This window comes from Haliotis rufescens, unplaced genomic scaffold, assembly GCF_023055435.1.
Source record: "Haliotis rufescens isolate VD_foot unplaced genomic scaffold, xgHalRufe1.0.p SCAF_2, whole genome shotgun sequence".
Taxonomy (NCBI): Eukaryota; Metazoa; Mollusca; class Gastropoda; order Lepetellida; family Haliotidae; genus Haliotis; species Haliotis rufescens.
Window position 1 is genome coordinate 60,943,915 of NW_025963890.1, and position 144,179 is coordinate 61,088,093.

Genomic DNA, 144,179 nt, shown 5'->3' on the forward strand with positions numbered 1-144,179 from the left:
AACGCATTGTGAAGCTTTATTTACTTGTTGAGAGAGATAAGACTTATTTATATTCTGGATGTATGTTTCATTGTTAAACTCCTAACTTGTTGCCATGCTACTCTTTTCTAGTTGAGGTTCATATTTACCTAATATGAAGTAGTGGATTAGCTGTTATTTTTCAAATCATGTAAAAGTTCCTAGATTAAACTATGATCTCACTTCCATCTTGTGTCTATTGTAATTTTGTCTAATTAGACTGCCTCTGTGGTCTAGTGGATGGAGAACCTGCCGGGAGAGTGGAAGGTCGGTGTCATACCAAAAGACGTTAATAGATGGTACCTGTTACCTGTCCGCTCAGCATTAAGGGCTAAAACATATTGTGTCTGAGTGAGGTATTCATGTTAAACTGTGGGCTAGCTCTATAAAGTCTGTATAAGTCTGGAGTAGTACAAACAGCCACACTCACACACAAGTGCTTGTACGTCGCTATATATAAGTGAAATACTGTAATCTTGAATGTGACGTTAAACCCCACCTTGTTTCAAACATGTAAATTAGTGAATGATAACTGATGCCTGGGTCAGCAACATATCCACACAGTGCTCATTTGAGTTGGCTGAGGAACAGGGTACTAAATCTGACCCGTAATCACACGTCCACAGCCAAACTGGATCTAATGTACACAGCAAAACAATGACTAGGTCATATGACGGGGATTACTATTGCCAAGAGCATATATTCTGAAGTCGAGATGCTCCGGACAATTTCAGCAACATTATGATTAAGAAGTATATGAGTGGTTTATTCTCCTTGCAGTGTTTTATTGTATGATAAACAATGACCATGAGTCATTTCTGAGATTTCAACATTATGTACAGCCTCTTTAAGGATGTTAATAAAATGTACAAGCTTTAAAAATATTTACCTGTATATAAAAGATGACTCCCTGAATAAAATCCAACCTTAGGAATGTCGGACAAGTACATTTTATAAACAGGGGGGTTAAGTTTGGTATTTTCCAGATATTCACACGTCGATTCACATGAGGATTGTAAGAATATGCAGGAAATATCCACCTGTGTGTAAAATGGACTTGTCCTATATAGCCGACAGTGGATTCTACTGAGGGAGTCATTATTTATAAATGGGTAAATATTTTTAAAGCTTGTACATTTTATTATCATCCTTAAAGAGGCTGTACATAATGTTGATATCCCATTTAAGAAATAACAAATGTTTTTTTCCTCTTTGCGATTTATCGTGTAGGTATCCTATATTCATGTATAGAGGAAACAACATCTAATTCAACTTTACATAAGGTGTAAAACACATTCCCTTATCAATGAAAACATGGCTTTTAAATAATAAAAATATTTTTTCGAAATAACCTTTCCTCTTATGGTGGAATCAAGCAAACGAGACTTGGTTTGTATGATCTAGACTTGCCTAGGCTTTCAGTAAAAAAAAATACCCCAAAAATATAAATTCCACAGTCATGGTGCAGGACTTACATTCATTGTGCCCCTTCATCTATTTGGCTGTTTATGATTTGGGTCCAGTGTAGTATACAATACACTTTATGCAACAGTGCGACTTGCCCTGAGTTTACACACTGTGCCATGGCCTTGAATGGTAACCGTTTGTTTAATGAACAGTATTCCAGCTATACGACAGTGGCCGCTAAATAATTGAGTAAGAAAAACAAAACTTGTATTTCCACTTGTTTATTGCACGCTGAAGCACACACAGATACATACTTCCATCCATTAACATCAAGGTACCTGTCCCACAAACAGCAGGAGCAGAACAAGCCTTCAATGTTGAACACAGATTTGTCCCATTCCACAGATTGTGCTGGTCCAACACCACTATACTATGTAGTGATAAACATTCTTGAGTATAAGGAGAGCACCAACCATGTGAGAGCCTAGATTTTCACAATGCTGAAGTATACTACTCAAGAAAAGTTAAAGAACACCGACTATTGGAAGGCTGGGTTTTGCGATATCAACCAGCCATGACACATTTATTAGTCATACGAAAAATTCGGGACTTTTTAAACTTCGTTTGAGTGGTATATATTAAGGGTCAAGATCAGAGGCGCGTTTGTTTTTGATGGCCCATAAATATATATTAAGTCGCTCACTTTGATGTTAACTATTCCCCAATCAGTCTTTGAAATGTGTGTGATCAAGGAGATGTTATGCTGCGCCCACATCTTTCCCAAGACTCCGTAGCAAGGGAGTAATCAGAGGAGAAACAACGACCTATGAGGAATTACAGATTATTTGTCCTGAGTGAAGAAATGGTGTAAGCCTCAATCAGTGGCGAGGGAATTGCAGCATTCATTCCAGAGAAACAGATACGCCTTAATTCTGAGGTTCGAGCAAGATATCCTGTGTATTACTCATTGACACTTCAAGAAAGAAAGGAAATAAAATAAAAGAAGTATCAGCCCAACAGAGAGATTTCACTAAAATCATCCAATTGTTCACAGGATGTAATGTCATCAATTGTGAGTGGGTGAGTGAGTGAGTGAGAGAGAGTGAATTCCTGGCATTCTTCATATTTTTCAACCCGATTAGCCACAAAAGTTTGCATTATTGGCAGAATCATCAGGAATTTCGAACGTTTCTGATTCAGGGTGATTTGGGATATTTGTTGTCGTAGTGAAAGGGGGGCATTACTGGGTGCAGTGGCAGGAAGGAATCCATGTATTCATCTGAAAGATGGTAACAACAATATATGTATTTTTCAAAAAGGTACAGGTCATATACTATCCAATTTCATAGAGAAGAGTTGCAGACATGTTGATTCTGAACATGAATCACACTGAATATCGTTCAGTTTCAGTCTCAAATTGCTTTGTATTTTCATCATGGTAACCACGGTAACCATGGTAACCCGACGGAGAAGTGTGAAAGGAAGGACTTGTGTGGCATATATGATATATGAAAGCATTCATACAGCAGCAAGCACAATACTGAACATCATGAGTACGAATCTGATGCACGAAAATTCAGTAGATCTCACAGGAGTGGCTCACTTCTACATAAATAACAAACGCTTTGATTCACATTGTTAGATTTCGTAACCTGAACCAACAATGGATAAGAGAATGTCTGCATGTTTATTTCACCTGCATCAGTTCCTGCAGATTCCATAAAAAAAATAAAAAATGAGCAAGGTTTTGGCAATGAAATATTCCAGCGACAGCCCCATGAATGAGCTTCACTCGTTATGCCTGTGTGTGGGACCGACCACCCTAGGACCATGTCGGGACAAACCACCACTTCCCCCACAGCCTACCAATAAAAGAATAAGAAAATAAAGAGATGTTCTGTTCGAGCACTTGTTTTTTACTGCTATGAACTCACAATATCATTTCTATACAGCCTTAGAAATTTGTCTGGTCCTCTGAGTTGGTGGCTGCTCCTGCTTGAACAAGACATACATGTTTACCATGCTTACATGTCTTGTCAATTCGTAGCAAAATTGAAGCATTGAGAACTGGTTCAGAATTATAGCCCTCAAATGCTGCTAGCCAATAAGGACTACCATCAATGGCTTTTTACATGGCCTCAGCACAATTTAGTTGTCACGAACTATGATGAATTTCACAGGCAGTAATAACATAGTATCTCCACAACAAAACATAAAAACTAGCAAAGAATATATAATTTCGAGGAAATGACAAGTATGGGTCCTTGACTTACAGAGCCAGTATCCTCAGCACTCATTATCATGCACATTAACAGGTATCATTCAGTGAGACATACATGTATCTCTTTAAAACTAACTAAAGGAAGCCATTGAGCAGCACCCAAAGGCTGGAAGACCTGAAGCAACACATGACCATGTCAAAAAGAGCCACAGCGCAATAATGTAGGCCTCATTTTGTGTATAACCAGACTTGGAAGGAGTGCTCGATGTCTACCTTGGACACATGTTGCAACTGAGGCCATATCACAATATTCTGTTGTTCTCTGTACATAGTAATTATGAGTTCCGGATCTTCAGGATGGGGGAGCTCTGTGCCACAGGCGTGGTGTCTGTGAAGGCGGAGGAGTCGTTAGTGGGTGTGGAGGCAGGAGAGTTCAGAGTTGTGGGAGTCAAGGTCGTATGTGAAGATCTCTTCTTAGGAGTTCCATCCCTTGAGAGGGAAGATCGTTTCTTTGGTGTGGTGTCTTTCACTAGAGATGATCTTCGTCTTGTCTTTTTGAGAATATGCTGACCGAACTGCAATATAAAGAAGCATTTTATCAGATTTTCATCTGTGTCCAGACCAGGAAGAGACTAAAGACAGAGAGCAGATTCAAAGCTTCAATTAAACAGCAGATCGTGAAGTATGCGGTCAGGTGACCCGATCCTTGGTGGGACTGCTTGCACAGTTTGGCTCTAGTTCTAACAGTTGTGGACAATACAATAACTAAAGGAACTAAAAGTTTCAGAAAATCAATTAATGTTAATACAACCTTTGATGAAATACTGTACTTAAAAACTGAACTTAAAAAGGCGCATAACTGAACTAAAATCTTAAAGATACTGGTTACATGTAAATCTATATTCCTCTGACAGCATTCTCATATATGCTCCTGATCTGAACTAACAACACTTTCTCCTTCTATAACCTACTGGCAGTCTAGGGCTCATCTCCGGAGAGCTGAAGTCGGGGTTGTTCTCCTTGTCGAGTTCCGGGCTGTACAACCTGCGATGAGCAAACTTCTTCTTCAGTGCTTGAGCTATGATAGAAGCAGGGTCCAGTGAGTCCGAGTTGGGCTTCCCTCGTAGCGGCGTACCCCCTGGAGATCTGGCCAACAAACATACAAATGTAGACATGATTCCTGTCTGTACTGTTCTTGGGAGACAAAAAAGTTCGAAATACCACTTAAGGATTGAAGTTGTATTTGTTGACGTTCTTCAACTGATGCAGACCGTGCCTCACGTGAGCAAATTTCATACTGTGCGAAGCGCTTCATGGTAAATTTGCTCATGTGAGGCACTATCTTCATCAGCTGATGAACATCAACAAATACAACGTCTATCCTTTTATTGACAGATACGTAAATCATAACAAAACTATCCACTAAACATCAAACATGAATTATTTAAAGCAAACTATATCATCTGTCCCAAACATTCTATTTGGAGTGACATCCTTTGGTTTTACAAACGGCAGAAAATGGCGGGTACAGCAATGTCATTCACTTGAAATGAGCACCCAGAAAACGTTAGCATTGGAAAGAAATCCAGATCCGGTTAAGGCTGAAAATGGATTGATATTAACGTTCTGTGAACTTTGGGTGTGTGTTTGAGTCATAATACGGCTGCTGATGACGGGGATTACCGCTTGAGGCGGCGCGGTTGGATTTCCGAAACAATACACAACAGTGTGGAGCTCAGTGATATCTTTTGATAAGTCAAGAACTCACTGTTATAGCTTCAAAAGGATGCTTCATTTCAATGACCCGACATATACATGATGTGTCTGGCCTCAAAGCCATCATTCGTAGCCTGAATTGATGTCGTCAGTGTTCCCTAATAATTTTATTTTTATAATATAACATGTTATTTTTAGACATTGAGGAATTCCTCCAACGTAGTTCCTGTATGTCTCTGCTTGATTGACAACGTAATCACATGAAACACTGACATTCATTGGGAAATGAACAACAGTCAGCTTGGTAGTGTTCACCTAGACGAGGTCACCCGCTACCATCAATATCTAAGCAGGGGGTTTAAGACTGAGTTCAAGATTAGTGAACTTCTACTGCAATGTGTATGCATGTGTCTGTCTGTGTCTGTTTGTACTAGTCCAGGCTTCTGCCAGTTTTATAGTGCCAGCCCACAATGATAACAGTCCTTGTTTTATCCCGGTTTATTAATACTGAGTTGTGAAAGGAGTAACAATGGCACTAATTCCCCTGAAAGATCTTCAAACTGACTTACCTTTTGATGGACCTCAGTTTGACTGTTCCCAGCCCCTTGAGGATCTGTGACATGTCGGGCACTCCGTCCGCCTGGGTACTGTTGTCAGGGCGATCGGAATCACCTGCCACCTGGAGACCGGACTTTTGCTGTAACGGAAAACATACATATAGATAACTAGAATGGTTTAGTTTTAATTTGATCTACATAGAATAATTACATGCACAATCTTAATCTTCCATCTGCCTCTCTTACTTTAAACTTGTTCGATGTCTACACTATGCTCAAAATGCTGCTGAGATTATTTGCTTCACAATATATACACAATCATTTGAAGATTGTTATTTGATTTATCAAACACAAATACTTCACCTGTTTGAGCATAGCTGCTAGTGACATCCCGCCTGCTTTAGACTTTGTACCAAGCACAGGGGTGGAGGGAGGCGGTGGAGGGGGTGGAGGAGGAGGGGGTGGAGGAGGAGGGGGTGGGGGACCAGAAGGGGGCAGGGGAGGGGCAGGAGGAGCACACACTGCTGGGAGGGTTATGCTGGCACCTTCAGGATCAGCTGTAAGAAATATATAGACATTCATCATACTGAAAATAGTCCACCACATCTCAAGGTAAAATACTGCTTTAAAAATGAATTAACTGGGCCTTGTTAACATGGATAGAGAGGTAAAATGAGGTTTAACATCTCATTCAAAATTATTGCACTTTTATAGCAACGCATTTACATACATGCAGGGATAATTCTAGGAGGGAGCCTTGTGCTTTAAGCTCCTAAATCTGAAAAAGTCCCACATTTTCAAATACAATGGGAGCATTTTAACATTGTGCTGCATGGGCATACCTCTGGAATATATGAAATTTTCACATGAAGGGACCATGTCAGAAAATTCCTGGAGTTAACCCTGTACATGTGTACAACATACGTGTCGGGTATGCGTGCATTCACGTATTGTTTTTTAGTCCAGACTAATGCCAGTTTTATGGTGCTAGCCAAAAAATATACCATGCCTCACATTTAACATGGATTGTTTGTTTGTTTTTTAATGCCGCACTCAGCAATTTTCCAGCTATATGATGGCGGTCTGTAAATCATTGAGCCTGGACCAGACAATCCAGGGATTGATATCATGAGCATCGATCCACGCCACTGGGATCGATGACATGCATCAACCAAGTCAGCGAGTCTGACCACCTGATCCCGTTAGTGGCTTCCTATGACAAGCATGGGTTGCTGAAGACCTATTCTACCCCGGATCTTCATGGGCATCAGTAACACTACAGCATACTGACTGAGCCAACCAGTCCTTGTATTAATACAATAATGCCAAAAGCCAGGCGGGGTAACAAGGGCCATCTTTTAACATCTTTTGGTATGACTCTGACTGGAATCAGACGGGAATTGACCCGCCGACCTTCTGCTGTCCGTGCAGCCGCTCTATCCACTAGCCCATGGAGGCTGTCACATGGTTAGAGGTTTGTGTGAATTCATAATGAAAATAGTAGCAAATGTACTAAAGATCGAATAATATATGATAAGATTCTTTACAGCTAAGTGCTCAATGAATAAGTACTTCTTAAATCCTGGTTTCCACAAGACATGCAAGAGATATATATCACTTGTGTGAGATCGAACATTTCTATTTCCCTCATTTTGAGAATTCATGCAATCTTTTGTTTTGAATTAATGATCACATGTAAACTAAAAGAAGAAAGTTGTCACAGATAGTAGGAGGACACTGTGGTGCCTTTACATAAAAATGTTAGGCCACCAAAGTTGCAAATAAATTAAGTGCATTTGGAGTTTGGTACAGTCAAGTCCCGTAAATCCGACATAGATGGTTGCATATGACTATGTCGGATTAACGAGTATGTCGGATAAACGAAATTAATTAGTATCAACATTCGTGATCAAAAATCGGACAACTTGAATTGTGTTGATTTATTTCAATCAGGAGAATTTCTATTTAGTACAACAATGTACAATGAATGATCAACGACAATTATTGATACAATAATACTTCATACACTTAATAATTAAAATAAGATGGAGCCACAAACTCTAGCTCATATGATTAAAGTTTTAATGATCAGAATCTCATATTTTGGCAAATGCTAGCTTGAACCATTGTGAACATGGACAGCAGTATCATGCTGAACACACTCTCACCTCGGATAGATTTATTTGTCTCCTGTGTGAGTACAAGCAGCGCTATCTGTTTGCGTAGTGCTGCCAACTCCTCCTCCATCGCTGTCAGCTTCAACACTGTGCTGGCATCCTGCGTCATGTTAGACAACATCGACAACGACTGATTCAGGGGAGTAGACGTCATCTCCTTCCGCTGTATCAAGAATGTGGCATCATCCGTAGCGTTTATGACATCACATTCCTCATCACTGTCCTTCTTCTCCACCCTGACACATCAACCAACAGTTAGCATGGTACGCTATATTATCACAGTGGTTAATTTATAATGGATTGTAATGGCGCACGCTTACTAACTTATTAAATATTTGATACGCAAAACCAATTTCTGTTTTGGATTATGCACGATCAGTATGCATACTGCCTAGTTGGGTCACGGGACATCAACCAAATAAATGGGGTCTTTTCTGACCAATTTCGGGGCGGTCGGGTTGCCTAGTGGTTAAAGCGTTCGCTCGTCTGGGTTCGATTCCCAACATGGGTACAATGTGTGAAGCCCATTTCTGGTGTCCCCAGCCAGGATATTGCTGGAATATTGCTAAAAGCGGCGAAAAACCATGCTCACTCACTCCCTCTGACCAATTTTGATTGGAGGTAGGTGTAATTCCACTTCAAAAACATTCCAGAAACATGTATACTTTACTGTAGTCGTTACACACCACAACTAGTCCTGTATTCGATCAAGCGATGAATTACCATGCTTAGATTTGCATAAGTAAACAGTCGACAGGGTGTGTGGATTACAAGATTTATCGATACCACAATAATATAGAGCCCACAATAATATAGAATCATACTATAATTTTACATTGTGTTGATATAGAATGTAACATAACTTTGTTCTGGGGTACACCAGAAATGGAACCACCCCCAACCCATCAGGATTCCAGATGACCTGGTGGTCAGGCTTTGTGAAACGACAATCCATAAAGGGATAAAAATTCTAATAGGTGACAGGGCACCGGGTGGACCTGTCTTCTCACAGGGCACCAGGTGGACCTGTCTTCTCAGAAACCTAGGATCAGTGGAGAGAAATCCCAGATTCGCTCTGGCCACATTTCATTGTTTGTAAGCCTGTGCTCGAGGACTTAACCCAAGCGGTAAACGTCTAATGGTTCATAACTTTATTCTTTCCTTCCACATGAAGTAGCCATGCTGTGATATAACTGCAATAGTGTTCAAAGCTGCACGAAAACCAAACTCACCCACTCACAGTGGGCTCAATGTTGGTTGAAGGGGCATGTGGGTAGCTTGTGTGGTTAAAAGTCCTATCACACCGGAGATTTGGGTCTAACTGTGCATGTGGGTACAAGTGTAAGTCCATCTATGGTGTTCCCTTATGCTATCGTGGGCAAATGGCTGGTTCTCCCTCTCCTGCTATGCTGTCCAGGTTTGTTTGTTTGTTGTTCATGGTTCATTCATACAGATATGAGGCACTAAAATTCAAGGCTTTTCAAGCTGTTTTGGTGATTTTCAAGGCTTTTCAAGGTTGACACTGAAAATCAAGGCTTTTCAAGGACCTTAAAATTCAAGGCCTCTTCAAGCCTGTCTGAACCATGTTATTAGTTCTGGTGTCTTTAGTTGCTGTATACGGTGTTATATTAGGTTAGCTCACGCCTCGCCCAATATTTTTCTGCTAATCTAATATCACACCGTATATGGCCACTAAAGACACCATGACAAATTTATTATGCCTAAAAGTTTACACTCTCTGGTATCCATATCGCACGTGTCATGTCAAAATGAAAACTTGACACTTACAACCATACGTTGACGTTAAGGGTCAAAGGGAGACCACTCTTCAAACCTTAGAGGCCAAACCTTGTTGAAAATTTTAACTATAACCTTTATCAATAAAGCCATGAACGTGATCAAAAAAACAGATTAATGTCCTTGCGCATCACAATTAATGATAGTAAAACACAAAAGAGTGTCAAATAACGAATTTCGGTACCAGAATTTCCATGTGAAATATGTGAGGTGTGTTGGAAAATCCAAGATGGCTGTTACTGATGACATACAGACTCATTAGGTCAGTATCAACCATCTTGGATTTTTACTGACTGTATACAGGCTCATTTGGGGTCAGTCTCACTTTGAGGCATAATAATGTTAAACATGGAAACTCAACAATATTCCAGCCATATGACCCAGTCTGTAAATCATTGAGTCTGGACCATTCAGAGCTCCAGATAAGCTGCGTATCTGCGTAAAATATGCATCAGAAATGCAGAAATAAAATCCAAGCATTCAAATACGCAACAAACATTACAGATACGCTACAAAAATAAAACTTGTGCGTATCATCAAAATATTGTGAAGTAACCCTGCGTGTTCAATTAGCAAATAAGCAACTTATTTTGAAATTATAACGGGAATTCCGTCAACCTTGCCAAACTCCACGATGACAGTTACATCATGATCATTTGCCATCACACTTTCCTGTGGAAGTATCGTGGTATCGTCCTATAAAGCTCTCGAACCCACACGACACCAGTTTGCAGGGACTAGATGAATAGTGTTTTTAAATATTTAACTTAAATACCCACATGTGTAAAAACTAGTGGGTAACAGAAATTTGTATGCTCAAATAGAATTACTGATACCCAATGATTTTAAAATGCATGGGTAAAATACCCACAACACCAAAAGCTTATCTGGAGCTCTGACCATTGATCAATATTGTAAGCATCGATCCATGCCATCGGGGTATGATGACATGTAATCAACTAAGTCACCGAGTCTGAACACCCAATCTATTGAGTTCCCTCTTATGACCTTTGTATCTATTCTAACCTGAGTACCCCCAGGGCCAGTCCAGGTAGGATCTGGGACGTACCTGTAGTGTATGCAGTTTTCTCCCCAGTCCTCCTCCACCCACTGGAGATCCTCAGAGGCAAATGAGGTAGATGAGAAACAAGTGTTAATACTCTCTGTGCTGCCATGACGATACACCAGCTGACTTGGGCCAAGCAGATGACTCTGGAAATAAAAATGAAGCCAAGCTCAGACAACCCAGGAGAGGAAAAGACGATCTAATGAACAGATCAAAACACAGAGGACGTGGTTGATTCAAATGCATTAAAAAATGTATAAACATCATAAAAGCTGATATCCTGAATAATTGCAACTCTTAAATCAACTCTTAACATTTATTCAAATTTTGCAAAATAACGTTTTAAGCTAGCACCATACAGGGTTATAACTAAACTCAAAAGCTTTTCTAGCCCTGGTAAAGATAAAATGCTCTTGTAATGTTAAAACAATGGGGAAATTTGTAAATTTATACTAGCCCACAAGAACTTGTACTAGTCCTGGGCTAGTGGCCTAGTGTTAAGTTCTAACCCTGCCATAGTGTTATTTATGTTTTTTTACACAGAAATTACAATGATTTACATCATGATTTGATAAAATCTGTCTGCCATACATGCAGTATTCCCAGATAGTTAATTGTTTGTTTGTTTGTTCTTTCCACCGCACTAAGCAATATTCCAGCTATATGACGGCAGTCTGTAAATACTGGAGTGTAAATCAGACAATTCAGTGATTGACATCATGAGCATCAATCTAAGCATTTGGGATACAATGACATTCATCAACCAAGTCAGCGAACCTGACCACTCGATCTTGTTAGTCGACTCTTACGACAAGCATAGTACATGTATACAGTTGTAGTTGTACCTGCAATCTTATTCTTCTGGCAGGTTTGCGGGGTAGGATGGATGCGATGTGCCGCACCAGGCTCCGTCTCCCAACCCCTCTCTCCCTATCGCGTCGCTGTCAGGGAGACAATACATTTCAATCTTCAATGGGTTGTTTTCTTATCGCCAACATTATCAAGAACAGTACTAACACATTACTACTCCAGCTAAAAAATTTGAATTCTGACGTCCAGTTGCTGCCATAACGGAGTTAAGTGATGATGTGCAAGAAGTGAACCACTGCACCATGCTGCAATCAACCATGACGTACAGTTGTATAACTTGCATCACCCAGTACAAATGTAACTTGTATGAGTGAGTATGGTTGAATTCCAGCAATATCACGGCGGGGGACACCAGAAATGGGTTTTACACTTTGTTTAACCGAAGTGGTAAACGTCTGATACCTGCATCACTTCGGGCTTTCCTCCCACATTAAGGATAGACACAGCCACTAGCCCGTCAGCCCAAGACTAGTAACAGTCCAGACAGACTAGTTGTATTCCAAAATCTGGTTATTTTACATAACCACAAGTCAGAAATTAGCTGTGGACTATTTGGATATGACCAATCGTGTCTACCCCTGACAATGTACACTGACGCTTTTGATTTATACAAGTTTTGGGGCAGTAGGGTAGCCTAGTGGTTAAGGCCTTCGCTTGTCATGCTGAAGACCAGGGTTCCAATACCCACATGAGTAAGTGGGTGAGTTGGGTTTAACGCCGCTTTTAACAGTATTCCAGTTATATCGCGGCGTGTCAGCTTAATTGTAAGCATGGTGTGACATCATGGAAACACAGGCCAGGTGTTTATTTCTAGGGTTGAAAACAAAAAACACATTACTCATCATACACATTAGACATATAAATTAAGTTTCAAGCCACTTTGTTCATGACCATACATTACATATCTAAATTCCTATCTCGTGGAAACCTTCCTGCCCAAAAACACTTTCTGGTGTCAATTGTAATACAACACTACTCATCATGATTATACTAATAGTAATCATGGTAATACATGATCAGATTGAAAAATATCCTTGATGTCAGCATTTCGTCACATTTTATGTTTTATTGCCTGAATGTTGTTTAATGATGCGCTCTGCAAGATGCCAGCTTTGTCACAACAGCCTCTAGATAAACAATTTCGACCAGGAAAACAAGTGAGTGATACCATAAGCAGCGACCCATGCCATCGGGGCATGATGACAAGCAATAAGCAATGATAAGTTAAATCACTGAGCCTGACCACTCAATGTCTTCAGTTTGGTATTACTTTGGCTGGGCATTTTGGAGATCTATTCATCTCTGGATTCCACATCTAGTAATATGCTCAAAGCATACCATTGCCATACCGCTTGGCCTCAGAGTTTGCAGCTTATCATGTTTACATTTTCTGTCAGTTTTATTCAGTTCTAATTTGAAGCAAAATTGAAACATTGATAACTGGTTCAGAATTTTAGCCATCAAATGCTAATAGGCAATGAGGACAACCATCATTGCATTTTCACTTTTAGAAGTTTTAGGCTCGTGGACTAGTATGAACAGTTACACTAGCATTGTCTGGTAATACAACTACCTAGTAACTAACCAATGGCAGTTTCCTCAACAGAAAGCTATCGTAGCAGGGCATGGTGTCATACCACAGATGACATCCTTACCATGACAGCTTGCTGACGGGGTTAGCCTCTTTGGTCATGTGGACAAGGCGTCCGACCTTGGATTAGAAGGTCTGTGGTTCGAATCACATCACGGGACTCAGAAATTTTATGGCCGCTACATTGGCACCCAAAGTGGGGCTGAGTGCGTTCATATTAAATTTGAGCAAAACAAGTATCAGTACCCTACTATGCGGCCCGGGACACGCCTTCTGTTGACGGGGAAGTATGTAGCAGGGCGTAGTGTCATCCCACAGATGACATCCTTATCTTGTCAGCTTCCTGACAGGGCTAACCTCTTTGGTCATATGGACAAGGCATCTGACCTCTGATCAGAAGGTCCATGGTTTGAATCCCGTCATGGGACTCAGAAATTTTATGGCCGCTACACTATGAAGATGACTCCATGATACAAAGCAACTATAGAGACTTGGAGTAACCATGCTACATGCACAAATCTGTTATCTGTGGACAGGCAGTCACGCATGTGAGTGACCCCCTCTCAGGTCGCCACTGTATGCGTAGCGGGGGATCAGTCTAGCATACATGTTATATCCTCTACTGGTTAAAATCAGGGCCTTTCCACAAAATTATGACTATTGCAAAGTAAAGTGTGGGAGTCCACCAGTTGAAGTGGTGGGATGTTTTCCACACTGTTATACTTACAATATTCCTCACCAGCTCATCAACATTTATTCCCAGATAGTCTAGTACAGCCAGTAGAATGTTTTGAAAGTCTTCTATGACATCCATCAGTCTTGCATCATATATCAACAATCAGCAATGTTTGTTAAGTTACTGAAATATATAAAAGGTTAATCATGTAAAGTGATGTGTGTGAAGTGAGTGAACTAGAATGGTTTTATACTGCTCTTAGCAATTCCAGCAATATCATAACAGGGAGATGTGTAGGGGAGTGAAAACAACTCTTGCATAGCAAAGTGAAACAATGTTCAGAGGATTTCACTCCCAATAAATCATTGTCAGTGTCACACCCACAGGAGCACATAATTTGCTAAAATTTCTTGATTACTTCAAGACTTTCAGAGGCATTTAAAAGTTGAAAGAACATGAATACATGACACTTTTGTATGGATAACAACTTCTTTATAACGATGTTTCTGGGTTTCTTCTTGTCCCTATAGCTTATAAGGTGAATGAATTCTTCGTTTAGGGCCTAATATATTCAACTATCCATTTGTGTATAACCGCATTATGTAACTGATCCGGCATAAATCACCCGTCAAATCTTTAAACATCATATGGGCCAGATCTGTCACCCATGCAATGCTGAAGTGTTTGCGCATGGTCATTTGTTGAGTCCATCGAAACAGCTGAAAGTTTCTTACTTAGCAAACTGTGCGACAAAGCCAAAAGACAACACTCTCGACAAACGAAGAATGACATCGGCATGTCCATATCAAAGAGACATTGTAATCAAATTTGTGTTTACTTGTGATATGTATCTTGTGTGATAAATTTTCTTCTTTCAAACGTACCACCATTCGTAGTGTTGATCCAATCGGGTCGTCGCTATTTTACATACTTTTCGAGACCACGGAAGCGTACCGCTTTTATCGAGTGGTATAGCTCCTCGTATCGCGCGTACAACTCAGTTTGACTGTTATTCTATGTGCGTTCGGCTGATACATGTGCGCTGTTATCGCTCTGTCGCCTGGCAAACAAGAAATGTTATAATACATGGATGCGGTGAATTCGTAGACACCGCCACCTCGAAGACAAACCGGGAGTGAAGTTAGATATTGGAATTGAATGATGATAAGTAATCTTAGCATTATTATTATTATCACTGATCGGCATACCGGTCTCGTTTATGTTTCTGAGTGTTTCGTTTGCATGTTGTTGTTTTTTTAATTTCAAAAGTGTTTAATAAAAGATATGGTAAGGCCTCTTTGTAAATAAATTAATAACCCGGTAAGTGGTGAATAGGGGATTACCGTACTTTTGTTTTGAAAGCATTAGCAGTATCCTTTGTAAATAGGTACATACATGTTTATCCAAGCAGAGAGGGACAAGATGATAGCAATAATATTATTGTCATTTAAAACTTACTATTTGAAATACATTTGCCACATAATATGTAATAAATCAATAGATGAGTATATTTCCCTACCATATGTCTTTTGTCTACGAGTTCCCTGAATTTTGTCTTCGATTTTGGAGTGTCTAGGAATTCTCCTTGTTCCCATTTTTTGTGGTGAGGAATATCTATGTGAGAATTTTAATGTGTATAGAGGCTAGAAGTATGTATATTGTTTCGCAATTTTATGTCAAGTTTCATATTTAGGACGTGTTTGTTATTTCATTCTTATTTAAGAAAGTACAATGTTTCCCAATAGCATTAACAACCACTAAAATAAAATAATTTTATTTTCATCGTACACATTTTCACCCTGCTTCATAGAAAAAAACATTCTAATAGGAGGGTCCGACTTTCTTTCCCAACGCAATATTTTCACCACATCCAACACGTCCTTTAATCATAATTTTGTGTGTAGAAGTTGAGGCAATTGTTTTTAAAGTATTTCCTGGTACAAATTGTAATCTTATAAGATTACCGTGGTTACACCTCTTATCTTACCCACAGTGGACGTCTCTACATTTTCATTTCCCAATATGCCATACATGTGTACCACCATTCACCACTTCGGTGAAACCCACATTTTCTTTTGTCAGGGTCTGTATGTGACACTATTTAAATAGTCAGGCTTTCAGAGGCCATTTTCATACCACTTCTAAAACCATCCAATAAGGCTGAATAAGGCCATGAAAGAATAAATTATGTTGTAGAGTAATATTACAATTGTGGAAATATGATGAAACAAATACCCGACAACGCGTTTCGTGATCGTGGTTGTCTTTAGCAATAACACACCGACCATACCCTCCAACAATCCTCCAGCTCCGAGGCTCACTTCTCCGTGCTTTAAATGTTGTTAACCATGCATTCAGACACTCTAGACTGCATTCTAGTTCCAAACATACTTTCAATCATGAATCTAACATAGCTGCCACCCCATGTGACCTAGGACTTAAAGACTCCAAAATATCATGCATTCCTTGGACTGTTTGGGAACAACACGTTCAATCAGTTTTAATTAATTAATTTATATATATATAGGTCTTAAATCTTCAGACCATTGAGTCTGTATATAACCCACAATGGCATCGAACATTGAGAGAAATCGGACAACTACCTCAAGAGTCACAGATGGCTGAAAAATGGTGTATTAGAGCTGAAAAAACATTTTTGATCCTGGAACAGATCACATCTTAAGAGGTCACAGGTTCATATACCTTTTAAGTAGTCCGACATATTAATAGTTTAACAATGAATTTAGACAAGACAGAAGGGTACTTTCAGCGACAAATGTGTAGATGGGCATCTAAGTAGTTCTAAAAAAGATAGAAAGTAACAATATACCACGGTTTAACACCTGTTTTCCAAAGCGCCCACGCTCTATATAAATATCACCAACCTACTTTTCGAGACCAAAATGGCCGCCATCAACAGACGTTTGGAGGCCATTTTTCAAAGCTTTTTAGCAATGAATTTAGGCTAGACAGAAGGGTACTTTCAGCGATAAAAGTGTAGATGGGCATCTTAATAGTTCTAAAAAAGATAGAAAGTAACAATATACCACGGTTAAACACCTGTTTTCTAAAGCGCCCACGCCCTATATAAATATCACCAACCTACTTTTCGAGACATACCTACTTTTGGAGACAAACATGGCCGCCCCCATGCAACGGACGTTTCGAGACATTTTTTTTACCCCTTTTTAACAATGAATTTAGACGAGACAGAAGGGTACTTTCAGAGACAAATGTGTAGATGGACATCTAAATAGTTCTAAAAAAGATAGAAAGTGACAATATACCACGGTTTAACACCTGTTTTCCAAAGCGCTCACGCCCTATGTAAACATCACCAACCTACTTTTCGAGACCAAAATGGCCGCCATCAACAGACGTTTGGAGACCATTTTTCAAAGCTTTTAAGCAATGAATTTAGGCGAGACAAAAGGGTACTTTCAGCGATAAAAGTGTTGAAGGGCATCTTAATAGTTCTAAGAAAGATAGAAAGTAACAATATACCACGGTATAACACGTGTTTTTCAAAGCGCCCACGCCCTATATAAACATCACCAACCTACTTTTCGAGACCAACCTACTTTTGGAGACAAACATGGCCGCCCCCATGCAACGGACGTTTCGAGACATTTTTTTTACCCCTTTTTAACAATGAATTTAGACGAGACAGAAGGGTACTTTCAGCGACAAATGTGTAGATGGGCATCTAAATAGTTCTAAAAAAGATAGAAAGTGACAATATACCACGGTTTAACACCTGTTTTCCAAAGCGCCCACGCTCTATATAAATATCACCAACCTACTTTTCGAGACATACCTACTTTTCGAGACCAAAATGGCCGCCATCAACAGACGTTTGGAGACCATTTTCCAAAGCTTTTAAGCAATGAATTTAGGCGAGACAGAAGGGTACTTTCAGCGATAAAAGTGTTGATGGGCATCTTAATAGTTCTAAAAAAGATAGAAAGTGACAACATACCACGGTTTAACACCTGTTTTCCAAAGCGCTCACGCCCTATATAAACATCACCAACCTACTTTTGGAGACAAACATGGCCGCCATCAACAGACGTTTGGAGACCATTTTTCAAAGCTTTTAAGCAATGAATTTAGGCGAGACAGAAGGGTACTTTCAGCGATAAAAGTGTTGAAGGGCATCTTAATAGTTCTAAGAAAGATAGAAAGTAACAATATACCACGGTATAACACGTGTTTTTCAAAGCGCCCACGCCCTATATAAACATCACCAACCTACTTTTCGAGACCAACCTACTTTTGGAGACAAACATGGCCGCCCCCATGCAACGGACGTTTCGAGACATTTTTTTTACCCCTTTTTAACAATGAATTTAGACGAGACAGAAGGGTACTTTCAGCGACAAATGTGTAGATGGGCATCTAAATAGTTCTAAGAAAGATAGAAAGTAACAATATACCACGGTATAACACTTGTTTTTCAAAGCGCCCACGCCCTATATAAACATCACCAACCTACTTTTCGAGACCAACCTACTTTTGGAGACAAACATGGCCGCCCCCATGCAACGGACGTTTCGAGACATTTTTTTCAACCCTTTTTAACAATGAATTTAGACGAGACAAAAGGGTACTTTCAGAGACAAATGTGTAGATGGGCATCTAAATAGTTCTAAAAAAGATAGAAAGTGACAATATACCACGGTTTAACACCTGTTTTCCAAAGCGCCCACGCTCTATATAAATATCACCAACCTACTTTTCGAGACCAAAATGGCCGCCATCAACAGACGTTTGGAGACCATTTTTCAAAGCTTTTAAGCAATGAATTTAGGCGAGACAAAAGGGTACTTTCAGCGATAAAAGTGTTGAAGGGCATCTTAATAGTTCTAAGAAAGATAGAAAGTAACAATATACCACGGTATAACACGTGTTTTTCAAAGCGCCCACGCCCTATATAAACATCACCAACCTACTTTTCGAGACATACCTACTTTTGGAGACAAACATGGCCGCCCCCATGCAACGGACGTTTCGAGACATTTTTTTTACCCCTTTTTAACAATGAATTTAGACGAGACAAAAGGGTACTTTCAGCGACAAATGTGTAGATGGGCATCTAAATAGTTCTAAAAAAGATAGAAAGTGACAATATACCACGGTTTAACACCTGTTTTCCAAAGCGCCCACGCCCTATATAAATATCACCAACCTACTTTTCGAGACATACCTACTTTTCGAGACCAAAATGGCCGCCATCAACAGACGTTTGGAGACCATTTTTCAAAGCTTTTAAGCAATGAATTTAGGCGAGACAGAAGGGTACTTTCAGCGATAAAAGTGTAGATGGGCATCTTAATAGTTCTAAAAAAGATAGAAAGTAACAATATACCACGGTATAACACGTGTTTTTCAAAGCGCCCACGCCCTATATAAACATCACCAACCTACTTTTCGAGACCAACCTACTTTTCGAGACAAACATGGCCGCCCCCATGCAACGGACGTTTGGAGACATTGTTTTTACCCCTTTATAACAATGAATTTAGAAGAGACAGAAGGGTACTTTCAGTGACAAATGTGTAGATGGGCATCTTAATAGTTCTAAAAAAGATAGAAAGTGACAATATACCACGGTTTAACACCTGTTTTCCAAAGCGCCATCGCTCTATATAAATATCACCAACCTACTTTTCGAGACATACCTACTTTTCGAGACCAAAATGGCCGCCATCAACAGACGTTTGGAGACCATTTCTTAACGCTTTTTAACAATGAATTTAGACGAGACAGAAGGGAATTTCAGCGACAAATGTGTAGATGGGCATCTAAATAGTTCTAAAAAAGATAGAAAGTGACAATATACCACGGTTTAACACCTGTTTTCAAAAGCGCCCACGCTCTATATAAATATCACCAACCTACTTTTCGAGACATACCTACTTTTCGAGACCAAAATGGCCGCCATCAACAGACGTTTGGAGACCATTTTTCAAAGCTTTTAAGCAATGAATTTAGGCGAGACAGAAGGGTACTTTCAGCGATAAAAGTGTTGATGGGTTTTAATAGTTCTAAAAAAGATAGAAAGTAACAATATACCACGGTATAACACGTGTTTTTCAAAGCGCCCACGCCCTATATAAACATCACCAACCTACTTTTCGAGACCAATCTACTTTTGGAGACAAACATGGCCGCCCCCATGCAACGGACGTTTGGAGACATTTTTTTTACCCCTTTTTAACAATGAATTTAGACGAGACAAAAGGGTACTTTCAGCGACAAATGTGTAGATGGGCATCTAAATAGTTCTAAAAAAGATAGAAAGTGACAATATACCACGGTTTAACACCTGTTTTCCAAAGCGCCCACGCTCTATATAAATATCACCAACCTACTTTTCGAGACATACCTACTTTTCAAGACCAAAATGGCCGCCATCAACAGACGTTTGGAGACCATTTTTCAAAGCTTTTAAGCAATGAACTTAGGCGAGACAGAAGGGTACTTTCAGCGATAAAAGTGTAGATGGGCATCTTAATAGTTCTAAAAAAGATAGAAAGTAACAATATACCACGGTATAACACGTGTTTTTCAAAGCGCCCACGCCCTATATAAACATCACCAACCTACTTTTCGAGACCAACCTACTTTTGGAGACGAACATGGCCGCCCCCATGCAACGGACGTTTCGAGACATTTTTTTTACCCCTTTTTAACAATGAATTTAGACGAGACAAAAGGGTACTTTCAGCGACAAATGTGTAGATGGGCATCTAAATAGTTCTAAAAAAGATAGAAAGTGACAATATACCACGGTTTAACACCTGTTTTCCAAAGCGCCCACGCTCTATATAAATATCACCAACCTACTTTTCGAGACATACCTACTTTTCGAGACCAAAATGGCCGCCATCAACAGACGTTTGGAGACCATTTTTCAAAGCTTTTAAGCAATGAATTTAGGCGAGACAGAAGGGTACTTTCAGCGATAAAAGTGTTGATGGGTTTTAATAGTTCTAAAAAAGATAGAAAGTAACAATATACCACGGTATAACACGTGTTTTTCAAAGCGCCCACGCCCTATATAAACATCACCAACCTACTTTTCGAGACCAACCTACTTTTGGAGACAAACATGGCCGCCCCCATGCAACGGACGTTTGGAGACATTGTTTTTACCCCTTTATAACAATGAATTTAGAAGAGACAGAAGGGTACTTTCAGCGACAAATGTGTAGATGGGCATCTTAATAGTTCTAAAAAAGATAGAAAGTGACAATATACCACGGTTTAACACCTGTTTTCCAAAGCGCCATCGCTCTATATAAATATCACCAACCTACTTTTCGAGACATACCTACTTTTCGAGACCAAAATGGCCGCCATCAACAGACGTTTGGAGACCATTTCTTAACGCTTTTTAACAATGAATTTAGACGAGACAGAAGGGAATTTCAGCGACAAATGTGTAGATGGGCATCTTAATAGTTCTAAAAAAGATAGAAAGTGACAATATACCACGGTTTAACACCTGTTTTCCAAAGCGCCCACGCTCTATATAAATATCACCAACCTACTTTTCGAGACATACCTACTTTTCGAGACCAAAATGGCCGCCATCAACAGACGTTTGGAGACCATTCCTTAACGCTTTTTAACAATGAATTTAGACGAGAAAGAAGGGTACTTTCAGCGACAAAAGTGTAGATGGACATCTTAAAAATCTAAACAAACATAGAAAGTGACAATATACCCCGGTGTAGCACCTTTCCGTTCCTGTTTACCAAACCCTCCACGCCCTATATAAATATCACCAACCTACTTTTCGAGACCATAATGGCCGCCTTCTATAAACATCACCAACAGACTTTTGGAGACCATTTTTCAACGATTTTTAAAAATTAAGTTAGACAGGCTAGAAAGATACTTTCTGCGACAAAAGTGTAGATTGACATCTTAATAACTCTATAAAAAATAGAAAGTGACAATATACCCCAGTTTAGCACCTTTCCGTTCCTGTTTTCCAAACCCTCCACGCCCTATATAAATATCACCAACCTACTTTTCGAGACCATAATGGCCGCCTTCTATAAATATCACCAACAGACTTTTGGAGACCATTTTTCAACGATTTTTTAAAAATAAGTTAGACAAGCTAGAAAGATACTTTCTGCGACAAAAGTGTAGATGGACATCTTAATAACTCTATAAAAAATAGAAAGTGACAATATACCCCGGTGCAGCACCTTTCCGTTCCTGTTTTCCAAACCCTCCACGCCCTATATAAATATCACCAACCTACTTTTCGAGACCATAATGGCCGCCTTCTATAAACATCACCAACAGACTTTTGGAGACCATTTTTCAACGATTTTTAAAAAATAATTTAGACAAGCTAGAAAGATACTTTCTGCGACAAAAGTGTAGATGGACATATAAATAACTCTATAAAAAATAGAAAGTGACAATATACCCCAGTTTAGCACCTTTCCGTTCCTGTTTTCCAAACCCTCCACGCCCTATATAAATATCACCAACCTACTTTTCGAGACCATAATGGCCGCCTTCTATAAACATCACCAACAGACTTTTGGACACCATTTTTCAACGATTTTTAAAAAATAATTTAGACAAGCTAGAAAGATACTTTCTGCGACAAAAGTGTAGATGGACATATAAATAATTTAAATAAAAATAGAAAGTGACAATATATCCCGGTTTAGCACCTTTCCGTTCCTGTTTTCCAAACCCTCCACGCCCTATATAAATATCACCAACCTACTTTTCGAGACCATAATGGCCGCCTTCTATAAATATCACCAACAGACTTTTGGAGACCATTTTTCAACGATTTTTTAAAAATAAGTTAGACAAGCTAGAAAGATACTTTCTGCGACAAAAGTGTAGATGGACATCTTAATAACTCTATAAAAAATAGAAAGTGACAATATACCCCGGTGCAGCACCTTTCCGTTCCTGTTTTCCAAACCCTCCACGCCCTATATAAATATCACCAACCTACTTTTCGAGACCATAATGGCCGCCTTCTATAAATATCACCAACAGACTTTTGGAGACCATTTTTCAACGATTTTTAAAAATTAATTAAGACAAGCTAGAAAGATGCTTTCTGCGACGAAAGTGTAGATGGACATCTTAATAACTCTATAAAAAATAGAAAGTGACAATATACCCCGGTGCAGCACCTTTCCGTTCCTGTTTTCCAAACCCTCCACGCCCTATATAAATATCACCAACCTACTTTTCGAGACCATAATGGCCGCCTTCTATAAATATCACCAACAGACTTTTGGAGACCATTTTTCAACGATTTTTAAAAATTAATTAAGACAAGCTAGAAAGATGCTTTCTGCGACAAAAGTGTAGATGGACATCTTAATAACTCTATAAAAAATAGAAAGTGACAATATACCCCAGTTTAGCACCTTTCCGTTCCTGTTTTCCAAACCCTCCACGCCCTATATAAATATCACCAACCTACTTTTCGAGACCATAATGGCCGCCTTCTATAAACATCACCAACAGACTTTTGGAGACCATTTTTCAACGATTTTTAAAAATTAACTAAGACAAGATTGAAAGATACTTTCTGCGACAAAAGTGTAGATGGACATCTAAATAATTAAAACAAAAATAGAAAGTGACAATATACCCCGGTGTAGCACCTTTCCGTTCCTGTTTTCCAAACCCTCCACGCCCTATATAAATATCACCAACCTACTTTTCGAGACCATAATGGCCGCCTTCTATAAATATCACCAACTGACTTTTGGAGACCATTTTTCAACGATTTTTTAAAAATAAGTTAGACAAGCTAGAAAGATACTTTCTGCGACAAAAGTGTAGATGGACATCTTAATAACTCTATAAAAAATAGAAAGTGACAATATACCCCAGTTTAGCACCTTTCCGTTCCTGTTTTCCAAACCCTCCACGCCCTATATAAATATCACCAACCTACTTTTCGAGACCATAATGGCCGCCTTCTATAAACATCACCAACAGACTTTTGGAGACCATTTTTCAACGATTTTTAAAAATTAATTTAGACAAGCTAGAAAGATACTTTCTGCTACAAAAGTGTAGATGGACATCTTAATAACTCTATAAAAAAAAGAAAGTGACAAGATACCACGGTTCAGCACCTTTCCGTTCCTGTTTACCAAACCCTCCACGCCCTATATAAATATCACCAACCTACTTTTCGAGACCATAATGGCCGCCTTCTATAAACATCACCAACAGACTTTTGGAGACCATTTTTCAACGATTTTTAAAAATTAAGTTAGACAGGCTAGAAAGATACTTTCTGCGACAAAAGTGTAGATTGACATCTTAATAACTCTATAAAAAATAGAAAGTGACAATATACCCCAGTTTAGCACCTTTCCGTTCCTGTTTTCCAAACCCTCCACGCCCTATATAAATATCACCAACCTACTTTTCGAGACCATAATGGCCGCCTTCTATAAATATCACCAACAGACTTTTGGAGACCATTTTTCAACGATTTTTAAAAAATAATTTAGAGAAGATAGAAAAATACTTTCTGCTACAAAAGTGTAGATGGACATCTTAATAACTCTATAAAAAATAGAAAATGACAATATACCCCGGTTTAGCACCTTTCCGTTCCTGTTTACCAAACCCTCCACGCCCTATATAAATATCACCAACCTACTTTTCGAGACCATAATGGCCGCCTTCTATAAACATCACCAACAGACTTTTGGAGACCATTTTTCAACGATTTTTTAAAAATAATTTAGACAAGCTAGAAAGATACTTTCTGCGACAAAAGTGTAGATGGACATATAAATAATTTAAATAAAAATAGAAAGTGACAATATATCCCGGTTTAGCACCTTTCCGTTCCTGTTTTCCAAACCCTCCACGCCCTATATAAATATCACCAACCTACTTTTCGAGACCATAATGGCCGCCTTCTATAAATATCACCAACAGACTTTTGGAGACCATTTTTCAACGATTTTTTAAAATTAATTTAGACAAGCTGGAAAGATACTTTCTGCGACAAAAGTGTAGATGGACATCTTAATAACTCTATAAAAAATAGAAAGTGACAATATACCCCGGTTTAGCACCTTTCCGTTCCTGTTTTCCAAACCCTCCACGCCCTATATAAATATCACCAACCTACTTTTCGAGACCATAATGGCCGCCTTCTATAAATATCACCAACAGACTTTTGGAGACCATTTTTCAACGATTTTTAAAAAATAATTTAGACAAGCTAGAAAGATACTTTCTGCGACAAAAGTGTAGATTGACATCTTAATAACTCTATAAAAAATAGAAAGTGACAAGATACCACGGTTTAGCACCTTTCCGTTCCTGTTTACCAAACCCTCCAAGCCCTATATAAATATTACCAACAGACTTTTGGAGACCATTTTTCAACGATTTTTAAAAAATAATTTAGACAAGATAGAAAGATACTTTCTGCGACAAAAGTGTAGATGGACATATAAATAATATAAATAAAAATAGAAAGTGACAATATATCCCGGTTTAGCACCTTTCCGTTCCTGTTTTCCAAACCCTCCACGCCCTATATAAATATCACCAACCTACTTTTCGAGACCATAATGGCCGCCTTCTATAAATATCACCAACAGACTTTTGGAGACCATTTTTCAACGATTTTTAAAAAATAATTTAGAGAAGATAGAAAAATACTTTCTGCTACAAAAGTGTAGATGGACATCTTAATAACTCTATAAAAAATAGAAAATGACAATATTCCCCGGTTTAGCACCTTTCCGTTCCTGTTTACCAAACCCTCCACGCCCTATATAAATATCACCAACCTACTTTTCGAGACCATAATGGCCGCCTTCTATAAACATCACCAACAGACTTTTGGAGACCATTTTTCAACGATTTTTTAAAAATAATTTAGACAAGCTAGAAAGATACTTTCTGCGACAAAAGTGTAGATGGACATATAAATAATTTAAATAAAAATAGAAAGTGACAATATATCCCGGTTTAGCACCTTTCCGTTCCTGTTTTTCAAACCCTCCACGCCCTATATAAATATCACCAACCTACTTTTCGAGACCATAATGGCCGCCTTCTATAAATATCACCAACAGACTTTTGGAGACCATTTTTCAACGATTTTTAAAAATTAATTTAGACAAGCTGGAAAGATACTTTCTGCGACAAAAGTGTAGATGGACATCTTAATAACTCTATAAAAAATAGAAAGTGACAATATACCCCGGTTTAGCACCTTTCCGTTCCTGTTTACCAAACCCTCCACGCCCTATATAAATATCACCAACCTACTTTTCGAGACCATAATGGCCGCCTTCTATAAACATCACCAACAGACTTTTGGACACCATTTTTCAACGATTTTTATAAAATAATTTAGACAAGCTAGAAAGATACTTTCTGCGACAAAAGTGTAGATGGACATATAAATAATTTAAATAAAAATAGAAAGTGACAATATATCCCGGTTTAGCACCTTTCCGTTCCTGTTTTCCAAACCCTCCACGCCCTATATAAATATCACCAACCTACTTTTCGAGACCATAATGGCCGCCTTCTATAAACATCACCAACAGACTTTTGGAGACCATTTTTCAACGATTTTTTAAAATTAATTAAGACAAGCTGGAAAGATACTTTCTGCGACAAAAGTGTAGATTGACATCTTAATAACTCTATAAAAAATAGAAAGTGACAATATACCCCAGTTTAGCACCATTCCGTTCCTGTTTCCCAAACCCTCCACGCCCTATATAAATATCACCAACCTACTTTTCGAGACCATAATGGCCGCCTTCTATAAACATCACCAACAGACTTTTGGAGACCATTTTTCAACGATTTTTAAAAATTAATTTAGACAAGCTAGAAAGATACTTTCTGCGACAAAAGTGTAGATGGACATCTTAATAACTCTATAAAAAAAAGAAAGTGACAAGATACCACGGTTCAGCACCTTTCCGTTCCTGTTTACCAAACCCTCCACGCCCTATATAAATATCACCAACCTACTTTTCGAGACCATAATGGCCGCCTTCTATAAACATCACCAACAGACTTTTGGAGACCATTTTTCAACGATTTTTAAAAATTAAGTTAGACAGGCTATAAAGATACTTTCTGCGACAAAAGTGTAGATGGACATCTTAATAACTCTATTAAAAATAGAAAGTGACAATATACCCCAGTTTAGCACCTTTCCGTTCCTGTTTTCCAAACCCTCCACGCCCTATATAAATATCACCAACCTACTTTTCGAGACCATAATGGCCGCCTTCTATAAATATCACCAACAGACTTTTGGAGACCATTTTTCAACGATTTTTTAAAATTAATTTAGACAAGCTGGAAAGATACTTTCTGCGACAAAAGTGTAGATGGACATCTTAATAACTCTATAAAAAATAGAAAGTGACAATATACCCCGGTGCAGCACCTTTCCGTTCCTGTTTTCCAAACCCTCCACGCCCTATATAAATATCACCAACCTACTTTTCGAGACCATAATGGCCGCCTTCTATAAATATAACCAACAGACTTTTGGAGACCATTTTTCAACGATTTTTAAAAAATAATTTAGACAAGCTAGAAAGATACTTTCTGCGACAAAAGTGTAGATTGACATCTTAATAACTCTATAAAAAATAGAAAGTGACAAGATACCACGGTTTAGCACCTTTCCGTTCCTGTTTACCAAACCCTCCAAGCCCTATATAAATATTACCAACAGACTTTTGGAGACCATTTTTCAACGATTTTTAAAAAATAATTTAGACAAGATAGAAAGATACTTTCTGCGACAAAAGTGTAGATGGACATATAAATAATATAAATAAAAATAGAAAGTGACAATATATCCCGGTTTAGCACCTTTCCGTTCCTGTTTTCCAAACCCTCCACGCCCTATATAAATATCACCAACCTACTTTTCGAGACCATAATGGCCGCCTTCTATAAATATCACCAACAGACTTTTGGAGACCATTTTTCAACGATTTTTAAAAAATAATTTAGAGAAGATAGAAAAATACTTTCTGCAACAAAAGTGTAGATGGACATCTTAATAACTCTATAAAAAATAGAAAATGACAATATTCCCCGGTTTAGCACCTTTCCGTTCCTGTTTACCAAACCCTCCACGCCCTATATAAATATCACCAACCTACTTTTCGAGACCATAATGGCCGCCTTCTATAAACATCACCAACAGACTTTTGGAGACCATTTTTCAACGATTTTTTAAAAATAATTTAGACAAGCTAGAAAGATACTTTCTGCGACAAAAGTGTAGATGGACATATAAATAATTTAAATAAAAATAGAAAGTGACAATATATCCCGGTTTAGCACCTTTCCGTTCCTGTTTTTCAAACCCTCCACGCCCTATATAAATATCACCAACCTACTTTTCGAGACCATAATGGCCGCCTTCTATAAATATCACCAACAGACTTTTGGAGACCATTTTTCAACGATTTTTTAAAATTAATTTAGACAAGCTGGAAAGATACTTTCTGCGACAAAAGTGTAGATGGACATCTTAATAACTCTATAAAAAATAGAAAGTGACAATATACCCCGGTTTAGCACCTTTCCGTTCCTGTTTACCAAACCCTCCACGCCCTATATAAATATCACCAACCTACTTTTCGAGACCATAATGGCCGCCTTCTATAAACATCACCAACAGACTTTTGGACACCATTTTTCAACGATTTTTATAAAATAATTTAGACAAGCTAGAAAGATACTTTCTGCGACAAAAGTGTAGATGGACATATAAATAATTTAAATAAAAATAGAAAGTGACAATATATCCCGGTTTAGCACCTTTCCGTTCCTGTTTTCCAAACCCTCCACGCCCTATATAAATATCACCAACCTACTTTTCGAGACCATAATGGCCGCCTTCTATAAACATCACCAACAGACTTTTGGAGACCATTTTTCAACGATTTTTTAAAATTAATTAAGACAAGCTGGAAAGATACTTTCTGCGACAAAAGTGTAGATTGACATCTTAATAACTCTATAAAAAATAGAAAGTGACAATATACCCCAGTTTAGCACCATTCCGTTCCTGTTTCCCAAACCCTCCACGCCCTATATAAATATCACCAACCTACTTTTCGAGACCATAATGGCCGCCTTCTATAAATATCACCAACTGACTTTTGGAGACCATTTTTCAACGATTTTTAAAAATTAATTAAGACAAGCTAGAAAGATACTTTCTGCGACGAAAGTGTAGATGGACATCTTAATAACTCTATAAAAAATAGAAAGTGACAATATACCCCAGTTTAGCACCTTTCCGTTCCTGTTTTCCAAACCCTCCACGCCCTATATAAATATCACCAACCTACTTTTCGAGACCATAATGGCCGCCTTCTATAAACATCACCAACAGACTTTTGGAGACCATTTTTCAACGATTTTTAAAAATTAACTAAGACAAGATTGAAAGATACTTTCTGCGACAAAAGTGTAGATGGACATCTAAATAATTAAAACAAAAATAGAAAGTGACAATATACCCCGGTGTAGCACCTTTCCGTTCCTGTTTTCCAAACCCTCCACGCCCTATATAAATATCACCAACCTACTTTTCGAGACCATAATGGCCGCCTTCTATAAATATCACCAACAGACTTTTGGAGACCATTTTTCAACGATTTTTTAAAAATAAGTTAGACAAGCTAGAAAGATACTTTCTGCGACAAAAGTGTAGATGGACATCTTAATAACTCTATAAAAAATAGAAAGTGACAATATACCCCAGTTTAGCACCTTTCCGTTCCTGTTTTCCAAACCCTCCACGCCCTATATAAATATCACCAACCTACTTTTCGAGACCATAATGGCCGCCTTCTATAAACATCACCAACAGACTTTTGGAGACCATTTTTCAACGATTTTTAAAAATTAATTTAGACAAGCTAGAAAGATACTTTCTGCGACAAAAGTGTAGATGGACATCTTAATAACTCTATAAAAAAAAGAAAGTGACAAGATACCACGGTTCAGCACCTTTCCGTTCCTGTTTACCAAACCCTCCACGCCCTATATAAATATCACCAACCTACTTTTCGAGACCATAATGGCCGCCTTCTATAAACATCACCAACAGACTTTTGGAGACCATTTTTCAACGATTTTTAAAAATTAAGTTAGACAGGCTATAAAGATACTTTCTGCGACAAAAGTGTAGATGGACATCTTAATAACTCTATAAAAAATAGAAAGTGACAATATACCCCAGTTTAGCACCTTTCCGTTCCTGTTTTCCAAACCCTCCACGCCCTATATAAATATCACCAACCTACTTTTCGAGACCATAATGGCCGCCTTCTATAAATATCACCAACAGACTTTTGGAGACCATTTTTGAACGATTTTTTAAAATTAATTTAGACAAGCTGGAAAGATACTTTCTGCGACAAAAGTGTAGATGGACATCTTAATAACTCTATAAAAAATAGAAAGTGACAATATACCCCGGTTTAGCACCTTTCCGTTCCTGTTTTCCAAACCCTCCACGCCCTATATAAATATCACCAACCTACTTTTCGAGACCATAATGGCCGCCTTCTATAAATATCACCAACAGACTTTTGGAGACCATTTTTCAACGATTTTTAAAAAATAATTTAGACAAGCTAGAAAGATACTTTCTGCGACAAAAGTGTAGATTGACATCTTAATAACTCTATAAAAAATAGAAAGTGACAAGATACCACGGTTTAGCACCTTTCCGTTCCTGTTTACCAAACCCTCCAAGCCCTATATAAATATTACCAACAGACTTTTGGAGACCATTTTTCAACGATTTTTAAAAAATAATTTAGACAAGCTAGAAAGATACTTTCTGCGACAAAAGTGTAGATGGACATCTAAATAATTAAAACAAAAATAGAAAGTGACAATATACCCCGGTGTAGCACCTTTCCGTTCCTGTTTTCCAAACCCTCCACGCCCTATATAAATATCACCAACCTACTTTTCGAGACCATAATGGCCGCCTTCTATAAATATCACCAACAGACTTTTGGAGACCATTTTTCAACGATTTTTTAAAAATAAGTTAGACAAGCTAGAAAGATACTTTCTGCGACAAAAGTGTAGATGGACATCTTAATAACTCTATAAAAAATAGAAAGTGACAATATACCCCAGTTTAGCACCTTTCCGTTCCTGTTTTCCAAACCCTCCACGCCCTATATAAATATCACCAACCTACTTTTCGAGACCATAATGGCCGCCTTCTATAAACATCACCAACAGACTTTTGGAGACCATTTTTCAACGATTTTTAAAAATTAATTTAGACAAGCTAGAAAGATACTTTCTGCGACAAAAGTGTAGATGGACATCTTAATAACTCTATAAAAAAAAGAAAGTGACAAGATACCACGGTTCAGCACCTTTCCGTTCCTGTTTACCAAACCCTCCACGCCCTATATAAATATCACCAACCTACTTTTCGAGACCATAATGGCCGCCTTCTATAAACATCACCAACAGACTTTTGGAGACCATTTTTCAACGATTTTTAAAAATTAAGTTAGACAGGCTATAAAGATACTTTCTGCGACAAAAGTGTAGATGGACATCTTAATAACTCTATAAAAAATAGAAAGTGACAATATACCCCAGTTTAGCACCTTTCCGTTCCTGTTTTCCAAACCCTCCACGCCCTATATAAATATCACCAACCTACTTTTCGAGACCATAATGGCCGCCTTCTATAAATATCACCAACAGACTTTTGGAGACCATTTTTGAACGATTTTTTAAAATTAATTTAGACAAGCTGGAAAGATACTTTCTGCGACAAAAGTGTAGATGGACATCTTAATAACTCTATAAAAAATAGAAAGTGACAATATACCCCGGTTTAGCACCTTTCCGTTCCTGTTTTCCAAACCCTCCACGCCCTATATAAATATCACCAACCTACTTTTCGAGACCATAATGGCCGCCTTCTATAAATATCACCAACAGACTTTTGGAGACCATTTTTCAACGATTTTTAAAAAATAAGTTAGACAAGCTAGAAAGATACTTTCTGCGACAAAAGTGTAGATTGACATCTTAATAACTCTATAAAAAATAGAAAGTGACAAGATACCACGGTTTAGCACCTTTCCGTTCCTGTTTACCAAACCCTCCAAGCCCTATATAAATATTACCAACAGACTTTTGGAGACCATTTTTCAACGATTTTTAAAAAATAATTTAGACAAGATAGAAAGATACTTTCTGCGACAAAAGTGTAGATGGACATATAAATAATATAAATAAAAATAGAAAGTGACAATATATCCCGGTTTAGCACCTTTCCGTTCCTGTTTTCCAAACCCTCCACGCCCTATATAAATATCACCAACCTACTTTTCGAGACCATAATGGCCGCCTTCTATAAATATCACCAACAGACTTTTGGAGACCATTTTTCAACGATTTTTAAAAAATAATTTAGAGAAGATAGAAAAATACTTTCTGCTACAAAAGTGTAGATGGACATCTTAATAACTCTATAAAAAATAGAAAATGACAATATTCCCCGGTTTAGCACCTTTCCGTTCCTGTTTACCAAACCCTCCACGCCCTATATAAATATCACCAACCTACTTTTCGAGACCATAATGGCCGCCTTCTATAAACATCACCAACAGACTTTTGGAGACCATTTTTCAACGATTTTTAAAAAATAATTTAGACAAGCTAGAAAGATACTTTCTGCGACAAAAGTGTAGATTGACATCTTAATAACTCTATAAAAAATAGAAAGTGACAAGATACCACGGTTTAGCACCTTTCCGTTCCTGTTTACCAAACCCTCCAAGCCCTATATAAATATTACCAACAGACTTTTGGAGACCATTTTTCAACGATTTTTAAAAAATAATTTAGACAAGATAGAAAGATACTTTCTGCGACAAAAGTGTAGATGGACATATAAATAATATAAATAAAAATAGAAAGTGACAATATATCCCGGTTTAGCACCTTTCCGTTCCTGTTTTCCAAACCCTCCACGCCCTATATAAATATCACCAACCTACTTTTCGAGACCATAATGGCCGCCTTCTATAAATATCACCAACAGACTTTTGGAGACCATTTTTCAACGATTTTTAAAAAATAATTTAGAGAAGATAGAAAAATACTTTCTGCTACAAAAGTGTAGATGGACATCTTAATAACTCTATAAAAAATAGAAAATGACAATATTCCCCGGTTTAGCACCTTTCCGTTCCTGTTTACCAAACCCTCCACGCCCTATATAAATATCACCAACCTACTTTTCGAGACCATAATGGCCGCCTTCTATAAACATCACCAACAGACTTTTGGAGACCATTTTTCAACGATTTTTTAAAAATAATTTAGACAAGCTAGAAAGATACTTTCTGCGACAAAAGTGTAGATGGACATATAAATAATTTAAATAAAAATAGAAAGTGACAATATATCCCGGTTTAGCACCTTTCCGTTCCTGTTTTTCAAACCCTCCACGCCCTATATAAATATCACCAACCTACTTTTCGAGACCATAATGGCCGCCTTCTATAAATATCACCAACAGACTTTTGGAGACCATTTTTCAACGATTTTTAAAAATTAATTTAGACAAGCTGGAAAGATACTTTCTGCGACAAAAGTGTAGATGGACATCTTAATAACTCTATAAAAAATAGAAAGTGACAATATACCCCGGTTTAGCACCTTTCCGTTCCTGTTTACCAAACCCTCCACGCCCTATATAAATATCACCAACCTACTTTTCGAGACCATAATGGCCGCCTTCTATAAACATCACCAACAGACTTTTGGACACCATTTTTCAACGATTTTTATAAAATAATTTAGACAAGCTAGAAAGATACTTTCTGCGACAAAAGTGTAGATGGACATATAAATAATTTAAATAAAAATAGAAAGTGACAATATATCCCGGTTTAGCACCTTTCCGTTCCTGTTTTCCAAACCCTCCACGCCCTATATAAATATCACCAACCTACTTTTCGAGACCATAATGGCCGCCTTCTATAAACATCACCAACAGACTTTTGGAGACCATTTTTCAACGATTTTTTAAAATTAATTAAGACAAGCTGGAAAGATACTTTCTGCGACAAAAGTGTAGATTGACATCTTAATAACTCTATAAAAAATAGAAAGTGACAATATACCCCAGTTTAGCACCATTCCGTTCCTGTTTCCCAAACCCTCCACGCCCTATATAAATATCACCAACCTACTTTTCGAGACCATAATGGCCGCCTTCTATAAACATCACCAACAGACTTTTGGAGACCATTTTTCAACGATTTTTAAAAATTAATTTAGACAAGCTAGAAAGATACTTTCTGCGACAAAAGTGTAGATGGACATCTTAATAACTCTATAAAAAAAAGAAAGTGACAAGATACCACGGTTCAGCACCTTTCCGTTCCTGTTTACCAAACCCTCCACGCCCTATATAAATATCACCAACCTACTTTTCGAGACCATAATGGCCGCCTTCTATAAACATCACCAACAGACTTTTGGAGACCATTTTTCAACGATTTTTAAAAATTAAGTTAGACAGGCTATAAAGATACTTTCTGCGACAAAAGTGTAGATGGACATCTTAATAACTCTATTAAAAATAGAAAGTGACAATATACCCCAGTTTAGCACCTTTCCGTTCCTGTTTTCCAAACCCTCCACGCCCTATATAAATATCACCAACCTACTTTTCGAGACCATAATGGCCGCCTTCTATAAATATCACCAACAGACTTTTGGAGACCATTTTTCAACGATTTTTTAAAATTAATTTAGACAAGCTGGAAAGATACTTTCTGCGACAAAAGTGTAGATGGACATCTTAATAACTCTATAAAAAATAGAAAGTGACAATATACCCCGGTGCAGCACCTTTCCGTTCCTGTTTTCCAAACCCTCCACGCCCTATATAAATATCACCAACCTACTTTTCGAGACCATAATGGCCGCCTTCTATAAATATAACCAACAGACTTTTGGAGACCATTTTTCAACGATTTTTAAAAAATAATTTAGACAAGCTAGAAAGATACTTTCTGCGACAAAAGTGTAGATTGACATCTTAATAACTCTATAAAAAATAGAAAGTGACAAGATACCACGGTTTAGCACCTTTCCGTTCCTGTTTACCAAACCCTCCAAGCCCTATATAAATATTACCAACAGACTTTTGGAGACCATTTTTCAACGATTTTTAAAAAATAATTTAGACAAGATAGAAAGATACTTTCTGCGACAAAAGTGTAGATGGACATATAAATAATATAAATAAAAATAGAAAGTGACAATATATCCCGGTTTAGCACCTTTCCGTTCCTGTTTTCCAAACCCTCCACGCCCTATATAAATATCACCAACCTACTTTTCGAGACCATAATGGCCGCCTTCTATAAATATCACCAACAGACTTTTGGAGACCATTTTTCAACGATTTTTAAAAAATAATTTAGAGAAGATAGAAAAATACTTTCTGCAACAAAAGTGTAGATGGACATCTTAATAACTCTATAAAAAATAGAAAATGACAATATTCCCCGGTTTAGCACCTTTCCGTTCCTGTTTACCAAACCCTCCACGCCCTATATAAATATCACCAACCTACTTTTCGAGACCATAATGGCCGCCTTCTATAAACATCACCAACAGACTTTTGGAGACCATTTTTCAACGATTTTTTAAAAATAATTTAGACAAGCTAGAAAGATACTTTCTGCGACAAAAGTGTAGATGGACATATAAATAATTTAAATAAAAATAGAAAGTGACAATATATCCCGGTTTAGCACCTTTCCGTTCCTGTTTTTCAAACCCTCCACGCCCTATATAAATATCACCAACCTACTTTTCGAGACCATAATGGCCGCCTTCTATAAATATCACCAACAGACTTTTGGAGACCATTTTTCAACGATTTTTTAAAATTAATTTAGACAAGCTGGAAAGATACTTTCTGCGACAAAAGTGTAGATGGACATCTTAATAACTCTATAAAAAATAGAAAGTGACAATATACCCCGGTTTAGCACCTTTCCGTTCCTGTTTACCAAACCCTCCACGCCCTATATAAATATCACCAACCTACTTTTCGAGACCATAATGGCCGCCTTCTATAAACATCACCAACAGACTTTTGGACACCATTTTTCAACGATTTTTAAAAAATAATTTAGACAAGCTAGAAAGATACTTTCTGCGACAAAAGTGTAGATTGACATCTTAATAACTCTATAAAAAATAGAAAGTGACAAGATACCACGGTTTAGCACCTTTCCGTTCCTGTTTACCAAACCCTCCAAGCCCTATATAAATATTACCAACAGACTTTTGGAGACCATTTTTCAACGATTTTTAAAAAATAATTTAGACAAGATAGAAAGATACTTTCTGCGACAAAAGTGTAGATGGACATATAAATAATATAAATAAAAATAGAAAGTGACAATATATCCCGGTTTAGCACCTTTCCGTTCCTGTTTTCCAAACCCTCCACGCCCTATATAAATATCACCAACCTACTTTTCGAGACCATAATGGCCGCCTTCTATAAATATCACCAACAGACTTTTGGAGACCATTTTTCAACGATTTTTTAAAATTAATTTAGACAAGATAGAAAGATACTTTCTGCGACAAAAGTGTAGAAGGACATCTTAAAAATCTAAACAAACATAGAAAGTGACAATATACCCCGGTGTAGCACCTTTCCGTTCCTGTTTTCCAAACCCTCCACGCCCTATATAAATATCACCAACCTACTTTTCGAGACCATAATGGCCGCCTTCTATAAATATCACCAACAGACTTTTGGAGACCATTTTTCAACGATTTTTAAAAAATAATTTAGAGAAGATAGAAAAATACTTTCTGCTACAAAAGTGTAGATGGACATCTTAATAACTCTATAAAAAATAGAAAATGACAATATTCCCCGGTTTAGCACCTTTCCGTTCCTGTTTACCAAACCCTCCACGCCCTATATAAATATCACCAACCTACTTTTCGAGACCATAATGGCCGCCTTCTATAAACATCACCAACAGACTTTTGGAGACCATTTTTCAACGATTTTTTAAAAATAATTTAGACAAGCTAGAAAGATACTTTCTGCGACAAAAGTGTAGATGGACATATAAATAATTTAAATAAAAATAGAAAGTGACAATATATCCCGGTTTAGCACCTTTCCGTTCCTGTTTTTCAAACCCTCCACGCCCTATATAAATATCACCAACCTACTTTTCGAGACCATAATGGCCGCCTTCTATAAATATCACCAACAGACTTTTGGAGACCATTTTTCAACGATTTTTAAAAATTAACTAAGACAAGATTGAAAGATACTTTCTGCGACAAAAGTGTAGATGGACATCTAAATAATTAAAACAAAAATAGAAAGTGACAATATACCCCGGTGTAGCACCTTTCCGTTCCTGTTTTCCAAACCCTCCACGCCCTATATAAATATCACCAACCTACTTTTCGAGACCATAATGGCCGCCTTCTATAAACATCACCAACAGACTTTTGGAGACCATTTTTCAACGATTTTTAAAAATTAATTTAGACAAGCTAGAAAGATACTTTCTGCGACAAAAGTGTAGATGGACATCTTAATAACTCTATAAAAAAAAGAAAGTGACAAGATACCACGGTTCAGCACCTTTCCGTTCCTGTTTACCAAACCCTCCACGCCCTATATAGATATCACCAACCTACTTTTCGTGACCATAATGGCCGCCTTCTATAAACATCACCAACAGACTTTTGGAGACCATTTTTCAACGATTTTTAAAAATTAAGTTAGACAGGCTAGAAAGATACTTTCTGCGACAAAAGTGTAGATTGACATCTTAATAACTCTATAAAAAATAGAAAGTGACAATATACCCCAGTTTAGCACCTTTCAGTTCCTGTTTTCCAAACCCTCCACGCCCTATATAAATATCACCAACCTACTTTTCGAGACCATAATGGCCGCCTTCTATAAACATCACCAACAGACTTTTGGAGACCATTTTTCAACGATTTTTAAAAAATAATTTAGACAAGCTAGAAAGATACTTTCTGCGACAAAAGTGTAGATGGACATATAAATAATTTAAATAAAAATAGAAAGTGCGATATATCCCGGTTTAGCACCTTTCCGTTCCTGTTTTCCAAACCCTCCACGCCCTATATAAATATCACCAACCTACTTTTCGAGACCATAATGGCCGCCTTCTATAAACATCACCAACAGACTTTTGGAGACCATTTTTCAACGATTTTTAAAAATTAATTTAGACAAGCTAGAAAGATACTTTCTGCGACAAAAGTGTAGATTGACATCTTAATAACTCTATAAAAAATAGAAAGTGACAATATACCCCAGTTTAGCACCTTTCCGTTCCTGTTTCCCAAACCCTCCACGCCCTATATAAATATCACCAACCTACTTTTCGAGACCATAATGGCCGCCTTCTATAAATATCACCAACAGACTTTTGGAGACCATTTTTCAACGATTTTTTAAAAATAAGTTAGACAAGCTAGAAAGATACTTTCTGCGACAAAAGTGTAGATGGACATCTTAATAACTCTATAAAAAATAGAAAGTGACAATATACCCCAGTTTAGCACCTTTCCGTTCCTGTTTTCCAAACCCTCCACGCCCTATATAAATATCACCAACCTACTTTTCGAGACCATAATGGCCGCCTTCTATAAACATCACCAACAGACTTTTGGAGACCATTTTTCAACGATTTTTAAAAATTAAGTTAGACAGGCTAGAAAGATACTTTCTGCGACAAAAGTGTAGATTGACATCTTAATAACTCTATAAAAAATAGAAAGTGACAATATACCCCAGTTTAGCACCTTTCCGTTCCTGTTTTCCAAACCCTCCACGCCCTATATAAATATCACCAACCTACTTTTCGAGACCATAATGGCCGCCTTCTATAAACATCACCAACAGACTTTTGGAGACCATTTTTCAACGATTTTTAAAAAATAATTTAGACAAGCTAGAAAGATACTTTCTGCGACAAAAGTGTAGATGGACATATAAATAATTTAAATAAAAATAGAAAGTGACAATATATCCCGGTTTAGCACCTTTCCGTTCCTGTTTTCCAAACCCTCCACGCCCTATATAAATATCACCAACCTACTTTTCGAGACCATAATGGCCGCCTTCTATAAATATCACCAACAGACTTTTGGAGACCATTTTTCAACGATTTTTAAAAATTAATTAAGACAAGCTAGAAAGATGCTTTCTGCGACGAAAGTGTAGATGGACATCTTAATAACTCTATTAAAAATAGAAAGTGACAATATACCCCAGTTTAGCACCTTTCCGTTCCTGTTTTCCAAACCCTCCACGCCCTATATAAATATCACCAACCTACTTTTCGAGACCATAATGGCCGCCTTCTATAAACATCACCAACAGACTTTTGGAGACCATTTTTCAACGATTTTTAAAAATTAATTTAGACAAGCTAGAAAGATACTTTCTGCGACAAAAGTGTAGATGGACATCTTAATAACTCTATAAAAAATAGAAAGTGACAATATACCCCAGTTTAGCACCTTTCCGTTCCTGTTTTCCAAACCCTCCACGCCCTATATAAATATCACCAACCTACTTTTCGAGACCATAATGGCCGCCTTCTATAAACATCACCAACAGACTTTTGGAGACCATTTTTCAACGATTTTTAAAAATTAAGTTAGACAGGCTAGAAAGATACTTTCTGCGACAAAAGTGTAGATTGACATCTTAATAACTCTATAAAAAATAGAAAGTGACAATATACCCCAGTTTAGCACCTTTCCGTTCCTGTTTTCCAAACCCTCCACGCCCTATATAAATATCACCAACCTACTTTTCGAGACCATAATGGCCGCCTTCTATAAACATCACCAACAGACTTTTGGAGACCATTTTTCAACGATTTTTAAAAAATAATTTAGACAAGCTAGAAAGATACTTTCTGCGACAAAAGTGTAGATGGACATATAAATAATTTAAATAAAAATAGAAAGTGACAATATACCCCGGTTTAGCACCTTTCCGTTCCTGTTTTCCAAACCCTCCACGCCCTATATAAATATCACCAACCTACTTTTCGAGACCATAATGGCCGCCTTCTATAAATATCACCAACAGACTTTTGGAGACCATTTTTCAACGATTTTTAAAAATTAATTAAGACAAGCTAGAAAGATGCTTTCTGCGACGAAAGTGTAGATGGACATCTTAATAACTCTATTAAAAATAGAAAGTGACAATATACCCCAGTTTAGCACCTTTCCGTTCCTGTTTTCCAAACCCTCCACGCCCTATATAAATATCACCAACCTACTTTTCGAGACCATAATGGCCGCCTTCTATAAACATCACCAACAGACTTTTGGAGACCATTTTTCAACGATTTTTAAAAATTAATTTAGACAAGCTAGAAAGATACTTTCTGCTACAAAAGTGTAGATGGACATCTTAATAACTCTATAAAAAAAAGAAAGTGACAAGATACCACGGTTCAGCACCTTTCCGTTCCTGTTTACCAAACCCTCCACGCCCTATATAAATATCACCAACCTACTTTTCGAGACCATAATGGCCGCCTTCTATAAACATCACCAACAGACTTTTGGAGACCATTTTTCAACGATTTTTTAAAATTAATTTAGACAAGATAGAAAGATACTTTCTGCGACAAAAGTGTAGAAGGACATCTTAAAAATCTAAACAAACATAGAAAGTGACAATATACCCCGGTGTAGCACCTTTCCGTTCCTGTTTTCCAAATCCTCCACGCCCTATATAAATATCACCAACCTACTTTTCGAGACCATAATGGCCGCCTTCTATAAACATCACCAACAGACTTTTGGAGACCATTTTTCAACGATTTTTAAAAATTAGGTTAGACAAGCTAGAAAGATACTTTCTGCGACAAAAGTGTAGATTGACATCTTAATAACTCTATAAAAAATAGAAAGTGACAATATACCCCGGTGTAGCACCTTTCCGTTCCTGTTTTCCAAACCCTCCGCGCCCTATATAAATATCACCAACCTACTTTTCGAGACCATAATGCCCGCCTTCTATAAATATCATGAACAGACTTTTGGAGACCATTTTTCAACGATTTTTTCAAATAAAGTTAGACTAGCTAGAAAGATACTCTCTGCAACAAAGGTGTAGATGGACATCTTAATAGTTCTAAGAAAATAGAAAGTGACATAATTCAAAGGTTTAGCATCCTTCCGTCCCTGTTTTCCAAACACGGTTTTTCGTATTCAAACCGTCACAATATCTAGAATTAGCCTTCAAAGAATCCAAACAAATTGTCTATGGAGAGCTCCTTTATAGGGGATTTCGCGTTCGTCATCACATTTAAAGTACGAAATGTTTAACATATATAGTATAAAGTCATATAGAACTTCTGGACACTAAAGTGTGAACGGACTTCCACGCCCTCTATAAGTATCTACCTTTCGAGGCTATTGCAGACTGTTTTTTAACGATTTGTTATGGCTTTTAATGTTTCTACTTTTTTTTACATATAACGCTGTCTTTGATTTTCCCATATGGTCCAAATTCAGATAGTCTATGCTTTTTCAATAATCTTTCTCGGTTTGAGACAGATTACTTATGCTTGTGTGGCGAGATGAATGCTGCAGATGAATCAGCTTTAACCACAAAAAGTAAATAAAACAAAAAGGTAATATGAACAACATCGTTTAATAGATACGTGCTTGGAAATACACCAATATGACAAGAAGAAGTTACTAGTATTCATGGAGATAAACTAGTCCAAAATGAAAGATTAGATCGTTTGTTTATATCGGAAAAATTGGAAGAAAAACAGAGAAATGTATAATCAAATACTTTTTAGCACTGGAATATGGAAACTAACCAAAATAAGAGGAAAGTTTATTATTTTTAAATCAGTATTACTGGACAGTTCACATAACGAAAGTGCAAGTAGGGACAAATGACATGGGGACCCTAAAAAGTATCAGAACGTGTACTTTGATAAGACAGTGTAATCCCAAATATAACATACGTTACAGTTCACATAACAATTTGCTGCGTAAGGTCTGCAATGATTTCTACACGATATTTAAATGTTATACTTTTTGGGTTATGCATAGTACAATCCAAAACAACATAATATGGATAGGTCTAAAATGTCCTGAGAAGGGAAGGGAAATTAGTTATCACAACATTCACTTTACCGGGCATGACTATTGGTTACAATTAATCAGAAAACAGTAACTAAGAATTGCAAAGACACATACTACAATAACTGCGAGAATAAATAGTGTCTAAGTACATCAGAATACAGACCTCAATTTACTACGAACAAGATTGTTACCATAAGCATTAAATAAATGTAGGTAGGGACTATAAGAGTGTTATTCTGACCATATTTTGAAAAGCATAAAAATCCTATAAATTACGACATAAGCTAAAATAAATAAGGAAATAAATGGAAATATCAGCAGAAAACTATTTTTCAAATTTCTTATAAACTAGTGAATATATTAATTCTTTTAAACAGTTCTAAATAGGATGACTAGGACAAAAGCAAATCTTTACTGATGGGCATGTGATAGGGCTTGGGCAAATGACCTTTTCAGCTGATACTTCCCTTTATCATTCAGGTGTAATCCGTCCGAACAATATAGATAGTGCCTTGGTCCACCTGTTCCCAAATATAAAAATCTTTTGGATGTTCGCACATTTTTACATCTAAGAACAGTGCACACATGCCTTATGATATTGTTCGCATGGATTACCACCCTCTGTGTTGTGCTGAAATCCCTGATGCGTGGAATAATGTCACAACACATTATAACGGCATCAGGGTTAATCGATTTTAAGTATTTAATGAGTGTCATATATTCAGAGAGAAATCGATGTGGATTAAAGGAAGAAATGTCATTTGTCCCTACATGTAACAAAATAGAGCGATAAGACTTTACATTTAAATTGGTTATGGTTTGGTGCATTCGCTTAAGGTTAGATCCGGGTTTGCTCAAGACTATACAGTTGGGTATATCGCCCGCAATCCCCCTGCATAGCGAGTCCCCAAGTACCATTCTTTGACCTGAAATATAAAATATAAATATATCAGAAATTAATACTGAGATCCAGGTGAAAAATATTGCTTCCCATTCGTAATGCAACTGAAGACGTTACTTATTCGAATGCTACTTTTGACAAGTTACTCTTACCTTCATGGCACATTGTACCCCTGTCTATACCGGGTGGGACTGTTGGCGCTGTGGATTAAGGGAAAATACATGTATATGATATTAGGCTATGAAAACGTCACTTAACTGCATGGTACCGACAGATAAATCTGCAAATAAGTTGCATCATAATAATACTGGGATGTCTTTTCAGACACATAATTGCAACATAAAATACTTGAGGAAATAATTTTGCCTCGGGTTTTACGAAAAGGAAGCATATGTGGTATGAAGCAAATGTTTAACTGCTCCTTCTATAAGTGATTCTTCCGTCTCCAAGAAAAGTATGACTCGGTTAGTGGCGGTTTGTATAATGATGGAAAACCATCACCTGATATTCAGAAAAAATATATAACTCGCATTTTTCGCATTTAATTCACGCTCGCGTTAACTTCAAGATTTACAGTATACAAATATTACAAATGATAAGACAGGGAATAACGGAAAATATATGGAACTTAAAAGAATCTACTCATGGAATTAATAATGGTTTTAGGTAGATTTGGTGAACTTTGTGTAACTTTTATATTTACCCGAGTCCTTCAAGATTAAGTTGCCTGTGACTTTCTTTGTAGGAATCACTGAAATGTTTAATTATATGTATTAGTAAACAACTATGTGTCTCTTCGGTCGATCGTATACGTGAAGATATGTATATAAACACAACAATAAATAAATAAATACGTACGTGTATGTATGTATGTATGTATGTATGTATGTATGTATGTATGTATGTATGTATGTATGTATGTATGTATGTATGTATGTATGTATGTATGTATGATATATAAAACACAATTACCGATTTTGTCTTGCGGTCTACATATGCCCATCACAATTCGTTTTATAACTTGGACGGATGTACTGGGTCTATCTACAAATAAAAAGGGGAACATTCAACATTGTACGCGTACAGATCTAAAGAAATCAAGGCTTCATTATCCCAGAGACCATGTCAACATTGTGACATATGAACCTGTACATTAAATGGCATATGTTAAGTACATCGTAATTTGAAATTTTTACTGTTCACATATGTATCTGATTATGTGTGACTTTTAAAGAGAGAAAACAGGTTACCTCTATGATCTGTCTTGAATTTCTTGACTGGTGAATCATCTGAAATTTACAAAATAATTGTTGAAAATGTTTTCATGACATTATTTTTTTCACAAATGATGTATATCTTCTTTATTTCAATCAATAACATCAAAATAGCTGAAAGGTTTAGTGGAAAGAGGTAAATCATATACATCCGTTAATGAATTTAGTAAAGATCTGTATCGTTTCGGCAGAGTTCAAATCACGTTATGATTTAACATTATATACATTATAAGCTCAAATTTCACGAAATAAACAAATTAGCTTAAATTATTATAAAAGTAACTTTTGTAGCAATCATGTATTGTTTTTTTTTATAAAAGCTATTCTCTTCAGCACGCATGATCAAAAAGTTCTATCAGTGAATGTTAAATTTGACATGAATCGTATTTACCAGGTTATTGATAAACATAAGAAATAAACACTAGCGATATTTTATTTTACTTACTGTGCACATCCGAGTCAAGGGCCTCCTGGTCAGCCGCTGGCACATGTATGACTGTAATAATAGATAATAGTGTCATGGTAGCAGTTACAAAATGTCACAATTATGGAATCCTAGTAGAGACAGTGTCGCATTGTCGTCCTTCCAAAAACAAGTATTCATATGGTCCGGTAAACATTCATATATTACACGTTTAAACCATTAGGTAAATTCAGTTTATTTCAGGGTTTAAAGATATTACAAATTGAGCCGATCAAATAATAGCTGACCTTGTTAGTGCGTACACATATTCAAATACTGCGGTATACACACAAAAACTGAAACACAGACATTAAAAGGACAAATATACAAATGAGCATACGCGAAAACTTGACTTAAAAGAGCGACAATGCGGCAAAGCGACATTCCATTGAACTGTCGCGCTGTCGAGCCCATATTTCTGCATATTTTCAATATTATAATAATCATTTCCAATCGTGGCTTCGTTACATTGCGGCGCTTCTATTCGTTACTGCTTACTTTCACAATTTTAACAAATCATGATCTTTCATAATAGGTGAGATGATATGAATGGGGTTTAAGATCATTGTACTTATATAGCGACGAGCTTGCACGTACGTGTGTGTGTGTCTCAATGTGTGAATGTGTGTGTCAGTGTGTGTGCGCGCGCGAGCGCGCGTGAGTGTGTGTCTGCTTGTACTAGTCCCGACTAATGCCTTGTTTGTAGTGTTGGCCCATTGACATACCATGCCGCAGTTTAACATGAATACTCCACTCAGACACAGTATACTGATTCCGACCTGACCAGTCCTTGTTTTAGTCCCTTAATGCCGAGCGCCAGGCAGGGTAGCATCAAATACCATATTTTGACGTCTTTTGGTATGACACGGCCTGGGATAGAGCACCTGAAATTCCGCTATCCGGGCAGACGCTCTACTACTTGACCATTTTAATTATAGATGAATGCGCCCATAGGTAAACATCGGTCACAACATTTTCAAATGCGCAAGAAAATACAAGTATATGGTATAGATAAAACACAATTACCTATTTTGTCTTCCGGCCGGCATGTGTCCATTACAATTCGCTTGGTAACTTTGAAGGTGGTATTGGGTCTATCTGCAACTGAAAAGGGGGACATCCGTAAATGAATTCACTTTAATATAAAAATCTGTATCGTTTCGGCAGAGTTCAGATCACTTTATAATTAAACATTTCACTCATGCATTACAGGTTCGATTTTCACGAAATAAACAAATAAAGTTAATTTATTATATAAGTACCTTTTGTAGCAATCTTTTAGGCGTATTTTTTATGAAAGCTATTCTCTTCAGCACGCATGATCAAAGAGTTCTATCAGTGAATGTTAAATTTGACATGAATCGTATTTACCAGGTTATTGATAAACATAAGAAATAAACACTAGCGACATTTTATTTTACTTACTGTGCACATCCGAGTCAAGGGCCTCCTGGTCAGCCGCTGGCACATGTATGACTGTAATAATAGATAATAGTGTCATGGTAGCAGTTACAAAATGTCACAATTATGGAATCCTAGTAGAGACAGTGTCGCGTTGTCGTCCTTCCAAAAACAAGTATTCATATGGTCCGGTAAACATTCATATATTACACGTTTAAACCATTAGGTAAATTCAGTTTATTTCAGGGTTTAAAGATATTACAAATTGAGCCGATCAAATAATAGCTGACCTTGTTAGTGCGTACACATATTCAAATACTGCGGTATACACACAAAAACTGAAACACAGACATTAAAAGGACAAATATACAAATGAGCATACGCGAAAACTTGACTTAAAAGAGCGACAATGCGGCAAAGCGACATTCCATTGAACTGTCGCGCTGTCGAGCCCATATTTCTGCATATTTTCAATATTATAATAATCATTTCCAATCGTGGCTTCGTTACATTGCGGCGCTTCTATTCGTTACTGCTTACTTTCACAATTTTAACAAATCATGATCTTTCATAATAGGTGAGATGATATGAATGGGGTGTAAGATCATTGTACTTATATAGCGACGAGCTTGCACGTACGTGTGTGTGTGTCTCAATGTGTGAATGTGTGTGTCAGTGTGTGTTTGTGTCAGTGTGTGCGCGCGCGAGCGCGCGTGTGTGTGTGTCTGCTTGTACTAGTCCCGACTAATGCCTTGTTTGTAGTGTTGGCCCATTGACATACCATGCCGCAGTTTAACATGAATACTCCACTCAGACACAGTATACTGATTCCGACCTGACCAGTCCTTGTTTTAGTCCCTTAATGCCGAGCGCCAGGCAGGGTAGCATCAAATACCATATTTTGACGTCTTTTGGTATGACACGGCCTGGGATAGAGCACCTGAAATTCCGCTATCCGGGCAGACGCTCTACTACTTGACCATTTTAATTATAGATGAATGCGCCCATAGGTAAACATCGGTCACAACATTTTCAAATGCGCAAGAAAATACAAGTATATGGTATAGATAAAACACAATTACCTATTTTGTCTTCCGGCCGGCATGTGTCCATTACAATTCGCTTGGTAACTTTGAAGGTGGTATTGGGTCTATCTGCAACTGAAAAGGGGGACATCCGTAAATGAATTCACTTTAATATAAAAATCTGTATCGTTTCGGCAGAGTTCAGATCACTTTATAATTAAACATTTCACTCATGCATTACAGGTTCGATTTTCACGAAATAAACAAATAAAGTTAATTTATTATATAAGTACCATTTGTAGCAATCCTTTAGGCGTATTTTTTATGAAAGCTATTCTCTTCAGCACGCATGATCAAAGAGTTCTATCAGTGAATGTTAAATTTGACATGAATCGTATTTACCAGGTTATTGATAAACATAAGAAATAAACACTAGCGACATTTTATTTTACTTACTGTGCACATCCGAGTCAAGGGCCTCCTGGTCAGCCGCTGGCACATGTATGACTGTAATAATAGATAATAGTGTCATGGTAGCAGTTACAAAATATCACAATTATGGAATCCTAGTAGAGACAGTGTCGCGTTGTGCGTTGTCGTCCTTCCAAAAACAAGTATTCATATGGTCCGGTAAACATTCATATATTACACGTTTAAACCATAAGGTAAATTCAGTTTATTTCAGGGTTTAAAGATATTACAAATTGAGCCGTATCATATGACAGTTAACATTGATTTGATACAAAAGAGCTTGCTTCGTTTTCTAAAAGATTTACATTGTGGCAACGCGACATTCCACCAAACTGTCGCGTTGTCTCATTGTCGCGCCCATAAAACTACATGTTTTCAAGTCTTTAACAAACATTTTAAACAAAACGTCTCCTCGTGGCATTGTCGAGCTTTTATTTGTTACTGCTTGTTTTCAAAATTTTAACAAAAGTTGATGTGTGCGTGCGTGCGTTCGTGTGTGTCTGCTTGTACTTGTCCCGACTAATGCCGATTTTGTAGTATTAGCCCACTGAGATACCATGCCGCAGTTTAACATGAATACCTCACTCAGACACAGTACAATGACTCCGAGCCGAGCAGAGCAGTTTTTAGCCCCTTAATGCCGTGCCAGGCAGGGAAACAACAAGTACCATCTTTCAAGATTCCATGCACAACCAAGTACAATGTGGAGAAATGGTAAATATGTTTTGTATTTTCTATGAATTGAACATTTATATTACAGGTATTACATAATATTATACATACATTTTCCCGAGTACTGGGACCAGGTTTCCGTCAGCGTGGCTGCCGTCGAGATGCCCCTAAACGTGCTGCAACCTTCTTCGTGCGAGGGCACAAATCGTTTTACACTGAGCAGTCTGACGCTACCATCGTGAAGAGTAATCTGCAAAATCAGCGGTATTGATGTTATAAATGTTTATAATGAAACATATGTAAACGGTCATGGTGTAGTGTCATCGGGTGTAGCGGAACTGAAAACTTAAGTCTACTTTACCATTTCTGAAATACTTCATTTTTTTCATGCAAAAATGGGTACTTCTCCATTCGCTCAGCAATGATAACTCGAGATATGCACATTATTGAATAAATATATACTATGTATTATTTTATCCGATGTATGGACATAGTTCCCTAATTATATAAGCAGTTATTTCACGGATAGTTCTATAATAGTCATTTATTACTATTCTATTAGCGAAAATAAATTCCTCTTCTTTGGGGAATATATTTATTAAAATTTAGACTACCCTCACATATGTAAGCAACAGAAACGGGGAAAAAATACGGTTACTAAAAAATGTATTTTTTTGTTTTGATTCTGAAAATGGGTTGAATTTTGTACTGATATGTCCATTTTTTTAGGAATTAGAAGGAAATATACAGGACCATCGTATTGAGTGAAAAACTCCTTTCTCCAAACATGTCCAGTTACTTATGTTACAAATGAAAAGACAGTTGTGTAACTTGATTCGTGTATGTTTTAAGTAAAGAATGAAATTGATACCTTGGTATAAAAAAGATAAGCACTTTATAGAAAAGCCAAACTGATAAAATTGAGTCATATTTAGAAACTATGGATTAATTAGAGTTGCTTTATAAAATGAAGCAGAATGTATTCAGAAAGAACAGTTGTCAGACAACCACTGACAGATAAGTAACATCACTCATAAACTCCATACTCTGATTTTACTGCTAAATTGAACTGCTGTTGGTTAAAAAATGTGAACTTGGGTGCGAAATGAATTAACTGATACGATACTGAAGAGCAAATGTGAAAACTTACTTCGTTTTTTAATAGATCTACATTTTGGCACAGCGACATTCCATCAAACTCTGGCGTTGTCTCATTGTCGCGCCAATACTTTACAAACATTTTAAACAAAACGTCCCCTCGTGGTATTGTTGGGCTTTTAATTGTTTCTTTTTCCATTTCGAGCTGCTTGTTTTCAAAATTTTAACTAAACATGATGTGTGTAGTGAGCTATAATTTAATGTTAGAGTTCTAAAAATGTATATATACCAAAGTGAGCTATACCTCACGTAATGTTAATGACTAGAGTAAGTGGTTAATCAAGTGTGTGTTCAAACTATCTAGAAATTGTATATACCAAAGATGTGCAGTAAGTCAGTATCACTTTAATTTTTTATACTCCCAAGGGAGCAGTGAATGAAAAAAAGTAGCCCCACTACATTGTTTAAACACCTCTCAGTAGGGTGATTTAACGGGAATGAACCTGATGAGTGCAGCCCCTATTTCCCCATCTCTTACCTTGCAGATAATAATGTGGCAGAAACAAAAGAAAGGAAACTTGTGAGAAGACTAAACGAAACATTGAAATTGCGTCAATATTTGGAGATCGAAGCACATGTTATAAGAAGATTGATCGGTATGTTATCCACTCTTCCTCAAGCATTCACATTTGTTTTACATTGGCTACTTGTATTCATTCTGAAATTGTAACCCGTTAATGGGAGATAATTCAAACCTATCTGTGACATGCCTACACCGCCCTCGCAAAATGTTGTGTTTTTTTATAAACACTTATAACATTCTAAATATGAGTAATTCATTAGCCTCACCTTCACCATATCTGCGTCGGTAGCCTTGTCCATGTCCATTATTTGCCCCCTACACCCCTTATCAGAGTATAGACACAACTTCTTGGAGCTGACTGCTGTCATCCACCACCGGGAAGAATTGGGAGCCATGGTAATAAGAGGTTCAAAGATAATCAACTGGAAGCAAACGTGTGATATTTTTGTGGAAGTAGTGATGAAAAAATCAAAGGCAAATCGGATATATATCGGTATCTCAGCGCGACAGCGGTTGGTTAGTTAAATTAAAAGGCGGAGTCTGAGTGCCGTGATATTAGTACACATACTCACGCCCCTTTCCGTGTTTATCTTGGGATGTTGTAATATTTTGATTTAAGACCTGCGTAATAAAACATACATAAATAGTATATAGTCATAAAAATGAAATTATTTAATGACGATATACATGTACTCGTAGCTTCCTTTTCTGGATTGCACTCATGTGTGGCAATACTTTTTTGTAGCACGTTAGGGCTTGACATTAGATACAAGATACAAGACAGTGACAATATTCTATAAACTATGTAAACAGATACATAACAAGTAAGATAACAATACAAAGTACCAATACAAAATATTAAGTTATGACCTAGGAATATCTATAAGTATTTCAGATTTGTTTGAAGCTGTATACATGATAGCAGATTATTTCTATGTTACCTGGTTTATTGTTTTAAAGAAAGTAGACTAAGTATTTCTCTGATGTTTAAGCCTTCAAAATAATATGTTTTAAAGGAAAGAGAAGCTTAAAAGCAGAGACCACATAATATCTATTATCTATTATATGGTCTCTGTTAAAAGGAAGTGCGTTACCTCTGAATATTTCCTACAAGACATCAGATAGTATTCTTTCCCATTTTTATATGACTTATCAGCATCTGACATATGTTAAAACACACTATTTAGAACTCGACATGAAAGAAGCAGCAGTTTTGGTGGTTTTCAGGTGCAATGTACAACCACGTGCATCTCATCCTTTACAACATTCTTACAATTAAAACATACTACTTCTTGGCGTGCCACTGTGGCTTATTGCAGTGCAGGCCTGTTCATACGTGTAGTGAGGCTATACTCCACATGTTTATACTCCGCATGGAGGTGGTGAGGTGAAATTGGGTTTAACGTCGCGTCCAAGATTATTGCACTTATATAGCGACGTGCATGCACGTGTATGTGTGTGTGTGGCTGCTTGTACTAGTCCGGACTGATGCCGATTTATAGTGCTAGCTCACTGAGATACCATGCCGCAGTTTAACATGAATACCCCACTCAGACACAGTATACTGACTCCGAGCCGACCAGTCCTTGTTTTAGCCCCTTAATGCCGAGCGCTAGACAGGGTAACAACAAGTACAATCTTTTAACGTCTTTTTGTATGACGCGGCCCGGGATCGAACCCTGGACCTTCCGCTCTCCGGGCGGACGCTCTACCACAAGACCACGGAGGCGGTCATACTCCGCATGGAAACAGAGGCAGGGCTCTACTGCCACAGCGGGGAATATAACTTGAAATGTAAGGTTCAGCTCCAAATCCCTTGACGTTATATGAGTGGATCACGAAAATTCGCGAAAAGGGTGTGCATATCCTACTCTACCGGTCTCTAAAATTACTATATTATGGCCCAACGTGAATAAATGCCTAAAGTGAAAATATTTTTTTATATCATGTATTCATGTAAATGTATTTTTGACCTCTGAGGAAACTTCCCGTTGTTGCCTTGTACATGTCATACAGTTATTGGTGCACGTATTTCTTAACCACACATGAGAATGGTTAATTTCAGATTAGATATCATGGTACTTACACTGTAAAATGAGTTTAGAATGAAAATACATACAACACATGTTTCGGTTGAAATCCTAAGCGGAATACACATTTGGTTTAACCTTTAAACATGTTAACGATAAAATGCAAACCATTGTGTATTATCCTAATAATCTAAACATGTTTAAATGAAGTGCCTATCATTGGGCATAAAGTAAAATGTAAATATGATGTGGAATATATATTGAAATTAGATGTGCCAATCAGATTCACATGTACTTGCAAAACAATGGAAGTGTAACTGATTACTTCGAGTCTTCCCACATTTAGACTCGAAACACGTTTAGCATGTTAAACACAATCCTACAAATGTTGAAACCCTAACCATTTAGGATTTAGATCTAAACACATTTTTACTGTGATCATACAGAGTTGTAACTTTATATTTAATCGGAGCTGTTGAGAAAAAAAAAACACACAGAAGAAACTGGACTTGCTGGATACCCCCCCCCCCCCCCCCCCCCACCCCACCCCCCCCTCACCCCCACCCGCCACAAACACACGCCCTTCCACAGATCGGCCCCTTGAAAAATTAGCAGCAAGCTACTGCTAAACCGTGGGTCAGATTATGTGTTCTGATGACATCGTGTTTATTGACCAAATTCTACACGAGGAGGAAGACGAGCAAAACTGAGAGGAGGCAACGGACACCCATGGCGAATCATAGGGAGAAGAAAATATCATATGTTCGTGGGTATGTGCACTGTCAACTGATACGATCTTATCACACTGCATTTATTGAGAAACTGATAAAGGATGCCAGCTCTCTCGCCATAACACATGACGGTTATGCGCTAATACCCCCTCAGTGTCGGAAGATGTCATACCATGCGTCGTGACACTTTCCGCGGAGCCCGGGTTGATGGTCTTCACCTGAAAATAGTCAGCTGGAAGCAATTAACAATTTGTTGACTTGTCACTGTATATTATCTCAATGAAATGTATCACTTCACAAACATAGAGTGTGGTGAGAATACAATTCTTATCCAATCCGCCCTTAACTTTTCTCACGTGGTACGTCAGAATCAAGTTTACCTTTAATGTACTCGTTTTTAGTATGAAGAAAATAATATAACCTAATATAATAATTTAGATGACTATGAAAAGTCGGTCTTTTCATCTTAAGGTTTTTCGAAGAGAACATGAGTTTACGAGCACATGCACTCTTGGAAAAAATGCCCAAAATGTTTGGGTTAGTATAGCACAGGCAGCATATAAATAAAGCGGTTGTATTCTCATCTAAAAGCATTTGTTTTAAACGTGTCTACATCCGCATAATAAAGGGACACTGAGATAATATTCCAAGATATGAAAGGATTTGCTGAAATGAAATATCAATATTCCATTTTGCATTGATTTGTTCCAAATACAGTACGTTACGAGAAAGATGTGTACCAAACATACATGTTATTCATTCAACACTCTTTAAATGCAATTAATCGATCTCTTCACCTCATGTAAAGGTAGTTAAAAGCCATGCCATGTACATGTATCATGCCACAACACAACACAACGTTTTTATTGTTCAGTGTTGGACCAAATATATACTGTAAATTTGGGCCGAAGGCCTACTTTCTTATGAAATAAAATACATAATAACATTCGGTGCTGTTGAAAAAACAAAACAGAAAAACTAATTCGTTTGCTTGACATGCTGGATACCCAAATGTGGCCTCGGCCCCGGCGGTATGGAGAATGAACAGTCACAGCCATGGAGACGTTTGAAAGATAAAGGGCGGGTTGGTCACTGAATTTATTAACAACGCTTTTATCCTTATGTCAGATTTTGTGAGGTAATTCTTGTTTATCACGATAATATACGGGCTATGAAGATTTGGCAAGTCTCAATTGCCTCAGCTCCTGAAATGAAACATTGTTTAGGGCACTATTTGGATTCGTCTTCATTTGTTGCAGATGTATATTTATATATACAATAGCTTCATTTCTTGGACTAAATGTTAATATACGGGTTTCCATTTCATTGACAATACGAAGTGCACCAAAGAAAGAGAATTAACGCATGATAGATGCTTACACACCGCGTAACTTTGTTGTTAGCAATTATGGTCCTTGTAACTGGGTGCAGGAAAAAATGGCCCCATGCCCCAACCAATTTGGAGGCAATGGTCTAAACTGTAGAGAAAGTGGCCACAATTTGGAGAGAAAATGACCCCATATTGTCTAGGGCTATTTACACTATAACCCCTGATACCTCAAAGACGGAAGACGTGTTGAATCAACACCGCCTATCGACCACGCAGTCCATGATCAGTTAATTACTCGAACCTGAAAATGCGACAGCAATTGTTTGCTATATTGATATATTTTATTTCTCCAATCTCAATGGGGGTCTTTTTCAATTTGAATGTACTTGTTTGTTTCTAACAAAATTATATTTATATATACAATAGCTTCATTTCTTGGACTAAATGTTAATATACGGGTTTCCATTTCATTGACAATACGAAGTGCACCAAAGAAAGAGAATTAACGCATGATAGATGCTTACACACCGCGTAACTTTGTTGTTAGCAATTATGGTCCTTGTAACTGGGTGCAGGAAAAAATGGCCCCATGCCCCAACCAATTTGGAGGCAATGGTCTAAACTGTAGAGAAAGTGGCCACAATTTGGAGAGAAAATGACCCCATATTGTCTAGGGCTATTTACACTATAACCCCTGATACCTCAAAGACGGAAGACGTGTTGAATCAACACCGCCTATCGACCACGCAGTCCATGATCAGTTAATTACTCGAACCTGAAAATGCGACAGCAATTGTTTGCTATATTGATATATTTTATTTCTCCAATCTCAATGGGGGTCTTTTTCAATTTGAATGTACTTGTTTGTTTCTAACAAAATTATATATTTTCAGAGGCTAAGCGTTGGCACTTTTCAGGATGAACAGACGTGTGTAGCTTGAACTAACCGTTATGCAATGTGATGCCTACCGGGCCACTTGGCCAATGAGCTATTGCGAGAACCTTTCAACAAATTCATGTCAGGGGCCACACTATCCCCCTTATTATATCGCATGAAGGATGACAAATCTAGACAGTGACCAGCAGGTGACGGGTTTACCCAGCAGGTCATTTTCATCTGACACTTTCAGCGAGGACCACATGCGTTTTAGCTGATCACTACACTATTATTTGAAGATGGAATACGAGTAAGTTAATTCAACTTTAGATTTTGTTATTATAAACATATTTTATTGCGGAAAATCAAATGGACTAGGCACAAGTGACACACTTACGAGGCCTTCTCAAACATACATTTCATTATATTGTAATATTTGAATAATAATAGTGCATTATAAATGTACAGTGCATAGGAATGATATACAAATAATAAGAAAATACAACAAAAACACACACATACACACACACACACACACACACACACACACACACACACACAGATAGATAGATAGATTTGTATGCAATTGTATAAGATATTTAATATAATTCCACCATAGTTAAACTAATAGACATTTAAATCTAAGTGAATTCAAATCGAGGGCGGGATATATAAACTATAACTAAGCTGTGATAATTACGTGGAATGATATTGTTTTACATCAAAATCAAAGTTATAACGAATATCAAAACAAATAGATAAAAATAAAATATACATGTATAATATAACTAAGAATGTTTTGTAGATTTTCAACTACAATGATGAAATGTAACGAATTAAACTGTTTATCTGATCATAGTAAACACCATTTCCTAATGCTGGCAATGATAAACATCAATTTGATGAATATACACCGTATAATCGTACCTGCATCGCTGATCATACGGATGAAAAACATTCAAATCAAATATGAAAAATATTTTTTGCAGGTTCGAATATACCCAGGAGTTTGAGAACAACGAAAGTGTCGCGCTTGCCAAAGCCAGCTTTTGTAATGTTACAGGATACAGCTTCAAGAAAACAACAACTAAGAAGCACTTCAACAAAAACTGTGAGTAGAGAAGTATTTATTATGTGAGTATCAGTTAGTTTCGCGATTACAACACAGTTGGTCTCTGAATAATAATAATGTAAAGAAGGCATTTAGCGCTTTTACATGTTCTAGGCATATGTTCGTCTCATGTTCACAGGTATAATGAACATACGATCTTATAACTTTCGTTAAAATAATTCCTTTCTCATTGCCCATACAGATATCCCGACGGCCACAGATAAACCGCGGATTCTGCTGAATGGCAGGAATCAAAGTCTGAAGCCAAAAGATGATACCCTGTATATCATTGTATCATCGCAGACGTGGGATTGTAAATACGGAAAAGGGCGCAAAGAAAAGAATAAGGTAATAACCATATCTCTGTAAATCAATACTTTCGACTAATACAAACTACATAAAATGAATAATATATATATACACACACACACATTTAAAAGTATACAACATGATAACGCTCCATAGACAACAAAGGAATAAAATATATTTGAGAGTTAAAAGACGGAAATATTTCAATGAAGTCGCTTTGTTTGAATGTTATGCAACCGCTGTTGTGTTACATTAGGAGATGGGTGTAAAATTACTATTTGGATACAACGTATTATCACAATAGTATTACCTATACACATTTGCCTCATGTATAAACCTGTAATACAGAAAATAAATTTAAAAAATAAATAAAAAATAAAATATATATGTATCTAAAATATTCTAAACTAGAGTAAGTTCTGAAATGAATTTTAACAAACAGTACAAGTCGACCTGATTCAGCTGAAGCATGGATGTTTAAAGGGGTTAGCATTGTCGTGTATTTCACGAAAGAAAGGAAACAATCTTCTTTGTCGGTAGTTACGGGGGGGGGGGGGGGGACAAAACAATGGAGTCAGGTGAGGTGTTTAATTGTTGAACAGACGTAGGTGAAAATCTAATAAGTACTTTCTCGTTGCCTAAAACACATATTCTATAGACATAATAGTTTTGCTGTCAATTATATGACAAGGTATAAGGGACGTACAGTTATAGAAAAGTTTGTGCAAGTCATCATGACAGTCATGAGACAGGGAATATAGGTACTACTTGTTGAACTTAGTGTCACATTTTTAATGACGAAAAGATTATTTTAAACAAAATACCGTGAATACTAATTATTTTACCAGTATTGTTGGATATTTTCCCCTCAAGATACTTTAACGCCATACTCAACACATACGTTTTCGTTTAATCTGTAAGATCCGTAATCTTCACTTTCAGTAACTTGATAAGGGACGCTTTCTGTATGTATTTTAGCGTTTATTGAGGATACTGAAATTTGGGTGGTAACTTTAGAAATATTGGAGTCTATCGTTGTAATCAGACATACGTTCACAGCTTCTGTGTTCTGTAAGTACAATTAGTCACACAGCAACAACACATAACACAACACTTTATTTAATACCCGGCGTGATATAGGAACCCATACCTGCAACCTCTTGATTTGTAGTCCGGCACGCTACCACATGTGGTACGGAGATCAAATGTCAACTTTTATGTTAGCTTATCTCTTTATCTCACCATTGTCTTAGCTTGATTTATTTGAACATTATTTTGTTTATATTGGACCAAGTTCGTTGTAAATTCTGATGGTATATGTGTTATGTAAGTGCCTGTGAATCTAATTGGCACATCGGATTTCAATACATATCATACATATTTTCCATATTTGACTTATTGCCAAATGATATGTACTTTATTTAAACAAGTTTAGATTATTAGGATAAACACAATTATGTGGACATTTACGTAAACAAGTTTACATTATAAACATACTTAAATAAGAAACATGCTTACATTTTGGAGATGCTGTGTTCAGGTGGTGTTTAGGCTGTGAGACGATAGCGGGTTCTGTGTGTTTAGACCCCAGACTAAATGTTATTCCGTTCAGGATTTAAACACGATCCTAAACATGTTTAGATCTAAATATGGCTTGAATGTATTTACGTCCTAAACACAAATTTGTAGTGTATAACGGATGGTTATGTTTCTGTTACAATATATTATTCCAGGAAGAACCACCAGCTGAACACCAGTATGCCAGGAAAAGAACCAGGGAGCGACTGTTCACGACACCAAAACTGGACTGTGGCGCAAAACTGCATGTCAGAGAGATGCTGTGTTTTCCATATGCAAAGGTGACACTGCAAATCCACATGTAGGATTGTAAAGAATAACAAAGTCGGTTCATGAATATTTCAGGTGCATACATTTGTCAACTTGGTCCTAAAAAAATATATGCATCCGAACCTTGAAACGATTGGGTAGCATTTCATTGCGGTATCTCGTCACACAATCGTATGGACAGTTATAGGCATATGTTATTAATTAGAAAATGATAAAATCATGAGCGACTTATGATATGACAGAATCGTCTATATGTTATATATATATTTGGAGAAAATTACAACAGGGGATTCGGATGAAATGAAAGCAGTTGGTGTTTTTTGTACTGTACACTTTCCAGCTGATACAGTAAACAGCACTATGCTTATCATAACATTAAATAAAAACTATAAAATAATCTCAATTAATTTTAGAAAATTCTACTAAATGCAGAGTCAATTGTACGATTCGAACTATATCATAAGCATATGCATAAGAATCACTATCAAATAGACTAAATCATGAAATGAGGTGTTCGCGAATGAGCGCAACGCCCTACCTGTGGCATCGTCACAAACATATGCAAAGGCAAGTCAATTGTTCACATGGAAAATCACGGGAACAAATGGCACAAGTCAAAATCGTGAATCGTATTAGACTATCACTTCCAACATATATCATCATTTTTTAATGTCTTTATTATATACAGGCCGAAAAAGGTGACAGACGGAAAAGACGGAAATACGCAGCTGATTTACATAAAGCATTGGGCGAGGGAAGACTGACCGAACATCAGTTTGAACGGCGCTTTATTGTTTCATTTCCGAGACCTGAAGACCATTTAGAACACCCCACTGGCGAGGTATAGTAAAATGTCATTTTATGTTATTCACCCATAATTAGAAACTCAGGCATCACTGACAGGATACGAACGTTAAGTATCGAAAAGTGACTGTATCGTTGTTAGGCAATGTCTTTTTCTAATCTAAAAATACTATTACGCATATTTATGTTTTGTTTGGATAATAATGTTTGTCCTGAGGTTTGGCGGCACATGTTTTTTATCCAATAACAAAATCAGATATTGATCCACGTGATCCGTTAGATTAACGTAGAATTTCTTTATTATCAATACCTTGAAAAATTTACGCTGATATTTTAACTACACGCTTTTCTAAATGGCTAGAATCAAATCATTTATTAGCAGAGGAGCAAAACGGCTTTCGGTGTAAGAGAAGTACAACGGATCATATTTATACCATATATTCTATTATCAAAAACAGGAAATCCGTGAATCGCCCAACCTGTGTGTGTTATATCGATGCAATGAAAGCTTCCAATCGAGTGAATCGCGATTATGTTTGGTACAAGCTATTCAAATTGGGAGTAAACTGGAAGTTCTTTTGGGCGGTTAAATCATTATATGAAATTAATCGCTCGCAGGTATTTGTAAAATGGTAAAATGACAGACAGTTTCGCTGTACTTAGTGGTGTAAAACAGGGCTGCGTTTTGTCACCTACACTATTTTCGGTTTTCATTAATGACTACTTTGGATACTCGTATTTGTAAACACTGTAATACAAATAGTATTGAAGACGAGAAACACTTTTTGATAAATTGAAATCTCTACTTGGACCTAAGAACTTATGTTTGGAACCGTGCCTCAGCTTTGAATCAAAATTTCAGATCTTGGTCACCTACAGACCAAATGAAATATCTGATGCAGAGCGAGGATTTGTCAACCCATGTAGTCGCACTGATTAACAATATGTTTAAGCGTAGACCCTAAAATAAATAATGTTCACTTTTGCTTTTTGTGTAGCTCGGACTCCCTGCATTTACTCTCATCCTTTAACACAGGGTATTTGTATTATTTTAGCACTGTAAGTGGTTTTATTATTATTGACCGTTTAGCGGTAACTGGTGTCTAATATGCCCTAGCTGGCCGGGCCTCGTATAACATTGTGATCTGTTGATGATGTGTTTATGGTGGTTTTAAAATGCATACACGCTAGACACCTGAATATAATATTTTTCTCTCGTAACAGTACATGTCAATCTCCTCATGTTAATCCCTCTCAAGTATTATAATTGTTGTTACGTTCATTAGTCTGTCTTGCTTGACAACGGTATAAGAATCTATACCGGAACGTCGTTATTACAGTATTATAAAGAGGTTGTTATCCATAGAACATTTTTGTCTACTTTTTCACCCGTCAACTTCTACGAAATGCCTATCAAACATGAAATATTTCTGTTGCGATGAGCGATCGATGTACATTTAAGTTTGTTAATGTCCTTAAAAGTAACTTACATTTATTGCAATGATTAATTTATATCAACGTTCAGCAGTCCGCAGTATTTATGTAGGTATGGGCCTGAAAACTATGGGCGGTTCCAGGTAGTGTGGGCCTCCCCCTACAACTCTTCATTCTTGGAGGTGAGGTTTTGATCGACGTTTATTATAGAAAATAATAATTTGCAGGAGAGCGGTGGCACAAACAGGGTTGACAACATTGTGATTAACAAAATACATGAAGTCGTGGAAACTGGTGAAAGGCGGCCCAGAGAAGTTGGAGCGAGGGTAGAGGAATTCATGAAGGAGTTTATGCCATCAGAACCAAATTCAACGAATCGGCAGTTCAGTCCAACCAAGAAGGATTTATACAACCACATTCACACAGCTGTACGAAACAACAGGTGATGTCGTTAACTGCTGCGTATACATATGAGTAAATAACACGGCACAGGTTTCTAGACTGGTATATGATAAGTTGACTGACGATTTACCCAATGTGTTTTCAATTCAAAGAGAATTGTTTTCAAATATTTGATTTTAACAGTATATTTGAGACAGTTGTAGAAAATGACCAACAGGAGTACCATTTGTTCATCTCACTGTAGTGTTTTATAATTAAACCCAATTTTTCCAATTCTACGATATAAATGATCGCATAAACTCTACTCTACTAAATGGATGACGATTCAACAAACATGCACGTTTTTATTTCAAATTCGCTCAACAAATGTTTCTATTTAAAATCATACTGAATTTCAGAAATTCCGAAGAGGAACAAGGAGTCATCTCAGACTTACTGGAAAAACTGAAAAGAGATGAGACAGACTCACGTTTAGACAGCTGCTGGTTTCGACCAAGAAAGTAAGGAAATACTAGTATTCGTTTGAAAATAATGAATACAATGTAAGGTAAAAAAACTTAATTCATAAGCAGTTAATATATACCCCTAAGCCCAGAAAACATAATTGTGAAGCTATTGTGTCTATTCGCTTCTACTCCATAATAATCTATAAAATTGGTGCTGCAAAAAAGCCTTTGGATGTGACAAGTTGGCGCTGAACCCGTTTGTATACACACAAATGAGTGTGCTGTTCTGCATTTTAAACAAATAAGAATTAAAACTGTGTATATTACATAGAACTTGTGATGTCAGCGATAAACAATATTCACCACACACTCGTGTAGTCATTCATATGGTGCAATTGTGGTGAGGCGAGGTGATTATTGCACTTATATAGCGACGTGCATGCACGTGTGTGTGGCAGCTTGTACTCGTCTGGACTGATGCTGATTTATAGTGCTAGCTCACTAGGAATTTTGAGCAAAAGAATTGTGTTTAGTGATAAAACTGTCAGCATCTTATCAGCAGTCACGAGCTCATGGTCATCAGACATGCCGATGTCCACTCCCCATGGCACAAGCCTCTTACTATAAACAAACAGCCGCAAGGTGCTGATTAGCCCTGCTCCACGTCTGTTGTGAATGATACATCCATGGATGTGTAGTCATTTTATCTTTATAACAGTGCAGACAAGCTAACAGTACACCGATCTTTCATTGAGACAACGTGTTCTTTTTAAGAATTATTCTCCATGAATGGAATAAGCGTTATGAGTGAGTGAGTGAGTGAGTTTGGTTTAACGCCTCTTTTAACAGTATTCCAGTTATATCGAGGCTTGTCAGCTTAATGTGGGAGGAAATCGCGAAGTGATGCAGGTCTCAGACGTTTACCACTTCGGTGAAACCCTCAAGCACGGGTATGGTGCTGACGAACCTAGAAACATAATCGGACAACCGGGATTCGAACCCACAATCATAGGTTTCTGGCGTGTCCAAGGGATGTAACTCTGCACAGCGAACTGCGACGCCTTAGCGACTGGGCCATTCGTACCCCCCAATAATCGTTATGTTAAAACTGAAGACATTCAAAACATTTTAAGTGATGTTACATGTGACCCATATATGCTAACGTGGATAGATGCACCTTTCACTTGAATATATTTAAAAAGATTTAACAGTACACATCTTGATTCATACATTCGTTTTTACTTGTAATGCCAAGCATCTAGATTCACTTTCAGCAAATTCATCTTGATAATGAGCTATTGAGAATAATATCATCTTCCTGCTACTATAACCCGGACCAATTATTTCATATACTGACTGACTTGCAATGAAAAACGACCTGATTCACCTCTGGCTACAATGCAAGGAGTACTTCTACACAAATGAAGAATTTTAGTACATTTTTAGAACTATTATAGTGCTGCAAGCATATATCTTTCTTAACTGTGTTTGGTACAGCGAAGTTTGTTTGTATATCTAAATATTTGTTGTTTCAACCTGTAAAATCTAGACCAGAAAATCAAGTGACTGACATCATGAGCATTGATTCACTCAATTGGGATACAATGACATGCATCAATGTTCCAATGTGCCTTAATAAAACCAATACCATGCAGCCTTTGTTAAATTGATATTTGTAAAGATATTTGTGTATAAAGATATCTTGCCATTTCAGCGACACCTCAGGTGACACCTTCTTACTTGTCATGTCAACACACTGGCAAAGGACTATGCTTGAAAAGTTTGGCAGTGCTGTTTTACTGGATGCGACATACAACACTAACAAGTACAACCTACCTCTGTATCAACTGGCAGTACGGACAGATTCAGTGTATGTTCCAGTAGGTTTCATCATAACAGAAGACCAGACCACTGATAGTCTACAGGAGGGCATGGAGAAGTTTGCTTCCTTACATAAGGAGTGGAAGCCAGAAATATTTATAATTGATGATGACCAGAGGGAAAAAAATGTCATCCAAAAGATTTTTCCAGGTACATGTAGTTATTGTGTCAAATTGTCCACCTACATCATCACTCATGCATGCACACGCACACACTACCTATTTGAAATTTTGAAGCTTTTACATTTCTTTAATCGTGGCTTTTACTGGTAGCACTGACACTATTTCTTATACCAGATTTCAACCACTTATGAAATACTAGCAAATGCTTATTGTTAAAGAATGTATTCACTTATGTAAGTTATTGTGATAAAGTACATGTTGTTGTTGCAGCATTTACAAATGGAACAAAGATGACAAAGTAGACAAAATTTATAGATAAGAACTTCTTAGTTATGCTTTAATAGCTTTACAATAAAAAAGTTGTTATTCATTAAATTTGGTCTAATTTGTCATCTGTCAACTTCTCAGATATGCCTTTCAAACAAAAGAGGATCAAATTTCATGATAGAGAAATAAATTTAGAAAGTACACACGATGAAGATTTCTGTTTGCAGAAAGCAGTTTTTACATCTGCCATTTCCATGTAAAGCAAGCCTGGAAAAGATGGCTGCAAAGGATACCATCAAGGACAGATCGGGAAGCAATATTGTCAGAGTATGTTCCTGTGCTACTTTCTGTGTAATGAGTCAACAGAACTTTAGAAGTATTAACAATAGTTTGAAAACACACTATCATAACAATACAACATATACCCTGAATGTTTCATTACTACTGAGATGAATTTATGTTACAAACATAAAAAACAAGCATATTTTTTTATTTAAATGTTTTTATTTTCACAAACATATGAAAAAATAATGGTAAACAAGCGAATTGCTTTTGTTAATACTGCTCCATGACGCATAATACAAGAAGCAATTATGATATCACATAAGGTTCAATGTAATAAATTAATTATACCTGCCAAGCTAGACGTGTACATATGATAAATATATGTACAGTTGATTCATTTACTAGTACTTCATTGAAAATCTGTCAGTTTTTAATATGATGTTTTAAATAGAATATAACATTTGGGTTTAATATTCCTTACTCAAATTCAAATTATTATATAGCACTGTTTGGGAAAATACATTTCATTTGGAAGATTAAAGTCATTTGTACACATGAAAAAGAAACGTAAAGAATCTTCGGTATGATATCAACAGAAATTAATTTCAGTATCCAAAATATGTCTATTATACTTATATATGTTAAGATCGCTGCAGCCAAGACTGAGGCGACTATAAATAATTTCACAAAATGTCCATAATTTAAATCACAGTGTATCCCATTATCTCCTCTGTGTTGCAAGTTCTTTAATGTTATAAATTACATTATATTATGATATTTAGAACTTCTTAAACAGTATATATTATTTGTCTTTAGGTACAAATTCCTGTTTCCTTTCAAACATATTGAAATTACTTACTTTCTAAAATGTTTGCAAATTTACTTATATGAATATTCAATTGAGAATTTCAGTATGTTTTCATGCCTGTTATTCAGTTTGTCCGACATTATGTCCTGCCTGGATCAGTCAGGCTATGGGACTAAAGTACAGGAACTGAGAACTCAGTGGGGGCACTACATGAATTTCATCAACTATATGGACCACTTCTGGCTGTGCTCACCTAAGGTATATGTAAGGTGAATGCACTATAAGAAACGTGGGTAAAATGATACAAAGTGTATGCAATTTGTTATGTGAAGAAAGTCCCACAACTTGTTGGCCACTGAATTTCCATGAAGTGAAATGCATATATGATCCAATTTTAATCCAGAATACTCCTGGTCTTTATTTTCATGATGCATATTTGATGCATCATATTTAAATCAGTTCCTGGAAAACATCTGAGAGACTGTGCCAGGATTCTTAATTTTGTTCTGATAATCAAATGTTACAGTCAACAGAAAGGCTGCAATGTTATTATTTGTTTTATTAACATCTTGTACAATAAAAGTTGAATTCTTTTGTACACAAATAGATAAAATAAATATAAACTGTGAATGTGTGTGATATTTAACGCTAATATTACAATTCCAGCCATGGGCTATGGCCTTCAGACCTTTCAACCAGCATGTGGGACTGACAACTACTAATGGAGTGGAGAGGCTCCATTCTCTGTTTAAGAATGAGCAGAAACATACTGCAGACATGAGCATAACAGGGCTGATTCAACTTTTAATGAAACACCACAAGAGCAGACAACAGAGGTAATCTAGATCTACTACTTAAGTTAATTTGATAACAGATAACAGTAGGTTTTAGATATCAGGTTTGTTCCCAGTATGCCTACATCCCAGTATGCCTACACTATTTGTTCGTTGTGGATTGATATATGCTGATGTAAGCATATTACTAACACTCTACAAGAAAGACCTACAGAAATTACTTGCTGGATTCGCTGTAACGTTTAGAAACTGAAGATAATTGTGGCCAAGTGTTAATACTTATTTTTTGAGGCAAAAAGAAATATTATGAATGTTTAGAAAATGTAAATGCATACAAGGATCTCGGTATCATAATTAATACAAAAATATTCCCATATGGATGAGAGTTATGCGGTTACGAATAGCCTATTATAGTGGAAAATCTGAATTTATCATTTATTTATCATTAAACCATTCACTCCAATGTATATAAGATATGGAGTTTACAGTAAATAGGAGGAAAACGTCTGGGTATCACAAGAAAATTGTCACATTTTGTTTATAACAGAAGTCTTTGTAGAATAACTTTACTTTACCAATATACATTAGAAGTGGCTAATGTTGATACAGTATAGCTAGTAACCTCAAAATTTGGATGTTATCTACATCAGTTGATTGGATTAAATTGGTAACCAGACCACACCTTGAAGATCATGTTATTCAAAAAAGGAATTCTGATAGGGCAATTTCTGGTAAGGCAAGATTTCATAAAGTCATAGATGATAACACTACACTGGAAACATATTTACATACTTAAACAAAACATGTGTACATGATATACATATAATTGCTATTGTTTAGAACATCTTGTCTTTGTTTACAAATCGATTGTGGGAGATGGAGTAATACACCTTTATTTGATCCGAAATGCACTTCTTGTATTAGCCAGGACATTGTTGATGGATCTAATTTTACATTAAAAACCAGCTAAATATTGTAAAAACAGTAATGGATGAATCAACATATTTTTTATGAGTCACACTATATTAATATTTGTTCTTTATCAATGTCTAACCATGGGATAGTCCATTTTAAGTAAGGTATTTCACACTCATCGATGCATATTACATCCTCATAGAAGTGCAAATTTGTTTTGATAAGAGTGCAAGCATATTGGGATATAGGCAAAATGACAACAACAAAGAACAACCCATATATTGTTACCTGAGGTAAGGCAGTGTGGATGGATGTGTATAAACTAAATATATTCAACAAAACATAAGCATGGGCTACATGCACTTAAACTTAGATTATTAATAAATACAAAAACAAAATTACTGCATGCACAAATGACACAATTAAGTTAAATCTAAAAACAGGTTAACTGCTAATTATCACATACACAGTCTTGAGAAATATTCTACAAATAAACAATTTCATTTCAGTTACTATGAAAAGAATGACAGAATGAAGATGACATTGAAGAGTTCTGTACCAGGGTTCTTGAATGGGAGAGGGTTGACATGCTTTGACCACTGCAGAAAGCGATTAAATGAGGTGACACAGATTCAGTCTATACATAAAGGCGAATCTGCTTACCAAGTGAACAATTACAATGTTGTTTTAAATAGGGAAAACAAAGATCTTTGTTCTTGCCAAGACTTTAGAAGATATTTCTTTCCATGTAAGCATATTCTGGCAACATTATATCACAATACACTACCTTGGGATGCCCTTCCCAAGCAATACAGAGACATCCAAATGTTCCATGTCAGCAAAGACTGTAGGAAATCTCTGCCAACAGGTATAAATGTCAAATTTCCAAAAGTCTCTTCAGAAGATTCTCCATCAGCTGTTGACATGACTGGTGCAGAGCAAAGTGACACAACATTGAAGGCGCCTGCAAATGACACTGGCAATGCCCAAAGGAAACAAACGAGTGTGAGGTTGTTGTTGGAGTTGAGGGATCTACTGATGAGGTGCAGCAGCCAGGAAACAGTAACAGAGGCCAACCAGTCCCTAGAAAAGATAAAGCTAACTGTTCAAAATAGAAACTGTTTTAGGAAAAGGAGGAAACACAGGCAGATGCCAACAGCAGCTAAAAATTTCTTTACGTCAAAAGTACAGAAAAAGTATTTGCTCAACAAGAAGAAACGCATGATGCGTAAGTTTTGTATTAAATCTATTGACTCAATGATTAATACAATATCAATAAATTAACACAAAAAAAACTTTCATCAGGTGCATGAACAAGTGAAATTTCTAAATGTGCATTCAGGATTATAAGGAGGATATACATTTTGCAACACAAATGATTGATTTTTTAAAGAAGAAATAAAGTGAACAAATAACCATGTGTAATTGATCACAATTTCACTTGCAGAGAGGGCAAAATCGCTTTCAAATATTACCAGAAAAACAGAAAATAAGGTAACTATTGAAAAGGAAAAGCAGAACTAAAAAAAAGAGAAACATACATTTAGTCATATGTGCAATCATCTGTTTAAGCAATGCATGTTTCATACTGAATGGATGTTTTAACATTACATGTACTTTCAAATAATACTATAAATATGACGTGTGTGTGTGTGCACGTGCATGTGTTTTGAGAAAAAACGTTCACACATCTTGAACTTAGGCGCAAGAACTGATATCTTCTTTTTATACACATGCTGGACTACATTCTGTGGCATTAAAATTAAAGTTTGCAATGAATAATGACAATCAAACAGGTGTGAATACTTAAATAAAATTGACCACTTCCAGGAGCATGGAGAGTCAGAAGATGACCTACCTGATATGGCAAGTTTTATGGTGAGTATAAAGAGAGAAGACAAAATATACTAAAAGTTTCTTCAAACAGTCTTGTATTATTAGTAGAATCCATGCACTGTGTACATTTTAGGTACATATTATCGAAACATTTACTTACATCTCTTTTTAATACTGACAAGTATCTATCAAGTCATAAATCTCTGTAATACCATGAAAGTAAAGATGAAACCTTCATTCTCTGATCCTAGGCAACTTCAACAGCAACATTTGAGGAAGGGAAGAAACTGACTGTAATAGACCTGCTGACAGAATCAGAGCAGAACACATCCACAGAGGTATGTTATGTGCACATATTTGGAATGTCTATAAAATTCTTTATAGAAGAAATTCTGTCACTGAAAATGTATTAATTGGAACCAAATGAAGAGTTTTGTTTGGGACTTTGTGAGGAAAAGTAGCATACTGAAAATTCCTGTTATGTTACCAATTGCAGGAGCAGGATGATGTTTCTGATGACTTGCCAGAGTTAAAATTTGTGGGGAGAAAGAGGAAAGAAACAGTTGTAAAGCAAACAACAGATGACCACACAACCAAAAACGTATGTGCCGTATCTGTACCATAATACCCTGCTTGTTTGTACAGTTGCTCTCATTAAGTTTCAATATTAACTTATTGTAAACATACTATTCCTGTATTACAGAATCAAGGGGAGGGGACACTTCAGATCAACAGGAGACAGAGTGAACCAGTAAGTCAATGAGCTACGAATACAACAGAATATGTACCGGTAGATGTAATCAAATGTTGGACTGACTTTTGATGTTTTGAATACACACTTTGAATCCAGCTAGCTATATCATGGTGTCCTGTACACAACTTAATGTTGACCTCACAACCCAGTGATTGATTTGAGAAAAATGCACAGTAACTGAACGTGACCACCGAATTCATTACGTTGCCATGGACGACCACATATGAATGTGGGCAACATTGAGTAGGTGGGAAATAACCCCCTAGTCCTCAGCAAGCCTGTCCCCAAAACCAAGTCTACTCTTCCACCAACGAGTTTGAAGTTTTAACATTACAGAAGTGACAGCTATCGTTCACTTGCGTTTCAGCTGCCGATACCTTTGGATTATGGGTCTGTATGGAGGTTTCACTCAAACACTAATGCTGTGATGGCTGTAGTAGATGGACATAAACTGACGGGAAGAAGCTTTGGAGCACTGAAACCAGGGCATGAAGTTACAGATGAGGTACGTTCATAATAACCAATTATTTTCAAATCTGATGAGGCACTAATTATTTGGCATATGATACATCTATTGATATCTTTTTTGTTTTGGTAATTCTGATGTTCATGTCACTGATACCAAGTTGCAGCTTCCCCGAAATTATTATGCTTAGTCTGTCATGACCCTTAAGACATGGCTTTCTTGGAAGAATATTAGTTTGGGCTTTACTGACAGGAAAAGCAATTACATCATTTCCATGATAACATAGCTGAACCAGTGTTCAATGCAACATTAACCATTCAATTACATCAAAATATCAGAAAGCATGAAAGCAAAAATTGTTGTTTCTTGTTTCAATGCTGCACTCAGTTTATAACAGTGGTCCGTAAATAATCACATCTGGAACAGACAATCCAGTAATAAATTATGTGAATGCAACACATGTATTATAGTTTGAATGCATTGCTTTCTAATTTTAAAGGTACTCAATGCATACTGCGGGGCTAAATGTCGAGATCGAGATGATGTATACCTGATGGATTGCCTTGTTGCCACACACGTTATTCTTAATCATGGACAACCACCATTATTCAGGAATGTAAGGAATACAATCATTGTCAAAAGTTTGTAATGGTTCTTAAATCAGAGCAAGTATGAGCATCACAATTCATGACAAATCCTTTCCTCTAACAACAGTGAAACATTCTACTCCCTCCAAGGGACATGTGAAGCAAGATTTAATGTAGAAGTCTTATGTACATGTGACATATACGCCTGTTATATCTGTACATCTAACATTATCTACACCTGCGGGGGATTACAGTTGACTTGCTATTTAAAGAGTGTATAACTGACTTAGCAAAACTGACTTCAGAAAGAACACATCTTCCTGCTCATTCATCAATACATTGAATATATATATAAGTAAAAAAGATGGTCATAGCAAAGAATAATGTTTAAAAGACTGAATTTATTTCTTGAACAGGTGGATCTGCTTCTGAAAGAAATGATCCTTGCTCCATATGTCACAGGAAAGCACTGGCACATGTTTGTGGTGTTCCCACAAAGAAATGAGATTTTATACTTAAATCCTTTGGGTGAAGACACGTCTTATAAAAGTAAAGAAGCAATTTTGTCAGCTTGGAGGAGAATACTCCAAGTGAGAAGTGAAAAGGGCCTCCTCGACAAGGAAATATTAAAGAAACGATGGAAGCTAATAACAGCAAATCACCAATTGCAACAAGATTCCACAAGCTGTGGAATATTTGTGATGAAGGTAGGACACATACTTGACAGCTAATTACTGCTAAATGACCTTAGTAACAGATATTAACTTTTTTCAAGCTGTTCAATATAGAGAAATGGCAATGCATAATTTTTGTTAGTAATATTCAAACTGATAAACGCTAGTTTACCCTTACTGATAACTTGAAATTTCAGTTTGTTGACTTCCTTCTTGATGGGAAGAAAATGTCCACCCAATTTGACACAGATGAATTCAGGACACACATAGCATCATATTTGCTGCAAAACTCTGGTAAGTACAGACTCCTGAAACTAATCATGAGCAAACAGAAACATACCACTCTTTATAACCCAAAGGGTTAGAAATAACAGAATTCATAAAATTTGCATGTGCACAAGGGCAAATATTACTTCCCATGCACCAGAATATGGTTTACATCATTCGGACATCATTGTTTACTTCCTTACGAAATAAGGTTAGAATGACATTACACTACAACTGACGGAAATGATGGAATACACATTAAATATCAGTATGATACACATGCTCATATAATACTCTCTATAAATGTTAACTGGTTGATAAGCATTATCACTTAAGAATACAGAGTGAGTTAATGACACCACTGACATGGAGTTACACCATTGAAAAAATTAAGAAAAGTAATTAAATGCAATGAATATTTCTAAAGAAATTGGAACATGAGAATGTACTGTTTCAGATTTACCAGCAATGGCTGACATCTGTAGAGGCTGCTCAATGCATACACAAGTGGATACCACTGGCAAATGTGTCAAGACAACACAAGGAACCAAACAGAGGGAACAAGATTGGGTAAGAATTCTTGACCAGTTACAACACAAAGTACTCAGGAAATTAGGGCTGGGACGGGTAACTCGGGTACTCGGGTCGGCTGGGTACTGAGTAGGACCCGGGTACCCACGGGACTACCCGGACCCGAGTTTAGTCACATAACTATATATATATATCGTTTAATGGCAAAACTTATCTAGAACTCTATGGTTACACTATAAGTGACAAATAGTCACATTTCTTTCTGACTATATATGTAAACATACCTTCTGGCTTTATATGTTTGCATAAAGATAAAACTTCAGTCAACTTCAGTGTATGCATGACCAGATCAGTTTATACGTGTATCTAAATGCATGGTGACAGGTGTACGGTCAAATGTTTCCCAATCGGACATTTTGTACCAATCTCTTGAGGCCTACAGCGGGCGGCCGGGTAGGGTCGGATAATAGGGGCGGGGGGGGGGGTACCCGGGTAGTAAATTTGGACTCGTCCCAGCCCTACAGGAAATAATAATTAAATGAATCACATAAGTGAACATGTTTTAGCAAGCTTATAAAGTAGCACAACGAAATATAAGCATGAATAATGATATGTTTGACTGTGAGGAAAAAACCCAACTAAAATGAAATAACAAACAATAGAAATAACAATTTTGTATTGCACATGTTGCAGGTGCAGTGTGAGAGCTGCAGGTATTGGTATCACCTTGAATGCTCTGGCAGCAATGCATCATTTAGAACACTGCAAAAGGAAACCTTTGTGTGCAAAGTGTGCCAGGTAGATGAAGACTATGTGGGCAATAGATCACCAACTTCAAGTGTAGTTCTGAGAAAAGGCACACAACCAAACAAATCATCAATGAATAATCCTCACAGATATCAAACTAGGTTTGGTGGGCACACAGAGAACAACTTCCAGTTGATCGCTTTAAATGGTCGCATAAAGAAATGCCAAGGATGCAAAACTAAATTCATTCATACACCGAGGGCACCATTTGACATGGTAGTGAGGCATCTGGAATTAAGACACTTTTTCAGCCATAGGGCAAATAAGCAACAGGCATTTTGGACAAATTGTCATTACCACTGCAGGGCTCAGTGCATTCTGACAAATAATCAACATTTCACACTTAGTAGGCTAGTAATTGATCCAACCCTAATATTAACAGATGACCATATACAACATTTGGAACAAAATGGCATAGACATTATGCAAGTTATAAATTCAAAAGTACCATATTTCTAAACAAACATATTTAACAAAGTCAAGAAAAGAAGCTGAAATGAACCATAACTCTCCACAACACTCAACCTAGAACAGATGCCAGAAAGTCAGGATAACATGACAACCAAGACCTTCACAGCAGCCCTCAACTAAGTCAGGATAACATGACAACCAAGACCCTCACAGCAGCCCTCAACCCAGTCAGGATAACATGACAACTAAAACACTCACAGCAGCCCTCAACCCAGAACAGATGCCAGAAAGTCAGGATAACATGACAACCAAGACCCTCACAGCAGCCCTCAACTCAGAACAGATGCCAGAAAGTCAGGATAACATGACAACCAAGACCCTCACAGCAGCCCTAAACCTAGAACAGATGCCAGAAAGTCAGGATAACATGACAATCAAGACCCTAACAGAAGCCCTCAACCCAGTCAGGATAACATGACAACCGAGAACCTCACAGAAGCCCTCTACCCAGAACAGATGCCAGAAAGTCAGGATAACATGACAATCAAGACCCTCAAATCAGCCCTAACCCCAGTCAGGATAACATGACAACCAAGACCCTCACAGAAGCCCTAAATCTAGAACAGATGCCAGAAAGTCAGGATACCATGACAATCAAGACCCTCACAGCAGCCCTCAACCCAGTCAGGATAACATGACAACCAAGATCCTCAGAGAAGCCCTAAACCTAGAACAAATGCCAGAAAGTCAGGATAACATGACAACCAAGACCCTCACAGCAGCCCTCAACCCAGTCAGGATAACATGACACCAAAACCCTCACAGAAGCCTTCAACCCAGTACAGATGCCAGAAAGTCAGGATAACATGACAATCAAGACCCTCACAGAAGCCCTCAACCCAGTCAGTATAACATGACAACCGAGACCCTCACAGCAGCCCTAAACCTAGAACAGCTGCCACAAAGTCAGGATAACATGACAACCAAGACCCTCACAGAAGCCCTCAACCCAGTCAGGATAACATGACAATCAAGACCCTCACAGAAGCCCTCAACCCAGTCAGGATAACATGACAACCAAGACCCTCACAGAAGCCCTCAACCCAGAACAGATGCCAAAAAGTCAGGATAACATGACATCCAAGACCCTCACAAGCCCTCAACCCAGAACAGATGCCAGAAATTCAGGATAACATGACATCCAAGACCCTCACAGAAGCCCTAAACCTAGAACAGATGCCAGAGAGTCAGGATGACATGACAACCAAGACCCTCACAGCAGCCCTAAACCTAGAACAGATGCCAGAAAGTCAGGATAACATGACAACCAAGACCCTCACAGAAGCTCTCAACTAAGTCAGGATAACATGACAATCAATACCCTCACAGCAGCCCTCGGCCCAGTCAGGTTAACATGACAACCAAAACCCTCACAGCAGCCCTCAACCCTGAACAGATGCCAGAAAGTCAGGATAATATGACAACCAAGACCCTCACAGCAGCCCTCAGCCCAGAACAGATGCCAGAAAGTCAGGTTAACATGACAACCAAGACCCTCACAGCAGCCCTCAACCCTGAACAGATGCCAGAAAGTCAGGATAATATGACAACCAAGACCCTCACAGCAGCCCTCAGCCCAGAACAGATGCCAGAAAGTCAGGATAACATGACAACCAAGACCTTCACAGCAGCCCTCAACCCAGTCAGGATAACATGACAACCAAGACCCTCACAGCACCCCTCAACCCAGTCAGGATAACATGACAATCAAGACCCTTACAGAAGCCCTCAACCCAGTCAGGATAACATGACAACCAAGACCCTCACAGAAGCCCTCAACTAAGTCAGGATAACATGACAACCAAGACCCTCACAGAAGCCCTAAATCTAGAACAGATGCCAGAAAGTCAGGATAACATGACAACCAAGACCCTCACAGAAGCCCTTAACCCAGTCAGGATAACATGACAACCAAGACCCTCACAGAAGCCCTCAACTAAGTCAGGATAACATGACAACCAAGACCCTCACAGAAGCCCTAAATCTAGAACAGATGCCAGAAAGTCAGGATAACATGACAATCAAGACCCTCACAGCAGCCCTAAACCTAGAACAGATGCCACAAGTCAGGATAACATGACAATCAAAACCCTCACAGAAGCCCTAAACCTAGAACAGATGCCACAAGTCAGGATAACATGACAATCAAAACCCTCACAGAAGCCCTAAACCCAGTCAGGATAACATGACAATCAAGACCCTCACAGAAGCCCTCAAACCAGTCAGGATAACATGACAACCGAGACCCTCACAGCAGCCCTAAACCTAGAACAGATGCCACAAGTCAGGATAACATGACAATCAAGACCCTCACAGAAGCCCTAACCTAGAACAGATGCCACAAGTCAGGATAACATGACAACCAAGACCCTCACAGCAGCCCTAAACCTAGAACAGATGCCACAAGTCAGGATAACATGACAATCAAAACCCTCACAGAAGCCCTAAACCTAGAACAGATGCCACAAGTCAGGATAACATGACAATCAAAACCCTCACAGCAGCCCTAAACCTAGAACAGATGCCACAAGTCAGGATAACATGACAATCAAAACCCTCACAGAAGCCCTAAACCTAGAACAGATGCCACAAGTCAGGATAACATGACAATCAAAACCCTCACAGAAGCCCTCTACCCAGTCAGGATAACATGACAACCGAGACCCTCACAGCAGCCCTAAACCCAGTCAGGATAACATGACAATCAAGACCCTCACAGAAGCCCTCTACCCACAACAGATGCCAGAAAGTCAGGATAACATGACAACCAAGACCCTCACAGAAGCCCTCTACCCACAACAGATGCCAGAAAGTCAGGATAACATGACAACCAAGACCCTCACAGAAGCCCTCAACCCAGTCAGGATAACATGACAACCAAGACCCTCACAGAAGCCCTCTACCCACAACAGATGCCAGAAAGTCAGGATAACATGACAACCGAGACCCTCACAGCAGCCCTAAACCTAGAACAGATGCCAGAAAGTCAGGATAACATGACAACCAAGACCCTCACAGCAGCCCTCAACTAAGTCAGGATAACATGACAACCAATACCCTCACAGAAGCCTTCTACCCACAACAGATGCCAGAAAGTCAGGATAACATGACAGTGAAGAAAATTTCACACTAATACTTTTGGGGTATATGTTGCTGTTGTAATCAATATGGCACATTAATGATCTATAGAAGAAACAGTAAGACTTGACTAAGGTATTGTTTTTTTTTAAACTGTTTTTTTTGGGGCCAGATACCCTGGGCCTCCACGCGGCCTGGCCTGGAAACTATCCCATTCATCTGTGAAATGTTGACACCATTACAGGTGAATGGGATAGGCTAACACAGGGTGATTCAGTTCCCTTACAATAATATACTAACAGAAATATTGTAAAGGGAATTCATAACAATATTCAGAGAAATGTTTACTTCTGTGTTTAAGAAAAAGAAATATAAATATGCATATGCAACATTTCCAAAACAGTTAAAGCATAACCATACCATATTTCATATATCAGGAATTCCCTTGCGTCTTTCTATCAGTATAGTTATTACTTATAACATTGAAAGTAAATTTTAATTCTATTGCTTCATGCAACAGTTCATTTTAATAAGATGGAGTGACTGAGAGCAATGTTTCACTATATTACAAAACACATTTAACAGCCACATTATCACCAAGTACCAAATGAGCGAGATAAAGTGAAATGAGTTGGGTTTAATGCCACTTTGAACAGTATTCCAGTTATATCACGGCATGAAACCCATGAACACAAGAATGATGCTGACAAACTAAGGAACATAATCAGAGAGAACACCAGGATCCCAACCCAACAATCATAGTTTTTTGGCATGTACGTCGGCAACTGTACACACTGGTGAGATTGGGGGAAAGGAGGGAAGGAGGATGAATAAATAGAGGATGTGCCTCGTGAAATATCGTGTTTTTCTCATCGAGTGAATGGGAAAAGGTGTGAATACGAGATGAAAGAAACATGTTCATGATGATATTTCACGAGACTTGGATGTCGGGAAATTGACTGATTTCATTGCAAATGTAAAAAAGTAGTTCTGAGTTTACAAAATAAAAACAAATAATAAAAATATTTGAGGTCACTCACGAGGAATACATGCTGGGCAAGTAACAAAAAATGCACTTTGTGAAACGAACATTCTCGATTGACGAGTTAAATGAGAAATTTACAGTTTATATAACAAAGCATTTTCAAGAGCAAAACAAAACAGTAAAAAGCGATATTAACGCCATAAATGATCATCTGTAATTTTTTTGAATTGTCAGCATTGAACTAATGTAAAAGGAAGTCAACAGTTTGTGTACGGGCAAAATAATAGCTGATGGGTAAACACTGATGGGGAAACACTGATGGGGAAACACTGATGGGTAAACACTGATGGGTAAACACTGATGGGGAAACACTGATGGGGAAACACTGATGGGGAAACACTGATGGAGAAACACTGATGGGGAAACACTGATGGAGAAACACTGATGGGGAAACACTGATGGGGAAACTGATGGGGAAACTGATGGGGAAACACTGATGGGAACCCTGATGGAGAAACACTGATGGGGAAACACTGATGGGGAAACACTGATGGAGAAACACTGATGGGGAAACACTGATGGGGAAACACTGATGGAGAAACACTGATGGGGAAACACTGATGGAGAAACACTGATGGGGAAACACTGATGGGGAAACACTGATGGAGAAACACTGATGGGGAAACACTGATGGGGAAACACTGATGGGTAAACACTGATGGGGAATCACTGATAGGTAAACACTGATGGGGAAACACTGATGGGGAAACACTGATGGGGAAACACTGATGGAGAAACACTGATGGAGAAACACTGATGGGGAAACACTGATGGGGAAACACTGATGGAGAAACACTGATGGGGAAACACTGATGGGGAAACACTGATGGGGAAACACTGATGGGGAAACACTGATGGAGAAACACTGATGGGGAAACACTGATGGGGAAACACTGATGGAGAAACACTGATGGGGAAACACTGATGGAGAAACACTGATGGGGAAACTGATGGGGAAACACTGATGGAGAAACACTGATGGGGAAACACTGATGGGGAAACACTGATGGAGAAACACTGATGGGGAAACACTGATGGGGAAACACTGATGGGTAAACACTGATGGGGAATCACTGATAGGTAAACACTGATGGGGAAACACTGATGGGGAAACACTGATGGGGAAACACTGATGGGTAAACACTGATGGGGAAACACTGATGGGGAAACACTGATGGAGAAACACTGATGGGGAAACACTGATGGGGAAACACTGATGGAGAAACACTGATGGGGAAACACTGATGGGGAAACACTGATGGGGAAACACTGATGGGGAATCACTGATGGGGAAACACTGATGGGGAAACACTGATGGGGAAACACTGATGGAGAAACACTGATGGGGAAACACTGATGGGGAAACACTGATGGAGAAACACTGATGGGGAAACACTGATGGGGAAACACTGATGGGGAAACACTGATGGAGAAACACTGATGGGGAAACTGATGGGGAAACACTGATGGGAACCCTGATGGAGAAACACTGATGGGGAAACACTGATGGGGAAACACTGATGGAGAAACACTGATGGGGAAACACTGATGGGGAAACACTGATGGGGAAACACTGATGGAGAAACACTGATGGGGAAACACTGATGGAGAAACACTGATGGGGAAACACTGATGGGGAAACACTGATGGAGAAACACTGATGGGGAAACACTGATGGAGAAACACTGATGGGGAAACACTGATGGGGAAACACTGATGGGGAAACACTGATGGGGAAACACTGATGGAGAAACACTGATGGGGAAACACTGATGGGGAAACACTGATGGAGAAACACTGATGGGGAAACACTGATGGGGAAACACTGATGGGGAAACAAGGGAATTAATGAGCAACTATACTCATCCAATGATGAACCTTACGGTGAAACTAGCAAAATATAAGCCAAAATCAAGACACCAATACTGGGTAAGTGAGTGAGTTTTACTCCACTTTTAGCAATATTCTAGCAATATAACAGCAGGGGACACACTAAATGAGTTTCACACATGGTACCCATGTGGGGAATCAAACCCAAGTTTTCAAGCAACCCCACCACCTGACAACAAGACTGAGTAATTCAGTTGCTGACAGTTTGAAAAATAACCATTGAAATGCATGAACTTTCCTAAATACCCATTTTCTGTTGATTTTTTTAAATATTTATAAACAGATGTGGGTATATGGGTATACAGATAAACAGTGTATTACTGAAACATTGAAAGACATTAAAATAACTAAAGACAATGTTATAATAACTTGTATACCAAAACAAAATAAAGATTGAAGACATCAAAAAATTTGACTGCCAATTTCAATACCTAACTTTAAATAATTGCTTAGGACATATGAAATCAACACAATTGAAAAAACAACATTTGGCATAACAATTCATTCCAATCAAACTGCATGCATTCCTGTATAAGTGAACATGAGAGACTAATATGTTATATTATATATATATGAAATCAAACAGACAGGCCAGGCTTATTATTTTTCACTGATTTTGAAAAGACTTTTCATACTGTCTCCAAACCATTCACTATAGTTTTTTTGGGAAAAATACGGCATAAGGGCTAATATACTCAAATATATGTTTCTTTTGCCAAATAATAGAGGTTGTGTAGGTGATCCAGTGTCACCTTATCTCTTCTTCTTGGTATGTTCTCGAATTAATGATCGAATTAATGGAATAAAGCTTAATAATAAAGAGTATAAACTTGAACAATAATAGAATAAGCAGTTAGTCTGTTTAGCACTAACATTTGTATATAATTGAATAATATTAGAATATAATCAAATTATGCAAAATATTCCTAAATCATCGAAAATAATAATAAGAGAGAAACATTGAATATTAATAACCAAAGTGTCAACACAAGTGTATGGCATATTTATGATAAACTTATTAATTACCACAGCAAAACAGCAAAAAAGCCAGTCAAAGACAGACGCCACCCAGACACCCAGACAGACACTCCGTCTAGGGACTGCACGACCTAACGCGCACCGATAGGCTTCACCTCACTCCTCAGCCTTTGTCACATGCCTCAAGTTTGTTGACACCTTCTCTGCAGTCCAATCAGTGAACAGTTGTTGGTTCAATTATATTATTGCCTTTGAACTTCCTTAATGCCAGTCAACAGGAATATACATAAAAACTGTGTGTTGTTTTTAGGAAAACACTGTTGTTTTTATGGAAGTGCTCTCCTCAGTGCTAATAAGCAGTTACTAGTATTTGGTAAGGTTGGAATAAGGTAAGGATATGTTTCATTTCACTGGGGATGGGGGGGGGGGGGGGGATTTGGAGATGCATTAATTTCAATATTTACAGTATGCTAAAAGACAACTGTTGAAAATGAAGTAAGTTTGTGAGGACATTTGCTCTTTTAAATTGTGGAACTGTATCTGTGAGTTTACGTAATGTATATTCATGATATTTAGAATATAGATATTACGAAGAAGAAAGAAGAAAATGGAAATATTATCTTTCCATAACCCCAAGCAGTTTATTTTAAAATCCTATGATTCATATGGCCAAACAATAGGACAGACAGACAGACATACAGATATAGTTAAACATGTTTAACATCGAACCATATTTTGGCTGATGAGACACTACATATTGATGACATTTTGCAGGGTAAAATACTATTTACAATGATATAATCGTCATAAATTTATGTAAGACAATAAACAATGCAAGTATCAATAATTGTCGTCTTAAAAACATGTTTGTTATTATAGAAGCAATGCATTTGAAATAATTTCATGCGCTTAGGATTATTTTCAGAAAACAGTAAAAAAAATAAATGTGGGTTACGCACTTTAGAACAGTAACAAGATAAATTAATGCTGTATCTTAGGTCGTTATAAAAATTACCCTCTGTTTTGTTTGTTTGTTGGTTGGTTGTTTAACACTGCACTCTGCAATATTCCAGCTATATGACGGCAGTCTGTAAATAATCATGTCTGGACCAGACAATCCAGTGATTGACATCATGAACATCGATCCATGCAATTGGGATCGAGGACATGCATTAACCAAGTCAGCTAGCCTGACAACCCGATACCGTTAGTCGCCTGTTATGACAAGCATAGTCGCCTTTACGGCAAGCATGGGTTGCTGAAGACCTGTTCTACATCTTCATGGGTCAATTAAGGAAATGAACTTCATTTTCCTCTTTCTTACACAAATAACAAGTTCTGAGCTCTAAGGGATGGGGGTGCATTGTGCAGACCTATCTCAACGTGTAGGGTGAGACTTCCAAACATAGTCTGGGGAGATATTTTCTGAGATTCATGGACATAAAAGTTTGCAAGTTAAGTTCGGGGACAAGATCTTTTTTTTAAACATATGGTAGCTGAGTAGCATATTTCCATGCTGAGGATTTGATGTATCATTCCAGAGTTGTTCAAACCAAGTACATGTATATCCATCTACTGTCTTGAGTTTTTCATTTATAAGAGACGCCACATACTGAGTTGAGCCTGGCATAAATATCAAGTCATGGTTATCCAGCTGCTTGCTTATATTAATGACAGTGTGAATGATATTCTTCTTTTTTTCTTCTTTTGCTATATTCTAAAACTCTGTGTGGCAGTCTATCACTTTCCCTTCTATTGACTATTTGACAGTGATTGACATAAAGACCTTTTTTGCCATAGCTGAGATTAATAAAGATGTGAACAGCAACTTAAGGTTATAACATGAGCATTACCCTATTTCATGATGAGGCACAAAGTGAAGCAGATGGTAGATGTTCACAAAGCTAGGTAGTGCATAGACTTTATTATAACAATGATGAGACCTCAATAAAATATTGAAAGGAGTTTAAGTATAACAGCAGAGTTATGCAATGGTCGTATTCATTGCCTTTGGGGGCACATTTGATAGGCATTCAAACAGTTAACAGAATGACAATGTTCAATTTATGTAATTATGAAATTACATTGAAAACATAATATGCTGCCATACAAATGTTATGTACATCTAAAGAGTCATATACTCTGTGAAGAATGAAGAATGCAATAAGATCTGCTCAGAAATATAAATAGAATTGGTCATATTTGACTGTTAATTTTTAACTGTCATATACAAGCCTGTTGTTTTATTATGGATTAACTGCCACTTTTGGCAGTACTTCAATTTCAAAGAAGTTTGAAAAACTCTTATTTAACAATTATGAGTCAGGTGGCAGTCTTGTAGTTGGTGAATTTACAGGAAGTACTTCTCTGAAAGATATTACAAATCTTTCAATTCCCATCCAATTTGACCAACGACAGAGCCTGCCTCATTTACAACAGATAAAGACATATAATATTTGTGACCTGAGGCAGCGGAGGTGAGGTGAAACAGGGTTAAAGGTCGGATTCAAGATTATTGTACTTATATAGCAACATGTATGTGGCTGCTTGTACCAGTTCAGACATTACATAGTGTAAAGAGTACAGTGCGTGCCCACCGAGTTACCATGCTGCAGTGTAACATGATGGATACCCCATTCAGACACATCATATGGACTCCAAGACAACAAGTGCCCGTTTTACTCCCCTTATGCCAAATGCCAACCACCCATCGCACTACCAACCTACACACATAGAAAAGACCATAATTACAATAACTGGACACCTGGATAGTTTCCATGGGAATGGTACACCCAATAACAAAGCTTCACTGTACTGCTGTAATCCATTTATAAAACACACAATTGGTAATTAGATTAAATAAGTTAAAGCTAAGTCTGTATGTATTGTACCATTTATATTCCAGAAACAAACGTCATGGCAGTACTATACTATACACAAGACATCCAAGGCCTGCAAAGGTGGTGCTTGATACTATATGTAAAGAAATAAAGCAAAGTTGATGTTGTCTGTGTTATAAGCTCAACTCAGTATATAGTGAGTTTGCCTAAGCTGGATATTGTAAACTAGTAACCTATTTTCTGTTTACACACATGTCTTAATGCAGTCTTTCTTTGAAGTGTCCCATAATCATGATAATAAGTAACTTGAAGAAACTTTCAAAATGAAACAAAATAGATAGGCCTATAACCACTGTTTAATAATACCTAACCTAGGATAAAAGTCTCCATATAATTTTTATGTGGAACATTAAGATATAAATCTGAAGTAATATTCAAAATATCAATCAAGAACTCAACCCCAAAAAGTACAAGAATCTGTACTTTACTAAGAAAGTGTTATCCCAAATATAACATTTGTTACAATCAAATAGAAGCTAGATCTAAATATTTTGTACTTATAAACCTACTTATTGTCTAACATTATGGGGTTTTAACATTACATTAGGCCATGGCGATGTTTACTGTGTATGAAGATACATTATAATTGCTCATATTATATTAACTGTCAGTACAAGATGCTAGATCTATGTGATGTCTGATTAAAACTTTCTCAACCACAACTTTGTAAACTTGACGTAAATGGGGAAAAATCAGAACTGTGAAGCATATCAAGGTAAAATCAACCATTCTTTGCTGAACGAGCAACCATTTGATTTGTAAAAAAACAATGAAGCCTATTTTAATGAAACAAAATTACATATGCCTCGCAATGTGGGAAAACAAAATATGCAGATATGGGAATACAAGTGTTCAAAGAACATGGGCGGTAATGTCGATAACATTAGGGTAGCTGGGTTCTGTCTACAAATGTCAGACAAACTTATCGCATGACTACCGTCTGAATACAATATATGACGCCCGCCACGCCTAACATAAACATATAAACGACATGATCACTCAACTGACGATATATGCGCTGATTAATATCGGAAAACTGATGACATGTCCTTGTATCAAAGTGTCATAAGCAGTCGTAATACACGCGAACTTTCTGACTTTAATTGGGTTGTAACATTAGACGCGAATTGGACAGTTGCGATGAGTTGTCTCCCTTGAAAAGTGCGATAGTCGATAAAACTAACGCATACACACGGTCTCGAAAAGTATGTAAAATAGCGACGACCATCCAATCGTTTATCACTTCCGGCGGAGCTAATTCACATTTTGTATTGGAGAATGAAACGAAACATTAATTTCAACGCTTATTTGCTAATTATTTTGCCCGTGATATATCCTAATATTGTAGTTATAAAGAACTTGTATTAATTGCATCTACCTTTATGTGTGACATGTATGTTTTCTTTGCATGTGAATTTCACGGAGAAATATTAGATAAATTATCTGTGTCCGAGATTGATTTCTAAACTTTGACGAAAATAGTCACAAACAACTTATCCAATCAGCACGCTTTTCTGAATGTAAACGAGCCAATCAAACAGCAGTGTACTGAAGAGGCAAATTCAACCTTCGCCTGTACATGTTTACCTTCTTTACAAGAGCCTTTTGAAATTATTTTGTGGTAAGATGTATTATTGTATATATTTGAAATTAATACGTTGTCATTATATATGCGCTCATGATCAATATATATATATATATATATATATATATATACATACATTTGTTTGGTATTTGAGAAAAGAAGGTCATCGGTCAACATTCGTCCCCAACATTTCTCAACATTGCTATTCGATATACCGTTGTCTATACCGGACAGGCTAACTAAAGCCTGATCAGACAGTCAGAAGCCTAGGTCAATCTGGTTCAATTGTAACTTCTTGTCAATGCGTCAATTATAATCGAAATGTCAATATGATTTATATACTTTACGTCATGAAGTACGTCTAATTGTGGAGACGAGGTGAATTTATGACTGCAGATATAGGCCTATATATCTGCACGCAGAGGCATGTTTATTGCAATTTTATTAATTATGTTTTGCAGCAAGGTACTATATCAGATAACTTTCATCAAAATGGTTACAACTGATGCTATTAGTGCCATGAAGACACTGGCCACAGATCCAAAGAAAAGAGCAGCACTTGCAAAGGTTTGCTTGACTCTAGCTTTAGCCCCATATTTTGAGTCTGAACAGATTATCATCATAGTAGAGTTATGAAGTTTCTGCTGAAAAAGCCTAGTATTACATTTCACAAAATTTGTGACTTAAGTTCTATTTCTACTAACCGTTTTATGACATTAAGTTCTGGATTAAATTTGTTTGAAGTGGAAATAAACAGCTGCATGATTTCTCTTATAATGCTGATTACACAGAAACAATTGGCTCAATTTCTCATGATGCACTTGTTACATTAGAAATGCATGAGCACCAAATCATAGCCACCCTTAGTTCATGTGAATACCTAGTGTAATGACTGTTAAACAATTTCATTCTTTCTATTACATTTATTAAATTAAATTAATTGAACCATTTAATGAATTGTAACAACTTGACAGTACTACTTTGATACTTATTTAACTACATATCATCTGGTTTGATGAATGAGTTTCAGTTGCATATATGGCTTTGTCTGTGTTATAGGATGCCACCTGTGTTGGAGGACTTGTTGTCGTACTCTCAAATTCAGACACAAAAGTTGTAACATTAGCACTTGAGGTATGTATAAGAACCATGCACATGCATGTGTTCAAATATCTTTATGTAGAAATGCTTTTCACACAATATGGACTCATTTGATTTTCAAACAAAACACATTTAAATCAATATAGATGCGCAGTCACACATCTCACAATATTGTTTCTTAGGGAGTCAGGTTTCACCAAGTTAAGTGCTCTTTAGGTAAGAATCACCAGTTTTCTAAGGCTTCAAAGAAACACTTTGTCAAAATCTACTATGTTTATTATTTAACTTGTATGACATATTATACACTGTTATTATCATCATCATCTATGTAATTACATAGCAGTATCATTTTGTATAGATTCTTTGGTGAACCAACTCTGTTGATCTCTGTTCCAGGTTTTTTACAGATTTCTTTAAATAGATGAGAATGTTTTAGGCATGTTGATCATCAATGGAGTTGTTGTTGTAGACGCTGCTGCTGCTGGTGGAGAGTGGGGAGAATGTGGCACCGCTGAAAAACTTCATGGGGATGCTGGACCAGCTAGAGGCACTCATGAACAGGTCATTTTGAAAATATCAATTGATTAATTGTAATTAGTGATTGAATAGTAACCCAAACTGATGCTACAATGTATTATCAAAGTGTCTAGAACATGCAATATTAAATGTTTTACATTAATGAATCTATACATTGTATTTAGTCACACACCATTCATCATTCATATGCAACCAATAAGACAGTTTCATACATGTTATATAAGAAGTATGATTTTGACTTTTGAAAATTCCAGAAAATCGTTGTAACCTATTCTCTGAATGAACAATTGAAACAAACTGATTAGAACCAATTATAGGTGGTGGAAATTCAACTTATTGGCAGCATATGTAGATATATGAAAGTAGTAATGAATGTTGTTGTTTGTGTTGTGTATTTTATCATCCAAAACTGGCTTCAGCAGGAGATAATGCTTAGATGAGAGGTGACAATGCTTGTCGTAAGAGGCAACTAACGGGATCGGGTGGTCAGACTCGCTGACTTGGTTGATGCATGTCATCGTATTCCAATTGTGTGGGTCAATGTTCCTGATGTAAATCACTGGATTGTCTGGTCCAAACTAGATTATTTACAGACCGTCGTCATATAGCTGGAATATTGCTGAGTGCGGCGTTAAACAACAAACAAACAAAACAAAAAGCTTGGGTGAGATACAGTGATTAATACACAGGTGCCTCTCAGATGACATCCTTACAAGTTGTTTCAAAATGTGTAAGTGGAAGCACACACACAAGCCCTAGATTTTTCAACTGTTATTGACTTGTGCTGACATAATTTGACATCAAAAGACAAGAGGGTGAGGTTCTCTGTGTGTGTACAGGAGTGATGGAGAGCCAGAGTTACGGGCCCTGACAGAGAAGCTGTACCTCATCCTTACAGAGGTGGATCAACAGACTCCACTCCGAGACACCAGCAACATTCACTCAACAAGGTGGGCAGAGGAGGGGCACCTGTAGATTTATGGCACTAGTTCACTTTGAACCTTTCAGTCCTGATGGATTACCTTCATCACTATACTTTTCACTTTTTTGGAATGAAACTAGTGATTTGTTTGAAATATTCTATACAAACTAATAGTGTCAAAACTACATACAAATTACAAAGTACAAACAAATCTTACCTCTGCATGGACAAATAACAATAACTTACTGGTGACAAATCATCCGACTTGTAAGTGAGCACACATGGCTGTTTCTTGGAGGAGGGTTAGTGGTTAAAGCATTCGCTTGTTACACTGAAGACCCGGGGGTTTGATTCCCCACTTGGGTCAATGTGTGAATCCCATGTCCCCTGCCAAGATATTGTTTGTATATTGCTTAAAGCAAATTCAAACCTCACTTCCTCTTTGGGGGGTTTAAATCCATCCTTGACTGTTCAAATGAAATGTTTGTAACAATTATCTTGTCCAGAGGTAAAAACTATTTTGAAAGCCCCTAGACGTTGCTGCTACTTGTGATGACGTACAGACATATTGATTACTGTACTTGTAGAAGGAACAGCAGCTGCAGCAAGAAGAGCAACAAGAGTCTGAGTTACCATAGCCACAAACACAAGTCGGTCATCCTGCAGCTCAGGGGCATCACAGACAGGGTCAGTATGCAGCATTGTACCCATCTGTACTGTGTGGTGCTCAGGCAAGGAGCCTACGTCAGTAAACAGGCTTCCATTAACTGGATATAAAATGAAAGGTTGGATGGCAGGCAATTTTGTAGGAAACATAAAAGAAACATTATCATGAATGTGAAACTTTTACCATGTTTACTAGCTTGAATAATGGTAATGTATAAGGACGACCCCTAAACAGCCTAAAATTCTACATTTTCAATGAGCCTTCAGGATTCCTTTAACACCAGACGAATTACTGAGGCTTGTGTCAGTGTCAATCCATGCATGATGGTGAACTACTCTCCTTGTGCCCGGGGCGGTCGGGTAGCCTACTGGTTAAAGCGGTAACTTGTCATGCCAAAGATCCGGGTTCGATTCCCCACATTGGTACAATTTGTGAAGCCCATTTCAGGTGTCCCTCGCCATGATATTGCTGGAATGTTGCTAAAAGCGGCGTAACACCATATTCATTCATTCACTCACTCACTCACTCACTCACTCACTCACTCACTCACTCACTCACTCACTCACTCACTCACTCACTCACTCACTCACTCACTCACTCACTCACTCACTCACTCACTCACTCACTCACTCACTCACTCACTCACTCACTCACTCACTCACTCACTCACTCACTCACTCACTCACTCACTCACTCACTCACTCACTCACTCACTCACTCACTCACTCACTCACTCACTCACTCACTCACTCACTCACTCACTCACTCACTCACTCACTCACTCACTCACTCACTCACTCACTCACTCACTCACTCACTCACTCACTCACTCACTCACTCACTCACTCACTCACTCACTCACTCACTCACTCACTCACTCACTCACTCACTCACTCACTCACTCACTCACTCACTCACTCACTCACTCACTCACTCACTCACTCACTCACTCACTCACTCACTCACTCACTCACTCACTCACTCACTCACTCACTCACTCACTCACTCACTCACTCACTCACTCACTCACTCACTCCTTATACACAAATATTTCTCTTTTTTTCTTCCAGGGGTCTAGGTTAGAATAGGTCCCAAGCAACCTATGGTTGTCTAAAGAGTTGACTAAATAGATTGGGTGGTCAGACTGGGATTTGGTTGATAGCATGTCCTCATACCCTGACAGCCTTGGTCATTGTTCACAATATCCATCATTGGATTTTCTGGTCCAGACTTGATTCTATACAGGCTGCCATCATATAGTTTGAATATTGCTGAGTGACGCATTAAACAACAAACTTTATTTCTTACCAGTATAATTTCTGATATTAATACCAACTCTACTGAGATATGAAAATAATGCTGAAAAAACAGTCAGTGATATAGGGAGGTAGACCTAAGAGTTTTGCACAGACATGAATGTGGTTGCAAATAGAAGCCTGGACAAGTGAAGTACCTGGAAACAGTGGGCTTTGTTGTCTGTTCTGTGTGTCAGAAGTTTTTGTTTGTCTTATTCTGATGAGTCGGTGCCTGAGAAAACAGGAATCTTTCTTTTTGTCTTAGATTTGTACTTATAAATTGTGGTGCAATTATGTTATCCTTTCACCAACTGTTGCCAGAGTGACCGGGAGCTGTGCATGAAGCTGCTGCTTCAGGTGAAGGGGGTCATCAGCATCACCTTCGACATGAACAAGAGGAGGAGCATACTGCGGGTCAAGAACGACGTTAAACCAGAGGTCAGTCACCTCCAGTGACCAGTGTCTTTTTATGGGATTATATGCGTTTGTTTTTGCTAGGTCTGATCTAGGTTTTGTGAACCTGACATTGATAGACAGCCAAATGAGATTCAAGACAAACAGAAAAGCACCCAACTGTCTCCTTGCATTCTCACTAAACTAATTGCATGAAAGTTGACATGAAATAGAACTTCAAATTGGCAAACAAACAAAATACCTTAGCAGGGGGAAGAGTATTCGGAATCACAACAGTCATTGTTTGAAAACACAACATTCAGTTGGTTGTGAGTTCAACTCCATGCATGGTTGTGGGCTGCCTAGCACAGTGGGGAGCTATGTCTGGAGGCCATGATAGTATTGAGATCTCCACAAATGGGCTATTGCTGTCAGGAGCTTGTGTGAGGAACTACCGTATTCGACGTAATAAGCACCCAGGGCGCTCTCAAAATTAGAAATAGGGGGCTCTTATTAGAATATTATTTTGGTTGAAAGATAAATTTCGTGGTTTATGCTGACAGAGTGAAATGCGACAGATATATTTTTTCCAGAATTTAATCGCCCATAATTAAGAATGCATATAACACACGAGTGCGTATTATACGCTAATAAATAAGTCTTGTGTACATTGATCAATCTAAAGCCACAATATAACAAGCCATGATATTAGTAAATATCGCCATGGGCCCTTATTAGAGCAGTCGCTTATTAAGTCGAACATGGTACTTGGTTTGAATCCCATACTTGGCCCGATTATGATCCTGGGTACATGAGCACTGTACCAGCAGACCTACAGTAGTGGTCATTGTCCTGTACTGTGTTGGATTTTCCTCCAAAATGAAACTGCCTTACGAGACTGGCAATGGTGTGAATGAAAAGTCAAGTGTGTTTGTATGTTTCAGAGCCTGGTGCAGGCTGTAGCAAGGTCGCAGACGATGGCAGCCCAGCAGGTGGTCCGAGACGACAATGGAGAGGAGGTGAGGAGGCCATTACGTAGGAATACATGGGATATAGTACTGCTTGTGGAGGAACTTGCTGAAACATTAATAAGTGATAGTTTTGTGGACAAGTGCAACTCTGAAGTAAAAGAAGTAAAGCATGTACATGATGTATGAGTATGTTTGTTTGTTTGTTGTTTAACACCGCACTCAGCAATATTCCAGCTGTATGATGGCGGTCTGTAAATGATCGTGTCTGGACCAGACAATCCAGTGATTGATATCATGATCATCGATCCACGCGATTGGGATATGATGACATGCATCTACCAAGTCAGCGGGCCTGACCATCCGATCCTGTTAGTTGCCTCTTACGACAAGCACAGTTGCCTTTTATGGCAAGCATGAGTTGCTGAAGACCTATTCTACCCCGGGTTGGAGGAGTATGAAGCATGTAGCTGAGTGAATTATAATCCAGTGTGTTGTGTCTGGTAATGAAAAGGGTAACTCTTGTGAAGGCAACTTCTAAAAATGGAGGCCAAAGTACTGTTTTAATATCCAAAACATTAAAATTATTACAGCAATTGACATTGTTTGAAGTCCATCCGCCTGTACCAATATTTCTGCCACTGGAGGAGATGTATTTATTTGAGAGTTTATATAGTCTAATAGAAGCTCTTCTTAATTCAGCTTTTCCTGTCATTCCGATCCCTGATGGAAGAAGCTGAGAAGGAGAACTCTGACATGCCCAGTTACCTTGCCGACGATGCTGACAGTCCTGTGATAGATGACAAGGCCGTTGCACGCACTGCGCGTGATGAGAAGAAGGAGGGAGGCTGGCTCAGCTCGGCAGCATCCTTCCTCACTAACTCATTCTACTGGTGATTGGCATTTTACAGCTGTATAAATGGGGTGTGGATGATGTCATGTGGATATCTCAAGGATGGTGCTTTTAGAAATAACAGAATATGAGTGAAAGAGAAAGATGATTTGGTAGGGCTTAAAAAAATAAAAGACGTGGTTCTCAGGCAATGGCTTTTGAAAATATAGTGCAGGCGGGCGTTGTGTGTGTTGTTTTTTTGTAGTTCAAGCTACATGTAGTATGTTACCAAATTTTGTTTGCAATAATTTCGGTGAAATCATGTTCTTAAGTTTTGTAGCATTTCACTGCCAGCGTTGTGTGTTAGAGAGACACAGAATATTTGAAGATTTTATTTTATTTTATTTTTGAAAAATGGAAATAAAAACAAAATGTGCTGCGGACTTTATGATGATTTGGGTAGTGCCTGATAACCAAGACTATTATTTTTTTAGCCTAGAGAATTCATGTTTTTATGTAGAATTGCTATTTAGGCAGTTACAATGTTAGCACTACAATGTTTATGCCAAACCTACAGTACCTTTGTGCAAGTGGTCCAGGACAATCGTCAAGGCAATCACACATTGCTTTGATGTCTGCCGTATCCTCTGATTATAGGACTGCTGAAAATATGGTGCACAATTTCAGTCTTGCACAAAACTTTGGAGTCTACTGGCCTGAATTTGTCTCATGGTTTTATTTTTCAGTGGATTTTAGTGTTAATATATGGACTATTACAAGTTCAGCTTACAAGACTGAAAGACATTTTACTAGTTCAGTCTTTGGGCTACGGCTTCAGCTGCAGTCAGATGGAGTAAAACAATATACAGAGAAACCTTGTTAAATCAGACAGGACTTTACTCAGTGAAATAGTCCTGATTAACAGGTTTCTGCATTAACGAATCACATGGAGTCCTATATCTTTGTAAATTGGCGTTCCTAACAAGATGGTCAAGAAAGCAAGATTTCCGCAATGACCAGGTTTCACTGTGCTTGTTGGAATATTAGTGAGAGCCGTGTTAAACAACAAGCACTGTACTTGTAGGTGAAACTAGCCACAGGATGAAACTGTGGGTGTGCACTTGGTAATATTGTGTGTTCACAAGAATGTTATTAGATATGGACAAGAAGTATTGCTTTTAGACATTTTACCATTTTTAAGATTGTCTGTTGTGAGAATGAGATGAATGTACTGTCCTTTGAAATCCTGGCTGTGTAATCTGGTGTTGGTACTGACTAAGTACAGTAGAACACGGATATAACGAACTACAAGGGACCAGAGAAATCAGTTCATTATATCCGTTGTTCGTTATACACATTTTTGCTCGGAAACGTCCGCCATCTTGGATAAGACAAAACACAATACACGTAATTGCAGTGTTATTACTGTATTATAGTGTATTGAAGAATGCCGGTTTAAAAAAATTATTGTCCAGAGGTTGCACATTTTCAGTGATTCCGTTATTGGTCAATAGATTTCATAGCCTGGATTTCATGGAGAATTATGCAATGACCGATCCTTGCAGACAAGGAGTTTAATGCGTTGCTGGGCATCCTGGGAGCTGTTTTCACTTTCCCATTACATTCCTACCTTTCAACACCACTCTCATGCATCACACTTACACACTATATAAACACAGCACCCACCTGGCCAGCAAGGCATTGATCTATACATGTAATTACTGTCAACACAAATGTACAGTGGAACATTAAACCTGAAGTTGTACCATGCATATTTGATGTTGTGTTTTCATTGTCAATAAGTGTCACTTAGACCCTCTTCTCTGAAGCAGTGTTGATGCGTGATGACATAGGCTGGACAGTAGGCTTGTTAACTAAGCGTACTTCGGATGATGAGTTGGAATGAAGTCGGCAGTAATGTAGGCTTATGTCCCTATGCTAATTCCAGAGCAGTAGGTTGCCTGGACCTCATGGTAGTCATAAAAAGTGACTCCTTCAGGATTCTGTGTTAGCATTGGTCCCTATTCCGGAATTGGGTATTTGTTTGCGCGTCCGTCGTCTGCACCTATCATCTCATCACCTGCTATATTCGAATAAAACGTGTGGGGGTCGGGTAGAATTGTGGTTAAAGCGCTCATCACACAGAAGACCCGGGTTCGATTCCTGATATGGGTACAATGTGTGAAGCCTATTTCTGGTGTCCCCGGGAGTGATATTGCTAGAATATTGCTACAAATCGTGTAAAACCAAAGTCACAGAATAAAACGTGTATTGTCCCATTAATTGTCTTACATGATTGAATTTTGACACAACTGCTATAGTACTCAAGTCGTGTCATATGATATATCTATACAGCAAATGGCCGGGACCAGCACAGTTTGTTATGTCCGACAATTCGCTATAAGCGTCTTCGTTATAAACGTACTTTACTGAATTTTTTATTTTGAATCACATACCATGATAATGGTAGAACGCATTGGATGAATTAATCGTTTATAAAGGATTAACGAGTTCTACGTCAATTAACATACTCATTAGAAAAAACTCACTAAATGAGATAACGTTTCACATCTTAATAAATTTTGTGTTTATCGTTACAGAAAGAGGCACTGCCTAACTTTTCAGAACAGACAGTACCCCCAAAACGCAATTACACACACACACACACACACACGGAGACCAAACTTAAAGAGACCAATGAATGTAACAGGAACCATTACACTGAGGATGGTGGTCAGCTGACCTTCGAAGCAGAGTGAGTGAGTGAGTATGGTTTTACGCTTCTTTTAGCAATATCACGGCGGGGGACACCAGAAATGGGCTTCACACATTGTATCCATGTCGAGAATTGAACCCGGATCTTCGGCGTGACGAGTGAACGCTTTAACCACGAGGCTACCGGACCGCTCCCTTCGCACCAGAAGCTTAGTGAAAACTCGGACAGTCGTCAGATGTTTATGGAAACTCGGCCTGTACAGAATGAGGACATCTTGTCCACGACCCACGCTTTGAAATGCACAAAAAAAGAGATATTCTTCGAGAAGTTGAAATAGCTATCGCCAAACTTGAAGAACCTCCCGTCGTACAGTTTCTTTAAGTTCAGTTCCCTCCAGGCTCTGTTCCAAGTTCATCAACTGTGAACAATTTAACACATAATGGTGTCATGGAAAGGAATCGCAAAGAATTAACGAATCCGGCATTACCGAATGTCACAACACGTAGATGCACGAGAAGCCTTACACCGTTCTGTACTCAAGATTCCGGGTTAGAATTGGTTCTCAGCACCCTTTGCTTGTCGTAAGGGGCTACCCAATGAATCGGTTAGTCAGGATCGGTTGACGGAGTATCCTTGTACCCTGATGATGTGGATCGTTGCTCACAATATCAATCACTGGATTGTCTGGTTCAGAATTGATTATTTACAGGCCTCAGTCATACAGCTAGAATGTTGCTGTTATTTGTTGGCGTTAAAAAACAGACACATAAATGACATGGTTGTCGAACCCATGCCTAGAAGGATTTGGTTGGTTGGTTGGTTTGTTGTTTAACGCCGCACTCAGCAGTATTCCAGCTATATGACGGCGGTCTGTAAATAATCAAGTCTGGACCAGACAATCCAGTGATTGACATCATGAGCATCGATCCACTCAATTTGGATCGATGACATGCATCAACCAGGTCAGCGAGCCTGACCACCCGATCCCGTTAGTCGCCTTTTACGACAAGCATAGTCACCTTTTAAGGCAAGCATGGGTTGCTGAAGACCTATGCTACCCCAGATCTTCACGGGTCTGCCCAGAAAGAAAACCTCTTTAGTCTTGATGGCTCGAAGTTCACGGAAAATGGTTCAAACAAAACACTCCCCTACTCTTACACTTCGACAAAACATTCGAATTTGCCGTGTACCATGCATTGTAAAGATCAGAGTGCAGTTGTACACAACAACCTTGGCGCTACGACTGTCGTAAGTCTAAGTTAAGGTATGGGAGTTACGATCACCTTAGCGCTAAGATCGCTTTGTACACCGGCACCCAGGTCGCGACGGAGCTAGGCACACGTCCAATAGCGGCGGAGAACACAACCAACTGTCTTTTCTTGAAAAAAATGGAGTATTTAAACAATAGAATGACGTCACGGATATGTTTTAAAAGTCGGTGAAAACCCTCGTAACTCTCCATCCGTGGAGAGTTACTCGGACATGCCCAGTATTGTTTTAAACGTGACAAAATCACACGCCTCTTAAAGACAGTGTCTATTGCAGATCTGTCAGCGCCAATTATCTGTTGGCTTCCATTGTTAAGTTTCCACCTTTGTTCTCTTATTACTTTTGGTCTTACAGGTACAAATATATGTCCTCTGCCTCATAGCATCCACATAGCATTGAACCACACATAATTATTCAGAAACAACCACAATCATACACCACCCCTCATAACACAACTGCCAAAAAAAGACCCTCCCCAAAACAAACAAAGCGCCCTTCCCACTCACCCCCGGAATCTCACCTTACAACCAAGAAATCATGCTCCCCAAAACACCCCCACAAACATCCACACCACCAAAACACATCCTACTAGCTTTTTAACCACATCCACACCCCTAAATGACACCTACTCCACAAACAAGTTCGCCCTCTGCCTGCACAAAGCTAACATAACATACAAATATATAAAGAGATGTGGCAGAGGCTACAAACTTACCTTCCCAACACAAGAAACACTCATACACGCCAGCAAACAACCAATCATTGCTGGACTAAACATAACATGGCAGGTGCCCAATTGGTTTACACAAATACAGGGAGTTATTCACATAGATCACAGGGACACACAAGAAGATATCCAAGACTACATCCACATGGCAAACAAAATCTCCACACAACCTAAAATCATAAACTATAAGAACATTAACAACCGCACACCCATCCCGGGCAGGACAACCACACAAACAGTATTTCTAACATTTAAAACAACAAATCTCCCCGCCCACATCATTTTTGGTACACTCACCTATAAAGTCAATCCCGTTAGAAAAAACCGCCACAATGCAACATCTGCCACTCATTTGATCCCCTCACATCCACTTGCAGACAGCCGCCCATGTGCCAAAAATGCGGCTCATACAAGGGCACTGTTACCTGCCCCCCCCCCCCAGCACCCCCCTCATCCTGCCCCCCCCTTTCAAATCCAAGCCGGTACCACCCCTTTCACAACCCTCACCCCTCAGCTCGGCCCTACCCCTCCTTTTACCCTCCCCCTCCCTCCCCTACCCCCACCCCACCACCCCAACTCCAAGCTCCTCGCCCTACCAGATCAGCCATTCCTATACCATCAAATCACCCACAACAAAGAAACAGACAAATAAACTACAGGATCAACGCAACAAGGAAACAGCTGCTCAACCATAAACTACAAACACTCAAGACAGCCCCCTCGCTAACAGTCACACCCAAGAAACTACATTCAAACACAAACAAACTCATAGAATTCCTAACAGCAGCCATTCTCCTTAAAAACCCACACCTAAGAAAATCCACTCCCTGGCCCTCCTCTCTAACCTAAAAACTTTTCAAAACTTCCAGGCAGCCATCAGAGCACTTAAATAAAACCCTATCCCTATTTGGCATTCCAAATCTAGCCCCAGAACACCACCCCATCTAGGCCTACAAAACTCCCCTCTCATTCTAAAACCCGACAATGGTGTTCATACAGTGGAACTGCAATGGAATCACCACCAATGGGCATGAGCTTAAGGCACTCATAGCCCTTGGGAAAATTCAACCTTCACTAATCGCAGTCCAGGAAACCAAAAATATCACCTAAAAAAGCCTTCAAAATACCAGGCTATACTTTCATTCGGTAGGACAGACCACGTACATTAAATTTCCCCAGACCCCCTCATGGAGGCCTCGGTATCTTTATTAAGGAACATCTAAATTACGAAACTATTAACATCCCAACCCCAAATCTTGAATGCCTGGCTATCAAAACCAACATAAACAAAACTAATATAACCATTATAAATGTATATCATACCAAAACAAAACCCTTTTTAGGAGAGGATCTGGAAATATAATCTAAATTTATCGACCAAAATACCCTTTTCTTAGGTGATTTCAACGCTCACCACCCACTGTGGGGTACAAAAAACTTTTCTGACAAATTTGGCAAACTAGTGAGTGAGTGAGTTAATATTTAACATCGGCAATATTTCAGCCATATCGTGACGAAACAAAATTTGACATTAACAATATATTTGGCACACTAATTAACGACTGGATAGACTCCAATGATCTCATCTGTCTAAACAATAATCAACCAACTAGAATCCCCCTAAACCCTCTCCAATCCCCTACCTCTATTGACTTAACCATTAGCACACCTTCACTTCAATCAAAACTCAGCTGGGAGGTCCACTCGGACACATGGGGCAGCGATCACCTGCCAATAAAAAATTCGATGTTTTTAGTTACCCACATTGCTCATTGCTCGGTACGCATTGCTCTCAAGACATCCGGTGAAAAATATATCCATGTTTGAGAAGCAGTTTTATTTTCCTGGTATAAGAGGCAGCGACATATTGTGCTCCGCTATGAGGGCTTGCGACGCCGTCAGGGCGAAGAACGTATAGCCCTGTCCGCACTCGATGAGACCATGCAGCAGCTCGTCGGGCAGGTAGGATGCTCCAGCGACGTCCCGAGCCCAGTCTACCCAGTTGGTCCGCCCGCCCACACTGGTGTCGTGCGTCGCCTCCAGCACGGGGTAGTTGTCACGAACATAGCTATGATAGAAATGATAGGGTGTTAGTCTGAACCATCTGACGGCGCGTATACTATAAACTTTACATATGCAGATGGGCCACTACGGTCTGTAACACTGCTGGAACATGGGGTTGTTGTTGCTGGCGGTGTGTGTGTGTGTGTGTGTGTGTGTGTGTGTGTGTGTGTGTGTGTGTGTGTGTGTGTGTGTGTGTGTGTGTGTGTGACTGACACCCCTCATTTATTCACATTTAACCTTCCATGTTTGTGCATGTGTTTAAACCCGTGAAGATCCGGGGTAGAATAGCTCTTCAGCAACCCATGCTTGCCGTTAAAAGTGACAATGCTTGTCGTAAAAGGCGACTAACGGGATCGGGTGGCCAGGCTCGCTGTCTTGGTTGATGCATGTATCAATGGCGAATTGCAATAACTTCTTCATTTACTGTTATGGCGGCGGTATAGTCCTTATACCGTTGTCAAGCAAAGCTGAGTATTGAACATAGTACAGAATATATATGGTAGGTGGAGGATAAACAGTAACAACAATTGCATACATGCGAGAGGTTAACATGAGTAGTTAAAATAACAACAGAATGATAACACTGTAACAACATGATGGACAAAGAACACATGACGAGGAAGCCAATTAAAAGGAAGCCAATTAAACAGGATAAAGTATGCATGGGTGGGGTGACTTTTGCTTAATGAGTTTATAGTAGGCGGACGGGATGAAATAGCCTTGATCTCTGTGTGAATGTGGACTGTTTCTGTTTTCTGTCCATGAAGTCATGGAGGTTGTTGGAGAGGATTTGATGTTGTGATATTGGCAGGTCCGAGATGGGTGATTTATGGTCCGATTTTATGGTTGAAGTTTTGTGCTCTTTGATTATGGTGTTGATGGGATGTTTCACCGACATAGGGTTGTCCACAGTTACAGTCAATTTTATTAGCTACCCCTTTATGTTCTTGGTGTTTGGTTGTGTTTCTGCCGTTGCCTCATAAATAGGGTATTGAGGGATCTGGTGATCTAAATCCTCAACCTACCATATATATCCTGTACCATGTTCATCATTCAGCCTTGATTGACAACGGTATGAGGATCTATACCGAAACGTCGCCATTACAGTCAAATAGGAAGTTGTTGTCCATAAATTGTGTCTTCTTTGTCATCCGTCAACTTTGTAAGAAATGTCTATCAGACAATCCATTCAAGTGCAGTTATAGTCCCGTATGCGATATTCGTCTGTTAATTCAAGTTTTGTGACCGGCATCTAACTACCAATAACTAGTTACCTTAATTAAACACACACTTTTTGTTACATACGGAAACCCTTATCTGCCATAGTAAAAATACATATTTGTAGCGTTCCCACTCTATACTATCGCGTTCCCTCACAATATTGTAGCGCTCCCTCACTTTAATTTCACGTTCCCTCACTGTAACGTTTTACTCTCTATAATTTCACGTTCCCTCACAATACTGTCACGTTTCCTCTCTATAATTTCGCGCTGCCTCACAATACTGTCACGTTTCCTCTCTATAATTTCGCGCTGCCTCACAATACTGTCGCGTTTCCTCGTTATAATTTCACGTTCCCTCACAATACTGTCGACTATCCTCTCTATAATTTCGCGCTGCCTCACAATACTGTCGCGTTTCCTCGTTATAATTTCACGTTCCCTCACAATACTGTCGACTATCCTCTCTATAATTTCGCGCAGCCTCACAATACTGTCACGTTTCCTCTCTATAATTTCACGTTCCCTCACAATACTGTCGACCTTCCTCTCTATAATTTCGCGCTGCCTCACAATACTGTCGCGTTTACTCGCAATAATTTCACATTCCCTCACAATACACTATTTGTAGCGTTCCCACTCTATACTATCGCGTTCCCTCACAATATTGTAGCGCTCCCTCACTTTAATTTCACGTTCCCTCACTGTAACGTTTTACTCTCTATAATTTCACGTTCCCTCACAATACTGTCACGTTTTCTCTCTATAATTTCACGTTCCCTCACAATTCTTTCGCGTTTCCTCGTTATAATTTCACGTTCCCTCTGTACTTTTGCGTTTGTTCCCTCTACAGTCTCGGTGTTGAACAAGCACAGAAGCTGTATCGAATACGAGAATGTTCACTGTATCTGCACGAGACCAATACTAACAGTAAATTCTATATTGGTGATATATTGATGACAAAATTTTTGTCGTGATTTTTCCATTTACGTGATCGATTTACTTATGATATAAAGTTTTATTCATATATGTTGCCCAAGTCTCACGGGCCCTTTTCAATTAAACGATGTTGACTAGGGATACACGATCCGTTTCACGCCACAGTGGTTAATGTTACAATCAAAGCTACCCGTGAAGATCCGGGGTAGAATAGGTCTTCAGCAACCCATGCTTGTCGCAATAGGCGACTATGCTTGTCGTAAAAGGCGACTAACGGGTCAGGCTCTCTGACTTGGTTGATGCATGTCATCGTATCCCAATTGCGTGGATCGATGCTCATGATGTCAGTTACTGGATTTCTGTTCTAGACTCGATTATTTACAGACCGCCGTCATATAGCTGGAATATTGCTGAGTGCGGCGTTAAGCAACAACAAACAAACAAACAATACAATCAAAGCTGTTTTATTATGTGTGTACTACCCCGTTTGAAATCTGGGTCTGATGATTGGTTTCCAGTACCTTATGCTTACCGACTGCAATGAGGATTGGGTGTTTCCCATGTGTGTTCTTTCTCAGTATGTGCCAGGAACGTCCCGGATCGTTACTCATGCCCCCGACACTGGTTTGTCCAGCCCAAAATTAATTGTTTAGATAGGTAACGCTACAGTTATTGCGAGGAAACGCGGTAGCATAGCGAGAGAACGCGGTACTATAGCGAAGGAACGCTATAACTAATATTTTACCATGGATAGTAGGAGCTTACGTACTCTCAGTGTCACATATTGCATTGGCCACAAAGCCCAGACCGCAACTAGAAATGGGTACTAACCACTGCATAGCACATTTTAATTAAATGTAAATAATTCATTAGCTTACTGAGCCATATACAAACATCCCTTGTGCACCACATACGACAGCGCCCCGCGTCTTGCGATGTGTCTGTGAAAAATATAGACAACGTTGCAGGACATTCACAGATTAATAGCATTGTATTTTACTCCAAGAAGCGTAATTACGAATTACGAAAAGTAATTAAGCTATCAAGCAAATACGAATTTAGAGAACAGAAGCACTTTTACCTCTGTGACGCCAAAACAGGCAACAGTGTGACCAACACGATCACCGCAAGCAGTCTGGTCGCCATTTTGCTCCCGTCTGTCGTTTCACACGACACTATTCCTGTCTTCGTCATAATCTATACAGGTGTTTCCTATGTCCCCGTTTCCTTAGTGACTCGTGTCTAGTGTCTAGTGACACAGCTGTGTTGACAACTTCCCGAGGTGCACAAGAGGTGATGGCCGTCAACAGAAAGTTTCCCACAATTCTGGATGGGGAGAGATGAGGGTGCCAACACCTCCTACCGCTGAATCCGGAATACACTCTAATGTTTCGCACTGAGTACATTGCACACCCCTGATTCCCGAATCATTGTCTCCTAACCCCAAGGGCGGTTGTGTAGCGTTGGTGGTTAAGCGTTGGTTCCTCACGCCGGAGGCCCGGGTTCGATTCCCCACATGGACATAATGTGTACCGCCCATTTCTTCCGCCACCGTGATATTGCTGAAATATTCCTAAAAGCTGCATGGAAGCATACTCTTTCACTCACTGCTAAAATACCCAGAAATAGACATTTGCTTGCTGGTGTAGCTAAGCAACTCTATTTCACACAGAGTTAATGGCATTTGTTCCAGTTGCGTATGACCTTGATAGTGTGGAAATGTCCTTGACGAAAAATATGATGGATTGTAATTTTATCTTGTGATGTGAAAGTGGAGATTACATGATAATCACATGACGAGTGTTTCATTAATTAATACCAAGGTGCCAGAAATGTACAAACGACAGGTATAATTCATATGTTGTGTCTCAAATGATGTCTGTCTTTCGGGAGACAAATTAAGCGAATATGTGAATATGACAGGTGTGTTCACATGGTTAACATACATCGTGTCTTCTGTAAATAGCGCAAACGGAGAGGCCAAGTATAGGTCAGTGCTTATCATGTAAATTGTCTTCAATAACTAATGCAGAAGAAGTGGCCAAGAATTGATCAGTGATTAACTTGTAAATTGTCTTCAATAACTGGTGCAGAAGAAGTGGCCAAGTATAGGTCAGTGCTTATCATGTAAATTGTCTTCAATAACTAATGCAGAAGAAGTGGCCAAGAATTGATCAGTGATTAACTTGTAAATTGTCTTCAATAACTGGTGCAGAAGAAGTGGCCAAGTATAGATCAGTGATTATCATGTAAATTGTCTTCAATAACTGGTGCAGAAGAAGTGGCCAAGTATAGATCAGTGAATATCATGTAAATTGTCTTCAATAACTAATGCAGAAGAAGTGGCCAAGTATAGATCAGTGATTATCATGTAAATTGTCTTCAATAACTAATGCAGAAGAAGTGGCCAAGAATTGATCAGTGATTAATTTGTAAATTGTCTTCAATAACTGGTGCAGAAGAAGTGGCCAAGTATAGATCAGTGATTATCATGTAAATTGTCTTCAATAACTGGTGCAGAAGAAGTGGCCAAGTATAGATCAGTGATTATCATGTAAATTGTCTTCAATAACTGGTGCAGAAGAAGTGGCCAAGTATAGATCAGTGATTATCATGTACATTGTCTTCAATAACTGGTGCAGAAGGAGTGGCCAAGTATAGATCAGTGATTATCATGTAAATTGTCTTCAATAACTGGTGCAGAAGGAGTGGCCAAGTATAGATCAGTGATTATCATGTAAATTGTCTTCAATAACTAATGCAGAAGAAGTGGCCAAGTATAGATCAGTGATTATCATGTAAATTGTCTTCAATAACTGGTACAGAAGAAGTGGCCAAGTATAGATCAGTGATTATCATGTAAATTGTCTACAATAACTGGTGCAGAAGAAGTGGCCAAGTATAGATCAGTGATTATCATGTAAACTGTCTTCAATAACTGGTGCAGAAGGAGTGGCCAAGTATAGATCAGTGATTATCATGTAAATTGTCCTAAATAACTGGTGCAGAAGAAGTGGCCAAGTATAGATCAGCGATTATCATGTAAATTGTCTACAGTAACTGGTGCAGAAGAAGTGGCCAAGTATAGATCAGTGATTAACTTGTGCAAACGGCATTTTCACTAGCTGATATCTTAAAGGAGGTCTAGGAACTGAGCAATTGACTGCCCCAACAAATGCAACCACGTTACACAAACCTCACTTTATTATTCTTCACAATACATTTTACGATGTACAACAATCTAGGAATTACTGATTCTCCTAATGACAGAGAAAATGTCTTAGTTTCATACAGGACACTATTTACAACGGCAAGATCTAGACTGGAAATGCACGCCAAACTTCGGAGCATATTCGTCAGTTAAAGCAGGTCTGGTATGCATTGGTTCAGTTGGGTCACAAAAAGGTATCTTCCTAAGCAACTGGCATTTTTATATGTAGTACATCTAGACAATACACCTGCAGTAAGATTCTCAAGGCTATTCAAAACGGATTCAAACTATCGCAAGGGCGCGTACAGTGATATGAACTGTACAATAAACGGTTCTTTGCTTGTTACAAATGTGTTGAAACAAACATTTAGATATACACACAACAGATGACTAATCCTATCTGTTAAAAAATGGCTATATAAATCACCTTCAAACTATTCTCTGTGTTTCTCCCAATTCGTATTTTATCCTCGAAGGCCTCTCTTCAAGCTGTGCCAAAACACTGCATTCCCCTCCATGTCATCTGTGAACTCCACGTACGAGTCCCGTCTCATCACCTCCACTATATCCACAGGAAGATCCTTCACAGGAATGTCCTCCATGACTACAACCAGCAAGGTGTTCCTTCCAGTGTAGATACTCTCCATCTTGGCCATCTCCATCTCGTATCTACACCAGTAGCTCTTCAGGAAGTTCCTGGTCAGGATCACCACAGTCTTTCTGCTGGAACTGATGGCTTTCAGGATGTTGGCCGCGATGGCTTCTCCTGGAAGAAAGTCTCTATGGTGGATGCACAGACTGAAATTGTCCTCTGATCTCTCTTGCTCTTCAAGAATCTGCCTCATATCCCTAACAACGAAAGTACGATCTTCATCAGCATATGAGACAAAAGCATCAAATTCGAATTCTTGCTCTTCATCCCTTGCAGGAATATAGCCACGGTATCTGTTCAAGACCAAATAGTACAAGTACCTCAGACGCCATCTGTATCGGTAGGCGACCCCAGAGATACCTACACCAAGAATTAAAAACACAATGCTAAGAGCCCCTATCATAATGCCAACATATGAGGCACATATCTTCTCAAGGTCCATGACAATACCATGTAATTTTGTCATATTGAGTTCTCTACCATCAACAAATTTACAAGTCAACATTTGAATATCACCGACCCCTTCCCCTTTTCGTTCCATCCATTTTAAGGAGGGCAGCGTAAGACAGTCACATTTTAAAGGATTATTATGCACAACAAGTTTAAAACTATGAGGAAAAATGTTATCTATATGAAACCTTAGACGTTGTGGAATTTCTGTAAAGAGGTTACTGGAGAGGTCAAGCTTTGTCAAATTAGACATGCTTTCAATGTCTGTATCCCAAGAGTTCAAACTGTTAGAACTAATATCTAAAGATTGAAGAGACCACAGATCTTTTAGGATATTGGGTGGGAGAGAACTTATTTTATTGTCCGATAGGACCAGATTCTCAAGATTAACAAGGCTACTGAAACTGTTATTACCTAGACTTAGTCCCAGGTAATTTGAGTTAGCCTTTAATGTTTTTACAGAATTTGGATTTGGGATAAAGTTGTCGTGAATGTATCCGCAGTAGTTATGTGACACATCAAGGATTTCTATTGTGTCTATTCCAAACACTGGGCCTTCCCAACGTGTGAAGAAGTTGTAAGACAAATCCAGTTGTTTTAAGTTATTCGGGCCGAGCCCCATCCTTAGAATATTGAAACTCAGTTTTGATGAACTAACATTGAGAAATGTCATGTTAGGAGGAATGAATATTGTCCAGTTACCAGGCCATGGTCCGTCAGAAAGTCCTACAGGAGCCTTGTTAATAGAAAGTTTGCTCTCGCAGTTTGGCCATGGTTGACTAACATCCCCAATCCTCTCATTCTTAGCTGAATTTACTGTTAACATCTCGTCAACCGAAAATGGACGAATATAGGAAGAGTGCTGTTGAGAAAAATCAGCCCACTCGATTGTTAACTCTGAAGATGTTAGTAAGTACAAGCCAAATATAAACATGTTGTTCTTAAGGGATATTCGTCTTAGTGACCTTGGCATTAGCAAAGGAACTGTGCAATCCATTAGCTCGATCCTGTTTCCATCCAGATGAATTTCCTCTATTTTGGTGTGCTGAACAAACTCCAAATCCTGACGCCTCACAACAATCCCCGGCCCTTGGTATCTGTGTAATCGATTCGCTTTCAGAATCTTCAGTGATGAGTTTTTTAACCCAGATAGCCCAATCCCAACATTTGCAAGTCCAAGATCCCTGTTGCTGGAAACATCTAGGAATTCTAAATTCAACATATTGATGAAATCTGTTTCGTTCAGACCTATGAGGTTATTATAGGAAATGTCTAAACTTTGTAGGTTTTGATATCTGTTAAGGCTTTTGTTGAGATGGCGAATATTGTTGTGGGAGAGAATTAGTACTTCTACACCCACACGTAAATTGTTGGGAACAGAGTTTAAGTCACAGCTGGAACAATCAACGACCAGCTGCAGTCGTGTCTCATTACACCTGCAATGTCCGGTGGAGACGTTTGTACCTGCGCTCCATGTCAGGGAGAAAACTGCGACCAAGACAACAGGTGAAGCCTGCAAGAAGAAATGGTTGAATGTATGAAAACGGAAAAATATTTTTCCATAATCGTAAGAAATCTCTATTAAAAGCGAATCCATTCCATAATTCCTATTAAATGCATGGATCTATGAAATCAAATAATAATAGCATGGGTCTACGAAATCAAATAGTAATGGTGGTGTTCGCGAAAAGATGAGCGTATCCTACCCCACAGGTGGTAACAGGCACAAACACATGCAAAGGCAAATAAATTGTTCACTTGAGAAAAACACATGGAACATAGGTTAAAAGTATAAAAAGAAAATTGCATCGGACATTTTTGTCACTGATGCGTCAACTTTGGAAATGCCCTCCACATGACCACCAGAATTGTTTTGAACATTTAACGGGGGCCTTTAGTCACATGTTGAGCAGGATTAACGGAGGCCTTTAGTCACATGTTGAGCAGGATTAACGGAGGCCTTTAGTCACATGTTGAGCAGGATTAACGGAGGCCTTTAGTCACATGTTGAGCAGGATTAACGGAGGCCTTTAGTCACATGTTGAGCAGGATTAACGGAGGCCTTTAGTCACATGTTGAGCAGGATTAACGGAGGCTTTTAGTCACATGTTGAGCAGGATTTGTATGGCAAAAAGAAGTTGCTGTGAATGCGAAGTTGGATTGCCATGTGTTCACTTTGTTCGTTAGATGTCTTTGTATTCTGTATTTTAGGCTTTTGTCATCTACAATCTGAAATCTGTAACTTTATAATAGGTTCCTTCCTCATTGTTTTGCATCGAATCCATATCCAAAACGCTTTTAGTAAGCACCCGTTACATGTACATGTACAGTATTATTAAGAAGTCCCAGTGCGGTATCATTTGATGGCACTTTGGACTTTACAACTTGGGCCACTACTACTACTACTACTACTACTACTACTACTACTACTACTACTACTGCTGCTGCTGCTGCTGCTGCTGCTACTACTACTGCTGCTACTACTACTACTGCTACTACTAATACTGCTACTACTACCACTTCCACTGCTGCTACTACTACTACCACTACAACTACTACTACTACTACTACTACTACTACTTCTGCTGCTGCTACTATTACTGCTGCTACTACTACTGCTACTACTACTACTACTACCACTACTTCCACTACTACTGCTGCTGCTACTATTACTACTACTACTACTACTAGTGCTGCTGCTGCTAATCCTACTGCTGCTACTACTGCTACTACTACCACTTCTACTGCTGCTACTAATACTACCACTACAACTACTACTACTACTACTACTACTACTACTACTACTACTACTACTACTACTACGAAAAACATAACTAATAAATAAAGAAAATAGAACAAGACAAAATGCTACTAGTTATTGCCTTGAACTACAACTACTATAACTAGCAACTGCCTCTGTATATGTAGGTTAACTTGTCATGCCCGTGTAGCTTCACGCATTATGATGCACAAAGGGCAACCAGTATTCGTTATATTCCGAAGGTTTATGGTCATATTCAGCTACATAACCTAAGGGAAAAAACATGTGGACATTTCGATCTCACACAAGTCTTAGCACCCACAGACACATACAGTAAGGTCTGTTGTCATGGGAGATAAACGACTACGTGTTTAAATCGGTTCGTGATGTCACAGCACAACAAGACACAATTCAGCCAAGAACTTCGACGTGTGTTGTGCCCTTAAACCTACAGTGGACTTAAGTCGTATGTGTTGTTCAGACAAAACCAAGAAAATATACTCACAATTGCCATGGTCGACGTTCCGCTGTGGTTTCTACCTCAATGTCACACTTGTGCCCAGGAGATGTTTTAAGAGAGGGCTTCATACTTCCTTGTTTGAACAAATAACACCCACCCGAGCTGAAACCAAAGAAATACCCGAATGCTGTTTAGATTTCAGTCTTCTTCCTTGTTACTGGAGCTGTTAAATAATCAATTTACAGTTGTTGTTTTTTAATCGACACTTGACTAGGCGAGCTTGCGACTGGAATAAACAGTAACGCCCCACAAGGTCGGGTTACGATGACATGCAATCACCCCAACCTGTTGGGCTCTTGCAACAATCCTGACGCTAGGTACTCCTAACCTGTGTACTGTATGTACTGAATGTTGTGACAACGAAGACTCCGAGTGCGTTTGAAATCGTTTCAAATAAATAGAATTTTGTGAGCCTTCGACTTATTTATTTATCATATATTATTTCCTGTCGGGGTATAGGGGCGGTCGGGTAGCCTAGTGGTTAAAGTGTTCGCTCCTCACGCCGAAGACCCGGGTTCGATTCCCGACATGGGTACAATGTGTGAAGCCCATTTCTGGTGTCCCCCGCCGTGATATTGCTGGAATATTGCTAAAAGCGGCGTAAAACCATACTCACTCACTGTCGGGGTATACTTAAAAAATAAACGACGAATGGGAGTTGTTTATCGTTCAACAAAACACTCCAGGGAGAATAACCATGAGGGGCGCAGTGTATTTCTTCTATGAGACATCAACATTATGTACAGCCTCTTTACGGATGTTGATAAAATGAACAAGTTTAAAAACAGTGCGGAATTTGCGGTCGGAGATCGAATCGAAGCTTTGTCGCCTCCACTAGATCATCCTGTGATGAGTTCGCCCTGTCCAGTTAACTGAGTACAGTCAAGTCTCGTTAATCCGACACTCGTTAATCCGACACTCGGCTTTATCCGACACAAATGATGGGAACTGATTGATTCAGTGCTATTTAGTCCCGTTAATCCGACATTCTCGCACCCCGACTCCGACACACCTAATTTGCAAAGAATTGCCGAAATCACTCATTAATCAGTCTCGTTAATCCGACACAGTGATCAGCGTACTCCGTGGTCATCTGACCGCGAGTACACAACCCCGTGTTTTGACACGCACTGGCTGCAGAGATTAACATAACAATTAACAGGAAAAGCTATTCAAACCTGTATGTACAAAGCTATACAAATGTAGTTTACAAATTGAAGCCAGATAAATGTGCATGAAGCCAGTTTAAAATACGAACAGGTATATAAAACATGGTCGACTCACCATGGTCGACTGGTATGTAAACAAGAAAGCATGGATGACTTCATTAATATTCAAAGCCTGGCTACTGATCTTGGATCGGCAAATGCGATTGGAGCAACGCCACGTGGTATTGCTGTTGGACAACGCCCCACCAACGATGTCGGATTAACGAGACTTGACTGTAGTAGGATGGACTGAAGTGTGGTAAAGTTCATGAGAGTTCCTTTACAACATGGCGGCGCCGCAGTTACACCATGCTAGAGATGGGATGCAGTTACAACACTATGCATGCAAAACATGTACTGCGTCATTTAGCGAAGTCAAATTATGTGGTTTAGTGTGGTTTACTTTCGCAAAATAGCGCATACGAACGGCTAACCAGGATAAATTTTGGCTTTAATTTGATTGATCAAGGAGCCTGTCTTCAGCATGTCTTCATCATGCCTGTCATCAGGTCGGGTGGTCAAGCTCGTGGACTCGTTGGATGCTTGTCATTGTATACCAGTTGCTTAGATCGATGCTCATGATATCAATGGATTTTGTGTTCCACAGTTGATAGTTAATAGACCGCGTCATATAAGTGGAATGTTGTTGAGTGCGGCGTTAACAACAAACAAACAAACAAACAAACAAACAAACAAACAAACATTCGAGTGTTTGAAGTTTAATTCGCCAAATCTCTTTTAGTACTTCTGCTGGTATTAGTTTTGCACCTGCGAGTTCCAGATAGGAGGTTGTGTTTGTTACTAGATTTTAATTGTCATTTAGAACATATGTGCTACTTTTAGTCTCGCTAAGAAGTTCCTCCATAAGCAACATACGTCACAGTTTGTACGTGACACTTACACCTTTTTGTTAAAGTATTTTTTTTATAGAATAAGTATAATGTTATTTGCATATGCATGACTGTGCTTTCTAGTGAATTAGCCCACTGTTACGCAACTCAAAATATTAACAGTAGCGGGTAACCTCGCAAAGCTGAATGTCGTTCACTTCCCGATGAACGTCAGTATGTCACGTGATTACGTTGTCAATCGAGCGGACACTCTCCTACCCAGAGTTCCATGGGACCAGCATAGTACCCCGTGTTATGCTAAGTCACCACTGCGCCGGAGTGTGTCGATCGGAGACATACAGAACTACTTTAAGGGGATTCCTCAATTGCTAAAAATAACATTAAAAATCATTTGGGAAAACTGAGAGCGACATCGATTCAGGCTATGAATGATGCAGGCTTTGAAGCCAGACTGATCATGTATATGTCTGGTCACCGAAATGAAGCGTCCATTCGAAGCAGAATGCTAGACTTACCAAATGAAATCACTGAGCTCCACACTGTCGCGCCGCCTCAAGCGGTAATCCTTGTCATCAGAGTGAGTGAGTGAGTGAGTATGGTTTTACGCCGCTTTTAGCAATATTCCAGCAATATCACGGCGGGGGACACCAGAAATGGGCTTCACACATTGCACCCATGTCGGGAATCGAACCCGGGTCTTCGGCGTGACGAGCGAACGCTTTAACCACTAGGCTACCCGACCGCCCCTCTTGTCATCGGAAGCCGTAGTATGACTCAAACACACATCCAAAGTTCACAGAACCTTGATATCAATCCATTTGCAGCTTCGGTCGGGTCTGGATTTCTTTCCAACGCTAACTTTACTTAGTACAACTGTTATTTCAAGGGAATGACATTGTTGTAGCCGCAATATTCTGCCGTTTGTAAAACCAAGGAATGTTTGGGACGGATGACGTCACGACTCTCGTTCACATAGTTCGTTTTAGATAATTAAAGTTGGATGTTTAATGGATTGTTTTGTTATGATTCATGTATCTGTCAATATAAGGACTCGAGTTGTATTTGTTGACGTTCATCAGCTGATGAAATTTACCATGAAACTTCACGCATCATGGAATTTGCTCACGTGAGGCATTGTCTTCATCAGCTGATGAACGTCAACAAATACAACTTCAATCCTACAATGACTCCTTTCATTGTAAATGGCTTAATCATTATCCATGCTTGTAAGAGTGAGTGAGTGAGTATGGTTTTACACCGCTTTTAGCAATATTCCAGCAATATCCTGGCTGGGGACACCAGAAATGGGCTTCACACATTGTACCCATGTTGGGAATCGAACCCGGGTCTTCGGCATGACGAGCGAACGCTTTAACCAAGAGGCTACCAGACCGCCCCTGCTTGTAAGAGGCGACTAACGGCACCGGGTTGTCAGGCTCGCTGACTTGTCATCGTATCCTAGTTGCATAGATGCCCATGGTGTCAACAACTGCATTGACTGATCTATACTCTATTACTTACAGACGTTATATAGCTGGAATATAGCGTTAAACAAACAATCAAACAAAACTAATCAATATCATCCTTTCAATCTGCACTGGTTAAACTTTGTGTAACTGCATAAATATTTAACTTCCTGAAAATGTATTCCGACAGCTTGTGTACGGACGTCGCGAAGAGGATGTTCCGCTGGGAGGTAGAGCCCATAGAGCATCCTTTGTACATCGTTGTCCTAGTGATGTCAAGCAGGTAGTTCACTCATTGAGTGTACGTTTTTTGTTTAATATGTAGCAGATCTCTTAAACATCCTTTTCCGTGTCCAGAAAATGAATTCAACTTTTCATTGCTCACTTATATTGATACTCTACATCATATATCTGTTAATGCACTAAGGATCAGGCCGCTTCCCTGGTCAAGTGGTAGAGCGTCCGCAAGGAGAGCGAAAGTCCGGGGTTCGATCCCCGGCCGTGTCATACCAAAAGACGTTAAAAGATGGTACTTGTTGTTACCTGTCTGGCGTTAAAGGTGGTAAAACAAGGACTGGTCGGCTCGGAGTCGGTATAATGTGTCTGAGTGGGGTATTCATGTTAAACTGCGGGATGATATCTCAGTGGGTTAGCAGTATAAATCGGCATCAGTCCGGACTAGTACAAGCAGTCACACACTTGCATTCACGTCCCTATATAGGTGCAATAATCTTGGATGTGATGTCAAACCTCATTTCACCTCACCTTACCATTAAGGACCAAGATTGTTATTCAATATGATTCTCTTCAGTTTGGTACGTGTCCACTGATATCCTGTTTGCAATATGGCATCCGATGTGAGGTTAATGTGCACTACTCCTCACAAGAAAACTCTGGTTATGGGTGGTTGAAATCACGCTTTAGCGCACGCACGCACGCACGCACGCACGCACTCACGCACATATACATTTTGATCGGTTTCAAAGATTCACATTTCCGTGTGTTTGAGCGTAGTGATTAAAACTGCCTCAAAAGATGTTAAAAGATGATACTTGTTGTTACCCTGTCTGGCACTTGGCATCAATGAGCTTAAACAAGGACTGGTCAGCTCGGAGCCAGTGTACTGTGTCTGAGTAGGGTATTCATGTTAAACTGCGGCATGGTATCTCAGTGGGCTAGCACTATAAAATCGCAACCTCACAGTATGGGTTAGGTTGGACAGTTCCTGTACAAAGCCAACAAAGAAGGTATCCGGTAGGATGAGATGGTAATGTGACTCACAGGCAGTTTGGGGTGTATACACCCCATGGAGCTGAGAACTGAAAATAGTTTGAACACTGATCCATTGACCGGGGTGATAATAGTACACACCCTGAGCATACACAAGTACGGAGTCTAGCACTATATGAGAAGTCTCATTATTATCCCAGCCTAAAATCATGTGGCTATATAGGAATTCAGTCCGTCCGTCCGTCCTTCCGAGGACATGTTTTTGTGTGACCTATAACTTGAAAACAACTGCATAGATTCTTTTCAAACTTAGTGAACATGTTTTATACCAGTGGGAGAGACGGAGTGCAAAGTTTGAATTGAATATTTGGGTTTTCTTAGAATTTCTTTTCTTAAACAATTGTGCGACCTATTACTTGAAAAACGTCTGCATGGATTCTTTTTAGGGGATCTTTTGAGATAATATTGTATTTTTCATGTTTTGAACTTAGAAAAGGTCCGGGGTATAAGTGAGCCCTGCTCACCTTTTGCCTTATTATTGTTATTAGGTACAATGTCTTGGGTTTGTGAAACAAATGGGGTAAATGCATTAACAAAGAGTATGACAATGAGAGGGAGAGGATGGGGGCCTCCAACCCACTCCTGTCCATCATGCAGATCCGCTGACGGACACTCCGTCCGCTATAACAACACACACCCCAACTTGTTTTGACGTTGTCAACCTACGATGTATTTGCGGAAAACGTATATCAGTTGTTTTTTAGTATTGTCCTCAAAGAGGCTTACTCTCGGAGTCAGTTATGAACTTGTCAACATATTGACAAAGATTGTCATAATACATGTTGTTTTGTCTATTGCTGCTGATAAATATATTTACAAATGTGACATATTATTTGGTAAAATTAGTTCACTTTAGCTAATTTATCACCATTGTGTCATTGATATGTTAAGTCACGCTGTCAACTCTCCTGATGGCATAAACAGTGAGAGAGCTTTTGATATGACCCCTGTCACACAACTGGGACAATGGCAATTTGCCAATTTTCAAAAAGACATCAGAAAAAAGAGTGCTTTCCATTCTTTTGATAGAGTTCTTCATTGTGAAGTAATGTGTTGTAATGTTTAAGTCCAAATTAACTTTTCTAACAATGCAATCAGTTTGAAATTAGAACATCAGAGATTATTCAAAGCAATAAAATTATTGTAAAGTATGTTTACAGTTGACAACACATTTCGCATAAAGGCTTTAACGAGTGGCATTTCTACTAGCCCCCGGGACTCCGTTAACTTCAGACTAACTAGCTCAGTTCCCTGCGTCAGAGACACAAAGACCTCCACATGGACTTACTAGCTGACCCACAAGTAGACCATGAGAATTTTGATTCATAATCAAGTAGTAAAAAAGTGTTCTTGATAAGTAATGTGAACAATACCAAGATCACTCAAGAACTTTAATACACAAGTTGTTCTTTGCAGTGTCTGCCTGCCTGCCTGTTTGTCTGTCTATCTATCTGCCTGCCCGTCTGTTGTTTAACGCCGCACCTAGCAATATTCCAGCTATATGACGGCTGGATTGTCTGTCAAATAACTGGATCACTTGAAAGGTGAACCATTGTTGTTATGTGAAAGCCAGTCAAGCATTTCCAATACCTCGTCTATAGTTGAATTTACATGGGACATATAAAAGCAAAAGAATGCAGTTTTCTCTGGCCATCACAGCTTGTCCTTTGAAACACTCCCAGTATCTATCAGTGTCTACTGTTTGCTTGACTGCTTCATAATTAATGCTTAGCACATGTGAAACATGATGTTATGAATTATGGAAACTGATGCCAGGTTATGGAGTCCATATCAAACTTATATTTACTTCTGCATTAATGCAAGTCAACCATACATATATGCAACTAATAGCAAATATATATGTTATCAAACATTAGGATAGAGGAGCTATTGTCTATATCTGCACATAAACAGCCATGGGAATCACACTGTCATGTAGGAAGTTCAAGTGTGTCAAAGGATCAAATATATTAACAACTCAACATGGATGCCACACAGCTATCTTGGATTTTCTTTTGATTTTTCTTTCAAAACCCAGAAAGCCTTAAAGGCTGGGAGTGTGCAGGTGAGATGCAATGCAGCATGTTGTGAGTGTGCAGGTGAGATGCAATGCAGCATGTTGTGTGTGTGCAGGTGAGATGCAATGCAGCATGTCATGTGTGTGCAGGTGAGATGCAATGCAGCATGTCGTGTGTGTACAGGTGAGATGCAATGCAGCATGTCATGTGTGTGCAGGTGAGATGCAATGCAGCATGTTGTGTGTGTGCAGGTGAGATGCAATGCAGCATGTCATGTGTGTGCAGGTGAGATGCAATGCAGCATGTCATGTGTGTGCAGGTGAGATGCAATGCAGCATGTCATGTGTGTGCAGGTGAGATGCAATGCAGCATGTCGTGTGTGTACAGGTGAGATGCAATGCAGCATGTTGTGTGTGTGCAGGTGAGATGCAATGCAGCATGTCATGTGTGTGCAGGTGAGATGCAATGCAGCATGTCGTGTGTGTGCAGGTGAGATACAATGCAGCATGTCGTGTGTGTGCAGGTGAGATACAATGCAGCATGTTGTGTGTGTGCAGGTGAGATGCAATGCAGCATGTCGTGTGTGTGCAGGTGAGATGCAATGCAGCATGTCGTGTGTGTGCAGGTGAGATGCAATGCAGCATGTTGTGTGTGTGTGCAGGTGAGATGCAATGCAGCATGTCGTGTGTGTGCAGGTGAGATGCAATGCAGCATGTTGTGTGTGTACAGGTGAGATGCAATGCAGCATGTTGTGTGTGTGCAGGTGAGATGCAATGCAGCATGTTGTGTGTGTGCAGGTGAGATGCAATGCAGCATGTCGTGTGTGTGCAGGTGAGATGCAATGCTGCATGTCATGTGTGTGCAGGTGAGATGCAATGCAGCATGTCGTGTGTGTGCAGGTGAGATGCAATGCAGCATGTTGTGTGTGTGCAGGTGAGATGCAATGCAGCATGTCATGTGTGTGCAGGTGAGATGCAATGCAGCATGTCGTGTGTGTGCAGGTGAGATGCAATGCAGCATGTTGTGTGTGTGCAGGTGAGATGCAATGCAGCATGTCGTGTGTGTGCAGGTGAGATGCAATGCAGCATGTCGTGTGTGTGCAGGTGAGATGCAATGCAGCATGTTGTGTGTGTACAGGTGAGATGCAATGCAGCATGTCGTGTGTGTGCAGGTGAGATGCAATGCAGCATGTCGTGTGTGTACAGGTGAGATGCAATGCAGCATGTTGTGTGTGTACAGGTGAGATGCAATGCAGCATGTCGTGTGTGTGCAGGTGAGATGCAATGCAGCATGTTGTGTGTGTGCAGGTGAGATGCAATGCAGCATGTCGTGTGTGTGCAGGTGAGATGCAATGCTGCATGTCATGTGTGTGTGCAGGTGAGATGCAATGCAGGATGTTGTGTGTGTGCAGGTGAGATGCAATGCAGCATGTCGTGTGTGTGCAGGTGAGATGCAATGCAGCATGTCGTGTGTGTACAGGTGAGATGCAATGCAGCATGTCGTGTGTGTGCAGGTGAGATGCAATGCAGCATGTTGTGTGTGTGTGCAGGTGAGATGCAATGCAGCATGTCGTGTGTGTGCAGGTGAGATGCAATGCAGCATGTTGTGTGTGTACAGGTGAGATGCAATGCAGCATGTTGTGTGTGTGCAGGTGAGATGCAATGCAGCATGTCGTGTGTGTGCAGGTGAGATGCAATGCAGCATGTTGTGTGTGTACAGGTGAGATGCAATGCAGCATGTTGTGTGTGTGCAGGTGAGATGCAATGCAGCATGTCGTGTGTGTGCAGGTGAGATGCAATGCAGCATGTCATGTGTGTGCAGGTGAGATGCAATGCAGCATGTCGTGTGTGTGCAGGTGAGATGCAATGCAGCATGTTGTGTGTGTACAGGTGAGATGCAATGCAGCATGTTGTGTGTGTGCAGGTGAGATGCAATGCAGCATGTCGTGTGTGTGCAGGTGAGAGGCAATGCAGCATGTCATGTGTGTGCAGGTGAGATGCAATGCAGCATGTCGTGTGTGTGCAGGTGAGATGCAATGCAGCATGTTGTGTGTGTGCAGGTGAGATGCAATGCAGCATGTCGTGTGTGTGCAGGTGAGATGCAATGCAGCATGTCGTGTGTGTGCAGGTGAGATGCAATGCAGCATGTTGTGTGTGTACAGGTGAGATGCAATGCAGCATGTCGTGTGTGTGCAGGTGAGATGCAATGCAGCATGTCGTGTGTGTACAGGTGAGATGCAATGCAGCATGTCGTGTGTGTGCAGGTGAGATGCAATGCAGCATGTTGTGTGTGTGAGCAGGTGAGATGCAATGCAGCATGTCGTGTGTGTGCAGGTGAGATGCAATGCAGCATGTTGTGTGTGTACAGGTGAGATGCAATGCAGCATGTTGTGTGTGTGCAGGTGAGATGCAATGCAGCATGTCGTGTGTGTGCAGGTGAGATGCAATGCAGCATGTCGTGTGTGTGCAGGTGAGATGCAATGCAGCATGTTGTGTGTGTGCAGGTGAGAGGCAATGCAGCATGTCATGTGTGTGCAGGTGAGATGCAATGCAGCATGTCGTGTGTGTGCAGGTGAGATGCAATGCAGCATGTTGTGTGTGTGCAGGTGAGATGCAATGCAGCATGTCGTGTGTGTGCAGGTGAGATGCAATGCAGCATGTCGTGTGTGTGCAGGTGAGATGCAATGCAGCATGTTGTGTGTGTACAGGTGAGATGCAATGCAGCATGTCGTGTGTGTGCAGGTGAGATGCAATGCAGCATGTCGTGTGTGTACAGGTGAGATGCAATGCAGCATGTTGTGTGTGTACAGGTGAGATGCAATGCAGCATGTCGTGTGTGTGCAGGTGAGATGCAATGCAGCATGTTGTGTGTGTGCAGGTGAGATGCAATGCAGCATGTCGTGTGTGTGCAGGTGAGATGCAATGCTGCATGTCATGTGTGTGTGCAGGTGAGATGCAATGCAGGATGTTGTGTGTGTACAGGTGAGATGCAATGCAGCATGTCGTGTGTGTGCAGGTGAGATGCAATGCAGCATGTCGTGTGTGTACAGGTGAGATGCAATGCAGCATGTCGTGTGTGTGCAGGTGAGATGCAATGCAGCATGTTGTGTGTGTGTGCAGGTGAGATGCAATGCAGCATGTCGTGTGTGTGCAGGTGAGATGCAATGCAGCATGTTGTGTGTGTACAGGTGAGATGCAATGCAGCATGTTGTGTGTGTGCAGGTGAGATGCAATGCAGCATGTCGTGTGTGTGCAGGTGAGATGCAATGCAGCATGTCGTGTGTGTGCAGGTGAGATGCAATGCAGCATGTTGTGTGTGTGCAGGTGAGAGGCAATGCAGCATGTCATGTGTGTGCAGGTGAGATGCAATGCAGCATGTCGTGTGTGTGCAGGTGAGATGCAATGCAGCATGTTGTGTGTGTGCAGGTGAGATGCAATGCAGCATGTCGTGTGTGTGCAGGTGAGATGCAATGCAGCATGTCGTGTGTGTGCAGGTGAGATGCAATGCAGCATGTTGTGTGTGTACAGGTGAGATGCAATGCAGCATGTCGTGTGTGTGCAGGTGAGATGCAATGCAGCATGTCGTGTGTGTACAGGTGAGATGCAATGCAGCATGTTGTGTGTGTACAGGTGAGATGCAATGCAGCATGTCGTGTGTGTGCAGGTGAGATGCAATGCAGCATGTTGTGTGTGTGCAGGTGAGATGCAATGCAGCATGTCGTGTGTGTGCAGGTGAGATGCAATGCAGCATGTCATGTGTGTGTGCAGGTGAGATGCAATGCAGGATGTTGTGTGTGTGCAGGTGAGATGCAATGCAGCATGTCGTGTGTGTGCAGGTGAGATGCAATGCAGCATGTCGTGTGTGTACAGGTGAGATGCAATGCAGCATGTCGTGTGTGTGCAGGTGAGATGCAATGCAGCATGTTGTGTGTGTGTGCAGGTGAGATGCAATGCAGCATGTCGTGTGTGTGCAGGTGAGATGCAATGCAGCATGTCGTGTGTGTGCAGGTGAGATGCAATGCAGCATGTCGTGTGTGTGCAGGTGAGATGCAATGCAGCATGTCATGTGTGTGTGCAGGTGAGATGCAATGCAGCATGTCGTGTGTGATAATAAAGTCTGGACCAGCCAATTCAGTGATTGACATCTTGAGCATCAGTCTATGGATATGGAATACGCAGTTTACATCGACCAAATCAGCAAGCCTGATCCCACCCCCCCCCCCCCCCCCCCCCATAACCCCATAATTCCAGCTAAGGACTGTTATTCAGCATTATGAGATGACTTCGTTTGCGAGTACATACCAGATAAAGCGGCTTGTGTTTACAATGGTGACGTCAGCACTACAAATCAATTAAGTAGTCGTGTAATGTTAGTCTTTTACATCCAGATGGTTTTCTTTGCGGTTGTATGCCAAACACCAGAATCTGTGGTGAGGTTAGAACTCATGATGGCTAACGATGTGGAATAAAACCCAGGGCCAGTAACGATGTCTCATCTCCAGACCGCGACATTATTGCTGTTGAGTGTCGATAGGCTTGAAGCTTTCAGTGGACGGAACAACGTATATTATTTGGGTATACGGGAACAAAAAAAGCTCAGTCAGTGTAGCGCCAGCGCAGCATACCCAGGGAACCAAGCTGCAAAAAGCTAAGCTTATGAGACATGCAAGGACGGCGTCCTCACAACGCTAAACGTTCATGTCACGGTGAAGACACGGATAAAGAACGACATTTAAGGGATCATTGTATTGGAACAAAATGCACAGATTGGTTGGTTGGTTGGCTGTTTAACGCTGCACTCAGTAATATTCCAGCTATATGACGGCGGTCTGTAAATAATCGAGTCTGGACCAGACAGTCCAGTGATTAATATCATGAGCATCAATCCACGCAGTTGGGATCGATGACATGCATCAACCAAGTCAGCGCGCCTGACCACCCGGTCCCGTTAGTCGCCTTTTACGATAAGCATAGTCGCCTTTTACGGCAAGCATGGGTTGCTGAAGACCTATTCTACCCCGGATCTTCACGTGTCTGAGGTGAGGTGAAATGGGGTTTAATGTGGCGTCCGAGATTTGTACTTATAAAGCGACGTTTATGCATGTGAAAAGCACAGAAAGCCAAGAGAACACGCCCTTTCTTTGCCAAGTTTGCCAATAGATAGAGGACAAGATTTAAGCCTTTAAGGCATCCAAGATATTTCAATGTAACATTTCAAATCATCTAACGAAGCGAAGGGGCGGTCGAGTGGTTAAAGCGTTCGCTCGTCACGCCGAATCCCGATATAGGTACAATGTGTGAAGCCCTTTTCTGGTGTTTCCCGCCGTGATATTGCTGGAATATTGCTAAAAGCGGCCCCACAGTGTTTTGGTTCCTGTTTCCGCTTTGGTTATACATTCTTACTACTCTGAACTGCAAAAGAAACGTCACCATGGATAGATATATGAGAAACCTTATTTGTCAAAACTCTGTAATCATACTTTGAGACATATTAAAAAGATGAAACTTGGCAAAACTGATCATCAAGGTTGAAATTAGTGTCATATGTCGTTAAAGTGAAACACAACACAAGTCTCTGGGAAAATGGCATCACCAGTCAGTATCTCGTGTGTCCGCCATGTGCATTGATGACTGCGGTGCAACGTCGATACATGGAATGGATGAGGCGGTTGATGAAGGCACTTGAGCCCACACGCTGAGGAACGCCTGACGCAGTTCAGCTGCAGTTGTCGGCCTTGGTCGGACGTCATTCAGCCGTCTTTGAATCTCGTGCCACAGGTGCTCAATGGGATTTAAATCGGGACTGAGGGCAGGCCACTGCATGGTTCTGATGCCATTCTGCTGGAGGAAGTCTCTTGTTGCTCTCGCAGTATGGGCACGGGCGTTATCATGCTGAAACTCGTGGTTGCGGCGACGTGCCAAATGAGGTATTGCGTGTGGTCTCAAGACTTTATCAATGTACCGAGCTGCTGTGACACCATTGCCTCTCCTTGGACCGATGTTCTGGAAGACCACAGGGCCGACCATCTGTGCAAGACCAATTCCACCCCACACCATGATGCTCAGACCATCCAACGAGTGTTTCTCAACAACACAAGCTTCCGAATAACGTTCCCCACGGCGTCGCTGTGTTGCCCAAAGAAGACGGCCCCGGCGATGACGTGGTGTCAGAATGGGTCCTCGATGTGGCCTGTGACAGTGGAGGTGTCTGCTCGCAATCGGCGAAGCACGGTTTCCACACTAATGTGTCGCTGGTGAGCCCCCATGGTCTGTCGAGCAGTTTCCGCAGCAGAAACAAAGCGATCTTGAAGATCTTGTCGCACAATCAGACGATCCTGACTTCGGGTAGTGACCCTTGTCCTTCCACTACGTGATCGGTCATCTGTAGCGTTGGTGGTCTTGTAACGTTGCTGGAGTCTGTGTATGGTCCTTACGTGCACTTGAAATGCATTGGCTACTTGCCGGGCGGTTTGTCCAGCTTGCAATCGTCCAAGGGCTTGGTGTGGCTGATTTCTTGTCAATCTTGGCATGTGGTAGCAATTCAATAACGAATGAATGTTATCCGATCTGGGTGGATTTTTATAGGGCAAGAAATGGGGGGACGCATGTGGAATGCAATTTGCACGGAACTCACGTGCATCGGGTTACCATGGCCGTTGCCGTGATGCGTTTGGGCGATCGGTTTTATTGTCATCTGCTTTGTTTTTTTATCATCAAGATTCAGATCCCGGACAAGGTAATGTTAAATTTTACAAACTTTGACAAAAAATTCCCAGATTTTTTAAATGACAACTTTTCATGCAAAGTTATTTTGGGTGACGTTTCTTTTGCGGTTCAGTATATATTTTAGACTTGAATACATCGAAACTCAAAACGAAGACTCACCATGATGTCTAACAATGTATTAAAGTCAGAGTGCATAGTATTGGAGAACGTTGAAATGGTATCTGTATACTAGTATACAAAACGGTTCATCTAATATATAACGTCAATGCAAGACAATAACCAGTCTATATTATCCACCGAAACAGATTTCTTTCCGCGTAATGGACCCCATAGCTGTGTATATGAAGGGACCACTGAAAATCAGTAACGACAAAAAGGATTCGCCAAAAGGGTAAGCATGTCCTGCCCTACCAGTAGCACCATTCACACAATTTGCATAAAAAAGTAAGTATAATTGAACTCCTACCATGCGACGTCGGCCTGTAAACAAACCCGACTATCATGCTATATATGGACAAGAAACTCCTGTGACGCGATAGTGCAGAATTGGCTTTTTACGAAAGTTCATATTTATAGAAGTTCATTCTTTGAGTGAGGGCCAAACTTTGTAACATCGTCAATTCTTATAATTCTCTAAAACACTACTTGATTTCTCATATGTTTTTTATACAATAATTCAGCACGCGTTCAGCCGCAAGCTCCGACGTTCATACTCACTCTATGAAGGTTCATACTCCAATGAACTCACACAAAGTGAAAGTCAATTCTTAAATAAACTCTTCAAATTAATATATATATTGTTGGGAGCGCATATTCGAATCTCCAGAAATAATGACGTCATGATGGAACATCGTGAAATAAACGACGCTTCGTTCTTCATTGTTTTTTTCCGAGTTATCGCGTAGCTATCTTATATTTATATTATACACGAATCCCAAGATGCTTTAAGACCCGCATATTCAACTATTGATCACATTTTCACGTTACAGGCAGCCACACAAAGATACCTCCAAAAACTAAGGGTAGATTTTACAGCATCTTCGTTGACTTCTAAAAAACATTTGATACAGTCAATCACGAAGCTTTATTGAAGAGTTTGAGAAGGGTAGGTCTTAAAGGCAACTTTATTAAATTACTTGTATCTATGTACTCTAATCTATCAGCATGTGTAAAAACTACAGCCGGGTTACCTTAAGTGCGACGTGGGAACTTGTCAGGGATGTGTCCCAAATTATTTAGCATCTTTCTAATGAATTCACATCTGACCTGGAGGAGAATGGTGGGGAAGGCATCTTTATATCAGCTGACTTTCCAAATAATTTTGCTTTGCGCTATGCAGATGGTGTATCTTCAATGGCTGATTTTGCTTTACAATTAAAAAAAAGAAAAGAAATGTGTTATATACATTTTGTGATTCTATAGGATAGCTATAGAACACCAACAATCATAAGATTGAATTTTTGCAAAACAATCAGCCATGACTAATTAACCATAGTCTTCTTAATATTGCATATATTTGCATTTTAACCTGATTTATTTAGAGCGTATTGCCATGATCTGCCACGCGCTTTCGGCGTGATGGTCACATACAACTGAATAGGGCCATAAATAAATCAATTACATATTAAGCAAAAATCGGTGGATTGTTTTAAAATCACCTACGTCTCTACAGTTAAATTATGTTTTAAGTAAGTAGTGAGAAAAGTTCAACATTACCTCCCAATTGCAGCAGATATCACATGCGGCCCCTATAGTGGTCAAGAGGGAATATTGCTTAAACACGCGAAAGCGATGGAGCGATAGAGCGAGAAAGCGAGAAAGCGATGTCCCCTCTCGGCCACCATACGTCCGCGAAGAGCGCTGAGTGAGCGCGCAGAAAGCGCCGCGGCCTATTGAATGCATACCAGTCTAGCACAAAACAGGCGTTCTCTCAATCACACGTCTCGCCGTTCGGGGTACGAACGAAGTTCACGCGTCCGTTTCATATGCTGTGCAACCCTTGCTGAGTTACTCTATTAAGTGACTTTTCATGTGGTAAGTAAAGCTTCATTGATTATATTCTCTTTATTGATAATATTTTGGTATATAAGGCATATCGATGATAAAAACAATAGATAATCACAGTCAGTGAGCCATTCATCCACTCAAACTATCACCAGAAAGTATATATTATCAAAATATCGCATTGTGGCGTTGTCGCCCATTTTAACGCCTTTTTTACACATTTGATGGGGCGACAATACGACAAAGCGACATATCTGGAGCCCCGTGAAGAATCCGGGATAGAATAGGTCTTCAGTAACCCATGCTTGCCGTAAAAGGCGACTAACGGGATCGGGTGGTCAGGCTCGCTGACTTGGTTGATGCATGTCATTGATCCCAATTGCGTGGATCGATGCTTATGATATCAATCACTGGACTGTCTGGTCCAGACTCGATTATTTACAGACCGCCGTCATATAGCTGGAATATTGCTGAGTGCGGCGTTAAACAACAAACCAACCAAACCAACCCTAAGTGGTGTATGTGTATTGTGCTAGGACTCAAACCCACAATCATAGTTTTCTCACATACAGCAATTTGCGCCGTCTGAAACGACAGAGCCAACCGTGTGTCCTAATCGATTTGAAAAGATGTCGGAAACCGGAATGAAGTTAAATAGAAATGCAAAGCGCTTGTTTCTAGCAGTGAAAAGACGTTCGGTTAATAAAAACCGACAAACACAATAACGATATATGAACTAAAGCAACGACGACAGATTTGTTTTAAGTTTGTGAAAAGCAACCCACATTGCCATTGTTTTAGAACCACTGAAGCGAACAAAAAGACCATTTCGGCGCATGCGTAAATTAAATTATTTACTACGCATGCGCACCATTATTCGAAAAGAGCGACAATGCGTCATTTTCAAAATTTTAACGCCTTTTTCGCACATTTTTGATGGGGCGACAACGCGACATATACAGAAAGAATAAAGTTAAGAACACCCTAATATATTTCATTATTATATATATCTCTAAAAGCAGTATATCCAAACGTTAAAATTGCTTTCTTAAGCTCGGTTTTAAAGTTATTCCACAACATTGTGTGACCATGGCACGAAGGCGATTATCAAACGCCACAAGATGGCAAATAATCGGCATGCATAACGCAGGAATGTCTTGTAATGCCATTGGTCGGAATTTGGGGTATCATCACACTGTCGTAAGCCGTTTAGTCGAGAAACATGCTCAGACCGGTGATGTACAGGACCATCCCAAATCCGGTAGACCTTCTGTGATGACACATCGCGAAGACAGGGACCTTCGTCTCATACGCCGAGAACCCTTTTTAACAAGTACTCATCTCAGACGACTGGTAGCTGTGGTTGCCCAATCGTCGCACCAGAACCGCCAGGAACCGGCTGAAAGCAGCAGGACTGAGGGCTAGACGAGTCATAAAGCGTCCCTTGTTGAGAGATCACCACAAAGCTGCTCGTTTAGCATGGTGTATTGCGCGACAGAACTGGAATCTGAGAACTTGGAGACGGATCCATTGGTTAGACGAAAGTTGCTTTCTGCTCCACGTCACACCCCAAGGAACATTAAACTGACTGTTGCATACGGCGGGGGCTCGGTAATGATTTGGGAGTGTATCTCTCATGATTGCAGGTTGGATTTGGTCAAAAACAGTACTTGTGTTACCATGATTTTTTGTCAGTAAATTTCAATCACAACTCACCAATATCATCTTTATTTGTTGTCAAATGTTTGTTCTACCCGATGACATTGGTATCGCCCAGCTCCTGTGGTCAGTCATCCCATGCCATGATTTTTGCCATTTGTCATTGTTCAGAAATAGGGGTGTGCTTAACTTTTTTCTTTTTTCATAATTGAAACACTTTTTGAAGATCAATGTACACAATGTTCAAAACATTAATCGTGTCACCTAGACAGACAGGGGTACAGAAAATGTCAGTATCGGTTTTGCCCACCACGTACATCAATCACCGCTTGACACCGACGACCCATAGATGCAATCAAGTTGTCAATAACACGCTGTTGGATGTGCTGCCATTCATGCTGAAGTGCATCAAGAAGCGCCGGAAGTGTTTGGGGCGGTGGATTCCTTCTGCGAACGCGTCGATCCAACTCGTCCCACAGATGCTCAATCGGGGACAAATCTGGTGACCGGGCTGGCCAAGGTAATGTCTGGATGTTGTTGTGCTATAAGAAGTCCTGACAAACACGTGCAATATGCGGTCGAGCGTTGTCCGGGCTGGAACTGTCCGCCATGAACGTTGACGTGAGGAAGATCGTAAGGCTGAAGGATCAAGTCTGTGTAACGCACACCTGTCAATGCACCTGCCACATGCACGAGAGGCCTCCTACCACCGTGATGAATTCCGGCCCATACCATGACACTCCCGCCGCCAAATGGGACAACCAGCTGCACACAGTTGGGGGCGTAACGTTCACCCCGACGTCTTTAGACACGTGCGCGCCCATCAGCACGTGTGAGTACGAAACGGGACTCGTCAGTAAACAGTACATTTCTCCACCTTGCACGTGCCCATCTAACCCTCTGTTGGCACCAAAGCAGACGGTCCGCCAGATGACGTGGGGTCAATACATGACGTCGAACAGGTCTTCGTGCAAAACGTCCAGCCTCCCTCAGTCTGTTGCGTACCGTTTGATCTGATATCCTGCGTACCCCAGGGATCTGTGTGGTTGTAGACGTGGCTGTGGTAGTGCGTTCTCGGAGGTGTCGCAGCCGGATGTATCGATCTTGAGATTAGGTTGTCGCCCTTGGTCTTCCTGACCTTGGTCTGTCGTCAACTCTGTTGGTGTTGTTGTATCGGGTCTACAGTGCGGAGATTGTCTGTCTGGATACGCCAAAGTGCCTGGCCACTTCTTGCTGAGTTGCTGCAGCTTGTAATCTCCCAATGGCGTTGGTCCGTTGAGCTGCATCCATCCTGGGTCTTGGCATTCTGTCACCGCCTTTACTGCCGTTATAAGGACTGTATGAACAGCCGTTGATGTGGATTTGTATACCCATTCAGCAGGGGGGCCTGCATGCCTAAATGCAGGATTCTGTGCTGCACGTTTTTACAGGCGGTTGCGTTTGGATGAAGCTGTAAAATTGATCCCCAAACGCTTCGTTTATGTGCTTTGCATGTGTTTTCGCGAATTATAGACACATCATCTTTCTGTTTGACTCATTTGGTTCTCATATAATGTAAATATTTTAGATTTGGCAAAAAGTGGTTTACATCTATGTCAAGTTTCTTTTTTGAGGAGTATATTTGTAAACATCGAATAATGTCCTTATAGGACTCAATACTGGCGTGTCGTTATTCGCTCTGGGGGGAGGGGGTGGGACATATCCTACACCAAGAGATCTGACTTGGTTGTGGTTCAGAGAAATTTGACAGCAAATCGCAACATGAATCAAAGCTCGTCTCACTGTAGACTACCTTCATAACGCCAACATCAACGTTTTGCCCTGGCCATCGAGATCTCCATATCCTACACCAAGAGATCTGACTTGGTTGTGGTTCAGGGATATTTGACAGCAAATCGCAACATGAATCAAAGCTCTTCTCACTGTAGACTACCTTCATAACGCCAACATCAACGTTTTGCCCTGGCCATCGAGATCTCCATATCCTACACCAAGAGATCTGACTTGGTTGTGGTTCAGGGAAATTTGACAGCAAATCGCAACATGAATCAAAGCTCGTTTCACTCTAGACTACTTTCATAACGCCAACATCAACGTTTTGCCCTGGCCATCGAGATCTCCAGATCTCAACCCAATCGAACAACTCTGGGATGAACTCAATCAACGTGTACGGCAACGTCAGATCACAACGCAGACACTCCCACTACTGGCCAACGCGTTACAAGCAGAATGGCGCATAATTCCGCAGGACAGAATTCGTACACTTATCCAGTTAGTGCCGAGGAGATGCAGAGCCGTGATTGCTGCCCGAGGCGGTCACACGAGATACTGAGTTCAGCGCCACCTTGTGGCCTTATGTGACATGACAATGAAATGCCTTTGTACAACGACAACATCTGACTATCATTTCATATTTGTATCTATGATATTAAAATATATCGACTTAATTAGGTACAATAAATTTCCTAAAAATGTACCTGTGCGCGAAGAGTGTACTCATGACCCACCCGACCCGTGTACCCGAGTTACCAGTCCCAACCCTAGCAAGGATGTATTGTTTGAAAGCATAATCAGGACAAGGCCATGTCCAATGAAACCATTTCCTTTGTGTGAAACTGAACTGACACACAAGGACGTTGGTTGTATTGTTTCAGGGAGATGACTTCGTCTCCATAGTGTTGCACATTGATACAGAAGGGGATACAACGAGGTGACTTGAACTCCGTGGCGCACAATGGCCATACTGCATGTGAGTACACCATTGAGATCAATCATTTCCTTACTCTTCTGTTTGGGGATGGGGTTGGGGGTAGGGATTATCATGACCAAAGAGATTGTTTCGCATTACCTCACGGAAACATACATCCCTCTCAGTTCTAGTTATTAGTTGTAAATATCAAGGGGGGCCGGTGGTGGGATATGTCATCTCCTGATGACTCTTTGTTACAATATTTTAGACTTGAATATGTCATGTCGAAAATCAAAACGTACTGTCATTTTGATGTCCAACAACCCTCCCACCCAGAAACTTGTATTATGTTTTGAATGAAAATGATACAATGTACATTTACTTTCTTTCAGGTGGCATCCATCATCTGTGTAATACCATTTGTTCTCAGCCTCTCCTCTGACGCTACACCCATATGCTCACCATGTAAGTGTGGTGAAATTCAAGGGCAGTTAATTGCCAACTGTTCAGGACTTGAACTGAGAAAAGTTCCCAAGCATCTTCCCCCTGAGATACGAAGCCTTGACCTTGGCTGCAACAAGATATATTCCCTCAACGGCCGCTTGAATCTATATCAATACCTGAGACATTTGAATATTTCAAATAATAAATTGATTCGTTTCCAAATCACAGATTTTTCAAAATTGTATCATTTGGAAATCTTGGATGTCCATTGTAATCGTCTGAACCTAGATGAACATGTTTACCCTATACATCTCTTTAGAGCACAAAGGAAACTCCAACAGCTGTTTGTTCACAAGAATTCTGCTATTCATGGAGCCAACCTGTCGTATCCAGACAAAACTTTCAGTGACTTGATCTCTCTTCAGACGTTGCACATTGATGGATTATTCAACCCAATGTTTGGAAAGGGATTTGGAAACATGAAACATCTCTCCCTTCTTTCTCTCGAAGGCAACTGTGACATGAGACACATACAAAATGAAACATTTCAATATTTGCCCAATATAACATTCTTATCCATGACAAATTGTTATGTCTTACAAATCGAGGCTGATGCGTTTAGTCCTCTCCAGAACATTCATACTCTTGACATATCCAAAAACAGTGCTCTTGGACTTACGAATGCAGGCAAAGGTCTCTACGGCCTGCGACACTCATCACTGAAGGTGTACAAAGCATGCCAGTTACATTGGCACCATGGTCAAACTGTTTTTGTGAGATATCAGGATTTGATGTATCTTCAGAATACATCCCTTGAAGAACTTTATCTGGATGATAACAGGATAGAACTCTTTGATAATATCTTACTAACGTACTTGCCAAAGACGCTTAGAATACTGTCAGTGAAACACAACACGTTTTTCTTTGGCATTTACCTGTTAGAAATGTCAGTTTTATCAATTGAATGGGCTGATATATCTCAGCAGCACTCGTCATATATTGAAACGTTTGGGGATGCTTCTCAGCGGTTAGAAAGAGTAAAGAGAATTGCCTATTCAAAGAAACAGTATATGTCATCATTAGAACATAGAGGCACTGACGAAGATAATTTTTATTACCATGGTCATGACTCAAGGTCAAGTCACAAAAAATTGTACATTCCCCCAAATTTGACATTCCTTAATTTTAGCATTTCAAAATTGGCTTTTACCATCCCTCAGTTGGAACTGGGTCCAAACAGTTTGAAAACAATAGATTTGTCAAATAATTTTTTAACACGGTGGGAGGGACCACTTTCAGGGCTAGACAGCTTAGAATATTTTGATCTTTCTCACAACCATTGTGAATATATTGCGAATGATTTCTTGCTGAACCTCAGTTCCATTTCTGTTTTTAATGCTAGTCATAACAATTTGGGTCTCGGACTAGGTAATAGCAGTTTAAGTCAATTTCATAATCTGAAACATCTCATTCTGTCTCATAATCAGATTGCCAATTTACCAAGTGAAATATTTAAGAATTTGACGTCTCTTCAATATTTAGACCTAAGCAGTAATTCCCTGAAAACATGGGATGCCAACATTTACAGAATGTCAAATTTGATGATAATAGATCTTTCAAGAAACGCCTTTGTGGATATTCCCAAGTTTCTTCGCTCACAACTTGATAAACTATCACCCCTCAAAGTGAAACTCTTCCTTCACGGTAACTCCTTACAGTGTGACTGTCAAACGTTATTGTCACTGAAATGGATGGAATCAAAAGAGACAAAGGTAGTAGAGCTGTTCAATCTGACATGCACATCGATAGACAATAGAGAAATGAATATGACAAATCTACGAGACATTGTTTTGAACCTAGAGAAAAGATGTGCTTCATTTGTCGGTTTAACGATCGGACTACTCAGCGTTGTAGTGTTAGCCTTGGCTTTAGCGTTATTTGGGTTAATGTACCGTTATAGATGGAAACTGAGGTATGCTTTCTATTCAATTTGGAACAAGCACCAGGGGTATCTCTCGGTTAACAATAAAGAGCAAGAATTCGAGTTTGATGCTTTTGTCTCATATGCTGATGAAGATCGTACTTTTGTTGTAACGGATATGAGGCAGATTCTTGAAGAGCAAGAGAGACCGGAGGACAATTTCATTCTGTGCATCCACCATAGAGACTTTCTTCCAGGAGAAGCCATCGCGGCCAACATCCTGAAAGCCATCAGTTCCAGCAGAAAGACTGTGGTGATCCTGACCAGGAACTTCCTGAAGAGCTACTGGTGTAGATACGAGATGGAGATGGCCAAGATGGAGAGTATCTACACTGGAAGGAACACCTTGCATGTTGTAGTCATGGAGGACATTCCTGTGAAGGATCTTCCTGTGGATATAGTGGAGGTGATGAGACGGGACTCGTACGTGGAGTTCACAGATGACATGGAGGGGAATGCACAGCTTAAAAAGGGGTCTTAGGGCCTGAAAACTGAATACCATGGAATACTGATACAGTAAACTACGGTTATAACGAACTCAAAGGGACTACTAATTTTAGTTCGTTATAACCGTAGTTCGTTATAAGTACATATACAGCATGACTACAGCAAGTAGTCGGGACCAAAAAGTAAGTTCGTTATATCCGTCAGTTCGTTATAAGCGTGTTCGTTATAACCGTAGTTTACTGTACTTGTTTTGTATATAAATGGTGTTCCCAGTTCCCAGGACTGTTACGTACTTCCTATAACCACAAGATGTCAGTTCAATCTATAATAAAGAGAAGGGATTAACAACTTTTATGTAACATCTTGATATAATGCAAACGCTTGTGTTTGTCCGGAACTTGCAGACTTTGCTAAAAAAACAATATGTGAAATGACTTCCTCACCGATAACATCTATCTAAAACTTGGGTGTAGACATTTGGGCATGAAGTAGGCATCCCCATGGGCACCAATTGTGCTCCCCTCGTGCTCATCTTTTTCTTAATGCCTATGAATTTCTGCTAAGTCAAAACAAGGCAATTTTGCCGAGAAGATCTTCAGGCTTCAGGTATATCCATGATCTGATATCGTTCAATAACGGTCAAATAGGCAATTTTCTTCCACTGATTTACCCACAGGAGCTAGAAATAAGGGAGATCGGTGGGACTGCCTCGCCTGTTTCGCGTTTGGATCTGTGGATAAAGATTCAGAGTGACGAAAGACTCTCCACAGGACTAGAAGAGGGATGACTTCAACATTCCAATAGTCCTCTTTCCCTTTTTTATCGAGCAGTGTTCCAGCAGGTTTGAGGTGCAGTCAAGCATGCTCTTTTTACGAATATTTCGGAGAGCGTCGTACGACTCTTACTGACAGGTTATTGCAGCATTCAATGCCTCAGTTGATCTTTTATGGAGTTTTAAGGTGGATGTGTGTCGGAAATTTCCCTATTTTTATTGTACCATATGGTTCCACGTTTTTGTTTTTCAGGTGAGCAATTGACTTGCCTTTGCATGTATTTGTGACTGGTGACGCCAGTGGGGCAGGGTGCGCTCACTCTTTCGCGAACACCTGGTGTCATCACTGTTTGATAGCGATTCATAAACACATTCTTATGACACAGTCGGAATCGTACAATCGACTCGACTTTAAGCACAGGGGATTTCTTGTGACTATGGAAAGGGTTTTATTTTCTCATAAGCTGTAGGTACTAATCAGTCATTGACAATGATTAACATTAATGTGAATCGTCTCCTTACATCTTAACCTTTCCATACACTTCAAGGTTCTGCTTTTCAGAAAACAATAGACTGATAGATATCTTCTAAAAGAACCCCAAGAGACTTGTATATTATGGAAGGGGATCTGTGCCAATATTACATTACGCTTCTGTCATAATTCATTATTGCATTGTGCCTTACGCGAACCGCCGTTATGAAAAATGGTATAATTCATTTTGCATTGATCATTGCGCCTGATGTAATTCTTGATGATGTTCTTCTTGTTGCTAAATATCTACAGCGATTTTGCTTAGTCAAATGAATGATGAATGCTATTATGAATGATGTAAAAGTTATACTGACGCACTCATGATTTCTTCACCCATTCTGCACTATTCGTAATTTTATATCATATCCTCGTTTCTTTGCGCCTATTTTACACGGAAGCCAAGGAGAGCCAAATAATGAAACTGTTTCTACATACACCGTTATCTAAGCATCAAACTCCATAGAAACGGTAGATTTGTATCAGCAATTAAAATGTCAGTAGAAACTGCAATCAAAGCAATGTTTTCATTACTTAAGAAAGCACGGAATATCCGTTTAACCGTGGATTGTACTTTATCAGCATTTGAGGGGTTTGAAATTTAAAAGCTTTCATCTTTACTTTGATTTTTGACTCAAATTTCATGACTTATGCGAATTTGGAAGAGAACCTTCATGAAGAACAATTTACCAATTTTGGCATTAAAATGCAACAAATAATGACACGCTCTAAATATCAAACTTATTGTACAAATCTATTATTTCAAATGGCTCATTTTCTTGTGTTAAGTTACGATGTATATTATTTGTCATATATTATACGAGTGTGGCCTTCAGGCGGTTTTCAATAATCCACAAAATTTGCAAAGTTTGGCGTAGTTCTATCTATTTCTGTCAAAATCTATTTATTAACCTATTTTATGTAACTCACATGCTGTTAGGGACGAGTTTCACTATCTACTAGTATTTCGATGTGACGCTTTTCACCAACAGCGGATATTTTAATTTCATGGCCAAATCTATATCAATTAATAGTATTATCCTACATTTGTAAAGCAAATAAGAAATATTTTAAAAATGTCAACATATATTATATACAAATGTGAAACTGTGGACTCCTGTAACAGCATATTTTCGACTGCCGGTTAACTCATGTACCACTGCAGGTTAACTCATGTACCACTGCCGGTTAACTCATGTGCCACTGCCGGTTAACTCATGTACCACTGCCGGTTAACTCATGTGCCACTGCCGGTTAACTCATGTACCACTGCAGGTTAACTCATGTACCACTGCCGGTTAACTCATGTGCCACTGCCGGTTAACTCATGTGCCACTGCCGGTTAACTCATGTACCACTGCCGGTTAACTCATGTGCCACTGCAGGTTAACTCATGTGCCACTGCCGGTTAACTCATGTGCCACTGCCGGTTAACTCATGTACCACTGCCGGTTAACTCATGTACCACTGCCGGTTAACTCATGTACCACTGCCGGTTAACTCATGTGCCACTGCCGGTTAACTCATGTACCACTGCCGGTTAACTCATGTACCACCGCTGGTGAATTTTGAGAAATAAACTTGACATGACACCGAGTTATCGTTTCATCATGCCGCTTCCTTCTCATCAAGAATAACACATGCAAAATCTTTGGTAATGTCTCCAACAGGGTGTTATTTTTAGCCACTTGAAGTAATGTCATGGCGCAAAACCTTGCAGATTTAGGGTATTTGATAGTTTTTTTGTTTGTTTTTGTTTAACGCCGCACTCAGCAATATTCCAGCTACATCACGGTGGTCTGTAAATAATCGAGTCTGGACCAGACAATCTAGTGATTGACATCATGAGCATCGGTCCACGCAATTGGGATACGATGACATGCATCAACCAAGTCAGCGAGTCTGACCGCCCAATCCCGTTAGTCGCCTCCTATGACAAGCAAAGTCGCCTTCTACGGCCAGCATGGGTTGTTATTCTACCTCGGATCGTCACAGGTCCAACCCCATTGGAACAACGTCTCTGTGAAACATGTGATGTCTCAGAAGATGAACAACATTATGTACTGTATAAAATATTGTCTTGTATAAAATACAACCAAGAAAGAGAAGCAAAAATAATCCTCAATCTGTTAAAAGGAACAGTTCTTAATAATTTTACCAACTTCCAAGATCTGGTCTCGTCAACAATTATAAACAAATTCCTTGTATGTACAACATTACCATAGTTTTTCTCAATTCTCATATTGTTTCCATATCATTGTAATACACTTGCTTTAATTTTTTGGGGTTAAAATGTACCTCCTTTGCATATTGAATGGACGCGTGTGTTTTAATTGCACTTATTCTGCATATATTTTGAAGTTTGTGATAGTGTAATACTGCCAGTGTTTCTTCATTGAATGTCACGCAGTACATATCTCATCTGAAACATCTTTGTTGTATGATAGTTTCTTATAGTTGTGTACAGGGACACGGTTGGCCCAATCGCCTAAGGCGCTGCATTTCACTATGCAGAGTTGTGTCCCTTAGGCAATCCAGGAACCTATGACAGTGTGTTTGCATCCCGGTTCGCTCCGATTATGTTATCGGAACAACAGTCGGTCACTCGCACTCAGCCACTGCCGGGGTCCCGTCTGTGCTATCAAAATGGTTCGGTTTTCTGATCTATCAGGTGAATTTATTTCATGTCCGTACCATTTTGGAAGAAGGAAATCAGAGACATTCATGTTAACTGTACCACCCTATACTGAAGACGTGAAAATCAAGAAACTCAAGTCTGCTTGCATGTCAGTGACAGCTTCGAACGATCGAAGGGCAAGGTCACCACCGGAATAAGAAAAGACAACCGTGATCTGCTCACAGCGTTTTACGCTAGAGATAGGGAATGTGCGTTATTGTTCATATTTGGGATATTTTGGGCCACTTAATCAGAAGTCAGACACACCTCTAAATAGTTTTCGAATGATTTGTATAGGAAATGTTTACTTTGGGTGATCGGATTGTGCAGTCGTGAACAAACAACGGGACCAAACAACTCCTAAACAGTGCCACAAAATATGCCCCGAAGGGGACACTGATGGCACAACCGGATCACCCCAAGTCTAGATATCTGTCCAGATAGTGCAAACTGACTTCATATCACCACGCTTATCCTTTTACGTTAAATCAAATTGAAAGTTGTGAAAGTGGATGGGTGCGTCACGCTCATGGAGACCCTCTATCTATTGATCGGTAGTCGTATCATGTACAATGTAAATGGATATAGCTCGATTACATAATGTCTGTTGAAGCTCTATGCATAACTTATATTGAATGCAAACCGAATTTGATGCGTGTGACTGTCTTGTTTGGTTTAATAAAGTGCTTGTAAATATCTCTCTTTCTCATGAGATTGTTTCAGTTCTGTCTTGTAGTTGCAAAATGAATGACGTCTCGCAATTTTTTATGAATGAAAAAAGTAGTCCCGGTGTGACAGAGGTCACGGTTATCCAATCAAAACGAATAAAACAAGGTCAACCTTGTACGACACACGTGTGCCATAAGGATTTAGTATCTTACCACCTGCATCTTCACCACGTGGTGGGTATGGACCATTTGGAACTGACAAATATTTTCGGCTGACAGTCACTCCTGTCTACTGACATGAAAGGGATTATGTGAAACCACACGGTAAATCAGCCATCTCGGACCATATCGGCAACTGCCAAAATCACTGCATCAATTTGGAAAACTAGCAAAAGCAGAGGATTGTACAACACTAATCTTACATGTGTTATCATCTGCATATAGTACATACATCATTTGTGACAAGTCACGTTTCTGCAGGTTTATAATGAGAAGGAGTATAAAACGTAAAAAGATTTAAAAAAGATATAACAGATCTTGGCATCACATTACCATAGCAAACAGAACTGCGTCACATCAGAAGCCAAGGCAATAAATCTTATATCAAGAAAAGTTATATACTCCAATTTGTCTTCTAAATGTCTGGTATATCGGTGTTAGACCACATTACGTTTTTCTTTATCTGGAAACAGATACCTGTTGACATGTTTCACCTGCTTTGTGATAGATAAAAGGCGAATCTAATTTCATAACGTGCTACGGCTTTATCGTGAGAGGAACAAAACTTTCCTCATTGCCTCCCCGGGCTTCATAATGTACACAATGAACCTAAACTACAAACAGGTTGTAGTTTTTAATGTTATTATTTGAGTTCAAAGAGTGTCATACGAGAATTTGTTCCAACATTGATTGACCAGGTTTAAAACACTCCAGGACGTAGTAAAGCCTTCATAATATTTTATGGAAGACCCGTGAAGGACACTTCCAAATTTGGCACATCCTCGACAAAAATGACGTATAATGCAATTCCTATTTTTCCTTATACCATATGGACTTATCTTTGCATGTATTTGTGATGGGTGCCATCTTTGGTGCAGGATACGCTCATCTTTTCGAGAACATCTGGAAGCATTACTAGTATATGGTGATTCATGAACCCCATCTTCCCGAGGCAAGTGAGTTAACTGACTATAAAAGTCCAGTTTCCACCCTTGCCGAACTAGGCTGGTAATATGGAGTTACATTTTGGCTGGACTAACGAGTCTGTGCATAGTCCAATCAAAATCGCGCACCGAAATCGAAATCCGGTTCGTAAAGTGTCATGCAGATTTCGGTCGACTGCAGGATTTGCAAAGCATGTGCACCGCTAACTCGTTGTCAACAGATATTTTCTAAATCTTTTCATGCTTTTAATCAAGGTGCTCACGTGATTTGATGCACTTCGCGATGTAAGACTCGTTTATCACAATATAGATCTTGATTATCAATCCGATCTTCTTGACTGGGCGCCACCGTTTTGTTTGAAGCAAATGCAAGTGATACGAGAGGTTGAATCTGATTGTTCAGTAGGAGAGGCATAGAAAGGACATAACTCGTAATAGCCACTGGTGGCGCTACGATCGAGCCCAGTAATTCCAGCCAAGTTCGGCAAGGGTGGAAACTGGACTTTTAAAGTCAGTTAACTCTCTTGCCTCGATGCATGAACACATGCTTTTGACATAGCCGGAATCTTACAATGGACTCTGGGGGCACGGGTGGCCCAGTCGTCCAAGGAGCCGCGATTCGCTGTGCAGACTTGCGTCCCTTGGACTCGCCAGAAATCTATGACTGTGGGTTCGAATCCCGGTTCGCCCCGATTATGTTTCTAGGTTTGTCAGCACCATACCCGTGCTCGTAGGTTTCACCGAAGTGGTAAACGTCTGAAACGTGCATCACTTCGGGCTTTCCTCCCACATTAAGCTGACACGCCGCGATTTACCTGGAGTACTGTTAAAGGCGGTGTTAAACCCAACTCACTCACTCACTCACTTACAATGGACTCTGATTATAACAGAGATTTCATTTGATTAGGGAAAGGGTTTTGTCGCTTTTATGTCCTATCTGGAACATTCAGATGCGCATTCAGTTATAAGATGTATTGATTCGGAATCTTTCGAATAACGTATCAAAGAATTTGTTCAATGTTGAAAGTGTTGATGTACAAAAAAACTTGGTGATAGTATATTATTTCAAGTTGTGTCCATTACTATCAACATCAAATTGGTCGTTATTAGATTTGTATCTCTCAAGATTTTGCTTGTATTATAGCTGCAAGGCTGTGTATAGAATAGATTATCATCAAGTTGTCCTTTTTCATATTGATCCTTAAGGTAATTAAGGTGGGTTGTTTTACCTAAAAGGTTCTATTCCAAGTTTGCAATATGTAAATATTGATTGATTATCTTGTGTATTAATTATTCTATTCTATATATTATGATAAATAACCATTTATCACCATTGCTTTGGTGGCTTCACCCAATATGATAATTGGTCGGTCAGCACAATACTTATGCTGTGTTGTTTTGGGGAAGTGGTAAATGTCTGCGTCCCAGTGAGTGTCCTCTTGTAATAAGCAGAAACGCCATGGTAGAAATGAAAGAATAATATTATTCAAAGCGACGTTAACTCAAGCACACTCACATATTTTCAGGGAAAACTGCGATTAAATATAAAGGAACAAAATTAATAATACTTTTCTTGTATCCTTTACCAAGGGTTCAGAAATTCATCCATTTTCTCTCCATTCTCAGAGACGTACACAATCTGACTATCTACGACGAAATACCGAGAATTGTAGATTATTCTCACCCGAGTTAATTTAGCTAGTTGTTATAAATTATGACACTAATAATTGTATGTAATTTTCAATTGACTAAACGCTGAGACCAAATCTAATTTTACTGCAGCTATCACGTTGCACATACTTTGTGCGATCCTGAGGTGAGAGTTAATAATTTTTTATATATATATATATAACAGAAGCACTCCATTACGCCAAGGTGACACACATACACAAACGCTAATATACGACGAACAGGATCCCCTGTTATCAGTAGTAAGGAAAATGTTACGAATTCTCGCGCAATCTCGCGTGACTGCTTTATATCTGTCAGGAAAATGATGACTGCAACTGTCAATTAATGTTATCTTTTTACCGGCGGCATCAGTGATTTCGTCAAAACCTAAATGTATTTATTTTCCTAGTCACATTTCAATTCACGCGCTCATTCAACTGTGATGGTCTCTGATACCTATGGAATACTGTGAGGGACATTCTGGCGTTGTCGACACGCCTCCACGCCCTCTTAACATGGGAGCATGGAGCTGAACTGAATGGCACACAGGATTTCTCACTGAGACTGAATGTCAGGAAAAGAACAACAGAGACGAATGTCGTTGTAACATTGATTGTAATCACTGTAATCAAGGATAAGTTGAGTGAGTGAGTGAGGCTTTACGCCGCTTTTAGCAGTATTCCAACAATATCACGGCGGGGGACACTGGAAATGGGCTTCACACATTGTACCTATGTGGGGGAATCGAACCCGGGTCTTCGGCGTGACGAGCGAACGATTTAACCCCAGGATAAGTTGAACAAACTCACAAAACGTAGGCGGTTCACATAATTTTGGCCTACAATTTTTATTGGATACAGGTGGAGAAAGTGCAGTGGTGAAATGCATACAAAGGAAAATCCAGCATAACATAAGAAGCTTCTTAAACCAGACATCCAATTCGTATTCCCTTCGTCATCTAATTGTTTTAGCATTTTGTAACATTGAAATGGGTACCTATGAGCTTCCATTATAAATAATGTTATCCAATATTTAACAACATGCGGCTGGCTATGAACATATATACTACAGCGACCAATTTCACTAAGAAGTGCCTCATTTGAAGCATATTTACCAATGCATAAAAATCGCTTCAAAGTATGAACCTTTTCAATGGATTCAAAATATTGAATGCACCATATTTCCGAGCCTATTACAAAATGGGTACAATTTTACAATCAAATATCGAATTTGCCGTGGAAAATGAGAAACATTTGTTTTCCTTAAAACAATTGTAAACACGAAACATTGCCTTTGATGTCTGAACCGTAAAGGTTTTGCAAGCCATGGCCTCTTATAAGTCTAATCAATTTAGAGTGTTTACTGTCACCCAACGTTTGTTGTTTGTTTGTTGTTTGTATGTTGTTTAACGTTGCACTCAGCACTATTCCAGCGATATGACGGCGGTCTGTAAATGATCGAATCTGGACCAGACAATCCAGTGACTGACATCATGAGCATCGATCTAAGCAATTTGGATATGAAGACATGCGTCAACCAAGTCAGCGAGCCTGACCACCCGATCCCGTTAGTCGGCTCTTACGACACGCATAGTCGCCCTTTACGGCAAACATGCCAAACGTATGTAACGTACTGTAAGAATGTTTTGAGACGGCCCCCTCACACTCTGATATTACCTTTGATGTGTGTGCAAGTATTTTGCTTGATAGCATCAAACGAAATGTTAAGTTTAACAACAAATCTTCCCAACCATGGTGTGACCGCAAATGTCGTTATCAAAGGTGAACAAATCAGATTAAAATGTAATGTCTTCTCCAAAAAGAAACACATAACCAGATTTTTAGGACCCATTTACTGCGCATCTACGATCATGATAAATGCTGACATAGTGCAAACGGGACTTCCGTGGCCATGTGTCGAATATGAAGACAGCCACGGCCTTATGCTTGCAAGATACCTGTGATCATTTGGTTGGAATCCCGGAATCATATTGATTATGATTATTGGGTTGTCTGCCCCACGTCCGTGCTCATGGGTTTTACCAAAGTGGTAAACATCACTTCGGGTTGCCCACCCTTGACAAGCTGATACGCTATTATATATCTGAATTACTGTTGAAAGCGGCGATACACCAAACTCACTCATTACACAGTAGACAATGCACGGGAAATGACAAACGTCAAGTGAATGAGGACAAGACAATACACGGGAAATGACAAACATCAAGTGAATGAGGACAAGACAACACATGGGAAATGACAAATGTCAAGTGAATGAGGACAAGACAATACACGGGAAATGACAAACGTCAAGTGAATGAGGACAAGACAACACATGGGAAATGACAAACATCAAGTGAATGAGGACAAGACAATGCACGGGAAATGACAAACGTCAAGTGAATGAGGACAAGACAATGCACGGGAAATGACAAACATCAAGTGAATGAGGACAGGACAATGCACGGGAAATGACAAACGTCAAGTGAATGAGGACAAGACAATGCACTGAAATGACAAACGTCAAGTAATGAGGACAAGACAATGCACGGGAAATGACAAACGTCAAGTGAATGAGGACAAGACAATGCACGGGAAATGACAAACGTCAAGTGAATGAGGACAAGACAACGCATGGGAAATGACAAACCTCAAGTGAATGAGGACAAGACAATGCACGGGAATGACAAACATCACGTGAATGAGGACAAGACAATGCACGAGAAATGACAAACGTCAAGTGAATGGGAACAAGACAATGCACGAGAAATGACAAACCTCAAGTGAATGAGGACAAGACAATGCCCGGGAAATGAAAAACGTCAAGTGAATGAGGACAAGACAATGCACGGGAAATGACAAACGTCAAGTGAATGGGAACAAGACAAAGAACGTGAAATGACAAACGTTAAGTGAATGGGAACAGGACACTGCACGGGAAATGACAAACGTCAAGTAATGAGGACAAGACAATGCACGGGAAATGACAAACGTCAAGTGAATGAGAACAAGACAATGCACGGGAAATGACAAACCTCAAGTGAATGAGGACAAGACAATGCATGGGAAATGACAAACATCAAGTGAATGAGGACAAGACAATGCACGGGAAATGACAAACGTCAAGTAATGAGGACAAGACAATGCACGGAAAATGACAAACGTCAAGTGAATGAGGACAAGACAATGCACGGAAAATGAGAAACGTCAAGTGAATGGGAACAAGAGAATGCACGGGAAATGACAAACGTCAAGTTAATGAGGACAGGACAATGCACGGGAAATGACAAACGTCAAGTAATGAGGACAAGACAATACACGGGAAATGACAAACGTCAAGTGAATGAGGACAAGACAATGCACGGAAAATGACAAAGGTCAAGTAATGAGGACAACACAATGCACGGGAAATGACAAACGTCAAGTGAATGAGGACAAGACAATGCACGGAAAATGACAAACGTCAAGTAATGAGGACAAGACAGTGCACGGAAAATGACAAACGTCAAGTGAATGGGAACAAGACAATTCAAGGGAAGTGACACACGTTGAGTAATGAGGACAAGACAATGCACGGGAAATGACAAACCTCAAGTGAATGAGGACAAGACAATGCACGGGAAATGACAAACGTCAGGTGATTGAGGACAAGACACTGCAAAGGAAATGACATAGGTCGAGTAATGAGGACAAGACAATGTACGGGAAATGACAAACGTCAAGTGAATGATGACAAGACAAGGCACGGGAAATGACAAACGTCAAGTGAATTGGAACAAGACACTGCACGGGAAATGACAAACGTCAAGTGAATGGGAACAAGACAATGCACGGGAAATGACAAACGTCAAGTGAATGAGGACAAGGCAATGCACGGGAAATGACAAACGTCAAGTGAATGGGAACAAGACAATGCACGGGAAATGACAAACGTCAAGTGAATGAGGACAAGACAATTCAAGGGAAATGACAAACGTCAAGTAATGAGGACAAGACACTGCACGGAAAATGACAAACGTCAAGTGAATGAGGACAAGACAATGTACGGGAAATGACAAACGTCAAGTGAATGAGAATAAGACAATTCATGGGAAATGACAAACGTCAAGTGAATGGGAACAAGACAATGCACCGGAAATGACAAAAGTCAAGTGAATGAGGACAGGACAATGCACGGGAAATGACAAACGTCAAGTAATGAGGACAAGACAATGCACGGAAATTGACAAACGTCAAGTGAATGAGGACATGACAATGCACGGGATATGACAAAGGTGAAGTAATGAGGACAAGACAATGCACGGGAAATGACAAACATCAAGTGAATGCGAACAAGACAATGCATGGGAATGACAAACGCCAAGTGAATGAGGACAAGACAATGAGACAAGAAAATGCACGGGAAATGACAAACGTCAAGTGAATGAGGACAAGACAATGCATGGGATCGATGCTCAAGACTCTATTATATACAGACCGCCGTCATATAGCTGAAGTCAGCGTTAAAGGACAAACAATCAAACAAACATTTATGTAGCAGGTTAGGGTGCTGCAAATCTCACTAGTAAGACCAACGCCTGCTGGGGGTGAGTTGTGACCAAGAAGCCACAAGTTTATTTTCAATACCAATATTTACCCTTTTGAGAGAAAGATGAAGTTGTGAAAACCCTTGTCACAATACGTGTGAAAATATTCGTCTCATGCCGTGACTGTCCAGAGAAAGCTGTACATAGTAGACTGACTTAGTGATTGTGTTAGTGTAAAAAAGCAGCACGAAAGAATACTCTCGACCCTTACAATAAACAAATGAACTGACCATCCCAAGTTCAGCTTGGAGCAAATAGGCTGGAAACTTGTACCGTAAATAATCTTATAAAAGACACCAATTACACTGTCTAACACCAATACCATATATATACAGATAAAGTATAAAAATGACACACGCTTCCCCTCCTCGACAAATGACGTCCTCGTCAATATAACTTTCCTCTTACCAGATTCACAAGAGCTTCTGATGCCTGGTCACATCTGCTTGCTACGACTCCTGTGGCTATGAGTGAACTAAGGTAATCTACTCTTGATTCCCAGTCTGACTTTGGTGTTGTCGTTGCTGCCATCACGTACTTCCCACTCGTCTGCCAGTGCGGTTTCATGCTTTCTCTCTGTGATCTCCTTAGTGGTGGGGTAGGTAGCATCCTCCTCCTCTGGTCTGTCATCAGGTGTGGTCACTGTTGGTGGTAGCTCAGTAGTGTCTGCTTCAGTCTGCACTTCCTCTTGTGCAGAAGCATGTACATCCTCCAGCAACAAGTCGACAGATGGTATGGGCGGCCCAGGAGCTTCGGCTTCAACCTGCACATTCTCCTGTGCAGAAGCATCGAATCTTCTTGCAACAAGTCGACAGGTGGTATTGGCGGGCCAGGAGCTTCAGTTTCAGTCTGCACATTCTCCTGTGCAGAAACCACGACATCATCTGGAGTACCCACAGTCACATCCACGTCATCTCTGGCTCTCTGTGGGTCATCTAACCTGTGATCCTCATGCAGAGCGACGTCTGTAACAACTTCAGTTTCGGGCAGGTTACGGGCACAATACAAATATCATCATCTGAATCTGAATCCTGGCACAAGTTCTCCGTAAGAACCTGGGTTGATAATCCGGTTGGAGCACTGGATGTCTTGGATTTCCATGAGGGTCTTTCAACAGGGACAGGTGCCTTTGAAACTGGTAGTGGCAGAGATGGGGAGCATTAGATTCCTGTGGAGAGTCCTCCGTTTCCCATCATCTCTTTCCTTTCTTACAACAAACACAGGTATCGCTGGATTAGGTTGTTGCTCTTTACAAGCACTCCAACGTCCAACATGACAGCTCTAACTTTGGCGTCATAGTTAGTATTTTGTCTTGTTTTGGACAGCAGCTTCAGCAGCAAGTTCATACGCCTGTTTGAGTCGGCCTCTCATGGACTTAGTATATTCTTATAATTGGCCTTGCTTGGGTCGATCTCCAGTCCAAAAGCTAGGTCAACAGGAAGTCTTTGATGACTACCGTACATGAGGAAGAATGGTGAGTATCCAGTCGTCTCATGCCTTGTAGAGTTGTATGCATGTACAAAGGGACCTACATGGCTCTTCAAGTCCTTCTTCCTACTAGCATCCAAGGTC

The 144,179-nt window shown here is 39.4% G+C and overlaps 8 protein-coding genes and 3 long non-coding RNA genes across 13 annotated transcripts; 5 read left to right on the top strand and 6 right to left on the bottom strand.

The window, feature by feature from the left end:
- Positions 1–1,690: 1,690 nt before the first annotated feature.
- LOC124142286 (mitochondrial fission regulator 2-like) lies at positions 1,691–15,007 on the bottom strand. The gene is made up of 9 exons (XM_048400286.1): positions 14,935–15,007; positions 14,148–14,279; positions 11,805–11,900; positions 10,963–11,105; positions 8,088–8,332; positions 6,283–6,476; positions 5,932–6,059; positions 4,618–4,792; positions 1,691–4,221 (listed from the first exon to the last, which is right to left on the bottom strand). Exons 2-9 carry the CDS (start codon positions 14,232–14,234, stop codon positions 3,982–3,984), a joined length of 1,308 nt encoding a protein of 435 aa, XP_048256243.1. The 5' UTR covers positions 14,235–14,279; positions 14,935–15,007; the 3' UTR covers positions 1,691–3,981.
- A 29,231-nt stretch (positions 15,008–44,238) lies between these two features.
- On the bottom strand, positions 44,239–45,060 carry LOC125381903. The gene is made up of 3 exons (XR_007222127.1): positions 44,986–45,060; positions 44,517–44,555; positions 44,239–44,310 (listed from the first exon to the last, which is right to left on the bottom strand). It is a non-coding gene; the product is annotated as an uncharacterized LOC125381903 (long non-coding RNA).
- Positions 45,061–45,255: 195 nt separating this feature from the next.
- LOC125381982 lies at positions 45,256–50,882 on the bottom strand. The gene is made up of 7 exons (XM_048399387.1): positions 50,520–50,882; positions 48,684–48,822; positions 47,886–47,936; positions 47,487–47,564; positions 46,429–46,479; positions 46,030–46,107; positions 45,256–45,299 (listed from the first exon to the last, which is right to left on the bottom strand). Exons 1-7 carry the CDS (start codon positions 50,646–50,648, stop codon positions 45,256–45,258), a joined length of 570 nt encoding a protein of 189 aa, XP_048255344.1. The 5' UTR covers positions 50,649–50,882.
- Positions 50,883–54,967: 4,085 nt separating this feature from the next.
- On the top strand, positions 54,968–58,524 carry LOC125381983. Its single transcript, XM_048399388.1, has 4 exons — positions 54,968–55,531; positions 56,211–56,332; positions 56,535–56,680; positions 58,375–58,524. The coding sequence occupies exons 1-4, from the start codon at positions 55,521–55,523 to the stop codon at positions 58,522–58,524; spliced, it is 429 nt and encodes a 142-aa protein (XP_048255345.1). The 5' UTR covers positions 54,968–55,520.
- A 2,434-nt stretch (positions 58,525–60,958) lies between these two features.
- Positions 60,959–63,806, top strand: LOC125381984. The gene is made up of 3 exons (XM_048399389.1): positions 60,959–61,169; positions 61,528–61,629; positions 63,254–63,806. The coding sequence occupies exons 1-3, from the start codon at positions 61,066–61,068 to the stop codon at positions 63,726–63,728; spliced, it is 681 nt and encodes a 226-aa protein (XP_048255346.1). The 5' UTR covers positions 60,959–61,065; the 3' UTR covers positions 63,729–63,806.
- A 1,676-nt stretch (positions 63,807–65,482) lies between these two features.
- LOC124112386 lies at positions 65,483–72,241 on the bottom strand. Its single transcript, XR_007222330.1, has 2 exons — positions 68,696–72,241; positions 65,483–67,730 (listed from the first exon to the last, which is right to left on the bottom strand). It is a non-coding gene; the product is annotated as an uncharacterized LOC124112386 (long non-coding RNA).
- Positions 72,242–72,460: 219 nt separating this feature from the next.
- Positions 72,461–75,177, top strand: LOC125382114. 3 transcript variants are annotated; one of them, XR_007222327.1, is made up of 2 exons: positions 72,461–74,514; positions 74,688–75,177. It is a non-coding gene; the product is annotated as an uncharacterized LOC125382114 (long non-coding RNA). The 3 variants fall into 3 exon arrangements; XR_007222328.1 differs by having other exon boundaries at positions 74,735–75,177; XR_007222329.1 differs by having other exon boundaries at positions 74,782–75,177.
- A 9,243-nt stretch (positions 75,178–84,420) lies between these two features.
- LOC124142292 (armadillo repeat-containing protein 1-like) lies at positions 84,421–93,003 on the top strand. Its single transcript, XM_048400287.1, has 9 exons — positions 84,421–84,552; positions 84,978–85,083; positions 85,576–85,650; positions 86,087–86,178; positions 86,994–87,104; positions 87,664–87,763; positions 89,360–89,476; positions 90,376–90,450; positions 91,102–93,003. The coding sequence occupies exons 2-9, from the start codon at positions 85,009–85,011 to the stop codon at positions 91,294–91,296; spliced, it is 840 nt and encodes a 279-aa protein (XP_048256244.1). The 5' UTR covers positions 84,421–84,552; positions 84,978–85,008; the 3' UTR covers positions 91,297–93,003.
- Positions 93,004–97,761: 4,758 nt separating this feature from the next.
- LOC124143760 lies at positions 97,762–101,408 on the bottom strand. Its single transcript, XM_048400288.1, has 3 exons — positions 101,248–101,408; positions 101,045–101,107; positions 97,762–98,011 (listed from the first exon to the last, which is right to left on the bottom strand). Exons 1-3 carry the CDS (start codon positions 101,358–101,360, stop codon positions 97,780–97,782), a joined length of 408 nt encoding a protein of 135 aa, XP_048256245.1. The 5' UTR covers positions 101,361–101,408; the 3' UTR covers positions 97,762–97,779.
- A 1,944-nt stretch (positions 101,409–103,352) lies between these two features.
- LOC124142299 (toll-like receptor 4) lies at positions 103,353–108,028 on the bottom strand. The gene is made up of 2 exons (XM_046510701.2): positions 107,746–108,028; positions 103,353–105,992 (listed from the first exon to the last, which is right to left on the bottom strand). Exons 1-2 carry the CDS (start codon positions 107,752–107,754, stop codon positions 103,842–103,844), a joined length of 2,160 nt encoding a protein of 719 aa, XP_046366657.2. The 5' UTR covers positions 107,755–108,028; the 3' UTR covers positions 103,353–103,841.
- Positions 108,029–122,852: 14,824 nt separating this feature from the next.
- Positions 122,853–133,658, top strand: LOC124142315 (toll-like receptor 4). Its single transcript, XM_046510725.2, has 3 exons — positions 122,853–123,352; positions 127,636–127,730; positions 128,063–133,658. The coding sequence occupies exons 2-3, from the start codon at positions 127,716–127,718 to the stop codon at positions 130,574–130,576; spliced, it is 2,529 nt and encodes an 842-aa protein (XP_046366681.2). The 5' UTR covers positions 122,853–123,352; positions 127,636–127,715; the 3' UTR covers positions 130,577–133,658.
- Positions 133,659–144,179: the final 10,521 nt, after the last annotated feature.

What these genes read in the sequence shown, in the direction of transcription:
- LOC124142292 (XM_048400287.1), top strand. Translation starts at nt 85,009, where the DNA reads ATGGTTACAACTGATGCTATTAGTGCCATGAAGACACTGGCCACAGAT. An exon ending in TTGTAACATTAGCACTTGAG is followed by an intron (nt 85,651 to 86,086) that starts GTATGTATAAGA and finishes TTGTTGTTGTAG; the next exon opens with ACGCTGCTGCTGCTGGTGGA. An exon ending in GAGACGACAATGGAGAGGAG is followed by an intron (nt 90,451 to 91,101) that starts GTGAGGAGGCCA and finishes TTCTTAATTCAG; the next exon opens with CTTTTCCTGTCATTCCGATC.
- LOC125381984 (XM_048399389.1), top strand. Translation starts at nt 61,066, where the DNA reads ATGAAGGAGTTTATGCCATCAGAACCAAATTCAACGAATCGGCAGTTC. An exon ending in ACAGCTGTACGAAACAACAG is followed by an intron (nt 61,170 to 61,527) that starts GTGATGTCGTTA and finishes ACTGAATTTCAG; the next exon opens with AAATTCCGAAGAGGAACAAG. An exon ending in TGCTGGTTTCGACCAAGAAA is followed by an intron (nt 61,630 to 63,253) that starts GTAAGGAAATAC and finishes TTGATATTTGTA; the next exon opens with AAGATATTTGTGTATAAAGA.
- LOC124142286 (XM_048400286.1), bottom strand. Translation starts at nt 14,234, where the DNA reads ATGGATGTCATAGAAGACTTTCAAAACATTCTACTGGCTGTACTAGAC. An exon ending in CCAGAAGAATAAGATTGCAG is followed by an intron (nt 11,106 to 11,804) that starts GTACAACTACAA and finishes TTTTATTTCCAG; the next exon opens with AGTCATCTGCTTGGCCCAAG. An exon ending in AAACTGAGGTCCATCAAAAG is followed by an intron (nt 4,793 to 5,931) that starts GTAAGTCAGTTT and finishes TTTGTTGGCCAG; the next exon opens with ATCTCCAGGGGGTACGCCGC.
- LOC124143760 (XM_048400288.1), bottom strand. Translation starts at nt 101,360, where the DNA reads ATGACGAAGACAGGAATAGTGTCGTGTGAAACGACAGACGGGAGCAAA. An exon ending in CCTGTTTTGGCGTCACAGAG is followed by an intron (nt 101,108 to 101,247) that starts GTAAAAGTGCTT and finishes TATTTTTCACAG; the next exon opens with ACACATCGCAAGACGCGGGG. An exon ending in GGATGTTTGTATATGGCTCA is followed by an intron (nt 98,012 to 101,044) that starts GTAAGCTAATGA and finishes TTTCTATCATAG; the next exon opens with CTATGTTCGTGACAACTACC.
- LOC125381983 (XM_048399388.1), top strand. An exon ending in GAAGCACTTCAACAAAAACT is followed by an intron (nt 56,333 to 56,534) that starts GTGAGTAGAGAA and finishes TTGCCCATACAG; the next exon opens with ATATCCCGACGGCCACAGAT. An exon ending in GGCGCAAAGAAAAGAATAAG is followed by an intron (nt 56,681 to 58,374) that starts GTAATAACCATA and finishes ATATTATTCCAG; the next exon opens with GAAGAACCACCAGCTGAACA.
- LOC125381982 (XM_048399387.1), bottom strand. Translation starts at nt 50,648, where the DNA reads ATGGCTCCCAATTCTTCCCGGTGGTGGATGACAGCAGTCAGCTCCAAG. An exon ending in CCTTGACTCGGATGTGCACA is followed by an intron (nt 47,565 to 47,885) that starts GTAAGTAAAATA and finishes CCCCCTTTTCAG; the next exon opens with TTGCAGATAGACCCAATACC. An exon ending in CCTTGACTCGGATGTGCACA is followed by an intron (nt 46,108 to 46,428) that starts GTAAGTAAAATA and finishes CCCCCTTTTCAG; the next exon opens with TTGCAGATAGACCCAATACC.